This window comes from Mastacembelus armatus, chromosome 16, assembly GCF_900324485.2.
Source record: "Mastacembelus armatus chromosome 16, fMasArm1.2, whole genome shotgun sequence".
NCBI lineage: Eukaryota > Metazoa > Chordata > Actinopteri > Synbranchiformes > Mastacembelidae > Mastacembelus > Mastacembelus armatus.
The window spans coordinates 15,474,022-15,579,333 of NC_046648.1; the positions used below are offsets into that span (position 1 = coordinate 15,474,022).

The following is a 105,312-nucleotide window of genomic DNA, read 5'->3' on the forward strand; positions in this document are numbered from 1 at the left end:
AATTCAGATTTAATTTTGTAAAAAACTTTTTGCTTTAATTGAATTGTGAGATGCAGACTGTTGTGTCATTGTAAACTTTTTGAGTTTAGTTAGCTGATGGCCTGCACATTCACAAATCTAGGAATTTGTGAATGTGTGAACAAAGAGGAATGCTCTCTCCTGTCTCTTGTATCAGCACTTCAGCTGAATTCATTACTGTTGTGGATAATGCTTATCACAGTGATCATGGACAAAAGAATTCTGCAACAATAGATAAGAGTCCAGAACAACAACACTGGCATCCAGTCCTGGATGCTGTTGGAAAAACATCACATTATTTATTTTTTACAATGTTATGTTTTTGGGAGTAATGCACCATGCTGGAAAAATATTTGATACTCTACAGGGCATGTACATGATGGGCATTCTTGCTTTCCCAGGTCAGTATGGTAGATTTAACTCCACACACCCGGGAAGACATGTACAGGTAGGAAGATATTCCAGTAGACCGATGTCACAGAAATTACAAATATATGCAACGGGTGAGAGTCACATCATATCTCCCCTAGATTTCAATTGTAAAAATCACGATCTTTACAAATCAGTATAAAATTGCAGAAATATGTAGGCTAATGGATATTAAAAGAAACAGCACCCCATTCCTCAATAAGTGGCACTATTTGATGTTTAAATCTTTGTATTACCAAACGTTTGGATGTGCACCCAGAACTCCCTCATCTATCTACTGGAAGCCCTTGCCATATTTTGACAGCACAGTGATAATAATCACTATGTGCTTACCTAATCACACTTCCATGAAACTCAGGCTTACATAGCAAACACCGCCTCTAATTCCAGAGGCACATCCCTATAGACAAAACAAAAACATGACCCATCTGTGGATTGTCTCATTCTTTTGAAACAGTATTACAGTGAATACAACACAAACATGTGGGCATATGCAGTATTCATTAAACACTGACATGTTTCTTCTTAAATACTAACCAGAAATGCTAAAATTACTTTAGTTTGATCATACAAGTCATATTTTCTCTATTCAGAGTGGTAGCGAACAGGATGTACATGTATTTCCCCAAGACTACACAAAAATATAGATTCTAGAAGATTTCTACTTAAGTACTAATATCAGTTTTTGAGTCTTTAAAAATACTAAAAACATAGCTGGTCCATCAGGAAGAACATTAATCAAGAATTTTTCATTTACATTTTAAATGAGAAATTCATTAATGAATGTTGAGATTTATTGATAGATTTGTTTTGCCTACATCTGATTTTTCCACTGAAGCCAACTAAACTTCCAAATAAAAGTAATCTTCAGTTTATAACTGTTTCACTGGGCAGAAAGCCAGTGGTATCTGACTCTTCTCGTTAAAGGGGGATATACAAAACCAACAAGGAAGGTTTGTATCTTTAAATGTCAAAAACGAACCATGGAGTGAAACTGGTTGATTAACAAGCTGTGATTATGACAATGACAGAAAAGTAGATCAATTTAACTTAATTATTTTATTGTTTCTAAATTTACATAAATAGAAGATGTATCTAGGAACGTACAGTCTCAGTGTGAAATATATTCCAGTCAAGAATTACAGTACCAGCATCTTTCAATTCACTCTCTATACTAAACAGTCTAACCAATCACAAGTACCATTGTCCAGTTATAGTGAAAAAAATCCAACTGATTGTTCAAGTATATAAAATCAACTCAAGACTCAAAAAAAAAAAAAAAAAAAAAAAAAAAAATCTACAAATGCTGAATAGAAAAACATCACAAAAATGAACTGTTAGCAGAATTACAAATTTTAAGGCATTGTAATTAAATGACAGGATTGATTTTAATTTCTTCATATAAGGGAATGCATAGAAATTCTGCAGCTTTTTTCACACGTGTGAAATTTCTATCAGGGAGAGAAGACAACTATTACTGTCATCTCTGTTCCCAACAATATAAACCAAAAAACTAAAAGTCTGTCGTACCTTTATCCGGAACCTGCTTCATATACAGTGAACAGTGACGTACCAGGTCAAACAGGAATAAAACTAATCTTGATCTTAACACTATCAGTGGGTTTCTATTAGTATTTAGACCTGATCAGGCAAATCAGTGTAAGGATTTTAGTGTTGTATTGCTTATGGTTTTCAATCACTTCAGCGTACTCAATGTCAGTATTTGGTCCACGTTTTTCAGTAGTTCTACATAAGTTGTGTGCAAAGTACAGAACTTATACGTTCAATCACTGGGCAGCAGTGCAACAGAGAAAACTGAATGTCAACATGTAAACTAAAGATGCCAGGAAATGATTAACATATTATTCATTACTCAGCCAAGGCCAGACTTGGTACTATAAGAACCTGACCCCAGAATCTTAACCATGAAATGGTTTGACATAGTGTACTTTTACCCTAAATGCAAGAAGTATTTCTATTTATCTTTTGTTTAGTTTCTAGACTCATTACTCTTTTTTAGTGCCTAATATTTGGTACTGGATTGTGTCCATGAATTTGTTCCATTTGTACTGTGGAGTACATCTGTGCACAGTGTAGCCTGGAGGAAATTCCCTGAAATGAAGAGGATGTTTTGTTTCCTTACATTCACTCTGATGTGGAAAATGACTCCCCTACGAACCTCTACGCTATGTAATTTTATGGCGCAAGTCCTTGTACCCCTCCTCCATTCTGCCATTTGGCTTCAAACCCAATCTACAATCAGATAACTTACACATCCCTCCTATTTCCCCTCAACAGCGTCATGTTCTCCCACCCTATTCCTGTCCCTGAAATACTCCTTCAACAGGAGCTGGTCTGGAGATTGCCTTCAGTGAGGATGGAGGTGATGGTGGAGGGGTCATACAGGCTGTCGTCATCGTCTGAGCTGAGGGCTGATGAATCCAAACCTGGACGCATTGTTGCCTGAGTTTTTCTTCTACAACAAAAAACATTTTTGTTATAATCATTAACATTCGTAATTGTTGAAACACGCTGTTCGTACCTAACTATATTCAGATTTCAGTGCAATAAAGTATTTTAATTTTTAATGCTTTTTATACAGCCCGCTTACACAGGCAGGACAAATTCTGAAAGCGGTAGTCACTGTTCTCCCTCTACTGGCAGTACGAAGGAACAACATACAGAGCTTGTCTGGAATTGAACTTCCCCTGTAGGATATGAGTAATGTGCTATTTTAGATTAATCAAATACATTTTCACAAGGGGTGAGTTCTGTTTTTTCTGCTGATCACACTGGAAAATCCTGCACCCCAAGGAAGCTGTGTGAATCTCTACCAGCTGTCTGTAACCATGAGTAATCTTTCCCTGGTAACATCATTTGTATGTGGTGTGATTCATTTTGTGACATAAAAGGAGGATATGGTGTCTCTCTTACATGCACACACACAGAGTTGTGTCTCACTATATATAGTTTGTGAAGACAATCATTAGCACCCTTACTAATTCTTCACCCCAAACACCTAAACCTAATTCTAACTTTATCCCTAACCCCCCAAAAACCCTGCTGTGATAATCTGGCTGCCAGGAAGTGTCTTGCAGAATTGTTACCAAAAGTGCACAGGGACTAAGAAAGTGGATGAGAAACAAACAAAACAAAACAAAAAAAAAAACAAAAAAAAAAACAACAAGACAAATAAAAGAAAATGCTTACTTGAGCTCAGTTTCCAGTGCAGTGACTCTGGACTGCAGGGCCTCTTTTAGCTCCATCTGTTCCTCCATGTCTCTCTGGGCTTTTCTCCTCAGTCCATCTATCCTTTCCAGCTCTGTCTCGCCTTCATCCACCTGCCTCTTTAGAGCCTTCACTCTTAGGGCAAGCTACAGCACAGTGTGATTGTAGTTTGTATATGTATTTGATGTACAAGCCAGACATGTCTCATTTCTCTGAATTTAAATACTGACGCCCAGTAGGTGGTGGATGTGTATACCTGGTCTCTCTGTTCAGTGTGTGTGTGCCTCTCCTCATCGAGCATCAGGTTGAGCTCTTTGAGTTTCCTTTCCAGGCGCCGCTGAGATGCCAACACAGAGTTCTTCTCCCTTGACCCACCGAAGTGAGCGTCAGAGTATAAAACACACATGTGCATCATATACTTTACCCAGAGACGAGCAATTTTTATATCTTGTGCATGTTCCCATACCTTTCCTCACTGCGGAGGCGTTCTTCCAGATCCTGGATCTTGTTCTCCATCTGGGAAACTCCTGCTGAGGAGCGAGTCTGGCCCTCCATGTCAGCAACACGATTCCTCAGTTCTTTCAGCTACAGAGGCACAGAAGGACAAAGTGCAGGTCAGCAAGCTAAAGGGTTGGCAAATGTTTGACCTTTATCTCAATGCTGTACTTCTGAACTCAAATGAAGTTGCACAAGTGATGAAAAGAGAGTATTTTAGTAAATTGAAGTTACTGATGATCACAGATGTGCCCATACATGTCTCTCCATGGCATTCTTATCTAGCTCCAGGTCCTGTTTGGAGGACCTCTCCTGCATGAGCTCCGTGCGAAGCTGATCGATTTGGTCTCTGCTCCTGGTCACCCGATCTGTCAACATCTCCACACTGCTTTTCTCCTCCTCCAACTCCAGCTCCACACGCTTCAGCTTGTCCTGACAGAGATGAGATCAGCTTTATTAGGTGCTCAGAAAATACACTATATATTGTATTTGGCCCTAGCGAGAAATGATGAGAAATGTGAGATGATGCTGAGTGTTGACTCCTGATCTCTTTGATTTCACACAAAAACTGATGTGCAGACCACTTTGAACACAGACATAATTAACAGAAATTCATGAAAACCAAACAGATAGCAATAGGTCACATAACCCATCTTTAATACAATATGATTATATGTTAGTGCCTTTATAAAGATTATGTGCCCTGTTTATTATCTTGATTGTGATGCCTTGGGCTACTTTAACATGGCCCTGAGGCGTGTTTAAGTAGTATTTTGAAATCAGCCATCATCCTCATATGAATTTAAATTGGAGAGCATTATCATAATGTCATGATTTACAAACCTTTCACGAAGTGATGGAGCATATATTTAGTACATGAGCATAATCCAATAACCTTCTTTGATTACAAATAGAAGGGAAAAATATGTATAAGGGTGTCCAAAAAATGTACAATGTCATACTACTAACTTGCAGAGTAGAGCTATTGCCAGCTCAGAGCCCTGTAGTCATGGTTGATTTTCCCAAAGGGTTTATTCTTCCAAACCCTGAGGTAAGCAGATGCACATATCTTACCTCTAGGATCCGAGTCTCCCGGGTTTTCTCATTGTGGTTGTTTTTGCTGGCCTCTATCTCTCCCTCGAGGTGGCGCAGTCTATTGGTGAGAAGCTCTTTATCTAGCTGGTGGTTGTCTCTCTCCTCACATGCAAGCAGAAGTTCCTTCTTCTGCCGTGAAATCTAGGGTCACCATAATAATATAAACAGTCACACCGGACTTAATGTTCATCATGGAACAGATAATGTGTAGGGTTTGCATGAATACAGTTAGTTTTTCATGAATACAATCAGTAGAGCATGCACCATGAATAATGTTGGAAACATTTAGACCAGACCTGATTTTCATAATCATGAACATAAACAACAGCCAGGCTAAGCAATTGAGTAGGCATGTACGCAAAGACTCAAAACATAAACATCTGAAACACAAACACACACTTCTTCCTCCAGCCTCCTTAGATTCATGTGGCTTCTGTCCAGCTCCATCTGAGCATTGCTTCCGTGACGTTGCACCTCCTGCATTTCCTTGCGTGCTTTCTCTCTCTGCTCCTCGAGCTGAACCCTGAGAGCCTGGGCCTCTTCTCTTGAGGACTTGGTCAAGGACTCAAACTGACAGGGAGATGGGGAGGGAGAGGGGACAAAAATTAAGAGTATTTTTCTGTTGAGCAGCTAGATGTTCCAGGCTGCACATGCTATTCAGCATTTGTAAAGAAGCTCTCATTCTTACCTCTTTGTTGAGTTTCTCCAGAGCTCTCTCCTGCTGTCGTTTGCTCTCTTCCAGCTGGTTGATGGTCTGTTTGAGAGTCTCTTTGTCTTTCCCCGAATCCTCCAGGCACAGGCTGAGTTCACAGTGTTCCAGGCTCAATCTGGACACTTTTCTATTGGCCTCATCTAGCTCAGATCTAAGGCCTCTCACCTCAGTATGGAGGGCAAGCTCTGCCTCTGAGCTCTCTGTGGCATTGGTCTGCAGCTGAGCCTGCCGAAACCACAGAGGATGTCCGAATGAGTTTAATGTGTCTGTTGTTTCCAGTGATGAAGAATGTTTTTTGTGAAGATGTGACCTTACCTCTAACCGTGAGAGTTTTTCTTTGAGATGTGTGTTGGCCCCCTCTTGCTCCTGCTGGGAATCCTGGAGCAATTTAAAGTCCATCTGAGTTCTATTGAGGCGTGTTTTACTGGCTACCATTTCCTCCTCAGCTAATGAGAGTTTCACTCTGAGCTGGCTTGCTTCATTACGTGCATCACCAAGCTGCTGCTCAAGCTCTGAAATGATGGCTGGGTCTGGTAACTACAGGCAGCGAGAGAAGGAAGGGTTTAGACAGAAAGACAAGAAGGATGAGTCTAACAACTAGTACTTAAACTCAAATTTCATAATCATCAATACCAAAACTACCACATATACTTGAACTTCCTGTTGTATTAGCCTGGAAATCAGATTCATTTACACTGTTACAACTTTACTGAGATTTACATGATCCTTTTAGGGTGCCTTAGCCCTGTACTTGGGGATTAAACTAACCTTTTTGCTTTTCTCCTGCGCCTTGGCGAAGTCCTCTTTGGCCTGCCGTAATTGATCCTTTAACCTGTCAATCTCATACTTCAATTCTGCCTCTTGATCCTGGTGAGACTTTTTTAAGGAGATGATCTCCATGATCTTCTTGTCAAACTCTGTCCTCTGCTTCTCCACTTCAGACCTGGCCTTTTGCAGATCAGAATTGTATTGCTGAAGCTCCTGAATGGAAATATGAAGTATTTGATGCTTAAATTGCTTCTTATTTGCTACAGTTCAGGTCAATCATCTGTGCATCAGTGATTGTGTGCCACTGTGTTTGTGTTTATTGCACCTGGTTGACAGTCTGTGTGTGGTTGGGATCTGGTATCTGTTGTTTCAAGGTGTTCACTTTCTCCTGGAAGGCTTTCAGTTCCTCCTCAAACTCCTCTTTTTCCAAACGGGCTTGCAGAAGTCTGAAAAATGGGCATTAGATCTCAACAAACTGTATCCTACAGAATGTAGTAAGTATTGCTTGATTATCTGATCAGCATCAGTTTGACTGTATAGGTGAATCATGACAAATGAGCTTAATTTATTAGTTAGAATATAAGTCATTATTTAATTAATGCCTTAATTTATTTTTATTATTATAATCAACATTCTCTGGTACCACATCACAGAGATATTAACAGAAAACTAGTCTAGAATATGTTCATTGCTCCACACAAACTAAGACCATCAGCACCACTCTTTTTACATGCAATGCTTAAAAAAAAAAAAAACAATTTCAGTGTAGGCAGAAAATTGGGAAATTAAAAATTATATGTAAGAAATTTCATGTGCTGACACTTTAGACATAAACAGCACAATTTTGCTTAACCACTGAAGTAAATAGTCTGTGTCCCCATTGTGGCCCATTTGAGCGTACACAGGCTATATTTGATTGTGGAATGTGTGGGTTCAGTGGGATTGCGTCTGTGCTTTACACCAATCAGAAATTAGGGCTGGAAGTGTGGATGGCCTTGACAATGCAGAGACAGTTAGTTACAGCTCTGCATATCTACTGTAAAGGCTGTTCTATTAATGACTCTCACAATGTTTCAGGGCTGCTGGTTGGTACTCTTGACAAACAGAGGGAGAAACATCAACCAGTTAGATAGAAAGAAGTGGACACACTTTAGTAGTAAAGCAGTACAACAAGAAATGATGTATAGAGGCACATCATATGTTTAAATAAACTCACTCTTGTTTCGTTGTCCGAAGTTCGTCTCTGGTGGCATGAAACTGTTCCATCCAATGGCTGCTCTCGTCTCTAGTGTCCTCCAACTGCTGCTGTAGAGAACGAACTGATGCATTTACACGTAACCGCTCTGCCTCGATCCCTGCCTGTGACTAAAGTAAGACACAGGTTGAGAGGATATTGTAGGAGAGAGGATATTCCCTTTTAACAGACATTACAATAGTGTTGCAGACCACTCCACTGAAATTTTTAAATTCCTGTTTTATTCCAACATGCTGACTGGTGACCTGTCTAGGGTGTACCCCTGCCTTTCACCCAAAAGAGAGCTGGGATGGGCTCCAGCAGATCCCCGTGACCCTGGTTAAGGAATAAGCAGGTATAGATGATGGATGGATGGATGGATGGATGGATTCTTACATTAGAGTACTCAGAAAGGCTGTTTGAATAAAATCATTCTCTTTATATCATTATGTAAAAAGTAGGTGCTATAAAAAAAAAAAACTGGGATACTCTGGTGCCCTCATGTGTCTGGTGGTTTTTGTTTCCTTGTTTTGAAAGCTGGACTTGTGTCCATAGAAGACGATTTATTTTTTTTGTTAGATTCTAAAATTTATTACATTTATTATACATGCTATGAAACTGCTTTAATCTTTGACTAATTACACTTGAATTATGAAATTATGTATGCATGTGTGTGCAAAAGGATACCCTGGGTTTTAGCCTCAGATTTGATTTCAACAGCATCCATGTATCCAGTCAAAATGCATGTTATACTCTCCAAGCTGACTGCTGTTATTCACCATAAGAGTCTACAAAGGCCAGAATGTGCAAATATGTAGAATCTATTTCTCTGTACTGTAAAAAGTAAACAGTTTTGCTCAAGGGCTCTGTATTAATACCCTGTTTTGCCTCACTTTATGTCCAACATGTTGAATGTCAAATGGAAGTGATGCTTGCATACCTGAGACACCTGCTCCATGCTGTTGCGAAGCTTCTCCATATCAGCACTGTACTGCTCTCGGAGCGCTTCTATCTCCTTGTCGTGTGTCGCCACCTCTTCCTTCAGAGCGCCTTTAAGAGCTGTTAGCTCCCTTTCTCTCTGTCGTAACGTGTCCTCTAGCTTCTGTTTCAGCTGGCAGACCTCCATCAGCTGGGCCTGAGAAGACATCAGGTCCTGCAGAAATGGGAAATACACAGTATTAACTTTTGGCCTACAGTTGAAATAAGCAATTGAGTCTAGATTTGAGTCTTCAATTATTAAAATTATCCAAAAGTGGAGGTGAGATCATTTCTCCCTGTATATCTGTGTGGGCGTATTTGTGTGATCATGTTTATGTGGTACCGTCTTGCTGCCGTTTTCTCTTCTCAGTTCATCCTGAAGCTCTGCCAGCTGGTCCTCCATTTCTCTGACCTGTGCTTCTGCGTTCTCTCTATCCATACGCAGCTGAGTCAGGCTGAGGAAAAGAGGACGTACACATTACTGTTTCTTCCAATTCAAATGACTATGGCATATTTGTTTGGTTTTGTGAATAAGATACAGTATCAGAATCAAAACCAGAATCATTTTTATTGGCCAGGTTTGTGCACACAAACAAGGAATTTGACTCTGGTTTACTAAGCTCTCTCTATGTACAAGAATTAAAGTTATACAGTAACTGCATTTATGATATTGTGAGGAGTGTGTGCTTGAAAACAAAGTGGGCTTGTCACAACACCTCTCACTCCCAAATGAAAGACAATACAAAATAATGGTATCATGCCTCTTCCCGCTTTCCTGTGTGTGTGTTTCAGTGTTTGTGTCCAGTGGTGTCCTCACTCTGACTGTGTTTCATTTAATTCTGCCTTCTTCCGATCCAGCATATCCCGGAGTTGGAGATTTTCATCCAGACAAGACTCCAGCTCAGCTTTCAGAGCAGGATCAGAATTGCTAACGGAGCCCTACACATGAGCAGACATGATAAATAAATGAGAGCAGTGAAACATAAGATATCATGTAGCTCTGATGGCATAAACAATGGGCTTTTAGGAAATGTTAAAGCAGGCATCCATTTACCCACCAATCCATATGCATAAGGGATTATGTTTTTAGGAGCTATTAGAGATTAAGACCTGCCCAACCTCCTTAAGACAACATGTAATGAGTCATTATTGAAGTTAGATTATTGTGTGTGTACACCTCTGACCAGGCCAGAGCACTTTAAGGATTAATCTGAGGATTAATCTGAAGCACACTCCAATGAACTGACAGCCCTCCTGGTTAGATTACTTAAAAACTTTCCTAGTTTCAACCAACCAACAACTATTTTCTTCACTTGAGAGTTGGCGCTCTCATTTCGAGGAGACTTGGATGAGTTTACAAGTGGCATTAGATGTGAGCCATGTAATTAGTGATGAGTTAAGGTGGCAGTCACTCTGAATGTTAACATCCTTTGATGGCGGCCACTTCTAATCGCCCATTTGGATTTAGGGAGGCTGGGTGGGTCATCTAAAACACACAAACTACAGTGCAAACCCCAAAACTCTAGCTCAAGTTCCCTACATGTCTTTCAGGCTATTGGCTTTGAGGCGACAAAAAAGAAGAAAATTTGCAAAATGTCTTTATTCTGGGGACACATTAGAAATTATTAAGAGTAGAAGAAAGTGAACATAATGTGACTTTCTATTTAAAAATAAAATTGTCTTATTCGCTATAGAAGTGTATATATTAGAAAAGTTTTTAAAAAAGTTTAAAAAAAAAAAATCTAATCCTACTATGTTTACCCTTCTTTCCTCCTGCAGGGCAGTTTCTAGTTCAGCCATCTTTCTCTCTAGCTCCTTCTTTTCTCTCGTCCACTCTTCCCTGGGGCTTTCTTTGGGCTGAAGAAATAAGTAGGACACATTTACTGTATGTCAGCAGTCGGCTCACACTATTCATTTGACATAAACTAGTACAAGAAAAAGCTCTCCATAGAATTAGAGACTTTCAAATACAACAAACCTTTATATTCTGAATATTTTGAAAGATAAGCCTGACTTTGTGCTTGATCATAACATCACTCTCATTATTTCTGGGGAAAGGTGAAAAGAGAATGAGGTTTAACATTAATGGAGTAGTGTATTATCAGGTCAGTGTAAAACATTAAAAAAAACAAAAAAAAAACAACCATTAACAGGAGGATAACAATAATAATGGAGGTCTGTACCCTTTTCTCAGGATGTTGTATATAGTTTGCATGACCTGCTTCTCCTCGCTGCTTATCTCTGGACTCTGACTCTGATCCAGTAAAAGGTCAGGGGTCACCTTTATTCAGACAGAGCAGAAACAAATACATCAAAAATCTTCTCTTGCAGTGTTGCGTGATCTATGATGTTTGAAGCTAACTGAAAAATAGCTGTAATGCCCAAGCAGAAAAGATTTCATTCTCACTTGTACCTCAGTCAGACTGGCCTGTGGTGTCTCCACAGCAGCATATTTCCCTGGTGAAGGCCAATGATTAGCGGAGTATGTAGGAAATTTGGTGGAAGCACCCTGGCTGCGTCCCAAGCTGCTGTGAGTTGAGGACGGGGGTGAAGTATAGGGATTGGTGAGGATGGGAGATACAGCTCTGAAATGTTGTTGTGTAGGAGAAAGGCCTATTTTCTGCCCCACCGTGTTACCACCATCAAACCTGTTTACCAGTCTGTTAACAGCAGTCTGTATCTTATTAGACTGAAGCTCATTTGTTTGTTTAGGAGGGTCAGGGTAGGACTGACTGCCCCTCACTGACCCATTGAGCCCTGCCTTATACGAACCATCCCATGTATTCCTTTCCATGTTCCCCTCTTTGCAACTGGCACGCTGAGCCTGTTCTCTCTCCCCTCTTATTCCTAATCCTCCATCCAGGTTCCCATAACTACCAGACTTCCCATCCCCTGGTGGCCTAGACAGCTGAAAATCCTCATAGCCTGCCCCCCCCTCTCCATCCCTTTCCAGCAGTGACCCATGGGACTGGGCACGTCGGAGTGGCCCTCCCTGGCCTCCTCCTGGTCCTACATCTGCCCTCTGCATTCTTGGCTCTTCCATCTCTCTCCTCCGGGGAAGGCTATTGTAGCCAGAGTGGTACTGTGTCCTGAGCTGGACTCCATATGAATCTCCTTTCTCTCCATCCTTCAGGACCACATACGGCTGACCAGCAATACCCTGCACTCTGACAGCCACACCATATTTGGAGGTGTTCTGAGACTTGGTCTTCAGATGGGACCCAGGCTGCCCACCACCAGTCTCACACAGGTCGTTGATGAAGCGGATCTGGACACCATAGTCCACTGGCGTCTTCCGACCTGAGGATGGTGTGCTCATGCTGGTAAAACAGAAGAGGTCAGAGCAAGGAGCAAGACCAGGGTTAGAGCAAATTCTGCACTAGACTTGCTGGTTATATGACTGATTTAGTCTAGTATTATCAAATGCAAAGTATTAAACTTCAAAACCAAATTTGTACAATATGCTTAGTCTTGTCCATTAATTTAGAAGATGCTTCTCTCCATAGCCACTCACATTTTTTCCTTCACACGCAGACACAGTTTGCAGCTCTGTGTTTTGCGTGAGGGCAGTTCAACACCTGAACCAGAAAACCCAGGATAAATAGGCAAGTTGTTCTACCATCTTAAAAAGCTGGGCCTGAAGTTGAAATCTAAAACTAATTGTAAGGGGTCTGTATTAATAAATGGTGATTTGTGGAGCAACCTGATAGGACCCAGTTAATGTTTAAAAACTGCTATCCCTTCAATACATTGTTAAACTCACAAATGTGATAATCCACAATCCAGTATTTGTGGGGCTGTACTCAGAAGAAAAAAAAGACAGCAACAATGCATTTAATAGTCAGACGAACAAAAAATATATAATCCGTCAGTATAGGAAAAGGAAATCCAAAAAAAAAAAAAAAAAAAAAAAAAAAAAACACGCAGCAGCAAGCAACCTGTAAATTTTAAAACCCTGTTGGACAAACTCAGGGATGCAACCTTGTACTGAACAAATACAGTGACACAGATTTACAGGCACCGACACTTTGTTTCTGCTTCTGTGGACTTTGTCCTTGTCCATTAGCCATTAACCTGCGTGCACACACTCACATATCACTTTCCCCTTATAAGGGCCGACTAATCCTTTCACAACTTTTCGAAGTTTCCCAGCCAGATACAAACCCTCATTCCCTCAACAAACACTTTGGCAACAAACAAGCCCATAATAACTGCTACTGTATGACCATTCGATCTTTTACCCTCTGCTTTTTTTTTTTTTCTTGACGCCATAATCCTCAGCTTTTAGCTTTTGCAACACTTAGTTAATTATTCCAGAACTATTCTTTTTCCACAGCAAGTGATCACATCTATATCAAGGTTTGGCTATAAGTCACTGCTAGCTGGTCTATAAAGTCCTGAACATTTCTGTTATCGGGTAAACTGACCGATTGATGCCTTGTGTTAGGTAAAGTTAAAGTAAGATTCCATTCGCATTACAACAGTACAGTTCATTAAACCCACTTAAAACCTATTACAGCACACCCTCCTCACCTTTGGACTCTGCACCTTTCATTTCCTCTTAGCAGCTTTCCAGAGTTAGAGACAGAAAGGACACTGAGGAACAGAAAAGGAGTGTAAAGTGAGAAAGGAAAAAAAAAAGCTTTTCTTCGCTTATCAGCAGCATGTGTGATAATATTCCAAGTCAAGCTGTTCCCGTGAACAACCCTTTCCACACCCACACACTCACTCAGTCACAAACTACAGCAGTCATCATCAAATCGAGAACTAGGTTTTACAGACACACCCATATATTACTGAGTGACAACACACATGTTCATGATTCCACGTAGATTTCAGAAGCTGTATGGTATAAACCAAAACACAGGCACACCATTCTGGGAAAGAGTGAAAAAAAAAATGCTCTGATTCACATTCACATTCAGTTAAATACGCCAAGAAGGACAGTGTTGTATGACTTTGCTGTGAATGGTAAATGGTCATATATAACATGTTATTACACTGTGCTTTACCCTATTTTCAATTCACCCACTTGTGCACACAACCATTTACACACACTAACAAAGCACTGTCTTGTCAATCCAGAGCAACCTGGGTTTCAGTGCCTTGTCCCAGGACACTTTGACGCGTGGACTGGGTAGAACAGGAATTAAATCATCAACCTTCTGGTTAGAAAACAAGTGCTCTACCTCCTTCAGAGCAAGAAGATGGGAAGGTACATGTCTAGGCTGGCAAGGAGTTTGACGTTGACGTCATGCAAAATCACAAATGACGTTTAATGGTATGTGGTGTGCTTGTGGTGTGCAAACATCATCCACAGACAGACCTGCTTATCAGATGTGCACACTTACTGCATTTTTTCCCTTCCTTTGGGAACCACAGAGGAAGCACCATGTCACAACACATTTGTGAATTTGAGCATGAAGCCTGCAGCCCACTGTCATCACACCAAGGTCAAGCAAACATTTCATACACTGATGATTGTGGGACAGACATGCCATAAGAATCTGTAGTCCAAGCTGTGACTTAAAAAAGGCAACTCTAAAGTAGAAACCAAACTTTTCTCTCTTAATATCTGTTGAGCTGCATTTCTTTATCAGGTTATTTTATATGTCACTGAGGCAGAACATAATGCCAACTCCAAGAAGAACAGCGGTGAGGGGGAACCATCCTATTGTGCAGCTGATGTGGGGCAGAAAATTAGAGCAGCAATTCCGAGAATACCAAAACTATCCGTGTGCTTCTTCACTTGGTTCCAATTAGTGATTAAGCATTTGTTTCAATAATGGCATTTTTATACCCATACATCGACCCTTTTAGGGTTCTCCCCAAAGCTAATTTCTTTCCACACCTCTCTAAATTAAACATGCTTTCCCACACTTAAAGTAGGATATCAAACAAGTTCTTCTGTAATTCATTTGGTTATACAGTATCTGTGCTGTGAAAATAGCAGTCACACCTAATGTTATTCCTTTATTTATTTGAAAGAAACATTGCCTGACTCCCTATCCTTGAGCTGAATCTGACAGATGATTAAACTGCAAATATTTTGACAATTAATTAATCATTACTCATTTTTAATATGGAGCATTCTCTAGTTCAAGCTTCACAATAATGAGTTTCTTTCTGCTTTTGTCTTATAGAATTTGTGATTTTTCACGATTTTCTGATTTCTATTTAAAAGACCAAACAAGAATTAGAAAAAATTATCTGGAGATGAACAGATTACAGTTAATATGATTATTAGCTATACAGCACTCTCAAAATCTCTTTAAACAGTTTACAAACTGCCCACTTCAAAACTTCACAGGATCCAAATAAATGAAGAGGTCACACTTGACCAACTTTTTCAGGCTTGCTTGCTCAGCTAATAGTGTATCTGGTGCTTTCTGATCCTGTTGCCAGTCATATTACTTTGCAGTTATGCTGACAAGACCTCTGCCTCTGGCCTAAAATTGAATTCTCGCACAGTAAATTGAATTTCAGCTGCTTCCTTGTTAAGATCTGAGATGGAATGGAAAATATAATTAGGAGATTAGAGCGGGTGTGGAGAGAAATGAAACAGCAATGCATGAACTCCTGAAAGTGCCTCTGCTGACTCACTGAGTCAGCATGGTTCATGTGATCCAGTCCATCTCTGACCTGGTCTAAAAGTGATACAGCACAGAGCAGCAACAACTGAAACCTGACTCAAAAATGTATTCTTAGTTTGTCAGTTATTTGATTAGTTGATCCACAGAAAACAAATCACCAGCTATTTTGATCATCTAATATTTTTTTTTAGCAAAAATGTCAAAGATTTGATGTTTTTAGTGTCTCCCTTGAGGATTTGAGGTTTTACATTATCGTTTTCCAGTGTTGGATTGTAGGTCAAGCAAACAAAACATCTCTAGCACTAGTTTACTACCTCATATAACACCAGCACGGGCATGGTGTAAAACAATACCTTGCCCTTTCCCTCTAAGTGAATGGCTAGCTTTTACAGGCTTAAACTAGAAAACAAAAGTGTAAACGTTTAAATAACAGTTCTGGACAAAACAGTAGCTCACTCCTGTCCTTAAAGTACAAGCAGCCACTCAGTCCTCAAGGTATTCTCCCTCTCCATTATGTTCTTGACATACAACTAAGCCCTCATGCTCTTTGGAACAGTCAGTCTCTCTCTCTCCAAACCTGCCACTGCTCATCTTTCCCACTCAAACAAACAGCCATTTATTCCTCTTTTCCAATCCAGAGGAGTTCATTGGCATAACAAAGAGGGTCTTCAGTGTTACCAAACAGTACACCAATGACACTGTACTGGGAGCACATAAATACACCCCTCCCTTTGCCCACATTCCAGGACAGACTGCTTAGTGGGATTTCATCTGCACACTATAGTGTTTGTACCAGCAAAAATGGACAAACGTAATGATTACTGATTCCTACCAGCAGACTAAACTTCAATGTTGACTCTGACTGGAAATTAAACCATGTTAGAGGCGTTGCAGGTTCACTGGTATAATTCCTGAAACTTATGACACAACCCATGAGCCTTTACGCACAGCAAAACTATTACCTGCAGTTACTTCCTGCTGTGTCACCTGTTTCATTTGACTCCAACTGAAGACCATAACTGTAACATAACTGACAAAAAAAGCTCTCTAAAAATCTCCTCGTGTTTGGCTGATCCAAGGTCAAGTCTTTGAAATGGTTAACTGGCTCTGAAGTGTGTAACTCGTGTTCAACTGTGTTCAAAAAAATGATTCTTGGTGCACAGTTTTCCCAGTGACAAATCCCGAAACTGCTTTTCAATAGAAAGCCCTTAGGTATTAAAAAAGCAGAAACGTGTATTCTTCGTTTAAAACTTGTGTATATATCTTACATTAACAGGTGAACTCAAGTACCCTGAAGTGGAGTTAGCTGGGAGCACTTGTCCCGGTCTTTTATCGACCTATTTTATCCAACTAACTAGCTACCGAGCTAAACTGGCGAACAGAGATGCCTCACGGTGACACAACACTGGGAGAAATCACCACAGAAATAACTTAAAGTGCCACAGAAACTCAGAAAACCGTTCACAATATCTTAAACAAAACCGTCTGACAGGTCTTATCTCTGCGCTTTAGCTGTCTGGCTATGTCCCAAACCAAACGTTTAAAAGTTACCTCTTCCTCTGAACTTCTTCCTCTGCGCCTCTTTCACGCTTTACCTTCTTCGTTTCGCTGATAATTCAGGTATTTTCGCAGTCATCCATAAACGTCCACATAGAAAAGCAGCTTGGAAAAACAACTGCTACGTAAATTAAAACAGCAACTAGTTCATTATGTGGCGACAACAACCTGTTACCTTTTGTCGGGATGTAACAGTCCCGCCCAGCCTGGCCGAAGAGAGCGCTGTGATTGGAGCAATGCGTCGTTATGGGCGGGACTAGAGACATCAGCTTCGTTTGCTATTGGTCAGATCTCTACGTCAATCATTTGATGTGCTGTGCCACTATGTGACATTTTTTGAATTGTTCCTCATTGTGAAATTAAAAAAAAAAACTACTATTATAACCAAGATAAACAAAACATTAGCAGGACCTGTGAGGGACCAGGGTTAATACAGACGGGACCCCCTAAATAGTTATTTCTCTAGTTTACCTGTAGATGGCGCAATTATCTGGAGGGATTATTCAGCATCATTCAGAGCCCTTTATAAAGAGCAGCTGTGGTCTAGGATGCTATTTGTTTCTGATTCAGTCTTTCGAATTGGATCATGAAATGTATTCATGATTTTATGACTGAATTTCTATTTAATTACATTTTGTAGCACCATTTGTCTCGATCAGGCACATTTGAAAAAGATTTTTAATCTTATTGAGAGGTTTTCTTCTTAAATAAAATAATAATTTCGGATTAAAACAGTCACACCACTAAACACGAAACTTCGTTTTAAGAGTAGATTTCATGTGAAAAATGAATTGGCAGATAATAAGTCTTCAGTTTATAGTGGTCAGTCTATCACTGCAACTGTCTCCAAACCTTTTTCCAAACTGTTTTCAACTGTGCCAGGCTGCCTAAGAAGAAACCTTAAAATATTTTTGAAATATTTTGAAAATAGACTACATTTTATTGCGTGTCACCTGTTAAATCATACATTTTGCTTATTTCCAGGCGTCCATTTACTTTAGGTCAAGTTTGTAAACGTTCAGCCAACAGTGACATTATTACAGTAATATTAAAGAGACTGTAAGTGCGCTGGGCCCGCCTTGTCCACATGGAGCCCCTCCTCAAACTCCAGCGACACATCCCACACTTTGTGCACTCAACTTTTCTCAACATCTCATCACTTCGCCTGGTCGACTGACTAGACGCAGCATCTCACATCTCCGGGAATGGGATCTTTACTCTGTTCCAAGAAGAATTTCCAGTTCTTTCGAGTTTACGCTTTGCAGAAACTACTTTTCAAACTGCAGGGATAGTTGTTACTACAAGTGCACGGTAAACGCAAAGTGCAACCGGCCAATGATCTCCGAGACGCGCCAGCAGTTGATTGTCAGGGAATTTCAGATGTTTGGAATTAGTACATCACGATAAAGTTAGATTGGCTCAGTTTGTTTATTCAAACATCTTTGTAGTCTATAGCAAAGTTACTTTAACCAAGGCGTGCGTAAAATACCTGTGCGCATCTTGGACCTTTTGCGCACGGTTCACATTTAGTTATAAGAGGCGGCCAATGCATGGACGTGTAAAAGACCACAGTTTGGAAAACTTTTACATCTGTCAGAAGTGTCAATACCTTGATAGTCATGGCAAAATGGTTCCGAGATTTTCCCATCAACCTGAAGAACGGAAACGAAAGGGTCCGTTCGGCCTCTGAATCTGGACCACAAAGTCGAGCCAAACCTTCGTTTTCTCGAGACAGTTTGAAAGGAAATCAGCGTAAAGATGGAGGAGTGGGGGGTTTACTGGCAGGGAGAAATAGGAAAAATTCCGCCACAGAATTGGGTCGTAACAGCGCTGGTTCTAGTGGAACAGTCTGGGAAAGTCTCACACCTGGTAAAGGTCGCAAAAACTCCAAGATCGAGTCATCAGATGAGAACCGCCAGGTTAGGACCTCTAGTTTGGCGCAAGCGTATATCGACAGGATGATCAAAGTGGACAAACAAGACAAGACTCCCAAGACAAGACAACGTAACGGGATAAGTGAACAGAAGCCGCCTGATAACGAGAAGGGACGGTCAGACATTAAAACAACGGTAAGTAACGTAAGTACATGTAACAAGCCAATCAACATTCACCAACTTTTACATTTCAGATTTTGTATCTGTTTATTCAGAATCAAGCCAGGCCAGAAACCCTTTTAGAAGCATGCAGCTTAAAAGTCAATATACAGTCCAAAAAAAAAAAAAAAAAAAATTACTGTGGGCTTGGGGTCATTGCTTTCCTTTGCCTTTTCCTTTCCTTCATAATACTGGATTAAGTTTCCATCCCTCTCAAAAGATGATGATGATCTGACACAACAACTTCACTACATTGTGTCAGATCAAACAGGCAAACACAATGTGTTGACCTCTTTGCAAAAGTATTTCTGCTTGTCCCTCCATTACTTGTCACTCAGTCGAGGACACCACACACACACACACACACGCACAGATCCCTCCCTCTCCCACAGCCTACTCTGTTGTCTCTATGAAAATACGACATCTAAATAGTTCAGCAGCCCAATATTGTGTTTTCTAACTGGTCTTTCCCTTCCCACAGCTGATTATCCTTGAAGACTACGCCGATCCTTTTGATGCAGAGAAAACCAAAGAGCAGAGAGAGGCTGAAAGAGCAGGAGTGAATGATGGGTACATGGAGCCCTATGACGCCCAGGTCATTATCACAGGTGAGATCAGAATCACCATCTATCTCAGCAACAATGCTTTTTTCAAATGATTCTTCTTTGATCCAGTGCTGCTATTTGTTGTCTTAGAGACTGACTTTAAAGAAAACACATATTAAAAGCAAACCAAAGCCGCATATTGTACACATTGTGCACATTGTGCCATAACTGTCAGTTCTCTAAATGTGGACAAGTTGATTTTGCAATGTATTCAAAAATACAAATGCATTTCAGAGCTACCCTGATCAAAGGGCCTATTAAAATACAATTTTGTCAAGGCTTTTTTGATATCTGACAGGTCTTATTGTATCATCAAGCCATTGTTTGATTTAAATAGGTAATGTGCGGACTACTTTTTGTCTGATGACAATATACTATATATAGTCTTAATTTATCTCTCAAAGCACATGTATTTCAGCTTTGATAAAATTACCAAGTTTAGAAATTTGACTTTGAGCTGTATGCAAGCCAAACAACACTTGTTACATGTTAGCTAAGTTTGTCTGTATATGAACTATCTCAGTTTCTTGCCCAAGGGCCATTTTAAAGGGACTTTAGTCAAGCTAGACCCTCGGTCTCTCTGCCAACCTCCCTCCCTGCTGGCGGTTGCTATAGGAACAGTGTTGAGCAGGGGCAATGGGTGCAGCTTCCTCTTCCAACTTCCTGTCTCCTGCCTCTGTTTCCTTTGCCCCATTCTCTTGATAGGAAGTTGGCCCCAGTGCCCCCCCCTCAACACACACACAGATGCACACATACACAGAACACTTTATGGGTCCCGTACGTGTGAAAAAGAATCCAGAGACCCCCCGAACCATCCCTCACACATACTACAACCCCCCCCGCATTTCACCCAATCACTTCCCAGCAGTCAGGAAGTGGCCTGGTCAACCAGCCAATCGGCAGCTGTGTTGACCTTTTCTTCCTGTAGCTCCATTGTTTGGTCATACAATAGTGCAGACACACAGGCTACCTGTTGGACAGCAAGAAAACACAACAAATTAAATTGTAAGGACTGTCAAAACAAACAAAATGTCCAAAAGAACATATATGTCTAAAAAAATCTGCTGCATTCAGTTTCTATATTAATTTTAAAAATGTATAAATATATAAATAAGTATAAATAAGTCCACACTTTGAAGTCAACTTAATATGCAATACAGAGAAGTTTAAACAACTTTAAATGTGCTTATTTTTGCAAGAAGCTAAGTTTTTACATTCTTACTTTCCCATTTCCAACTGCCTGATAAACCTGATTAGGCCATGTTAAATATTATTCATCCCTGTGGGTATGAGACAGAAGCATTATGTAAATAAATATTTGGAAGTGTGGAAGAAGTACATGCCCGATCATAGGAAAAATAGGTCAATAATAAAATTTAATCTAATTTCTTAACAGTGACATTAATATTTGAAATGTCAAAAAAATAAAGGCAGGTTTTTATTACAGAAGGCCACAGTAAAGTTAGGTTCAGTAATACATTATAGGATAAGACAGTTGCAGTTTTGCAGTAAAACAATAATTTGAGTAATACTGTGTCACTTTGTGACCTAACTTTACTGTGGCCTTCAGTAATAAAAACCTGTCTTTATTTATTTATTTATTTATTTTTGTGTGTTACCACACATCAACCTATGATGTATCCAGAAAGTGATACAGCATTACTCAAATGATTGTTTTGTCTATTATCTGAGTGAAAACAAATACATCTGTTTTGTGGTGTTGTTGAGTTTTGTTATTACATTAAGAAAAGTGTTTTAACTGATGCTGATGACAGTGTTGCTTTGTCAGTAATAATCCCTCATGTCAGTGCTGTTAATTTATCAAATACATACCCACTCTGCTGTAGAGGTTCGTAGACGGGGCTCCAAAGACCTCCTGAAAGTGTGTGTTCTGCTGGACCGAGGCCAGAGAGCGGGGAAGGGAGAGGAAGGCAAACCCACACCCCCAAATATCTACGACACACCATACGAGGGTGGACTGGATGGCGACAGTGAGGGTGTGTGGATCCCTGTCACACGGCCAGAGTCTGACATCCGTCCCGCCGGAGAGTACGAACTGCCCTGGGAGTGGAGAAAGGAGGACATTGTTAGAGCGCTGTCAGGTAGAGAAAGGGAGAGAGGGATGATGGGAAGGGTGTGGGTTTAGGGTGTGGAGGAAGGATGCCATTCGTTTTATTTGTACAGTAAGACCACAACAATTTTGTGTTTGCTTTAGAGAGGAAACAAAACAATCCTGCTGAATCAGTTTCCAAAGATGTGTTTACTTTGGTATCTCTGGCATGCTTTGATAGAATTTTATTATGAAAGGCTGATATTGTTTCTCCTGTTTCCTTCAGCTCAGTTTGAGGCAGTGGACTGTTCTCCCAGTAAAGAGAACGGTTCAACCTCAGCCCGCCCACAGCAGCAGCAGCAGCAGCAGCAGCAACAGCACACACTAAGACAGAAGAACTGGAACCATAAAACACTTGTCTCCTCTTGTCCGTCCACCTCCTCTTCTTCTTCCTTTCCCTCATCTCCTATTCTCAAACTCTCCCCTCTTACACCACCATCTCCTTCCTTCCCCACCCTCAAGCTCTCACCTCTCTCACCCTCTTCCAGCCCTAATAAACTTTCCCCTCCATCTCCTACATCCCCTGGTGCCCCACTGGATGGGGAGACAGCCAAAGTGGACCCCAGCCTGCCCCTGGAGAAACAGAGGTAAGGAGGGAGAAGACATTTATCCATAGGAAACAGAAAGGACACACACATGCCGTATTATAGATGCCTACCTTTATAGGACTTTAATGGACTGAAACAGGAACTAGTTTTGCCCCTATCAGGCTGATGGAGAGCACGTGTGCATGGAACTGACTACATTACAAAATGATATAATGATAAAAATTAGAAAAAAATAAGTGCAGGAGATTATAGTCATAGTAAACATTTTCTAATGTTAACATATTATTGTCAATTTGCAAATACCTTGACATAAATAACATATTTGGTACAGAGTCTAAAAGTGTTTTTTCTTTTTATGTGTTAATCTGTTGATTGACTTGTGATCTACCTCTCACCCACTGCATGCTGGAATGAGCTTGAGTGCTTACAACAACCTTGAACAGGATTAGTGGATTCAGGGAATTAAACAAATGAGATGAGGGTTGAGACATTTGATTGCAATTATCTCATGTCTGCATATTATTTGTGCTTATCAAAATTAACACCACAGTTCTCCTGAACACCGCACAGTAATAAGTCAGCATTCTGGGCTGCTCTGCTCTCATTTGCTGTGCTTCTAAAGATTCATTTTTACATTTAAAACAAAATTTCATCATTCTGTGGTTTTCACTTCACTACACTCAGAGAACAGCAATGGTAACTGACAATGTCAAATACAGAGCGAAGGCTGCCAGCCATCTTGGCCAAACTCTAACATATATTTTAGACTTGGCATTCTGAAAATGTTTTAATGAAACTGGGAATTTATTACTGAGATCATAAGCCAGCATCAGCTCTTAAGGTTCTGACAATAAATGCCAGAGGAAGATTGCTGGAGAGCTTGAGGTGAATAGATATGAGGGACTGGTTTTGACTGTAAACCTACTTTCAGCATCTTGTTAACCTTTTTTCAGATGGAACATGTAAGGAACATGCTCAAAGCATGATTGCATATTAGTATGTTATGGTTGTATTTTGCCTCTTGGTAGCAAGACCACCCTATTTATATATGGCTCTAGCCTGTAGCCACTGTCAGCTCAGCCTTATGTCCTAATATGCCTCCTCTGATACTCTGCACAGCCCCATGCATTTGTTTGCCATTTTTTTTAATCTCTCTGACCTCTCACATTCACCAGCGGCACTATTAACTTATGTTGTCAACAATATACATCTGCCTAGTGACTGTAAACGTTTGTTAGTGTTGCTGCATTTCATTGCTCTCATCAGTCGCTTTCTCTTCTTCTCTTTCTCACCATCATCATTTACCATTAACTTGATATCTGACTTATCTCTATATGTCACTGTGCTATGTGTCAGTGATCTTCTGTCTCTCTCTGCATCTCCCCCTCTGCCATCCTCCATTGGCTCTCCAAGCTGGTACCATGGCAGTGTGAGTCGGCAGCAGGCTGAGGCTCAGCTGCAGCGCTGCAGGGAAGCCAGCTTCCTGGTGAGAGACAGCGAATCAGGAACCAGCAAGTACTCCATCGCTCTGAAGTAAGTGCATGAATGTGTGTATGTGTAATTCACTTGTGTGTGGATTTTGAGCACAGCACAGCCAAGCTATATAATGCAAGATATACATATTTATTTATAGTGTTATTTTTATCTGCCCTTGTTTTGCCTCAGCTCAATCTCAGTTTTTTCAGTTGAGTTGCAATAGTTAAATTTTGTCTTTGATTATTCTCAGGGACTGGGCAAGAATTTAGCTCTACATTATACGGTGTACTTTAGAGAATAAATAAGAACAGGTTTATTTTCTATTTGCTATGGAGGTAGAATAGCTGGCATTGTAGTGGCAACCTCTCAGGTGTTAATGTGTCAGAATGTGTGTCATTTGTAGATACTACCAACAAGCCTGCCAGGAGCAGGTTCTCTAGGATAGAGGCTGAAATCCTGTTTGCCATTGTGTGTGTGTGTGTGTGTGTGTGTGTGTGTGTGTGTGTGTGTGTGAGGGTGTGTGTGTGTGTGTGTGTGTAATATGCTTGAGTGCACATTTGTTGTTAGCTGCTCATTTAAGTGTATGCATCATTAACCCCATTTACACATCCAATGAACTCAGATAATACACAGCCTAATTTTATTGTTATGACATCTATATTTTATTTGTGCTCTTCAGCCTCTTATAATTCTTTACTTTAACTGTTACTGTGTGACTGCACATAGCCTGTTGTTTGAAACAAAATATTTCAGTTTTTTAATGTGTGTTTCACTCTGTCCTGTTCCTTTAGGACCAGTCAGAATTGTGTGCACATCATTGTGGCACAGACAAAGAGCAGTAAGGGCTTGGCCTATACACTGGATCAGAGTAGCTGTGTCTTCTCTAATATCCCTGAGCTGGTCCAGCACTACTGCACACACAGACTGCCTTTCACTGGAGCAGAACACATGACCCTGCAGCATCCTGTGCCAAGGCCACACTGAACATGTGTTCAAAATAAACACACTGGGACACAAGTACACGTGCAGGCACAAGCAGAGAAATGTATGGTGCTGTTATGCACAAAAGCACACAGACACACACATAAACTTATTAATATACATGTACACAGACATACTCAAAGATGTGCTGCTTTGAATTGTCCTGTATACTGTCTTAATAAGTTTATGTCTGTAGGTCTTCCATGTGCTACCTAGTGGTCAAAATCAGACACTACATTACATTTTTAGTGGTGTTTCTAATATAAAATCAGCAAAAATCAAACCAACACTTCTTCCACAGCCTGATGTATTTTCTCCATCATTTTGTCCATTTCCTATAGACCATGCCCAGCACCCAATGTATTTGTGCAATACCTGTACTGGTGCACATGACGGAGCCGGTATGGTATTTAAACTAAGTGGAGGGTCTTGTCCTTATGAAATATCCTTACACAGATGTGCTGACATTGTCAGTTAGCACCAAGCCATCAGTTAGGTCTTGGTCTGTAAGATCAATACACCTGACTGGAGTATATTCACACATCCATCATGTCAATCAGCATATTGATCTATCTAAAAAATCAGGCTCATTTGACAACTAGTCTGTCCGTTAAGAGAGTCCATTAAGGGCCTTATTACTTAGATGATTAGAGGTAGTGTAGTGCGTGGGCTCTTATGTTTCAGTACCCAGTCTGCAAAATTGTTTGACAGTGTTTAAGTGTGCAAATAAATATGTGGATATCAGGCCCTTTAATGTGCCTTACTGTAATGTAAATGATTATGATTAAAAAGCTATCTTACTTTATGGTGAATGAAACCTAAAATGTAATGATGCGTATATGATGTATGTATGATGTGACTGTTTGATATTGTCAGTTTTTGCATCAACCACACAATGATGTTGGCTGTATATTATTGTTGTAAAACTTTTATTCAGTAAATAAAGTAAAATTTAAAATCTATACTGAAGACATAGCAGCAGAAAAAAGTCAAGGAAGAAGCACTGAAACAGATATGAGACTAACCTGAAGGAATCTGTGCGCTTTTCTCTTGTAGTGGTAGAACCAGTGACCTGAGTGTGAAATCAATTACAGTTATACACACACATGCACTCACACATCTGTACAGTCAGCAAATCCTGACAAACCGGAGCACACATACAATATGCAAACATAAATACTGTACACACAAACAGCATTTACTCTCATATTGTGTTTAAATCCTCGCTGATGCACATATGAAGTGTTTCACAAAACAGAGATGTGCTATTCTTCCACCGAAGCATGGTATTGTGTGTTTGTGGGAAGACATTTCTCACCCGTAAACACCAGCGCAATGGTTTCCATGAGTATTCCTTAGTGTGTGTGCATGAGTGTGTGCAAGCATGGATGCACCCATGTGTGTATTTGTGTGTGTGTGTGCTGCAGTTTTATGTGTGTGTGAGAGAGACAAAGAGGGAGTGTGAATTTTTCTGTTCAGGGATTACCAGGTTGCCATGGTAATTAGTTAGAGTGAGGTAGGGCCAACTCTACAGGGAATGAGGAGAGGGAGGGAAAGAGGGAGGAGAGACAGGCTCTAATATGAAAAGAGCTATGAATAACCATGGCTATAGTAGCAGTATAGCTCCCCCACAGAATAGTCTGGTTGGTTTGTGAATGACGAATAGTGACATGCCAGAAATTACTAAGCAATTCAGTCCTCTTCAGCTCACAAATCTGTGATGTAGCACGTTATTGATCCTATGACACCTCTTCACAGGGTCACAGTGCAGGGTCAAAACTGGAGGAAATCTGCATCCTGCTCAAAGACAGTTCAACACGGCAGATGTTTAGTTTTCCATGGGATTAAACTCAGACATTATTTTTGATGGGTCTTAGCTGATCCTGACCATCCTGATACTCAGGGTGTCACAAATGGTAATGTTACACCACAAACACCACTATTACCCTTCCTTCCATTTGTGAGATCTCTTGTAGTTTGTCCTCTCTCTTCTCTTAATTAAATCACAAAATAGGTCAAAACAAACCAGAGGGCTGAGGTGGTGGACATATGATTCTTGCAGTTCTTTTCAGTCTGTTTTTGGAAATGTTGCATTCACTACCCATCCAGCTTTAGTTTTCTTATATATTTTCTTACATATTATCACCGTCAAATGAAGACTATGTGTCACTAATTTTAGTGATTCAGTTTCAGTTATTTTTTATTTATTTATTTATTTAAATAAACAGGATTAAATGTTCCTTAATGGGCTGAGAAAGAGAAATGGATCCCATTTCTGAAGCTGAATAAACCCTTTACAAACTCATTGGACTGAAAACTGCACTGTCACGTAGCTGAAGCAAGGATGCTTTTAATAGCTCATAAAAAGTTCACCTTTTGAAGACATTTGTTTTTACAATAGATGGATGATATGCATGTTTCTGCTGCGGTATTTTGCATATGTGCTTATAATGTATCAGTGGTAGCCTTCACATCATTTACTTAAGTAATAATTGCAATACAAATATCAAAATGCTAGCAGCAATGCAAAAAAATAGAATCACAGAATTATGAGCAAAATTTTAAAACGTGTTGAGGATTAAAAGAATATTTTATTGCAAGATGACAGTGGTACGTTAGTGATAAATTGTTGATATTAATGAGATAATATTAATTTCTTATTATAAATGATGCAGTATGTGAACAACATTTAAATATAGGAGCTTCATTAGGTGGAGGTATTTTAAATGTTCACTACAGTACAGTACATCATGTTTTATAAGATGATGTTGGCAGGTTTTGTATCTAAAATCTTTAAATCTCTGCAAAATAACTAATAAATGTAGAAGTATGAAATAGCATAAAATAGAGTACCTAAAAATTAACAATTGTGATTTGTTAGTTTCCCCCACTGTGCCTAATCATTTCTTATAGGTCACTTCTATCACAGTCTTACACTGTTGATAAGCCTGTGATTCATTGATCAGATTTGTATGTTGTTAATGAAAGTGTTGCCGAGATGTGACAGAGCCACAGGAAGTAACTGCAGCCACCAGAAGACAGAATGACAGCATGAGAGGAAGGGACAGAGAAAAGAAGAGAGAGAGGGAGCGCTTGAGGGGGTGTTAGGGGAAGACAAGCACTTGTGGGGGTCCCAGCTTTTAAATAATTCAAACAGAGACTCACAGCACTCAGTGCAGAGGAGGAGCACTGTCAGGTCAGCTCATTCACTGCAGAGGAGAGGTAGAGGGAGAAAGGAGAGGACTGTTCAGAGAGAGGGAGGGAGGAACAGTTTATAAAGATAGCATGAAAGAGGAAGGCAAGAGTTTGTGTTTGCACGCATATGTGCAATTGTGTGTGACTATATGCACTTATGCATTTAAGTGTGTGTTGCGCTTGCATATTCTTCTTTGTCTGTGTCAGTAATGAAAATAGACAAAATGAAGAAGAAACAGGTCATTTGCTCCTGGAGTTTTCTGGTTTCTCTTAGTCACCACAGCAACCGCCTCCTCCCTCAATTCTGCACTGCTGCTTACTTTGTTTACATGTACCCCATCCATCTCTCCATACCTCCCACGCTCTTTTGACTCCTCTCCTCTCCCTCCCTCTTGTGTCAATACCCGTGGCCCTCTTTATTTGCTGCATTAACTCAGCTGTGATGTTTCTCCTATGCAGAAGCCACAAGCGTCTGCATATATTCTTCCTAACTTGTGTCTACCTGGCTACTCTTTCTTCTTGACTTGCTCCTCCAATCCACTTCTTCTTACCTCCCCATCTTCCATAATCTCCCATCTAGAGGTCACCACAGCAGCCTGAAGGGAAAGAAACAAAAATGGGTGCTTAGTGAAATCTAATTGACAGGAAGGGAAAAATATAAATGAAAAGTAGAAGACAGCACATATAGTGGTAAAAGAGAAATCTGTCCAGCTTTTAGTGGGTACAGATTATTCACGCAGTAATGGTGTTACATTAGGCCCAGGCACTACTAAAAGAAAGGTGGTGTGAGATTATTTTAACGCGCACAGATGTGAGATATGTCAGACATACACAGAAGCAAGGGGATTCACACCTCAATGGTTATGCGTATTACATGCCCAAATCTGGATTGTGTTATGCAAAATTATTATATTTTTTAAATTTGTAAAATATTTTTCATGTTGCAAAAAATGCCTTGATGCAAATGGATCCAGCTGCTTGATGAAAAATAACTGTGTAGTAGGGTACGGTAAATGTAGAAGGCATGAAAGACCACTACCACCATAATTATGCTCGGGCCTCATATTAAAGATAAGATAAGATTTGGCAAGGTCACTATAAAGTCACTACTGAGCACCACAGACATTGTACGTGCCTAAATGTACTGAATATTATATGGTGCTGTCTGTGGAGCCTCCTCTGAGGTATGCCACAGCCACAGCCCCCCCCCCCCCCCCCCCCCGCCTCTCCTGCGCGTCGCATCGCTCAGCGGTGTTGAGCACGGACAGCGCCGCACGACCCAACGCTGAGCGTACCTGGCTCCGCCGAGATATTTATATTTTGCTCTCACCGGGCAAAGCAGTGTGGACCGACAGGGAGTCCTGACGTCAGGATGCCAGGTGGAGAGTGAGGGAAGGTTAGGGTCGTGAGGAAGAGGAGGGGAGTAACACTGCGGGTGTGCTTGGGGTGGCCTCTCCATCCCAGTTATCACCTTTCAGGCTCGGCGAGCTCTCGGACGCACGGGCGATGATGGACGGCTGGCCGCCTCTGCTGCTGCTGCTGCTGGCGCTTCTCGCCATTGCGGGAGGTGAGTAACTTGTCTTTTTCGGCTCCGTAGATGCGCTTTTTTTTTTTTTTTTTGCATGTGCATCTTCTCATTTATAGGGCCAAACCTCACCGTGCGTTTGTGCAGGGAATCCTAATATGTTTCTTTAAAGTAATGCGGGAGTGAGCGTGAAGACAAAAGGAGTGCTTGGATGCTGAGGAGAGGTAGAGGTGGAGAATATGTTTCATTGCTGTGTCACCATCTTTCTCATAACAGCAACGAGCGCGACAGAATGATGTAGTGGAGAAATATTGCCCTCACCATAAAGGCTATTACATGGACACAATGTAGAAACATTAGGTTTGCATTAGCCGTTTAAAACCTACGGGAATTTAAGGGATGTTGTACTTAATAGGATGAGTTTAGAGACCTTACTTATAAGGCAACACTATGTAATGCATCACAGCGATAATATTTTATGATCTCATTAGTGAGTCGTCTGCTGTAATTGTTTTTTGGGCTTTTGCTGGGATAAATCATATAGGCAACGGAATGAATAAACTACATTTTGACGTTTGCAGCATTTTATGTCATTAAAATACAGCATGGATATTGTCCTTGCTGCTGATCACACATTAGCTGAATGAAACAAACAGCAAATATGAAACTGTCAGTGCAGTCTGCAAACCATCAGCAACCCACCTCTACAAACTACTCAGGACCATTGTAGGTGCACTTACCCTTCTCTCTCTAAATATATGTTAAAGTGAGAAAGAGAGAGGGAGAAACAAATTATATTATCGTCCACTTACCTCTCCCTCTCTCTCTCTCATTAACACTGAGGTCTGGCATTGAGTGGGCAGATTAATGAAAGGCACACTGAGCTACAACAACTCCAACATCCTGTCATCAAGGGATAAATGATGTGTCATTCAGCAGTAGGCCTACAGGAAAACCCTTTGCCTCTGTGTAAGAGCTTAAACAGATAAATGGTCTTTTTGCCTTTATGGAGGACATGGATTAAGCACATTAGTTTTATTTACAATACTGTTGTTGCAGTGCATTTGGAGCAAATTAGGTATCTGTGAAGCGTAAAGCTAATAGGGCGTTTGGATATACTTTACCTCTATAAGTTGGCTCAAATTTGGTGTTAATGTCTGCTCAGCGAGGGTTCGCCCCAAGCATAACGAGGAACACATCCGCTGATTGGCTGAATTAGGGCTGCTTTAACATTGTCAGCCAATCTATAGAAGTGATAGGGCAGAGGCCAGCTCAGTGCCTGAAACCAAAAAGGCGGCTTGTCACTGCCTGTGTAGCAGCACACATAACCCAACACACGCTAACACACCTCCGTCCTCTCACTCACACATTCCTGACCATCTGCCTTGCTTTGACTGACTGTTCATCATCACCCACAGCAACAACATGCTCCTGTTTTCTCTCTGTCACACTGTCACACAGACACACACACACACACACAGGAAAAGAGCTGTACATCATGCAGTTCATCACAATACACCCAGGAGCAATCACACAGACATACAATAAAAGATCAAATGCTTTGACCTGTATTAACCAGGCATTTATCATTTCAAGTAAAGGCACACACACACACACACACACACACACACACACACACACACACAAGGCAAACCCATAATATTTTAATAGCAAGTATATATTTGAATTTACTTATAATTATATTACACTTTACAAAAGTACAGTGACAAAGTGTATTCTAAGGGTGTAAAAAATATATAAATTTATATAAAGTTATAAGAAGAAATGTAATTTCAAGCATTAACATCAAATTTTGTGTAAGAACAAGCTCAAATATGGACACACACAGGAAACCCATTAATAGTTTTATGGCTGGCTTAAATTAATGCTTGACTTTGGTAGTAACAGTGTTTTACTGATGAAAGCATTAAACAAAATATAATACTTGGCATACAGGGCAATCAGTTTTGTAGTTTGTTGATTCCTAAGTTCAAACAGCGGTATGTGCATTGAATGAGAATATGCTACCAACATGAAATATCACTTTAAGAAGCTTCATAATAATACTCATGAGTCATCTTCCCTTAAGGGAGAAAATCTGATTAGTATCATCTTTGGAGAATTAAAACCTCAGTACACATGCAAGCACATGTTTGAAGAAATGTTGACAATGAGCATGTTTGGACACATATAACAACACATTAAAAGTTTCTACAAAGAAACAACAAAAAGCATTACTGTAAAATGTGCAAAGAATAAAACTATGATGTGATCTTATGCAATCTGTTTGTCCACATTTGCCCAAAAAGCCCCCCAGGCTTGTAATGTTCATACCAGATTCACATGTAAAATAACTAGAAAAGAAGGGACATGTTTGTGTGTGTGTTTACTCATCTCTTTCATGCGCAGTTCACCCACAAAATATACAGTGTCAGAGCAAATATTGGTGATGATCAAATGAGATGGAGAAAGTCATAAATTTACACCACCAGACCCACACACCAATACATTGTTATGTAAGACATAACATACAGAGTTACACAAACATGCACTAAAAGAGTCTCACATTCAGCGGCTGTGCAAGGACGCCGAAGGACATTTCACTACCTGCCTTAGATGCTGCTGTTAGAATGTGGCCATCCTGTTGTGTGAGGAGGATGGCTTTTGTCATTCCCCCAGAAGGCCATACATAATAAACATGTCTGTGGTGTTGAACTGACCTGATGCAGTTCTATTGGATATAGAGAAGTTTTATCAACCGTGGCTGTAAAGTGCACTTGGATTAGTTTTACTACAAGACATTTATTTTCTGCATCTGAAAAACATTTTAATTTGTTTGCGTATGCATGAGCAGACATATGCAGTATAATCTTTGTTCTCTTCTCCATGAATGCTCATGAATGCTCATGAATGATCTTATCAACTAATCATTTCCTTGGTGGTGCCACAGTCTAGAAAGTTCTGCTCATTCACTTTGGCCTGTCATCATTTTTCTGCTGCACTGCATTGGCCCTCTGATCTCTGCAGCATCTCAACCTGCACATTACAACTGCTCTCCTCTCGCTCCCTCTGTCTGTCAATTTTTCTCTTTATCTCGCTTACTTATTTCCTCTGTCTCTATCTCTTTGGACTAGCTCCCAGTACACAGCAGCAACAGGATTAGCTCTTTGGGATAGGGGCTGCATCTGTGATTAGATATGCACAGCGGTCACACAGCAGAGGTCTGCATATGTGATTCCATGTGTAAAACCCTGCATTCTCATGTGCAGTTTGTACAATATCATGTGTATGTGAGCCTCTGAAAAAAGCAGGAGCAGTAGTAGCAGCACACAGCAGTGTGTGGCCCTGGAGATTAGTGGGAAGCAAGGGGAGAGCACAGAGGTTTAATAGAAACTTAAGCAGTGGAGAAGAAGAGGCAGATAAGAGACATTTAGAAAGTTTTGAGTTTTAGTTTAGACTTTGTTAAAGAATATTAGAAAAGGGTGGACTTACATGTTTGAGGCCGGGCTCTGTTTATGTAGCTCTAATGCAGGTAGTGATGGAAGTGTATTCATTTAACAAATCATGTATAAAAGGTAAAACTATTTAATCTTATATTCACTGGAAATGATCCAGCAAATCAAACTAGACTGGCACTGAAAACTCCTTCACAATAAAACTAAAGAAAAATTTGCGTGTGAAAACAGAAATATGTCTGTTGTAGATAACTGGAAACAGAAAGTAATACGTCACAGAGAAGATATGTTTGTTGTGATTCTGTTCAGGACTTCTACATGAAAAGTCACACTTGTTATCTTGACAAATGTATTGGTGTCAGACAGGTGACCACATTTCCCTTCATGTGCACGTATTATGAGCAACACTCAGGATTTATCAAAAGCCAAATAATAGTCAAGATAGCAGTCATGAGAGTCAAACAGCTGAAGCGATGTATGTTATTACAATGCCTGAAATGTGCACCACTGTTACAAAGCCACGCCGTCTTTTTTCCATCAAATGAGCTTCTTGCGCTGTAAATAATACAAATAAACCATACTGCAGTATATTTACTTTATCAGGATTAATGGGCAAACAGGTATATTATATTGTTAAACATTGTGGAACATGTTTGATGTCATATACAAGGAAGTTTAAGAATAACACGTTCCATTGGTTTAGATTAAATCACCATCAGATGCTGTGATTTAAAAAGAAAAGATATCTGTGATAAGTTGCTCAACAAATAAAGCAGTTTCTGCAGCAATCCTCATGTCTGTTATCATATTCTCTGCATATGTTCTGACATTTTTCAGAACTGAACTTATTATTGACTAGTCACCTTGAGCTAGATGAACTGATTGCATCATACAAGTGCCATATAATGCTCATTGCAATTTCCCAAAGCTCAAGCTGCAGTTAAAACATGGATATTTCATTTACAGTGATATAAAACAGACAAAGCTGAATCTCACATATAAAGACTGATGATTAAAGAAAATGATTAAATAAATAGTGTTCTTTTGATTAAATAACCTATTAGTGGCTTCAATTCTATTAATAGGTTTAAATACTATGTTGGAGAAATTTGCAATGGTCTTGACACATTTTATCTTTATGTCTTTTATCTTTATGTGTTTAATCTTTTTTTAATGCATATGATTCCATATTTAATTCTGAAAAAATGTAATATTTTCCAAAAGGGCTTCAAGAATCGATTAGTATTTTTGTATAGACAACAAAATTACATACAAATCTTAAGTAGGTATATAAAACATGTTTGAAGCATTGTTGTTGTTCCCTTTCATTATTAGCAATCAAAATAACAGGATGAACTGACTATGCATTTCTTGACCCGGATGTTGAATTTGGCAACAAAAAAGCTTGTGGCCTAAACAGTGGGAACTCTGTCTTTTGAGTGCTGTGATATTGCGGCTGAATGGAGGATCAATATTAATATCTTAGTTTTATGGGCAGTACAGAGCCAATTGGGTGATGCCAGTAGATCAATTGCTCTCTCTATTATTGATTTAAGAATATTACAGCATAAAAGATTCAAACTGCAGCCAGAAAGCATCTTTAACAGAGCACAGGAGAGAACAGAAAGTGACCCTTCTTTCCCTCGAAACTTTTCTCATTTGAGCCAGCTGTAATATGAGAGTTCATCACTTAGTGGGATAATTCAATTTACCTCTTGCTTTACCCTGTTTTCTCCACATTTGTCTTTACATCTACTCAAAGTAGTGTTGTAAACTACGAACAAATGCTGTAAAATTTCACCGCTGATATTTTGATCATCAAGTTACTGTAAACACTGATTTTAACAAAATCAGAAATAAGATCTACTCACTTTCTGAGGTCTTCGGCATGCTGAAATCAATGACTAGCTGAAGGATGGAAAGAGACACTGATGTAGACGTAATGCCATCGAACGCGATGGACACGGCTGTTCCTGGGCTGCGCCACTGAGTTGTGTGTGTGTGCCTGCATGTGCATGGTGGTGTGTAACTTCCCTCACTCCATGGTCTAATGGGGAGCCATGCTGAAATATTCATAGTGTCACATTAAGTTTGCAATATTTGCACTGGAAAACAACCTGAATATAACTTGAGCTATGAAAAAACATTACAACCACTCATCTCGGCCTTTGCTGTGATAGAGTGTTGTATATGGAGACAGAGAGAAGAAGAGATCAGTCTTTGTTTAGCTGCATTAATAAGCGCTGCAGATGAGCAGTCGAGTTAACATGTTTATGCAGTGGAGCGTGTGGATATTTTTTGCAGTCTTGCTCTAAAGATAAGAAGCAGAACAGACTAAAAATTTCTGTTTGGGTCTTAGATTTATCTCAGTGTCATACAATATTTGTTTAGACATTCATCTTGAGCCCATGCAAATATTTTAGTCAGGCTAAAAATAAGCCCAAAATAACAAGACGCAGCTACGCAAGCCAAGACTGCAGAATCTTCTACAGGATTGTACTGTACATGTGTTATTTTATTTTAATAATTGAAAATGGTCTTCATCATTGTTTAAGTGAATTGTATTAGCTTTTTGACTCACCCGACAGTGTTATTGCCTTGTGCTTCTGGGAATAATATACATTACTCATAAGGCTCAGACACAGACAGTAACGCTTATTTCCCTGTTGAGTATGTGCACAAAAAAAGACACATGAACACAGGCGAGTGCTCGTGCACAATAAACAGCCAGAGCGCTGCACGCTTGTGTTGACAGGATGTGTATTGATGAGTGTGGATTAGCGAGGGAAAGGCCAATAAATGGACAGTGGCTGTCAGCGACAGGGAGATGGAGATAAGAGGAAGGAGAGAGGGAGGGAGACAGTCAGGCAAGTGACACAAATATATGGACTGCTTCAAATGATAGAAAGAGAAAGAAAAGGAAAATGAGATGGACGGGAAGTGAGAAAAGAGCAGGAGATTAAAAAGGATGGGGGGGGTTAAGGTAGGACATGAATAGAGTACTTATTGATCCATAGACACAGGCTATCATTCCTCTTCAGTGAACATAAACATTGCAGACGAAACAAGGAGAAATAGGCAAAGGACAGTGCCAGAGAGGAGCTGAAAACATGCACTTTCAGAAGTTCAGTCAAGCAGTGAGGGGCATGTACATCATTGTCAGCTTTTTCATTTTATCACCATTTTCATAGTTTTACCTCACCAATAACATATTTTTTTCTCTTATTTAACAGGGCTGCAGCTGAGCAGTGATTTTCATTAGGGATTAGTCTGGCAGTAATTTGAATAATTTGGTTTATAAAATGTCAGAAAACTGAAAAAATATGGATTACTGTCTTCTAAGATGACATCTTCAAATTGCTCTTTTTTTTTAATCAGCAATCTAAACTCCAAAGATATTCAACTCTGATATAGCAACAGATTTTAGAAGGTTGAACCAGGGATTGCATGTAAATTTTGCTTGGTAATGATTTTCCGATTCACCTCTAATGTTGGTCGGTTTTGTCTGATGTTAGCAACTAGTAATTAATTAATTCTCCTGTTGAAAATATTCAAGAGTGGTATTGGGTTTGTTTATGTTTTGTATTTCATTCTATTTCATTTTGGATGTTCTCTTTTTCCATTTATTTTGTTTTTTTCCTTTAAAGTTGATGTTTGGTGTAGATGGACCATTTTTAAATAAAAAATTATAATCTCATGAGTTTAAATGATTAAGCATAACTGTGAGTTAGTTTCACCCAATCAGCTTTTGCTTTACTGTACCATTAATGATATCTAAAATAGCAGGTTAGAATATGACAGCACTGGTATCATGTTAACAGAAAGCAGCCTGTGTTTACTTTCAGCGTAAAGTGTGAGGGATTATTAGAGGGAAAAGATGCAGCATGCAGATGCCAAAGAGTGAGTCGCAGGAGAGAGAGGAAGGAAAGAGGAGGTGTAGAACAGTTGTTTTTCTCTATGCATCACGTCTCTCAGTAAAACGCCTTCCCTCCTGTGTGCGGTGTTGTGACAGCTCTGCCCAAACTCGACCACTCACGCAGATTACAACTACAGTCTGCTAGAGATGGAAGGATGGAAAACAGGAGCGAGGGAAGGGAGGGGGAAAGAGACAGGGGAAGTGAGAGATGGAGTGAAAATAAACCAAAGCTACAGAAGACTGGCAGTTGGGGAGAAGTGCAACACAGCAAAGAAGAATAGATGAGACAAAGTAGGGGCACAGAGAGAGCGATAGAGACAGAAAGGATAGCGATAGAGACATTCAGACTGGTTGACTCATTCTTATGATGTCAGGTCTTCTAAGCAGCATGTATTGAGCTGTGTTGACGTGTTACAGCCGGCAGTGATGAGTAATGCCATGGTTCAAAGGCTTTGCATTTTCAATACACATGAATAGCCCTGCATCTCTCAGTGCTGGCAGTGAGGGCAGGGGCCAAACAGAAACTCAACAGCACTGATTTCCTACTCCTGTGTGTTTGTACTGCATATCTGATATGATAAAAGTCTTTTTTACTGATGCCAAGAGAGACACAGATGGCTGTGACTTTTTTTTCTCTCCAGATAGAGGCAGATGATGATAATGATGATGATGATGATGATAATGTCTTCTCATTACAGGCGGCCTTGGGGCAGACACAGAGGAGCGGTTGGTGGAGCATCTCTTAAACCCAGCCCACTACAACAAACTGATCCGTCCTGCTACTAATGGCTCTGAGCTGGTTACTGTGCAGCTGATGGTGTCGTTGGCCCAACTCATCAGTGTGGTGAGTTTGCCTTGTATGTATGAATCTGTGTTCACCTTTCATAGGATGACTCAGTGTTTAGTTTTAGTTAACCTTAAAATAAGAAAAACTCAAATGGATGACATAAATTAGATGCAGAAGACATTTCTGAGGTTTAAAAACTGCACTAATGCTGATTTACCGCTCCTGCCGGGGATTTGATTTCATTTCTTGGCTGCAAAAATTATTTGTAATCAGACAAACAAGCAGTAGTGTTAAGGCATATCATGATTTTGTGACCAAGTACTGCTATCAAATAAATAAAGTGGAGTAAAAAAAATACAGTATCCCATTAAAACAGTATTAGAGTAAAAATATAAAAGCATATATAAAAGGTGCAAGGAACTCAGCATCAGAGCTAAACTGGCCCTGGGCTTTAAGAGTAAAATATTTTTTAAGTGTTAGGTTGGGGTTGTGTTGAATACTGCAGTTTGAAAGACATTTCTATTAATCAAGCAGAGATGGTTTAAAATTAAAATTGAAGTGTGTGGGACCTGCTTGACTCCATGTATTGGGACTTTATGACATTTATTAAACCTGTCCCTCACATTTCAAACAACTTAGTGAAGTGTTGTAATGAATCAGAAGGTACCTTTTCAATCAAGTGTATGTCTCCTTCTTCTGCAGCATGAAAGAGAGCAGGTGATGACCACTAATGTCTGGCTAACACAGGTGAGACTTCCCACTCTTCTTCTTTAGTGTGACAGCTGTGTCTGAGAAGTGAGTTACAAACTGTTAGGGAATGGTTGCTAGAAAAAAACTGACAAATAATGATGCTGTACTTCAGATAACAGTGTATATGCTCATTAACATTATGTAAATTGCCACAGTGTTATTATACCAGTAGACCATAGGATATCAGGCGGACAGATGCATCTCTGTTGTCCATATGTTTCATTGCTTCAGTGGCAGGCAGAGTCTAAGCATGCTCTGAGAACTGACAAGGCTGGTGAAATGCCAGATGGTGGGAGAGGCATCAAAGAATGCTCGTGCTTTGAAACCCAAATCCTGACAGGAGAGATATTAAAAGTGACTTGTGTCTTATGTATGAGCAGGAAACACAGAAAGTTCTGCACAGGTAACTGATAGTAAAAATAAAAGCACATTGCATACATACTGAACTTCTCTTTCTCTGTCAGCTAATTGGACAGTTTGTGATTTCAAATCTAAGACCTTAAACACGGTAAAACATGCTTTTGCACATATTTACACACTCTACAGACACATCTTCTGTACCAACACTCATCAACATATGTGTGTTACGACAAATGACAGAAATAGGTTTAATTCAGGTGTAAATTCAGATGTATAGATAAAACAGATGACAATTCTCTAAATGGCCTTCTGTGTTTAATGTAAGCATTATCATTGAGTTTTGATTCAATTGTTAAAAATATCATGTATTTTTCTGTCTCATGTTTACACACTTACGTGCACTTACACCAAGTTTGGATTTACGACATGTAATGGAGCGTAGAATGGCCATCAGTCCTCTATGGATCCCTCAGTGTCAGTAAGCAGGGCAGTCAAGGACAGCTGTCCTGAGCAAAGACAAACTGTAATAACCAGAATGTATCACAGTTACTGCAGATTACCTAGCATGGGCTTTACAGATTCGACATAGATACGAGCCAGGCAGAGGTTACAGAGGCTTCAGTATGTCAATTTTTTAATCATGCTGATGGATTTGTGGATGAGTGTTTAAAATGACCATTCAAGCTCAGGTTTGACACATAGTCTGTTCTCTTTGTCTTTGGTTTATAGTTAAAACCAAAATTTCAGCATAGAGAGAACAGACAACCCCAGCTTACATGGCTTCATATTGACGACGGACAGACAAGCCTCTGCACCTGTCAAGATGTATTCATGCTACTGTGTGATCAGTCAGTGAGTGACTAAGTAGTGTGTTTTTATTGGCCCTCAGGAGTGGCAGGACTATCGTCTGACTTGGGTCCCTGAGGAGTTTGATGGAATGATGAAGGTCAGGCTGCCCTCAAAACACATCTGGCTGCCGGACGTGGTGCTCTACAACAAGTGAGTCACTCAATCATCCTCCTGTCCTCACTCCAGAAGGCTCCCAGAAGACACAAACATGCAAAGTCAAAACATGCACAATAAGAATGTATACAATCCTCATGTGAATAACGTTTTTAACCTAGCTCCCTGGTACTTTGATTTAGCTGCCACCATTCTAAATTACTTTGGATAAGAACATCAAATAAATGCAGAATAGTAACTGTATAATACATAACTGAACATCTGCACTGTAATCTACTAACATCTATGTTATATTCCTATAAACTATCTCCATTTTTCACAAGATAGACTCATACACTACAGACTAAGGGAGATTAAGGCAAAGAATGTACAGCACATGAATCCAAAAACAGTAAATACATTAACAAAATAATTGTACACAAATACACACATAAAACCTTTACTATTTTGAAGGACTGTGTGACATTTAGTGTATGTGGTATGTGTGTAGAGATTCTTGGTGCTTGCATTTTAATTTACCATCTTCACTTAGGACATCTTTTGCTCTTTAATTATTATTTATGACATGTCAAATATAAATTACACATGTCCAATCAAAAATAAGCAGCTAAAAGATTTGTGTCTGCTGCCATTCACTGATCTATAAGGAGGCTCCAGGGACATAGTTTTGGTGTTTGGCTCCAGAAACTAGAACTCTGATGAATACCATTTTATTTAAGAATTAGCTCTAAATTTAATTTTTCTAAAAATGTTTTCAAGTTCTGGGAATAAATTTAGACAAAATCTTTATAGTGGCCCTAATACTCCCCGATAAGGAACCAAATAATAAGGCCATAATGCAGAATCAAGTTGATCTGAAAAACCTGACAAAACTATGAATTCAGCTATCTGAGAACAGATACAGGTACAGGGAGTACAGGGACAGGGAGTTCGCATGTCTCAGAGAGTTAAGAATGTTGAAGACCACTTGTCTCAATGTAATGGAAACTGGATGTCAGCCTACAGTATGTTAATCAGCTCATCAGAGTACAGTGATCTGTCTGGCCTTCTCCTCTTTCCATGTCTCAGTCCTGGCTTTACTAAAGATTAAAACATCACTGACCCACCTCACTCTGGATAAATTGATCTTTTTAATCCCAGGTACCCCGGGATTTCATGGTATCCTCGAAATCTCGTCCAATTTTTTGATCTCCTGTCAGTCGCTAAAACATAAGGATAAGCTCTGCATACAACAGCACATTTCATTTCAGTATTTCATAAGAGGGAACCTGAGCACGTAATGTGCATAAAAACAGTGAGAAATGATGGTTTATCATCTTGTGTATCTTAGACACTGTTAGCCATAATTATTTTTTTCTCATGCCAAAATCTGGAGTTTATTTGAAATTTATGAATCTACAACTTTGTCAGTGGACCTCTGACTAATGTGTATGCTGTGACATGTTCCCTGTCTAGACTGTGTGTTCATTTGATCCCCCTTCCTCGATCTGTGTATTTGAAGCATGGTGTGGGTGAGCCTTAGATACCTCTAAGTTTCAGCCTTCTAACCTCCAAATCTGTGTGTGGATCGTGGCTTCTCATTATTCTTTACTAAGTTGTTAAAAAATTAAATCTTCACTGAGGTTTTCTGTTTATGTCTGGCAAGCCATTTTTGTGACTCTCAATCTCTCTCAACTTATCTCTCAGTGCTGATGGGGTATATGAGGTGTCGTTCTACTCTAATGCTGTGGTCTCCTATGATGGAAGTATCTTCTGGTTGCCCCCAGCCATTTATAAGTCAGCCTGTAAGATTGAGGTCAAGCACTTCCCCTTCGACCAGCAGAACTGCACTCTCCGCTTCCGCTCTTGGACCTATGACCGCACCGAGATCGATCTGGTGCTCCGTGCTGACGTGGCCAGTATGGACGACTTCACGCCAAGCGGGGAGTGGGATATCATTGCCCTGCCAGGCCGACGAAACGAGAACCCAGCTGATCCCACTTATGTGGACATAACATATGACTTCATCATCCGCAGGAAGCCTCTTTTCTACACAATTAACCTCATCATACCATGTGTGCTCATCACCTCACTGGCCATCCTGGTCTTTTACCTGCCCTCTGACTGTGGAGAGAAGATGACGCTCTGTATCTCAGTGCTGCTGGCTCTCACTGTGTTCCTGCTGCTGATCTCAAAGATTGTCCCACCTACTTCACTAGACGTCCCTCTGGTGGGGAAATACCTGATGTTCACCATGGTCCTGGTCACCTTCTCTATTGTCACCAGTGTGTGTGTGCTCAACGTGCACCACCGTTCACCTACCACACACACCATGCCCCCCTGGGTTAAACTGGTTTTCCTCAACAAGCTTCCTGCCTTGCTCTTCATGCGCCAGCCCAGGAATAGCTGCGAGCGCCAGAGGCTGCGTCAAAGAAGACGGGCTCAGGAGCAGAAGGAGGGTGGACGCAGTGGTGAGGCAGGGGCCTTGATGGTTGGCCTCGGGCTGGGCAGTGCAGGTGGCAATGGAGGGGGAACCTCCACAGGGTTGTTTGGCAAGGACGATAGTGACCCTTGTACCTGCTATGTTAACCGGGCATCTGTGAAACAGTTTGGAGGGGATCTGGGTGGTGCAGGAGGGGGATCCACGGATGGTTTGAACAGGGTGAGGGAGGGCAGGGAAGGTGGCTCTGGAAACCTGCCAAGGGGGAAGCAAGCAGCAGGAGGTCCTGCTCTGACCCAAGCTCTGCTGGCTCAAGCCTGTCCAGGCTTTGAGGAGGCTGTGGAGGGAGTACGCTTCATTGCCAACCACATGAAAAGTGAGGATGATGATCAAAGTGTGAGTATTAATCTCATCTGTGTAACACCATTTACAAAAATATAGTAATGTATTTGTTGCTCCTTACCAGAGCCCAGCCAATAATTAACTTTTTGGAATCATAGAAATATTAATGCTCAGAAATAGATGACAATAGTTTTAATTTCTTTCTTTTTCAACAATTTGTTTTGTTTAATTATCATTATGGATCAAATGTTTATTTTTTGTGTTTTGGTTTTATTGTTAGCAATTTTCCAGTTTTTCTTTACTCTTACAGCTCTCATTAGCTTAATATCCAGCTACAGTAGTAGCCGCTCAGCATCAAACAGCAGACAGACAAAGACAGCAGCAAGCTGGTGAACACAGTGGAGCTAAAATGCCAGATACTTAATACAGAAGTTAAGGAGTTAAAATGAGAGTGAATTTATATAACTCTAGTGGCCAGAAACTCAAGATTAATATTTCTGTGTATGCTGGGTACAGTTTCTTGCCAACATACTGTACGTGCATCAATGATAAACAGAGCAGCATCTTACACCTGGCTTTTCTATGTATGAGAATATAACATGATATTGTTGATGTGTGGATAACCATACCATCATACCATCTTTATGTGAATATGTTACTAGCCATAAAAAGCATCCAGAGCAGCACACATCTGTCCTCTCATGTTACAGTGACATTGTACAGCCATGCGTTTAGATCTGCTATTTGAAACGCATGGGGGAGTACACCAGAGCATAAGCAAAAGAGACAGATCTGGTGACGCAACCAAAGTACTCTGAATACTGAACACAGACATATAATTATAGCAGCGGCATGATGTGTGCATAGAGAAGGAGTACAAGTAGAAAAGGAGCCAAGGCAGCTGATTGAGGGGGGTATTTTTTACTGCTTTTCCTCAAGGCATCTTAGGAGACCAGGCATCTCACCATGAATGAAAGAAACTAACACTTTTCTCTAATGCTGTCCAATATCTTCATCATTGTAGTTATCTTACCATACTGGCGGCATGCAGTATACATTAAAATCCTCCACTGTCTGAGCCCTTCACCTCCCTATCACCGTCTTCCCCAAGTCATCATTGCTGGGGTTACAGTGTCAGCACACCCTCCATCTCTCTGCCCTCCATCACTCCCTCTTGTCTCTCACGTCCTTCTCCTCCTCCTTGACTCATGTCAGACCTCATCAGCGCTTTGTGGCCAGATGAGTCTCCGCTCGCATTAACCCTTCACCTCCATTAACCCACTGAATACTTAAAGGTAGAGAGGGATGCCTGAGAGAGAATGAGAGGATGTGTGGGATGGTGATTGTGCTCACCTTAATCTTTCTCTTCAACTCATCCCACACCCTTTTTATACCTTCTCATCCACAGGTGAGCGAGGACTGGAAGTACGTTGCCATGGTGATCGATCGCCTCTTCCTGTGGATCTTTGTGTTTGTATGCGTGTTTGGCACAATGGGCATGTTCCTGCAGCCACTCTTCCAAAATTACACAGCCAAGACCATCACGCCAGGCTGACCTCCCTTAGTCGTAAACACACGGAGGGACAGCTCCCTCGACAAATCAGCACAGCAGGACAAAGGCTGGACATGGTGTGTGTGTGTGGAGAGGGGAAGATCTGGGTTGTATTGTGTCTGTGGAACTGGAACCAGAACTGGAACTGAACAGCAATCACAACCATTAACTTTATAGTAATGTTTTTTGCAATGAACAATTGTTTTTCTTGTATAAAAAAGGAAAACACCATCATACTCTTATCTAAAGTTTTTTTTTCCAAGTGTTTAATGGACTGACCTCCCCTTTCTGGTGGAAAGGTCCCTCTCTGCTCTCCTCCTCAGCCAGTCAGGGAGCAAGGATTCTTGCTGAACCTTAAACCAGCCATTCAATACTTTTCGCCTGATGCTGACTGCATAATTGACACGATATGCCCACCTTCAAATATGACACAATTCACCCACTCACAGTATTGACTGATGTCAACAGGAGCTAATCAGAAAGGGAAGGTAGGTTCATATAAAGGTATACATTATGCATTTAATTTACTTTTTCAGAGGTGCACTATGCCATTGAACTCATTTGATATATTTTATTATAGCATAGCAGCTTACCACAGTATAGCATTGAGTATATAATATTAAGATTTCTCTATGTGTTAGCTCATGCCAGGGTCTGTTGTTGATAGAGAGGCTAAGGTGTGTTGTATGATTGTACAGATAACAAGAATGTGATTTCAACTGTACCACACAGCCTGTGATGTGTACATTAGACAAAATGTGCACAAGCAACAGATTGTCCAGAAAGATACATCCAGGGTACAAGTATCAAATAAAGAGCCAGGTTTCATTACTAGATGAAAGTCAAAAGGATAAAGTAATAGATCACACATGGCCAGTTTATTGCTTAGAGAGTTGTGCACAGTAAGTAGAGTAGGGTAGCTTGCTGTGCCAGAAAGCACAGCTGGACTGAAATGAGTCTGGCTCTCGAGAAATTGAGGAATCGCAGCCAAGATGGTGGCTAGGGCTTCGTATATGATGGACAGTGGGCCATAATTTCCCCAGGATGAAGTATTTAGAGCTCTGGGGCAAAGATCAGTATTGGACAAAATTACATGTAAATCAAAATGTATTGGTGGAAGGATTTTTTTATCATGGTAATTAAGCTATTATGTGTATTAATATGTAATTTCACAACTGTTTATTTTCTGTCATTGCTGTGGTTATTATATCAAAGTAAGACAGTGTCTTACTTGTTCCTCCTTACTTTTTTTTCTCCTCTCTTTTCCTCTCTGACATACCTATTTCTGCAGTAAATTCTATTCATGTGTGCAACATTGTTATATGTATGAGTGTGTGTAGGTGTGTGTATGCACATCCTATACCCTAATACATAATCATATTTGTCAGACACAATGTTCAGGAAGTCATGCTGTATGTGTGTCTCTCTTACCCTTTTTATTATTCTAGGGAAAGCTCTCTCCAATCCTCTCCCCATTATCTTGTCTTCCATGGACAAATTAGAATAATGATAACCTTGAGTCCCTAAAGACATATTCATTGGGGCCAGTTTCCTTTTTATCATGGAATAGATGATCATCTTTCCACAATTTCCCCAGGTTCCCTGACAACATGTTTATTGAGGGATGAATTAAATTTCAGAATGGAGAAAAATGTCAACATGACCAAGACTGAAGTAGTCATACCAGTCAGTAAGTTATGCAAAGTCATAAGCAGAAATGATGAGGAAATGGTAATATATGATGCTAAAACGTATAAATGTGTTTGACTTTTTTGCAGTTGAGGAACAACAGAGAGAAAAAAATGGATAATCCGACCACCATGAAAGCAAGCACAATCCAGATAGTGAGGCAGAATCAAACAGGATAGGCAGAGACAAAGGACAGTTAGTATTGTTTACTGCATAGGAAAGCCACTATAAATCTCAGTGCTCTCTAAAATGCTCTCTAAACCTCAGTCACTGTTACCCGCTGTGAGCTTCCTCGGCTTTTTACAGTCGTGCGGCCAAGTCTGCAGCTCAGCTCAGTTCTGGACTGGGAGCTGTGCATGTGTGCGTGTGTGTGTGTCTTTCTCTTTCTCTTTCTGTCTCAAGAGGATGGGATTACTCAGGGGGATACCCAGCAGATCCAGAAACAAGTGTGAAAAGCCTATCAGAGACCTGTGAAAACTGTAGGCTGCACAGCTCCACATGGACAAAGTGCTGCTGTCCACTCTCTTTTCTCTCTCTTCGACCTCACCACTCTCCTTCCTTTCATTCTCACTTCCTTGCTCATTATGCTCCCCCATTTCCACCTTCTCTTTACTGACTCTCAAATCTGCTCCTGTGCACACCTTAACCAGTCCAATAAAGGTTGTAGGTTGAGATTAATCAAAGTGTGTGTCTGTGTTCTTTTTTACACACACACACACATACATACATACATAACCTATAGCCTGTACATCACTCTATTACCCAAACCTGCCATTAATCTTACACCACAGGATAGAATGAAAGAAAGAAACATTTCCTGTCTTTATAATATTAAGGCTGGTGACTTCCTTTTTAAATACTCACACATACCTACGCACTCGCACACTGTTGTTTTTTGTTTTGTTTTGTTTTAGGAAGCAGGGCTTTTAAACAATCATGGGTGTAGGGCCCAGCCAAGGTCACTTAAAGTTCTCATTATTCTGCCATAAAAACAGGAATGTAGGTACAGTCTGTACCTGTCCAGGCTTTTTGATGCAGAGGGACAGAATTACTGTCAATTACAACCTCCTGTATACTTCATAAATATTCTGATATTTATATCCTGCTAGAGACTGAAAAATATGTAATCTATTTTAAATCCATGCGAATCCCACAAGACAAATGGAGGCAATGCAATAATCCTTCATGCTAAACTATTGGGTCCACCCTAGGGCCACTTGCTGCCACCTAGTGTGCATTACATTTTGTTACTCTGCAGTAATAAACTACGACCAACATTGTATTGTTTGAGTAAATGTTACATTTATTCTTTCCAGGGGGAAATAACTCTGTTTACATGTGTTACAATAGAAAAAAGGAGGGTTATAATCAACAATGACAGGTATTGAAACTGACTTAAAGTCTCCAGATTTTCACATTAAAATAAATACTGTTTGTAATGGAGTGATGGGAGATGTACAGACAAATACACAGCCAGCATTTACTGCTCAAGTGATTATCTGTGTGTGTGTGTGTGTGTGTGTGTGTGTATGCGTGTGTGCATGCATGCCTTATTTGTGCATATGAAATCCATAATAGGACGTCCTTCTCTCCTGTGTAAACTTTTTCCTCCCTGGAGCTTGTGGGTTTACAAAGTGGTCATCTTTGTGCTGAGAGCGTGCTCACTTCTTCCCTTGCTTTTCGTTGTACTCCAGGAAGAAGTCATTACAGGCCACAGTAAGAGCTCCAACCAGTATGATGAACTCAGTGAAATCTACCTCGCCATCGTTGTTGGAATCTAAGTCTCCCATAACCTTATCCACTGCCTCCTTATCCTGGGCATTCTGCATGTGTGAGGATAGAAAACAGAAAAAACTATGAAACGTGCGAGTGTGTATATTTTGCATCCCTACGTACGTATATTTACCTACTTACCCCAAGGTAGTTGCCGAGCTCGGTGGTAAGCATTTCCTTGAGCTCAGCTCTGCTCAGTGTATATTTGTCCCCCTCATTTCCAGAGTACTTATGAAAGGTCTGGATCATGAGCTGCATGGCATTCTCCAGCGTTGAGGCGTTTTCTGAGTTGGGGAAAGACATTCTAGAGAAGGAAAAAAAAAAAAGGGAGGAAGGAGAAGACAGCAAGAGCATGTCTATGTCAGTACTCTGCCTCCAAAATATGCTCTCAAGCATAAAGGACAGGTCAGCTGCAGATCAATACAGGTTACAGGGACTCTATTTCTTGTTCTTGTACACATACTCTCTCTCACACACACATACACACACAATGTTCGTTTTTGTCATAGACACACTGTGCCAGGTAGATGATAAGCACAAAGGATAGCATGTGGGACATATCACATAGGTACAAGCTGATGGTGTCTAGGAATATCTTTCTAGTGTCGGAAGAGTTATTTGGCAGAGTTGGAAACCCTGCCCAGCCCAGGTTTGCTCTGAGTGTTTCCTCAATGCCAGTGCTCCTGATAAGATTTTTCTGCAGATAAACTGATCCCCAATCTGTTTGCTTCTTTGCTCCAGTAAGAGGACCTCTGGGAGTCCGAACATAGTGAGCAGCCAGACATGTGAGCCAGCTGATAAGAGTGAAACTCTAAGCTGGTAAAACAGCCCAACTAGTGGAAGAGATGAAACCCGGACACACAAAAGCAATCTGATCTGGCTTTACTTTAGCTCCAGCAGATGGCAGAAGACAGACAGGTGTAAGTGCTTGCATTTCCTGGACCTACATCACCTCTGAACTGTGAAGACTTTTCTTCAGTGTCAATCACTTCATCTTACACCAGTTTCTTCCCTTAGACACAGTGTTAAAAACTCATGAATCAGTAGTGAAAAAAAATCAAACAGCTGTTTCTTGCTGTTGCCCTGATGAGATAAATAAATATTCCATAGGTTATCATTGAATAAATGGAAAGCTCTTCCTGTCTATGCTGGTGGTTTGAACAATGACTATGAACAGGCAGTCCACCAAGACACTAATGCATCTTTATGCATTGGCTGCAAACAAAGAAACCTATAATGTAAAAACAGTCAGAAACTATCTATGATAAATGCAGAGACAATTTTCAGCATTGAAATTTGTTTACATCTTCCTATTTATGTTGCTTACCTGAGCAGAGGACAAGCACTGGCCTGGTAGTCAGGTGAAGAGAGAGTAGGCAACGGCGACTGATGAGCAGGACAACGTTTTAAATACACCTCTCACTCCACCCATCCCACTTCTCCGTTCCTTGTCTCCCTCCTTCCACCTGTTGCACCTCTCCTCCTTCCCACCCCCAGCATCCCCCTTCTCCTCTACTGTTTCTCTGTTTACACATCAGACACCTGCTATCCACTCAATGGACCCAGATAAAACGCACTAGTGATACAGTAATAAGCATTAGTTCAGTTGAAGTACCCTTAGTATGATGAAAAGACACCCCACAAGAGCTATTATATACATTAAATGAAGTCATGTGGTTCTGAGATGTCATTCTGTATGGACATAACTTCAAAGATACTGAGTCTCATGAGTTTGAGAGACATGAAACAGTATTTCTTGAGCACAATGTGCAGCAGTGTACTGACAATGACATAAAACTACTTAACAGCTCACCATTGTGACAATGGATCATCCTGCTACCCTGTTGTGCAACAATTTTTCACTTCATGTGCATCAAAACAAAAACTCGGGAGAAGGTGTTTATCTGCTTACTGTACCAAGACAAAGGCGAATAACTTGATAACTCTCCAGATTTGTCGAGTTTTAAGCAGCAAAACGAATGTTAGGTAAAGTATCTGGGTAGGATGTTTACAGGATTTGGCTGATATTGTATCTGAGGGATTAGTATGGCACCAGTGAATAAAGCCATTACACCTGGCAGCCATGCAGATAAATCCATATACAAAGAGTTCGCAGAACACATACAAAGACGACCATTCAAATGTAAGGACACACGCACACGTGCACACTTTCACCTAACACATTTACCTCACCTCAGGTTCACATAATACTCCAGATGCACACACAAAACATATGAAAACTACAATACAGACCCTTTCACAGGCAAAAAAACCTTAATGCTTTCTGGCCATTATTATGCTTGACCTAAAGCAGTATAATGGATACACTAAAAAACAAAAAAGAAAATGTAAATGCAAAGGGAAACACACATAATCACTTCAGTGATTTAGAAGATCATACAAACAACCTCAGTTTAAGGCAAAAGATTTACAAAACGTACACTATCAGTCAAAAGTTTGGACACACTGTTCCATTGAATTGAATGAGAAAGTGTGTCCAAACTTTTGACTGGTACTGTAAATGAATGTTTAAATTTGCTGTCATGTCAGATGAGTGCATCTTGTTTATGTGCCATTGCTTATACTGTGTCTGGTAGTGGGGTAGGACAGTGTGTGTGCATGCTTATAAACACTGTATGTTGTATGTATAGTGTTACAGAGCAGAAAATGATGTACAATAGGAAGTGTATACTGTAGGTCAGGATCGGGTTGCAATAGTTAATACATGTAAAGTTTAACTTGACAAGTGAAGCTAAATTTACCAAATGTTGCTGGTAGCTATGGAAGAAACAGGTATCAATGCAGCAGTGACTGTAGGAAAATGTCAAACCATATCAGCAAAACCTCTGTAGACACACTGTATTTCTATTGGGTTTTCCAGCAGAAATACAGTGAAACTGTTGAAATCCAAATACAAGGAAATGATGACTACACACAATATGGTTTTAGTATAAAGCTTTTATTTTGAAAATACAGTAAGTATTTTTGTGTACTTGGTATAAAAAAGACATGTCCAGCTCAGAGTCCTTCAATGTATCCTTGACAGTGGAGAGAAATATGATGTGACTGAAAAAGGTGTCAATCTGGACAGACATTAAGATGTTATTCAGAGCATTATACTTGTTGATTAACTGAATGAAAATGATTAGGAACTGTAATGAAAAAACACATACATGATGGTTGGAACATTTGGAAATTTTAGATGATCCTTAAAAATAATCAATTGCTTATAACTTGCTGATCCACCAAACACTGCAGCTTCACAAGCATCTATGATGCTTCTGGTTTGGATCCACACTGGGCCTCGCTGTAAGCGCTGGCCAGGTAGCCAAGCAGAGTGAGGTATTCTGAGAAGCTGACCTTTCCATCGTTGTTCTCATCCAGGCCTCGCTGCATTTCCTTAATGGCAGAGGAGCTGTTTGTATCCTGAACACAAAGGGAGAGACAGAACCAAGCGGGATATTCTGAGACGCATCATGACTATTACATCCAAAACAAAGGTAGAAAAAAAGTTTCTAATAGACTGATGAATTATATGTTTACAGTAAACAATGACAGAGTTTTGTAGGTCCTTACCTGCATGATGCCACCTAGCTGTTTCTGTACCAGTTTCTGGAAGGCTTTTGAGTCTAGGTTTTCCTTCCCTCTGGCAGAACTAAGAAATGTGGTCACCACCGTCTTAAGGGCTGACTCCATATCTAAAGAGAGAAAGGCAAAATCAAAATGGAGAGAGAGGAATTTACTGTGAGAAGTAGCAGGAAGAGATATGTCCATATCTCATACTGTTAGTTACACTAACAGATTCCAGGAACTTTATTTCTATGAAAATATAATATATATAATATTTGGGTCACGGGTAGATAAGTTTCTCAGTTATTCTTTTGGATTGCAAAAAGGAAAAATCTACATAACACTGGAATGTGTATGCACAGCTAAGTTTAAATATTCACTATTAATTCTGTGCCATCATATTATATCCTATGTATTTAAACTGAGTGCTTGTGATATCCAAACTTTTAACTTCATTTAAAATGTCTTGGGTGATGGAAAAAGTACTATTGACCGAAAATACAATTATTTAATTTTTAAAAATATATTGTTCCATGCATCAAGGGGTATAATAGCAAATTGTTATTTAAATATTAGATGTCAGTTGGATAGGATAATTCTTGCTGTTAGACAGATTATGTTTTTAAATTGCATTAGATATAAATATCTTTGAACATATCCCCTGAACATAAACATGAGAAAGGTGAGACCCACAAGTGATGTCAGCATAAAAGAAGAGGGGCAGGGTAAATGGGGAAAAGTAGGGGACTGAGCCTGGAGACTCTGAGGTAGGCAGAGCAAGAGAGAGAGGGCGTGATAGAAGGCTGAGGAGGAGGGCAGTTTCTGCGGTAAACACAATGGGGGCTGTGATCTCTGACGGTGGACATATGATCCCCAGAAGGCAGCGGGAGGCCACAGGTTCAGATTACTGCCTGCTGTCCGTCTGCTGCAGCATACCTCCCAACACACTGCAGGAATACACTGCATTCTGTGCATGTCTTTGCAAGTACAAGCTGAAAATCACCGAGCCAATCAACCAGCAATAATGGATTAAAACAAGACTAGAGCTATCTAAAATGCACATTTCTATAATGCAGCCAGAATCAAAGAGCAATTTTAAGCTAAATCCTTGGCCAAACATTTGAGACATGTTTGTTTAGGTTTTAAGTCATATAACTCTGTTTTTAATAGCATGTCTTTGCAGGAAGAACAGGAACAATATGAAAACACATTTATGCTTTTGCTGGATGTCAAATCTTGCACAACAACAAAAGCTAGCTCACAGTTCCACACTGCATGCCAATCCACACCCAGAAATTAAGTTGAACAAATAATGAAATTGAAGATGGCTGAATTTAATATAGCTGCTTCAGGGGTCATGCACGCTGGCTCACTGTCCCACTGTGTTACTACAACCCAGAATACAGCCATCATTGATGTTATTAGCAGCGCCTGTGCTTTTGCTACTGTGACAAATGTCTCCAGTGAAAAACTGCTATGGTTTCACAAAGCAATGTAGTACACAAGCTACTGACAGCTGCAAAAATAAATAAATAAATTACATTTTCTGGGAAATGGTGAGAGAGCTCCAGGAAAGTCTCAGAAACAAAAATATATATATGTATTTTCAATCATTTTGCTTTTTGCTTTGTCCGTGTGAGGTTCAGGTGACTAGTACATTTCCAAAGACCCAAGCTGTCCCCCAGTTCTGCACTCTACTCAAAATAAAGTATAATCAAAACTGTCTAAAACTACAAAATCATTATTTTTAAAATATGATGTTAATGTACTTTATTCCTCCAAAATACCATGAAGAGGAAGTGAAGGAGCTAAAGCGGCAACAGTTGAAAAGTAATTGTCAATTGTGGTAAAACACACAAAAAAAAAAGATTAATGTGTATTTGTGACATTTAGTTGCAAGAGACACTCAGAAGTGTAACTGACATTTATCATGGCACATATTTTCTGTCATAAATCCTTTCTGGTATAAAATAATTATTTTTGTATACTAACTGCACAAACAAACAGTTTACTAGAACAATTACCACACAGTATATACTGTATACAATTAGTCTGCAGTATAAACATATGTCATGGATCTTGAGCATGTCAGTCATTTGCCTGGTATCATCTGTGCTAATTTTTCTGTTGTTAATAAAGATCTAAAGTTGATTTCTTGCATGACAACTACAGAAGCAATACACTATGACAAATTTACATTATTTACATTAGCGCTGTATGTATATTACTAACACACAGTATGTCATTAAGTCACAGCTGATTACATGTATAGCCTACTTACTGCAAAAGCAATAGACTATGAACAGTCGTGGCCTAATGGCTAGGGTGTTGGACTTGTAACCTGAAAATTGCAGGTTTGAGTCTCAAGTCCGGTAGGAATTGTTGGTGGCACAGAGTGAATAGCCATTGCCCACCCTCAATACCACGACTGGGGTGAGACCCTTGAGCAAGGCACTGGACCCCCAACTGCTCCCTGGGCGCCACAGCATTGGCTGCCCACTGCTCCGGGTGTGTGTGCACGGTGTGGGTTAAATGCATAGCACAAATTCCGAGTATGGGTCACCATACTTGGCCATGTGAGTCACTTTCACATTGAAATGTGAAACTGTTTATTTTCTCATATGGAACTGAAACATTCAGAATGTAAATGTTAAAAGGTACAGCTAATAACCTAGTGTATCCTAACAGTTCAGTCAATAGATGCGTTCTTTAGTTTTCTACTCCCATTTAGCATTCTGTTATCTCAACAAATATGATTTCCAAGGCAACTGCAAACAGCAAATAAAAGATGTGAAGAAAACCTGCAGATACTTGAGTTGAGTTGAAAAGTATCACAGCAGTATGGGGCAAGACCTTGCTGCAGGATTTTCTATGTGTATTGGAAACTGCAATGAGGCAACAGTGGTCACAGGATGGCTAATGATGATTGGTGCCTGGGGGTGATATTGTAACTGTAGAAGTTGGTAAATTTCCCATCTGACACAATGTCACACTTCAATGCTCACACTGTGCACCTTCGTGCATGGTCTACACGCAAAGATAGAGAGAACGAGAGAACGATAGAAAGACAGACACACACACACACACACACACACACACACACACACACACACACACACACACACACACACAAAGAAGGACGACACCATTTTTAGAACTTCTGGTGCATTAACCTAATTACTGGGTGAGTGAGAGCAGGCAGCCAAACCCTGGATTCAGTTTCATGACTCCTTGCCATACCAGCACACACACACAACTCTTTCCTATATACAAGTGAGTATCTGTCATCAGCATGCCGCTCATAATTAATTAATAGGTTGCTATAATTGCCCGGACACCTTCCTAACACCCTGCATAAGATGAACAACAGAATCATAGTCTGTATGTTTTTGCATCTGTACAGGCCATTTATCGTAAAGCCTGACAGGCCTGCATCCATTAGTGTCTCTTCTCAGTGTAACGAGATGAACATGAAACCTAGAAAGCTTTGGTTCAGAACTGGAGACATCAGGGCCACAGAATTACAAATGGGTACAAGGGAACATGCAGTACAGTTTGCCTGATAAAAGCGAAAGGTGGCCTCGGTGGGAGCTAGTGCTGAGTACACATGTAGTTCGCATTCAGCATCTTAGACATGCACTGCATTCAGATTCACAGTGTTGAGGTTATGATTATAATGACTCAAGTATAATGAATGATTATTTCAGGCCTAGTTCACTGTTTTGTTATAAACATTGTACTTCAGTGGTTTCTGACCTTGATATCTTAAAATAAAGTCTAAGTGTAAATGCACCCATTACCCATACAGTATGTATATGTCTTATGACCACGTTAACAAAGGGTAAGTCAAAAAGAATTCCAAGTGAAAAACAAGAATTTTAATTGATTTTCCCTATTGGCATTAGATGGATTAGAATTTGGTTAATTAAATATTTCTTTTACTATGAAAAAATTATGTAAAATCAAACTAAGCAGTCTGATTCTCTGGCAGAATTATTAACTATTTAAAGTTAGAAGGTTCATTTGGGCATACTTTGTACTGTTGTTTTTTCTGTAGGCCTGACGTTGTCAACGTAAATGAGTCCTGAGTAAATACTCATATAGGTGAGTGTTGAAATAGGCTCTAGGCTTTACAAGTACAAACCAGTTTTCAGGTACATCACCGCCCCCCCTCCCCTCCGCCCCACCGTCCTCCCACGGATCGTTATTCTTCAAAAGTTTCAAGTGACCGATCGGCTCCACCCTGGTCGTGTTGTGTGCATTGGGTGTGACTGAATATGAGTATGTTACCTGTCATCGCCCAGGTCGGCATTTTTCCTGCGTGTCATTTACCACACCAGGTTGAACCTATTCAAGTCTCGCTTGAATGGGGGTTAGGGGTGTCTTATCATTGACATTAATAATAAAAACTGATAAGAGCCAAATCTGACCATGATCATCCGGGACTGTCCAACTACATGACAGCAGCTTCGGCGCATATGCCAAAACTAGTCCGCGCCGTGCGTAACGGAGATGTCGAGTTTGCACGTATCCCACATTTAGCCCTATCTAATCCTGACAATTTGTCGAGCGACCAGAGGCAGGGACGACACACAGCAAATAAATAAGTAAACGGGACTCGAGACTCTGGTTTCTCTGGAAGTGTAAAGGGACTGGGGTTAGATTACCGAGGAGAACCCGAGCCCTGTGGCCACCAAGCTGGGTACTGACAATAGAAACGCTATCAAATTATACAAGATTTATGACAGTGGAGGAAATAAAATAAACGGATTATTTCTAGATTGCCCAGAAAGCAGCTTGAATCGAGGCAGAAAAACAAACACACGAACTACAATAACCAGTCACTTAAAAAACTCAGTGCAAAAAAATTAATAATCAGAATAAACCAGACTCACCGTCGGGACAGGGAACAAAAAAGCAAGGAACTATTTTAGCAACTGCTCTCCTTCTTTCTTGAAGATCCTCCTCTTCAGTCGTGGGCTAGATTAACCAGTAACACATATCTTTTCCGTGATTTAACTGTTCACTCCAGCCAACTTTTTTTTCATTGTCATAGGGCGTGTGCCTGGAAGAGAAGGAATGTGGAAAGAGGCGCAGCTTAAGCAACACAACAGCTTTCAGCAACATTTTCTTAAAAACATATTCACCGTTTAAGAAAATAGATCAAGTTTTATAACGTGATTTCACATTTGTTTTTCAGTGTGTCTGTTTATCAGCTATATGGGCTGCTTGCACATCCATCCAGACCTTTTTTCTGGTACACACTTTCTCTGAACATGTAGGAACAAGCGCGTGTTCATGTTTAAATGCGCGTTTTTCTCCCAAGTTTTCCCAATAGACAGATATACTCAAGCCACACCCTGAGACATTTCTCATTTGTGCAAAGAAATTAAAAATACTATTTACTAGAAATGAAACTGATGAACAAGGTGATAAAGGAAGTCCTGGGTAGTAGGGAATACGGTCGTTTAGATTTTATTTCCACATTTAAACACCAGGTCCTACTCTGACAACACCACACCTATGTTTGTTTCCTGCAGATTGGTGATAAACAGCACTAGGCATATCTTCTAAGAAACATTCAAGCCTACAATACAGAGTGCTAGCACACACACATTCTCAGCTTTCAGATAGTTCGTTGCCATTGTATAATCCTCTAGCAGACCTGTAAGCACAAGCAGATGTGAATGTGTGGGTGTGCTGGGAAACAGCTTGGATTAGTTTGAATATTGCTGAAATTGTTTAATAGTATTCTGTTTCAGAGTGTGTGCCATCTTGGCGGCTGCTGGTGAGAAGATAAGGTGAACAGAAAATCAGACTACTGAGAAAAACAGAGAATCCTGCAGTTGAAACTGACTTTAGGGTGTTTTCCACTTGGCTGATTTCCAGTTTTTTCACACAGGCACACACAAATCAGTAACAGAGCTGTAAGAGAGTATCCAAGGACACTCTATTGGCTGAAACCCCACATGCTTGCTTGCAAGAAACCCAATCAGCTGCCAGAACTCCAGGAAGTTGAGCTCTCCATCATTTGTTCTTGCCCAATGAGCTCATAAGTTGGTCAATGACAGCAGGGCATTCTGCAGGAAAACAGGAAAACGTGTGAATCCAATACTAAAAACAGTCCTGACAGTCATAGTTTATGATCCAGGATGTTTATATATTAGGTTATGTGTGTGGCCAGAAGAGGCAGAGGTAAACCTACACCACTGTTATATACACAAGTTAACAAATTTATGCAACCTCAGCAGATAAGGTTTGGCACAAGGGTCTTTGGCTCTGTCACCATCTAGTGGCCTCTGACTTTATTTCAATTCTTCATTTAAGTAGAAACGTGGAATTTTCCACATGTACAAAGGCAGCCCTGGATTCTTTGTTTGGCCTCTGGAACCGCTACTTTCTGTGTTTCTAGTTAAATACGCAGATCGAATACATCCACTGCTATACAAGCGTGAAACAAAGTTTCTGAAGGGTAGCAAATGTTTTTTTTGTAACAAACCAATTGTTTATGTCTGACGTTTAACATGAAACATTAGATGCATTTATATCTTGATGTGAAATTTCAGCTCAAGGTCACAGGCAGGAATGGAAAGAATAAAACATTGTAAAATACTCTGTTCAAGTACTTCACTCAACAAGACCACATGGCTTAAAACTGCCAGTATAAAGAAGACACATAGCCTTTTGAAGACCAGTATGACTAACACTTAATTATATGGTCAGAGCAAAAAGGGCCAATGTGGCAACCAGATGATATCCATTTTAATATGAATACACCCTTATAACTTTTTAAAAATTTTTGGCAAATACAGATGTTCTGAACAAATGCTTCATGACTGTGCTGTAATGGTGCAGTTATTCTTTAAAATCCCATTACAAGACAAAAAACAAGGTTTTGTCTGTCTAAATAGTCTGGTATCCTCAGCCTGTATGTGGATCTTAACCACTTCTTCCTCTTAAAGACGTAAATCATAATCAGGTCATGGATGTGTACTTTTATTACTAAAAGGATAAGTGACTCCCTAAAACAGCTGGGTACTGTAATGTTAAGCAAATTCAACTCAGAAATGAAGATATGGGGCATTTGTTTGGGAACATTTTTAGTCGTAAATTCATTTGATTGAGTATATATGGAAGCAGGATGATGTAAGTGTGAGTCATGTTCTTGGCAGTGATGGATCATGTCACCAGGTACAATTGTGTGTCTCCCTAATGTGCTTTAAATAGCTTATGGACAACAATGGATCTCTGGCACATAAGCTGTATCACACTATGGCTGCTACAGTCAGGTCATTGTGAGTTTTACTGCTTTTGGCAAGAAAAGAAATGCAGAATATCACCAGACTTATGGTGTAAGCAAGCCAAATAGTACTATATACTAATTTTAGAATATACTCAAGACTAACAATATAATATAAAAAAGCAACCCAATCAGAGTAGCCAGGGTTAGTTATCTAAGATCCAATTATGGACTGTAAATCAGCACTTTTAAAAATAAGTGGCTAAATACTTAAATGGGTGTAAAATATATACCGGAATGAAAAACCTCTAAATGCTATTATAAATAACAGAAACAACTATATTTATACAACTATGTTACACAAGTCTATAACTGCATTCCTGTCCTTACCTTCACAAAGTTAGGGAGTTTTGTTGTGACCAGTCTGCAGAACTCCGACTCTGAGCATGACAGAGAAACCGTCACTGCCAGCATACGTCTTGAACTGGGACACCAGCACACCAATAGCAGGCTCCATCAGGAACTGCAGGGCAGATAGTACAGTATTTGGGCCAACGTTTCTGGAACGTTAAAAATGGTAAAAATTCAAAAAAATCTAACAGACTCACCAGCTTGTTTATGCATCTAAGTAGGTTGTTAGAACACACACCTGGTCCTTTTTGAGCCTTGCTGTTCTGGGTAGGAACATAAAATTATTCTTCAATTTCACTTCTTATATTGACAGGTTATGTTCTGGGTATATACCAGCATATTATTCACTGCAATGAGTAAAATCTAAACATGATTTGCATATTTACATGTAACTTCAGTCATAGTCAGAGATTAGGGATTTCTAGATGAATAACCTTATTCACAAAAACTTCAACTAACTTAAACTGGATTTAAGGCAGATTAAACAATTACAATGTGTGTGCACAAATAGTTTCATGTTTTGCTCAGTTCATGCCACTGCATGGACAAAAACCACATTTTTTGTGTGGGTGAGACTGCTGCAGAGAGCAAAAAGAAAGCAGTAAATCAGATATAATTGCACAGCATGTGTTGCAAAAACTTTTGAGAATGAGGCACTTGGGTTTCATCTCAGAAAAGTAATATTATTTAAGCGAAAAGTCTGACAGGAGGTGCACAATTGGCATATTAGGGAGGCAGTTAGCGCTAACAAGCACAATGCCTTTATCATCCAAATATCCCCACACCTAGTTTTCTTGTCTCAGCTGTTTGACACACACAAACACACAAGCTACATCCCCATACACCTGAAACAGCAGTATACAGTCCCCCACCTGATACTCCCTTGGCCATCATTGTGGAAAGAGAGCAGAGCTAGTAAAATAAAATGAATGGTTTACAGAGAGGACTGAGAAATCACAGTATAACAATATATATAGTGGTATAAAAGCATCAGGGTTCTCCATGGGGCAATGCTCCTCGCATATATGATTGATGCTGCGGGTGTATCTGTGTCTAAGGACTTGTCTATATTTCAAAACATAAATCATACTTCTTTAATTTCCTGATTGCCTGGTGTACACTCATTCATCATTTGGCCATCAGAGAAGATGCTTTTTAAGCTTAAAGCATTTTCATAAAGTAAAAAGAAGCATGGGGAGAACCAGTGGTCCTTAAAGTCATACACTCATATAGCAACACCACATGTCTAATGTCCCTTCACAGGCTTTATTAGGTAACTATTTATGACAGAGAATGCACGTCAGGGAACATAATTGGACGAAACTTTTACACAGACATAGGAAATGGATGCACTGGTACTTTTTTTCTTAAATTATCATGGAAGCCACTGTACACTGCAGCAGTTTTACAATATTTAAATGTGTAAGGGACATGGTAAAGTTACAAATTTTAATGTCTAACCAGCCTGATGCTCCAGTTGACTGACAAACAACTCACAGCGACTGAATGACTTGAAATCATCATAGCAGATTTCACCCTTTTGCTCTCTTCTTTCGCTCTCCCACTATCAGCCCAAGAATCTAAAAAGAATTGACAGCAAAAAGAGGACACAGGGACATTAGTCTGGCAAATCCACTCATGGTGCATGGACAGGACAATGACACAATGTCTGATGATATAAGAAACATTTTACAGACTTCATTGACTTTCAGCAGAAACTGGTAACATAATTGCTCAATCATGAAATTATTATTAAATAAAATCAAATAACTTACTTTCTTTCTTAAGATGCAGAACAATCAGGCCTTGTAACTCCAACAAAATTCCAATCCAAAGGTAAAGTATGAACGAGATGGGGAAATTATTGCATCTAATAAAATAAACGCAATGTTTGCAGATAACATTTTGAAGATATTAGAATAACTTCATAGGGGAAAAAATACAACGTTTTTCATCATACTGATGCACCAAATTTATTATTCTGATCTAATGGCAATAATACAGGAAAATATAAACATCCTAACATACAAAGTTTATGCTGCCATAAAGCCCACAGAGTATATGGTTCGGTACCTTTTCTATGTTGCTACAGGCTCTTGAATTAGCAACATTTCAGAAGTTATCACGTAAACATATAACAAAAAAGAAAAAATGCCACATCAAACCTAATCAATAAAAAACAAATGTTGCATTTTTTAATAATAATTAAAAACATTTAGTGCATGTTTTTTGTACCTGAAAATAGACATACATGCTCAACATGTCAACATTTGCCTGCCAATTGTTTTTTCATCTATATTATGTCATCTATATATTTCTGCATTTCAGTATAACTCTTAAAACACATTTATTACAATATGTACAAATGTTGAAACATAACCAATATAAATGTCTCTACTGACATTAAATAACTATTTTTCAGCAGTTCACATTTCACACTGCCTTTTTAAATTCTGTTACTGACTCAATAATATTAAGTTAGGCTAAAGCAATTAATCCATAAAGATGGTAAACTGTAGGCACAGCCTTCATCAGTGAACAGGTAGACTTAAATAGTGCACAGTGCTGTTTGCAGAGGAAGAGCTGAACGTGTAAACTAAACACTATTTATTCTAGAGATGAAAATCAAAGCAGAGTAACATTCAGTTCAGTCCAAGAGATTTAATGTCCTCTATGCAAAGGGAGAGTATAGCACTGTCTACAGAAAATACTTTCACACCAGTGAATATTCATGTAATTTATAGTATGTAATGTAGATTCAAGCCCTTTCTCTACCATTGTGTACTAAGGTGTGTGCAGGTGAAAATACAAAACTTCCCCAAACAGTGAAATTAAATTCTAAGTTGAATCATTTGGACAACAGTGGTGAAAGTGGTAAAACAAAATCCTGTGACAGGATGATAAATGTAAGTTGTTGTAAGCATTTGTGGTCCAATAAGAAATGTTCCCTTTGAATTACCCCTCATCTTTCATGATTCTTCTTAGTTACTGTTGACAGATCCATCAATTCTTTCACTTCAGCGACGTCCTCGTCCACTCTCCTTCCTCCACTCACCTCTGATTCTCTCCTCTTTCTCTCCAGCTCCTGGCACTGAAAACTTTTTCATGACTTCCTTTTCAAACTGCTCCATTTCCTCCTCTATGTCACTATCCTCCTCTTCTCCATTCTCACCCTCTTCCACCATGTGTTCCAAAATATCACTAATATCCTCCACAAAATCTTGAAACTTCATCTGGTCATGAATGAACACTCCATCCTTGAAGAACTCGGTGGCCAGCTTTTTGAGCTCCTCTCTTTTGGAAGCCTCTACCCCTACCTCCTCTGCCTTGGCTAGGTATGTTTGGAGGACAGCCTCGAACTCAGGTAAAGGGACGGGAAGCAGCCCCTCAGCCTGAGCGCAGCTCTCCAGTGCGTCACAGTGCTGTGGAGGTTTGAGGTTGTGCTGGAGGCGGCCTCTCTGCTGGACCCAGTACTCAGCCTGTTCCAGGGAGGGTTGGCGGTGTGTGTGACGAGGCTTCCCATCTACCCACACCTGCTCTTCATGGTGGTCATGATGGTGATTACTGTTAAATTTGTGCTCTTCTTTGTGTTTTTGAGAGCTTGACCTGTCTTTTTTCCAATCTGCATTGTGCTTTTTGTCTTTCTGCCCTCCTCTCTTCCACTCTTCTTTATTTCCCCACTCTTTCCTTTCATCCTTCCTCCTCCAATCCTCATCATCCTTAGCATTTTTATTTTTCCGCTCATTCTCTCTCCACTGTTTCCTCTCATCCTTTCCATTCCTTTCTTTACCATGATTCTTGCCATAGTTTTCATTCTCTTCCCATTGTTTCCTTTCACCCCTACCTTTCCATTCTTTACCCTGATCTTTGCCATTTTTGCTCTTCCACTCATCTTTCTTCCACTCCTTCTTCTCTCCTTTCTCCTTCCAATCTTTTTTCTCCCATTTTTCTTTGCCACTCTCCTTGAAGCCATCTTTCATTTTCTTCCATTCTTTTTCTCCCTTCCATTCCTCCTTGGCCTTATGCCTTTCTCCTTGTTCATTTCCTCCCTTCCAATCCTCCTTCTCCTTACTCCTCCACTGTTTACCTTCCTTCACTTGCTCATGCTTTCCCTTTATCCTATCTTTCTCCTCCTTCAATTTTCTCTCACTTTTTTCTACCCACTCTTTCTTACCCTCCCTAGCCTTCCATGGCTTTCCTTCATCACCTCTTCTAGACTTTTCTTTCTCCGTCCATTTTTCTGTCTCATCACCGTGGCTCTTCTGATTATCTTTCTTATCCTTGTCAAATTTTTCTTGCTCATGTTTTCCCTTTTTCCTTTCAGATTTACCTATTTCTTTGTGATCCTTTTTCTCTCCATATGTCCAGTCAGATTTTTCTCTTCCTTTCGACTCTTTTATCTCACCAATGTCATATTTATCCTTCTTCCAATCTTTTTTCTTCTCCTTCTGTTCACTCCACGGTTTCCTTGCCTGCTTTTGTGCAGTTCCATCAGTGGCCTGCCTGGTGTCCTCAGGCTGACCACTTGGGGGCGATGTAACTGGCTTTACAGTAGCTTCAGCTGCCTCATTGAGTGCTGAAAGAAACACAAGTCATTAAAACTACAAAGATGAGTAGTGAGCATTCAAGTGAGAAAATAGATGAACAAAGTGAGAAATGCTCTCTATTGTCCCCAGCTTTCTAACAATGACCCTTCAACATTATTGACATTGTCCCCAGCTTTCTAATAATGACCCTTCTTTCTAATCATCCTTCTACATTTTCTATTTTCCTTCACATCCCCTCTCTATCTCCTCCCTCTGTCCTTTTGTACCTGAGGAGAGTTTTAATTCAGTCACAGTGGATCTCAGTGTTTCTAGTTCTTTCTGTAGGGCCGGGACAGACTCCAGCTCTCTCTTCATCCTCTCGTTTTCTTTTTGAAGGACAGTGAAAGATGCCATCTCTGTCTTCAACCTACTGTTTTCCTTCTCCACTTCCTCCCACCACAGCTGCTCCTTTGCTCCCTCTGCTGCCTGTCCCTTGGCTACTTTTAGCTCTTCTTTCTGTGCCTGAATAAAAAAAAAACAGAAAAAAAGGGTCATTTGAGAATATTACAAACTCAGTGACACATTTATGCACAGAAACATACTCATGTACATATTCATACCACACACGCACGCACGCACGCACGCACGCACGCACGCACACACGCACGCACGCACGCACACACGCACGCACACACGCACACACACGCACACACGCACACACACACAGGAGATCAAGACAGAATGGAGTCACACCTCAAGTTGGGCTTGTAGCATAGAAATCTGCTGGTTCCCTTTGGCTAACTTATTTAAAATCTCTTTACTCTCAGCATCTATTGCAGATGGAGGAACCTCTGGATTAAGCCACTCCTGTCAACAAATTGTACAGAGAACACAACACAATGACAATTGAGATGACTTTTCAGAATTATTATTGCCAGACACAGGAGTCCAAAAGTGAGAGAATAGTAGGTGTTAATGAGATGAGAAGGAAAAGAAGTCCAGGGTAGCACCGTTGGTAGACAAAAGCACTAATGCTGCCAGTGCTGTGGGTGGTCTCCTACTAAGAATATCAGACTAAAGGGTCATGTCTTGACACTTGTACTCACAGTGGTGTATATAATGCATAAACATGTGAGAACGTGAAGAAAAAGAAAATGTAAAACTGACATCAGTCTGACCTGTTTTCCTGGTATCTCTGAATCTTTCAGCTCCCTTGTAGCATAGTCGCTCTCTGCAAATCAATATTGAAAAAATGAAAGCAACCAATACAAAAATCAAGGTAATAGAATAAGGGCATATATGTATATATCATGTCATTTAATTTGAACCAAAATGAAAGGTTAGAAACAATATATTCATTGGTGGTTGAAAACCTTGTATCTCCAAATTTGCATATTTTAAGTTTCAACTTTTACCTTGTCTTCTAAGTTCTTGCAAGGTTTTTACACTGATCAGGCTAAAGAAAATTAATAAACCTCTAACTTGACTAGAAAAGGTATAGCCTTCAAGCTAAAGCGATTAATCTATGCTATTGTGATGTGGTACAAGGTCTTCATTTAACAACAGCAAATAAGCCTGCCTGCAAAAGGGCATACATCACCCTCCCACTGGCTCACACCCATGTAAAAGCGTGCAGTGCTTCGATAAATCAGTTTTTTTCTGCATGCACATTCACATTCAAATGCATGCTAGGGGCATAAAAACTTTTCATTCACACATTCACATTACACACATAAACAACGTACCCTCATCCAGGTCCATGAAGATACCTGCAGGTATAATACAACTGAGTCTCAGAGCGTCCTTTATCTAGTCCGCTGCTACTGTCACTTTCGTCTGTCTAACCCTATTTTAAAATTCATCTAAAAGAATGTTAACAAACAAACCAATATGTTCCGCCAAAACAATATGTAATGTTAACCTTCAGGTTACAGGTCATATAATGATGCTTACCTGAGAAAAAAATGGTGCCAAGGCCTAACAGAATGACAGCACCCAGGATGCACTTGTTCAGAGAGAACCCACTTTCCTCCTCTCGCCGTGGCAACTGAAACTCTTCCTCTCCTTCCTCTTCCTCCTCTGAACGTCCAATCCGCTCCAGGGTTGCTAAGAGTGACCTCCTCCTCCTCACCTCTGGCTCTTCCTCCTCTCCTGTCTTCTCAGTTCTCTCCTCACCTACTTCTGAATCCACAGGGGAGTCTGGCACCGTGGAAGTTAAGAAAATGAAAAGCTGCTGTTACAAGTATATTTTGACAATTACCTCGCAGTTCACAGGTATGGTCATTTTATTGGTACTCCCAAAGCATAAATTGTAAATTAGACAATTTAATTTTTTGATATTTATTATTTCAGAACAAAGCTGTTGCACATTTATTAGGCACAAATTTGTTCTAGCACTTACAGAGTTGATGTTTGACAGCACAGTAGCTATAGTGCTATAACCACTCTTATGGTGCAGTATGAGACAAAACCCCTTATAGATAGGATTTGCTTCTATATTTTCTCTGCTGTGGCAAGCTGGTTAATTTGCTCCATTGCCATTCCTTATTACATTAAAAGGCTTAACAGTTGAATAAACAGTTTGAAACAAGATGTAAATGTTTTATTTTGGAGGTTCTGGCAGTTTCAAACACCAGTGCTGGTTTAATTTTTCCAAATTATTTGCATTTGTAAGTGTAACGGTAATATAAATGGGCACTGTAATGAACTCGGTGACAGTAAAGAAAGAAATGCACAAAGGAGCACAAAAGGGATAATTTTTGACTGCTGTAGCAAGACATAGTGCTGCAGACCAAAACCACCACACTGCAAAAAACTTTCAAGGTCCCAGTCCCTCTGAAGCCAATTCACTTTTGCAGGGTGTCATGCAAATTGAAGTTTCTACATCACATCATGCTCCCTTCCTCATACCAACCACAGCCTCTCCAGACAACCTCCTGGCCCAGATACTGAACAAGTCCAGAACCAGCTGGTCCACCAAATACACTTCAAACACAAATAGTACATATGGCTTAGAGTCCGAAATAAAAGGGAAATGATACAGGAATACCACATGAGGTTTTCTTGCAGTGTGTATATCAACACATATATGATAAATATGATGCTGAGGTTATTATTAGATTATATGAATACTGATGGGGTTCTTACCCGCCTGTTTCCCTAAGTCTGTTGTCCCTGGAGATAGGTCTGACTCCTTTCCTTCCTGTTGTAGCTCCTCCCCATTTAGCAGGTGTGTTGTTTCTTCTTCAGCAAACCTCTCTTCTTCGTGTGTAAACTGTCCCCCTCCCAGAGTTTCTGTGCTCAGCAGTGAAGTCGCAGGTTCGTCAGAAGAAGGGATTACATGGGTGTAGGAATCAGAGAATGAATCAGGGAGGTCAGGGCTGGACTGTTCAGGGCTCGCACGCTGTCCCTCTGAATGGATGGGTACATCACTGTCAGGAACAAAGCTGACAGAGACTTCTGAAGAGGTGAGAACAGAGGCATCAGTGGTGGGCTGCTCCATGCTTGTGTCTCCACTTAGCTCTGCTGTTTTATCTTCTGATACCTATGTATAAGAATCAGGTGATTAAAATTCCTTACAGCATCCCTCAAGCACTTTAGAGTACTATATTTTTTAACAGTTTCAGTAGTTATGCCTATAAATTTCAAACAAGTAGGAGCTTTTTATTGTTGTGTTTTTGTTGCCTCTTCCAAAGATGTAACAGCTAGATTACATCATCTTACAGATATGAAGACTTATTTAAAATGAGGATAATACGCTGGCTTTACACTGTAGGGCCAATCAGAATAAATGCATAAACTTAGACCATTGTGTAATTATAAAATAAAAGACCTACAAATAGAAAATCATGTGCACTGCTTACCAAGTGGCCCTCCACATGGGATCTCTCTACGAGCTGGTTCACCTCAGAGCCTGGCTCAACAAACACATAGAAATTTGTGTGTTAAAAGTGTTTTTCCTGTGACATAAATAACTTCCTCATCATCAAATTTATTGTGACAAACACCTGCTGCAGATGTAAGACTTTCTTCATGCTGCTCTGTCTCCTCTGCCAGAGGCTTCAAGGTTACAGGGACAGTCTCCTAGGACAAAAACAAACAACAGACATAGACATAGACACACAGATATTATTATCATTTAGATATAATTTCTTGGTACAATTTAGGCTAATTTGAATATGTAGTCAATCTTTTGTTTGTTTCTGAGTTCAATGCGTTCAGCAGTGACAAACAGCTACTGCCAAGGTGCCACTGAACAAGACAGTGAGTGTGTAACTTACCCTCAATGCTTTCTAACAGACAGTTTGTGTTTCTGAATAATAGTTAAATTCAGGGCAAAAAACACAGACAGAACTGTCAAAGGAATCTACTCCATATTCAGGTGACCCAGTACGAAATCATTCTAGGAGGAGTTTTCTTTTTAAAAAAATAATGCATTTTCATTTAGGTCATGCACAACAACTCCACATATTCCTATTCTCTTCACAGAGTGGTGATACCTCAGGAGTGAGGATGGTCCAGCTGTTGTTAGCACTGCTGCCGCCAGACATGGCCCCCTAGAGGCTTTGTCTGTCTTCTGTAACACACGAACATAGACAAAAGATGACATGATTAATAGTGATTCACTGTGAAGAAATCAAATTAAGGTCCTGTATGTGGCTCTGCCCTCACACCCCCAAATCAAAACTCCAAGCTAGGCCCTAAATTTTAAATATGGCAGTATAGGAAAAACAAGATTGTGTGTGTGTGTGTGTTTTTTTTTTAAATCAACAACCCCAAGTGAACAGGTGTTTTGGTCAGGGGACTGAACAAATAAAGTGACAGTGTGAGTATTGCAGTCTTTAGTAATTTACATCCTCTGTGTACACATGCAAATGATCTGAATACACGGCTTTGCTACTGAGCCTCACCCATTCTTGCAATAAAGGACCTACTGTAAGGTGTTGCTAACACATTGCTGTGTGAGTGTGCACATGTGTGTACAGGAAGTCCAACTGGCAGGGGTAATTCAGTTCTTCATTAGTAGTTTATGTGTGATGTGGGCCTTTTGGACACACTGGCTTTTGACTAGCAGGGAAATGTTTTGGCAGAGACATGGGTAACTAAGGCTAGCATTATTCTGGAGATACAAGCACCAGAATGGGCTGTCCATTTCAAAGCAACTGGTCTGTTAACTAGATGTCTACAAACTACCGTATTTGAACTGTATACTGCATATTTGCATGCTGCAAAGGAATAAGGCATTCCGCAGTAATAGAAAAAGACTTGGTGGAAGCATTTTTGTCTAATCTATTACCTCTGCAGGAGTACATGTGACTAAAACATCTACGCAACCAAAGACAGTGAAGCAGAAACACAGGCTGGTATTTCAGTTGTACCACTTTATCAGACACAAGTGTCAGGTGTTCCATATTTAACCTTTCCTTTCAAACAGCACAGGATGTTATAACAGAGATGTACATTTACTTAAGTGTAGTCTGGCTTTATTCAACGAATGCACAGAACGAATACAAGAACAAACCACTTAGGTTAACACCACACTGTCTGGGTAATGACACACTTCACTCACCAAATCCAATTCTCTCCCAGCTCTGCAATTTAGGTCTTCTAATCGAGTGTCTCCCAAGAGAAGTCTACTGAATCTAGCCTAGGGCCCAATGAGCATTGTGGAGCATATAGTGGAATGGCTTAAATAGACACCAGCTAAATATAGTTTGCAAGAGATTGAGTAGAGACAGGAAGAGGGAGCATGGAGGAGATGACCATGGGGAACACAAGAGAGGAAGCCATGTGTTCTAAAAACGGTTTTAAAAGGATTATTTTAAATGCACCACAAAGCCAAAGGCTTTAAAGAGAGAAAATGATTTTCACAACCTTACAGTCTGCTCTTATTCTGATCTTTATGAGGAATGCGTAATTTAACTTCTAAACCTGTATCTCTGGGAGTATGGGTTACATCATACCTCATCTTTGCATATTTGAAGATATCTGATCTCACTGTAGTAATACATCTTTGAAGCAAACTAATAAATAAATAACCCTTGGAAATACTGGCAACATGCAGCAAAATAGAGCCACATATATGGTTATAGCTGCAGGCCTAATCTTATGATCTAGGTCTCAGCAGGGGAAATGACCAAAAAAGGTCAAGAGAATAAACTACAGAACGAGCCATTAGGGCAGCAGATTTTAGGCTGTCAGCAAAAACAGCATCTTGTACAGAGTAGTTCACACTGATGGCGACAAAGCAGTTAACTAAAATGGAACCAACGTTAACACGTTACTGAAGGAGTGAAGACTGACAGGAAATGTCATTTGGCGATGGGCGCAGACAAAAACAAAACGTAAAGAAAAATCACTTTAAAAACATGTCGAAGTCCAGCGTGAGTAAGCTAAATTGCTAAAGCTTTCAAATAAAACCCCCAAATTGTAAGCAATTAGATACTTAGTTATCTATTTAATAAAACTTCAACCGTTTCAACTGTCAATCGAGCAACCAGGAAAAAGTTATTGAAACGACGTTGGCGACACAATGGAAGAACAAACAGGAAAGAGGCGGCAATAAAAACAACAGCAAATGGAGCCAATTGAGACCATTCTTACCCTGGTCCGCTGGTTTACTTCAGTCCTCGCGGTCTGGCACAGTTTCTTAGACTTCTGAGTCTTCCCATCCAACTTGGGAACTTGGGACGTGCCTCCTGAGTTTTTATGATCCACGCGCCTGTCGTCCAATCACAGCTGGTGTTGGCTCTTGACCCGCCCTTCTCCATCGAGCTCGACCAATAGCAATGCGGTGTCACTGTACGTCACAGGGAAAGCTTCCAAGTTGATTGACACATGCAGGTGATGGCGAGTATGAAAACATACATCTTACATGCATTATGGTTGTTTTTAAACACTACCTGTCCCTTATAAAACAGCTAGGAAACAGTATTGGAAATATTTTTGGATGTTTTTTCCTATCATTACCGGAATCATAAAAAGATCTCCTGAAAAACATGCTGTTTTGCAAACTTGAATTAAATAAACACAAGGTTAAGTCTCAATAAACGGCACATGAAAGCTACTTGAGTACATGTGTGGCATCTAAACCAAATTAGTATTTGTTCACCATCAAATTATAACAAAACAAATAAAAATGCAGACATAAATGTAATATTTTTGCTCCTTTATTCATTGCCACACAGCTTTGAGTTGTACAGTCAATATCAAGGATGCCATTCCTCAAGATTTCAGATAAGCAAGAAACTCAGAACCAGTCCCACAATTTCTAGCATCTGAAAATGTGTGTGTGTTTCCTGGGAACCCAATAAGAGAGTCCTTTAGACCCTGAAAAACAGAGATAACAAAAAATTACCACATGAAATAATTCTAGGATTTAGTAAATTTCTCACTGAAAGTGCTGCTTTATAAATTTGAGAACTTTGAACAAAAAAGTAGGCAACTAAAACTGTGTAAATTAGAAGGATTTTAGTTTGCAGTTAAATAAGGTGGTAGTTTGTTGTCATAAGAGACAAGACTCCTAATACTAATACTTGCCAATGCTTTTCCAGCACCACTGATCAAACACTCGATTTCTGATGTAATAAAAGCTGGTTGAAATTACACTACAGAAGCCCAAGGACAAACAGGAAAAATCAATGTTTGACCACTTGATCTACTCTCTCTCACTCTGTCAATCCAGGATCTCTTTGATGCACCAGCAGCAGAGTAGGAAATAAAGGCACTCCTTGAATGACTGGATGAAATTGTAAGCAAAGTTTCCTCCCAGGAAGTTCTTGCCTCTTCCTAAACCCATGGCCATGTCCCGAAGGTGCTGTCCCAAAGAGGACGAGGGCATGGCCTGTGGAAGAGGACGCTGGGGATGCATGACTGCACAGAGGAAAGGGAGCTACCAGGCAGAGGCAACAAAGAGGCAAATCGATGAGAAGAAGTAAGAGGTGAGGTCTGACAAATGAGATTGGACTGGGCTCGTGCAACAGCTGAGGTCCGCTCCGTATTCCTGGCACAGTTAGCTCCTCTACTTATAACCTCCCATATGAACTACAGCCTGTCTCCATTCACATCCTGCTTTTTCCAGACCCTTCCCTGCAGTCAAACATCTGCTGATTGATTAAATGCGTTCTCTCTGAGCTCTAATATTCCCTGAATCAGCCCCGTACTGTTACAGTCTCACCTGTTCACAAACAGGATCGTTCTAGTAGCTCCAAAACACTCCCAGTACTAAATTCCACTCTTTGTTCAGGACTGCATGTGACAAGCCTTCTAGCAGTGTGTGCTGTGTTGTTTGATTTTTTTGTATGTACTTTGATAGAAAAAATTGATGTTTATTAACATTTGTTTATGTATAAGATAAACACTAAATACACAATTATCTAAAAAGCCAGACTCACAAAGAGAGATGAATGATATATGTACTTATATTTGCAATCTATATTTTCAGATACAGGTGTAAACATGTTTCCCTAAAAACAAAAGCATTTATCAGAAACAAAGTAAAAATCAATATCTGACAGTGGTATCTAAAGTAACCTTTGGCTTTCAAAAAAACACAAATTAAAAAGTACAACAGCATCATCAACACTATCACCATCACCAACAACAAAATTTGGGAAGGATTTTCATGCAACAAAGGCAACTGTGATGAACACTGATGACAAAGAACCAGTTCACTAATGATGCAGAGGGTCAGATGGGTCTGTTTCAGTACATGACAGGCACACACAGTAATGACAGAAGTCTGGATTTCCTATTTCTTTAACCTATAAGCAAAGGAACAGACAGTGTGTGATTGTCTGACTGACCTAGCTGTCACTCCAGTATGCGACTAGATTGCATATGAGCCCACTTCAGGGCCTGATGACTGGTTGACTGTAAAGGTTTAGGTTGAAACATCCCTTCTTCAGAAGTTTGGCCTCAGTCTTTGACATATTGGGAGTTAAAAGCTACTGCAGTGCTGTGGTGCCTGTCCCTGTGTTACTTATCCAGTAAATCTTTAAATACACACCTATGAAAACGATAATGTTCATACTAAACTGACCAGTCAAAAATGGATGTTATTTACAGATGGCCAGGATATATTCACACAATGGTGACATCAAGTATCTGTGATTAAAAACTGAATGCAAGAATATGCATCAGAGGAAAGTGTCATCACCAGATCTGTTTTGTGTTTATTGGAGTGTCATTTTTGCAGAGTCTTTGTTTAACTGAGAGGCTTGTGTAAGATTCTCTTGTAGTAGACTACATTTGAATTAAGTACATAAGGTGACTGCATTGAAGTGATGTGACTGCACTGAAGAAACAAGGCACAATTAAAAAGATATATATATAAAAAAAAAAAAAAACAAACATCATGAACTGATGGAGGAAGAGGACAGGAGTAACTAGTATGTAATTCTCCTTCCAGATCCTCTGAACAGCACACTGAGGAACATTTTACTTAATATTTCATCATTAGCAATGCGCCAGAAACATTTATGTCCATGTGTTTGTTACCCCCCAATCTATTTCACAATACAAGGTTTTAAATAAAAGACATAATTCCCTCAAGTGATTAAAATGTAAAGCAATATCACAATACACAAAAATCACCAAACCAGTCACTATGACATACATCATTCTGGAGAAGGAAATTCTCAGCATTTCTCATTGGCCACCATTTAAAGGGGTCTCCTTTAACAGCTCTCAGTCAGAATACACTTAAAAGATATAACCCATAGATTGTCAATGCAAACACATACTAAGGTGTCAGCGAAAAGCAATAGGTCAAAATGATGGTCTACACTTCGCAAAATGTCCTAGTTAATGTGTTTTAGGTGACATCAATACAATTTAAAAATCCCCCTATCAATGATGTGTTCAGGAACAATCCCCTCAAATCCTCCCTCTAGAATAGGCCCATTTCAATATTTCATTCTATAAATTCCAATGCTATAAATCACAAAAGATAGATAACTGTTGATAATTATAATGGCTTCTTCTGCCAATACTGACCAAGTTCATGTTCTTTGGTATGGCAGGTATGTGGCATAAAGGTGTATGTGTAGAGGATTTAGGATGATTCAGCTGTTCAGATCCTCCTTAACTCAGAATGTCCAGTAAGTAATGAGTCCCAAGATTAAAATAACAAACGAAAAAACAAAAAACATGTGATGATCATTGGCATAGTCCCAGCGTTGCATACAGGCTTTCCTCACCACCACTTATCTTGCCAGGGGTCAAAGTTCAAAAGTTTTTCATAGGGGAGTGGTGGGGGTTAAGGTGGCCCTCTTGATCAGATCTGAAGCAAGCTTGGTTATGCATATTCAGTCAGAACTATTTCAAAGTCATGTTTGCTGTTGAAGTGCCCAAGTGATACTTGATATTTATTTTTGAGCCTGTTTCAGACTCTAAAGCCAACGATTGCCATCCTGTTTGCATTTTGTGTACTACACTCCAGCAACAAGAGGAGGGAAATTCTTCCCGAATGAAAGCCTACATGCTTAAAAGCACAAATATTTCGTTCAATGTCTTTTATGCTCCTTCCTTGACTTCTCTATCCCAGAATTTTTTGTACAGAATTCTATATATTAATAACGTGTTGTTTTTTTTTTGTTTGTTTTTCATAATAACATGATGAGATTTTTTTCTTTAAAAAAAAAAAAAAAAAAAAAATTGCATTTGTTTTCTGCCCCATTCTGAAATTAGCAAAGGGCTCCTCCCTGGTTCACAGTAGGCTGTTGAGAAACTGCAGCAGTGTGACTCCATATTGGAGGGATGCACCTGATAGTTGGTGTGGTCGAGGAGGGACTGCAGGTCACAGTTTGGCTTTCAGAAAGAACAGGAACATGTTGCAACAGCAGCAAGTGAATGATTTTGCAGAGAGAAGGGAGAGTTTTTTTGCGCTCTGTATGCATATGTATTCATGTGCATGTGTAAGCATGTTAAGTGTAGTGCTGCCATGTGTATTATAGCATACAGTATGAAGGTGTGTTTGACTTGTGTTAAACTGAAGTATATTTGGTGGAGTATTTCATTGGTGTGTGTGTAACGTCAGGCCCTGCGCTCTACTGGCTGTTGCAGGCACACTTCACTACCAGCTGATACGATGGGGAGTCTGTTGTCCATGTGGTAACTTATCAGGTGACTCACACTTTCAAACCGATGGTCTTTTGTACGGACCTAGAAAAGAATAAAGTAATTAGAAGCAAGTTTAGGTACATGCACAGCTACTTTATACAAATGAGTAATAAAAACTTAAAAAAACAGCCTTTGAACATTCAGGCTTTGCCCTCCCCTTTATCCCACCCTGACTCACCACTCCTTCTGGGTCGACTAGCAACAGGTGTTTTGGCTGACCACCCTGCTGTCCTGTGAGGACATACTGTCCTGGCGTGGTCCCAGACTCTCGCACCAGGAAGTCTCCATCGCGGGTCAGCAGCCTCTCCGCTTCCCTGCGACTTAAGCTACCATGGAACCAGGCTTCACATTGTAGCTGCTGCACCAGAGGGGGCACTGCTGTCACTGAGCTGGGGCCACTGTGCCCAGAGACCCCCAGGGCATCATCAAATGGCTCTTTAAAAAAAAAAAAAAAAAAAGAAACATACAAATAACATGTGTAGTATTATATTTCTCTGTCATGCTGGAATGCATGTTTATACAGAAAACATTTTACTTTTGTCTGCATTTCGTGTCAATGTAAACCACATGGACTTACATAGATGTGGATTATACAGTCACAGTGCACCGTGTATTTAATTTGACAAGCTTTACACAACCAATCAGGTTACATAAAATGCCCCTGTAATGGACAAAAGCACTCTAATGCCCTTATCTTCCTTCAAGGCTGCCTTCTGTGGGCAGCTCCACTCTTCAATTAGACAGTCATCTGGAATGTCAAGTACACACTAGTACACACACACACAGAGCTCATCTGCTTAGTCAATGATTAATCCTTAATTTTTCTACACAAGAGAACAGTTAGCAGTAATTCTCAGATTTTGATTAAAATTCACACATCTTGTCACTTGCAAAAATCCATGTCAGTCATTACCTTTTTTATTTAGTTTCCCAGCAAACTATTTAGTCATGTGCACTCCCTAGATTTATTAGCAACACAACACATTATCATACTAAAAGCATAAGACACTTACTCATGTCAAAAGCGTCTCTGTGAGCATTTCCATTCGCTGCAGCAACTGGGGGACGAGGTTTATCCACGTTGACGTAAGAAGGGTCATCAAACAGTTCCCGTCCCCCTTCCTTGGCACCCACTTAAAAACGTGCACACACACACACGCGCGCACGCACACACACACACACAGTGTGTGTCAGTAAGCTTGTCACTTACGACATTTAATCAGCCCGAACAGCAAACAAAACAATAAGAATGCACGCTGATCTATACTAATGGAAATAACAAGATATCCAGAATAAGGTAAGAAAGATTTTTTAATCTGATGTTTTAATCTGCCTCAACAATAGCTTTAGATTTACAGTGAATGTCAGATGCGTATAGACAGAGACAGATCTCACCTGGTAGAGGTGGCAGAGGCTGCTTGTGAATGTCACTCTGACCTGATTGTCCATAGGGCTGCAAACACAAAGGCATATAAACAAATAAGTCACTGAACAATGTGGACATATCAAATACAATTCTTCTCTGGCTTATAAAAAAGATTCCATGATATGTATGCATGTCTGAAAACAGTTAATAAATACTCTCTCTCTCTCTCTCACCAGCGTGGCCCCTGGGCGGGTCCTTATGTCAATCATTCCACCAGGGGGTGGCTGTTTTCCAGGAAAATTATTATAGTAAGGGACATCAGGAGGCGGAGCAGCCTCATCATCTTCTTCTTCCCATGCAGAGCCATCAAAAGGAGCCATTCTGGGAGAGGAAGGGGTGTTATAAAAGCACATTAACACATTATGGGTAACAAAATACAAATGCAAGCTCTTGTTCTGAGCTCACAAGATGTCTACATGTACCTGTCATGAGGCGTGACCAGTTTGGGGGGGTTCTTGAGATATTGTTTAAAACGCAGTTCAAAGGCCTGGCCGATGGTGCTGATGACTTCCTGGGCTAAGCCCTCTGAGCACTCCAGGATATGACATGCTGAAAGAGAGGAGCCACCAGTGACTGAGAGGACAGTTGCAGCAACTTGTACTTCAAATACACAAATCTATCAGGTATATAAGGTATACCTGTAATTCTTTCTGAAGTGACCATAAGGTATATAGTCACTTCAGAAAGAATTCAGAAGAGTTACTCTAACTGAACTTCAGAAGTCCTCTGCAGATATAGGAGAACATGCCAGAAGGGCGACCGTCAAGAGCTCCTCAGCAATTAGGCATTTATAGTAGAAGGGCTAGACATCTTGAGTAAAAGTGATATGACAGTGGCTTGGAGTTTGCTGTACAGCATTTGAATGACTAAGATGATGAAGAAAAAGATTCTCTGATGTGATGAAGCATAAACTGAACTCCTTGGGCAGAACTCCAAGCACTATGTCTGTTGAATATCAGCTTGAAAATAAGCCAAGACAATGCAGGAGTGGCTTTGGGGCAAGTCTGTCCTTGAGTGTCCCAGCCAAACCCCAGACATAAACCCCAGAGACCATCTCCGCAGACACCTGGAGATGGCAGCTCACAGATGCTTCCCATCAAATATGCCAGAGTGTGAGAGGATCTAATTTGATAAACTGCCCAAATCCCAGTGTGCAAAGCTTGTAGAGACTTCCCAAAAATACTCAAAGCTGTAGTTTCTGCCAAAAAGGGCTTCTAAAAAGTACTGGGTAGTTACATAAAGGAGAGATTTCCAAATCAGTTTTTATTTGAAACAAAATTGCAAAATGTATATTTGCATTATGGGGTAGTGATTATAGACTGTTGGGAATATTGAAATTTATTCCATTTCAAATAAAATCTAAAAAAGTGATTTGAATACTTTGAGTCAACTATAAATATGTATATGGAAATTAATTTTCAGCAGCAGTACTTACAGTACATGCACATAGGCCGTGCACAATGACACTGGAATTTTTTAATCAATCTAGGTTTCCATCAAATTGCAGGATTACATGAATTATATATTTAAGAAGGCTAAATAGTAGAAAAACCTTAATGTACATGGTCCCAAAGTATTTCAAGTATTTTTTTCAGTTGTTCTACAGCTTTTTGAGTACAAAACCAAGAATAGTGATGTGTTTTCACTTTTGTTTAATGTACATATTTTAATAAAATGGTATTCTTATATTTATATTTCCAATATTTACTATGGGTCACCCTCTATTGACACTAAATATATAGATATCAAATCAGCAACTTAACAATGGCCTATGATCAAAGAAATAGCCCAGTAATGCATGATGTCTATATTGAAAGGTGCTACCTGAGCAAAGGTTATTTTGTGCTTTCTGCTCACCTCTCTGGTTGACTGGGTCTTTGGCCACATATGCTACGTACTCAGCCGTATCCTGAGGAGACAGGGGAAGATGGTTAGGGGAAGGAGGGGAACAGGGAAAATCAATAGGAAGAAAACGTAAAGGGCAGGTTTAAAAGAGAAAGGTTGAGAAGAAAAAGAAAGAGATAAAGCAAAGCTGCAGTCTGTAAGTCATAAAAGAAGTTAAAAACACACTGAGCTGAAAGAGAGATGACAGGAAGTAGTGAGATCAAGCTTGGAAGAAAAGGACTGCAAACACTTGAGGCAGCAATGGAGTGAAGGGTATTCCTAGGAATAGACAATGACAGAGGAGAGGAAGTAAGGATATGCAGGCTGAAGAAAGATGGAAAAAGTCCAGAGAGAGATTTGAGCTGAGAGTGAGGGTTTGGGTGACTCACTGGGTCTCCTCCAGAGGCAAAGGATATGGACTGCATGTGATGATTGGCGATTATCTGTGAAAAAAAGAAAGAGGGAAGAGAGAGAACAGAGAGAGCACGTGGGTGACATGAAGTATGTGGGAAGTGAGATGAAAGCATGTGGATGAAAAGACAAATATGGAATCATTACAAAGAAAAGTGCCTTTTCCTCCACAGAGTGCCATCCACTGAAGTAAAGATAAAAACTAAGTAGGGACAACGGATGAAACACCTTTTTAACAGTCTGCAACAACCACCCATGTTGGATCAATAACACCATCAACACTTGCTAATGCCCTCTGCACAATGTGTGGTCTTTATCTGAGCCTTTATTTGTGAATGGATGTATGTGCACAGCACATTTGATGTGCTGTGTGTTAATGTGTGTGCACTGTGCTAGTGTATACCATCTCCCCAAAGAAATAAACATCATTTAGCAGCTCATTAGAGGTCTAGGAGAAGGATCAGATCCTAAACCATACTGATGCAAGAATGAATATGATGGTAAAGAGGGATTTGTGTGCCATCCAGAGTAAATGATGCAAACAAGGGGTGAAGGTCAGACACAGACAGACATACACACACAGACATCTGATATAAATCCTTAAAATAGCATACTGAGTTAGGCTGTGGTATGTGAAGATATTGTCTTGATTATCAAGTTTTACAATGTGATTTTGCTTTCATTCAAGCTTATTGCTATACAGTATTATTTTGGAAGGCATCATGTGTTAAAGCAAAGTAATCAAACATGAAGTTTCATGTGATTACAGACCGAACACCTTGGACTACTTAACATAGCCATCACTGATTTGGGCTTTTTTTCTCTTGTAGTCTATAAAGTGGCTTAACCTCTAAACTTTCAAATAGCTAAAAAACATAATTGTTGGCATGTTATACATTGTTCTGCTAGAGGTTTTGCAAATTCTCTTATAACCTGTTCAAACATTATATGAAGTATTTGAACATTTTTTACATTTTTCTAAAATAATGCACAATACGTAGGAATTATCATTAAAAACGACAGTCAGTGATCAGTCAGCAGTTGCCAAAAAAACCTGAAAATATCAGTAGGTGCAGTGCAAAGGGGCCTCACTCCTGTTAAAAAACTGGGACAAACTTCCACCTGCCTCAGAATGGGAGGTGAAACATGATTCCTCAATGCGTTACCCCAATAGTAAAAACAGGGGGAAGATCTATAAAGATTCTGAGTTGTTTTGCTGTAACCCAAGTTGGGGACCTCCACAAAATCCAGGCAGTACTTAATAATGAGAGTTTGCAAAGCTGTAATCAAAGCCAGAGGTATATATTTGTAGGAATCAAAGAGCTAATAACCCTAGCATAAAAATTCATGTTCTGTCTTCTTGTTAAGAAATAATGTTCTAGCTTTCCAAATAGTATTGTACATCAATAAAGCTGAATGAAACTAAACTTATATTGTAAAACCTGTAGATTTTAAGGTGTATTCAAACCTCTAGAGGGAATAATATTTTATAGATATAACAGATCACTGATACAAACTATTACATTTTTAATAAAATTGTCAGTCTAAAGTTGAAGAGTATGTACAGTTAGAGAGATCCTCTGCTTTAGTAAGTTGCATAGATCAAGTGCACTCAGGACACTAAACATAACTTTGACTAGCAAAGCTCTAATAATCAGATGCATCTTTGACTCCCAGTGTTATCTTTGGCTATGAGAGACAGATCTATCAGATACCAAAATAGCTTTTGATAAAAATACACACAGCAGTGACTTTCAAGAGTAAACTGACTTTAGACTAACCTGTTTGCAGTCAGAGGCCAGCAGATTGAGGCTGCTGGTCGAGATGGTGAGGCTGATTGTCATATCAGCAAACTGCAGGTTACTCTTCCCAAGAATTGATGTCAGACAGCGAGAGGTAGGCTGTGAAAGGGAAGCAGTCCATATAAAAATAAACAAACAAGGTGTAGGAAGAGAAAACAGGGTATTTTTTTTTATTCAAGAAAGCACATCAGTCAACTGAATGTTCCTTGTCTGTCATATATGGAATCTGTGTAGGAGTGGGAGAACAGCTGCAACTGTGAAAGCGATCCCGTCTCCAAGACCAACTGTCACCAATGGGCAGTAGACAGGACAGTTTAGGGTGAGCCAAGAGCATCATGCAGTTCATGCCAACATTGAAGTGCCAGCCCATTCATCCCTGTACTCCTCATGTTCTCATGGTTTTCATGCAGCTGCTCCAGAATATTTGGATTTCAGTCTGCGAACAGCAGCATCGAGACAGGATGCACATGCCTAGCCACATTAACCTCAGTGAGGCCAAATCAGAAAGACAAAACTAGCTCATTCTAGCTTACATCCTATAACTGTATTTTGTCTGGTGTGTTAGACTGCCAGACATTCCTTGGTCGAATGCTGCTATGGCAGTCACCTGTTTTATAGACTGTTTGGGTGGATGTTTTTGGTTTTACAGAAATACTGTGCAAGAGACACAAACGGTCTTTAAACAGCAGACCGATGGCCATGCCTGCTAATCTGTAGTGCTTCTTTGGCCTGACACCGGCTCCAGACAAGCTACCACTCCACCTCTCCAGCCTCCCTTGTGACAAGAAAGAGGGAAAAGAGAGACCAGAGAGTGATTGGTAATTACCTTCAAGAAGCCTGCTAACCGCAGAAGTGTGCAATCTGCCTAAATCAAGATTTGTGTCCATGTGTTTGTGTTTGTGTGAAAGAGAGGGTGTGTGAGTGAATGCCCAACTGACCACAGAGTGGACAATCAAGCTAAATCTAGCTCTTATCCAGAAAACCCTTCCCATTGCCGCCCACTTAAGTTGTATAAATAAATAATGCCCCATAAGGGTGTGTGCTTGCGTGCATGGTGTGTACCTTTCTCCTGCGCTGGGCTCCTTTGGCTCCAGGTACTGCCTCACACACCACAGAGATGGCCTCCCTGAAACATTAAAAACAGGCAAATGTTGCAATGGCATGTCATAAAGAATCAAACCTTCCCAGGCTCACACTTATGTGTATTAAATGACATCTGACAGTGGGCGAATAAATTCATCACCACTGGCAAGTGTACTTGTCTCTGCCACGTGGAGACAAACATCATTACGGAAACCAGAAGGAAACCACCAGGATTCCAGCACATTCTAATTTAGGGTCAGAGAGCTGCAGACAACACATGCACACAAACATATGAGCAGATGCAGTCGACACTAACAGAAACCACGCAAGCAAAAAGAGAGTGAAAGGGGGACAGAAAAGCAAGGAAGCGATGTGTATGTCTAAAAATCTAACTACACTTATACCATCTTGTCCCAACATGCACAAACAAGACATGAAATGAAGGCAACAAGTCAGCAACTAGAAAGCAGTGTGTAGTCTCACCTGGTGACCTGAGTTCTGGTGTTGAAGTCGAGTGCTCGCATTGACTGTAGGACCTCCACGCAACCCATATACTGTGCAGAAAACAAGGAGGTAACACATAACATGAGAATTTTCTACATCACAGTCTCACTGGACAGAGGGAACACAGTTTAAACAATAGAAATCAAGCAGTGGTGTCAGTTTTTAAAATGTGAAAGAAGTGTATACATGCAGAGGTATCTAATTATATTATTTAGTTTGGGTTTAGTGAGAGTGTGTGGGTCACTTACCCGTACAGTGTAGGAAACACCGGTTGTGCTGACCACATTGTCAGAGTGCAGCCAGCCACGGGTGGGCTTGTTGACAAAGGAGCCATGGCGCGTCCACTCATCGCCTCCCAGCTGCCCTCCTTCCACCCGTGCCCTCCTAGACACCCCTCCCAGCCGGTTCATGTCCTGCAGAGGAGGTCGAGGAAGGGGAGAAGGAGCGGTTAGAGGTGGAACTGGGTGATGAAGTAGTGGGGAGGAGCTAGAACTGCTCCTGTCATCCCCAGAGGACTCAACAGGTGGTTGACTCTGCTGTGGCCTGCTTGAGGCCTTGAGCCCTGGGAGAAGAGTGGCAGAGACCCCCAGACGAAGGGAACCCATCCTAGGAAAGAAGGAACAGAGGGTGGTGGGGCTGTTCTCAGCTGGGCGGGGAGAAGAGGGAGGCAAGATGGGAGTGAGAGACGAGGAGGAGAGAGAAGAAGGTAAACCAGGGGAAGGAGTAAGTGGGGTTGCAGGGCTGGAAGGGGGGAAAGATGATGGGTTGGAGTTTGTTTCATCAGTTGAGCTCAGCGATTCACTCCGAAAGTGGGTGTACTTGGTTTTTGGGACAAGTTCCATAATGAATCTGCAGTGTCAGTTTTTATATCCGTGCAAGTCCACACAGACTCTAGTGATTCGAACAGTCTCTTTATCTCTATTCAAAGTTTTTCCATAAAAGGACATGCAGTCATCTCTCTGTTTTGCTCAACGTATGAGCTGCATCCATTTGTCTGGTTGTCTGTCCTCCACTCATTATCAGGCAGCCAAAATCAAACTTCTTTAAAACGGCTTTATCCACAATGCAAGCAGAATGAGAAGAGGTGCAGAGGAGAAGTGAGTTGTCCCAGTTAGTAGAAGAATGTAGATGATTTGTCGCACCAGTGCAGATCATGTTGTTTTTGGTTCAGTTTAAATCTGCTTCGGTGTTCATTGTGTTCCCAGAGACTGATGATCACATGGTCTCAACTCCACACAAAGTATTCATATCTTGGTGATTTTGCCATAATGTAAAACAATATCTGTGAGTATCTTGTCCCAACTTAAAAGCCACACAGGGAGGGCAAGTCTTCCAGCTGTCGCCAGCACCATGGAGAATCAACACAAGTGATTGTCTCTCACTGCCCCCTCACATGTGTGTATTACTGCATTGAGGGGTGTGCACTTGTACGTGATGTGTTTGTGAGTGAGACAGTATGTGTGTGTTGGTGTGTGCCCATGTGAGCATGTGTGAAGCAGCTCCCCTTGGCAGCTCTATCCTGCTTGACATGGGCCCATAAAAATCCTATTAGCAGCCAACGATGGGATTGCAAGGGGGCTGCACACACAAACACGGTATCAACACACACACACAATACAATGCTCCAGTTGGTCAATACTACAGTGAGCACCTGCAGAGCTCAATGGAGCCCAGAACTGCTAAAGAAGAGAGAGGAGGCTTACTGGTATATGGCTAGTCTCCAACTCCTGGCAGCAGCATGGGTTTTGAACACCTACTTTTCCAGTGCAACGTACTCTTAGATCTTTTATCAAGTGTCTTTTTTACTCTCTCTCTCTCTTCCTCCAAATAGTTTCATGTCCTCTCTGAATAGCCCTTGCTCTCTCCCTCCCTGTCTCTTCCTCTTCTTCTCTCCTTTTCCAAATTACTTCAAGCACAGCCTCCTTCCCTTTCTCTACACTCTTTCCTCCCTTCTCTTTGTCTCCTCTCTTCTCCTGGAAGCCCTCTCTCTTCCTCCACACGATGTACTCCGCCAACCTCTGTCTCTCCAACGCCTCCGCCCTCTCCCGCGCCACCACTTCCTCTCTCCTCTTCCAGATGATCTCTCGTTCCCCCTCGCCCCCTCCCTCGTCTGCTCGCCCGTTCTCCAGGCTGTCCTGTTTAACAGTCCCTCTGTCTAATATATAAATGGTCTTGTCCTGTCCTGTCTTTCTACTGCTCTGTCTTTAGGAATAGGGATTGCTAGAGGCTAGGCATGGTTACTTCTTTAGACACCAGTAGAAAACAACAACATAAAAGGTTAGTACTTAAGACTGGGCTGGCAGAGATGGGCCCGTTCCTGACTGAAGTTCCTGATATGGCTAAAACAAGTGAGGCTGCCACGGTTCAAGTGTGTTCCCTAAAACTTCACCACCTTGGTTAGGATGGAGCACCATTAGATTGTGGTAGGGTGAGTCTGAGATGCCATCTGTGACACACACTACTGTAGAAGGATGGTGATGTAACAATAGAGAATGTAGGTCATTGGCTGATGACGACTACCGGTGGGCTTTTTGTGATAATAATGAGACCGGATTGGTCTGGTTTGAACTACCAACCCAGGTTCCCTGAATGGTGCTGGAGGCTCATCAGTGTTGAATGAGAACTCACTTACCCAGCTAGAAATATTCAATTAAAACTGCACCGTGTTCCACTGCTGATCTCTTCATGTTATTATTTGTGATTTCATTATTGACTGGTTCAAATAATAAGCCCAGATTATAGTCAGCTACCTGAGAGAAGAGCATTGACACAGCCCCAGATGATATGAACAAGCCAAGTGTATTTCTGGAACCGTTTCCTGTTTCCTTCCTTATCTAAGGCAGGGCTTATTCCAGCAGCAGTTTTGCGCTCAGTTCTACCACAAACCAGTGTACAGACACCACATCATCTCATATTCTGCATAGTCCAACCTAAAAGGCAAACAACAGTCTGTTAACATTAACAGTCTCTTGTAACCCAAAGTGCCACAAACAAACAGCCTGCAGCAGTTTGACCTCAGTAGCAGGCAAGGCTGTACCTGCAATCTTGCAGCAAGCTAGGTAGCCTACACCTTAGTGCTGTTGAGGCACTAGTCATATTTACAATCTGTTGACCTTTATTCCCTGCAAGCAGAGCGAGATTTACACACACCTTGCCTAGACTACTTACACAAGGCTGTAAATTTGGCACCAATGTTTCAGTGATGCCAAGTAAAAACTGTGATTTTTCCACACACTGACATTTCAGAACTGTGTCTGAAGTACAGAGTGCCAGCTTGTAGTGGGTGCTGGATGCATGGCAAAGGAACAGTCGCCTACACCAGTCTAGCACCACAGAGGGATTGTCTAGCAATTCTAGCTAGTCATCCGTCTGGTCTTGGCCAAAAAGCACCAATGAGGATCCAGGCACACTCACACACTGCCAGAGGCTGGGATGATAAATAGTGTATAGAAGTATGGCTGGAAAAGTCAAAAAAGACACTTCATATTTAGACAAAGAACATGCAGAGCAAACAAAACAGCTCGTCCCTAATAGAACCAGAAATTACTCTAGAGAGAGAATTAGCACTTAAAAAGGCAAAGGATCTATCATAAATGATCTTGTTAACACTAAAGAGGAAAATATAGTATTAATAAATTATTACAATTATTTTATGAGCAGAGTTCACTCTCACCCTTCCCGAGGATGTTTAAGTGCACAGAACACAGTGTCGGTCAGGTGACTGCAGAGGAAATGACCCTCTACAAGAGGAGAAATCCTGAGTCACCTACATACAGACACTAAAATGAACAGACTGTCACAGGCATAGTGCACCTAATGATCAGTGATTAGTGGGCTCATTGCCAAGCAGCTGCACAGGATGACATGGAACCAGTATGATAATTGAATGGAGCTAGGCATTCCCAATAATGGCACATCAGTGAGACTGATGAAGATGGTAGTTTTCTTTCATAAACATGAGACCAAGACAACCAGGACTATGCTGATTCACACAAAACACACAAACAGAATGGGGAAGAGGAGACAAGTAACCTGAAACAACCCTGATTGTCGGAGGCTGCCGAGCTCCGTGTAGACAAAGACTGTCTAATGAATTAAAAAAAAAAAAAAAAATCCAGTATCAGAAAAAAAACTCTTAGGACTGCACACAACCATAGAATAACCAAGTCTACTGCATCTTACCGACTGAACATTACTTAATGAAACAGCACCAGTTTTGAAAGACAAGAAAAAAATAACTTTACATCTTGTTCTGTCTGCAGCTGCCGCCCGTTGCTATGGCAACAGACATTAAAAGAGATGCCTGTGAGGGATATATACCGAGAAGTCCTGACAGCAGCAGAAATCTTCCGACAAACAGATAACTGCTTTGTTAAATCACACAGCAGCAATTAGTTGCTAAATGAACGGCTCTGCATTAGAGCTTTTTTTCCCCATCCAGCAGGAGGAAAAACTACAGACTCTTAGAAAGATCAATAGGTTTCAGGAAATGATCAAAGTTTCACCAGCGTCGCGCCAACAATAAATCCAATCAATGTTGACATCCCATGTCGGCCGCATGCACTGACTCTATCTAGGGCACATAAAACTGTATGTCTGGTAATATTTCAAAGAACAATCACTTTCCTCATAACAGTATACACAAATAACATTAACCATTTACTTCTAAAATACAACACTCACATATAGAAAAGTTGCATAAAAACAACCTGAATAATCTGTGCAGCAGCTAACACTGCTAAATGATGTGTAACATCCTGCAGTGGATCCAATGTTCATACAGAATAGAAAAGCAGAAGTCACAAAGAGTCTATATTTACACAAAAGAAAAAAAACTGTTCTGTATAAAGTGAGTCTAATCAATTTCCCTAAGAGTTCTTTTGTTTTAATGAATGACAAAACATAAATAGTTCCTTTTTGGTTTAAAAAGCATACACTTGATAATCCACGGTGAATCATCTAAAGCTGGGCTCCATATTCACATGAGAACCACATTAATGTTTAAACAGCCATAGACTGTCCGGTCATTCGTCCGTTCCTTCCTCTTTCTGTCTCTCCATCCATCCACTCCCTGAAAAACGTGCTTCTCCTCTGATCTGCTCGATTAATTCACAAAGTCACTGCCGGCAGCTCCTCTCCATCTATCCTCCCCTCCGTTTGGCTCCCTTCGCTTCCTTTCCCTCCTCTGTCTCTGTCTCTCTTTTAGCAGACGGTGAAATGGCAGTGTTGCTGGGACGGACAATGGCACTCCTTCATTGTGCTCCTCTTCTCCCCTCACGTCTGTCTCCCATTCCCACTTTCTTTCCACCTCTGTCTGTTAGAGGGAAGAGCACGCTGTCTGTTCTCCCCTCCTCCCAGTCTGGGTGGGTGATGCTGCCTCCCATTTTCTCTCTTACCATACCCTCTCTCTATCTCTCTCTCTCTCTCTCTCACACACACACACACACACACACACACACACACACACACACACACACACACTCCTGCTGCTTTTTCCCTCCCCATCTCCTTTTTTCCCATCCAACCTCCTTCCTGTTTCCTCCCCTTCCCCCCACCTCCTCTCTGCAGCCTCAGTCATTTAGCAGTGTACATGTGTATGCCCACGAGATGCTCTACTCCTGCACGTTAATGCAGACACTCCAAGAGGATATGGAGATTGTGGAGGAAGGGAGGGAGAAAGGGGGGTGAGATAAGTATGTTTGTGTGTGCATGTGTAAGGGAAAAGGTTTGTCCATGTTGACTGTTCAAGGCTCCTCCCTTATTCATGTTTGGTAACCTGAGAAACAGGGTGAAAGAGGGAGAGAAAGAGAGAAAGAGAGAGGGTAGATGGAGATAGACGGGAAAGAGGGATCACCCTCACTCTGTGTGCTGTACAGAGTGTGACATGAGGCCACAATACATAAAATTGATGAAAGTGAGGGGAAAAAAAAAAAAGGAAAAAAGAAACCCATTCACATCATAATATTCCCTATGCTACATGACTAGAGTTCTCTAGGGGAAAGGACAGGTTGTTACCAGGCAAACACAAGCACAACTGATTGCAGAAAGAGACCAGAGATCGCTACCAACATTCATGCGTATCTAATGAGAAGGCAGTGTAGCAGAGGAAACCACCCACAGAGTGACACAGGAACCCAGCAGAGTCCATAACAAGGAGTTCTCAAATGACACCCGAACATAGAGTCCCTGCAGTACAACATTCGACCACTACACCATCATTATCATGTAGTCAAGTAGCACACTCAGGAGTGTGAAGGATCAAAATCAGAACTGCAGAAAACTACAGTGTCATTCAAGATAATATTCTTCAGTGTACAACACAACAAAGACAGGATTAGTATGATACTGACTGGAAAAGAAAGCCCCCTTCACCCATAGCCTGCATCATGATTGTAGCCAGAGAAACAAATGACACACTATGACTTGGGGTTGACAGAAAGATAATATTGCTTTCTTGAAGAGCTTTGTATATATTAGTAAGTGAATAGTTTATACTCATAGACTTTAGAATGACATCATTAGTTTTAGCAAGGTAGATCTAATAAACTGACAGCTCAGTGTAATTAACAGTAACTCAAACTAAAATTTATATACACAGGAGGATTGTATAATTACTCATCCCTGATTACACACCGTGAATATACAGATTTTTCCACTTTCATGGGATTACATTGCACTGGTATTCTAACTATATTGAAATATTTCTTTCAGTACTACTGCATGGGAAACCTTTTCAATTATATAATATTCAAAATGCACAGTAAAAAGTCATATCAAACTGTTACGGGCACTCTTTTATCACCTCAAAGTTTCAAACATTACATTTTACAACATTTGGAATTATAGAAAATTGATTATAAATTAGCTTTAAAATTTTTCAAACTTAATTTTGTGAATTATGTCCTTACTATGTAAACTGGTTATGTTCAGTGTCCAGAGAACTAGGTTAGAGTATTTTTCTGCAATCCTGCAGCCCTATTGTTACAGGTTATTAAGGCCGATTTTTGAACTTCATGAACTAAATAATCCAAATGATCATTTCTGTGTTTCACATACTGTAATGTAACCTTTATACACATCATTTCCTAAATGCCATTATAATTACTGATTTACATATCAGGCATTTAACTTTTTATGGTCCTCAAAGATGTTTTATTGTGATAAAAAGAAGCGCCCCCTTTGCCACTGTATGTTTTTTAAAGAGCTGGTTGTATCATATGAATGGCTTACCATATATTCCATTGGCCAACACAGACTGCCTGTGAGTCTATAACCCTAACACCAACGTGCAGACCAGCACACGATACACACACGTACACACAAGACTCAAAGAGCCAATCACAGAGCACTTCAATGCCGCCCTCGTAGCAACTCGACTCCCAGCATGCTTTGCTCCCAGGATCAGCTGTGGAGAGGGTCATGATACCTCCTTGATATAAACTGCCCAGTTGATCAAACACACAGGGAGACAACATTGACATAAAACAGAGGTTGAGCAAGATTGAGTGGGTGAAAGTAATGGAAAGTGCAAGAGAGAAGGAGCAAGAGTGATTGGAGAAAGGCAATAATCCAGTGTGCATGTTGAAACACACACGCTGTGGAATGAAAGGAATTAACTGAAAGGACCACATGTGTAGGATGTTTGCGTCTCAGCTTGCCCAGTGTGAGTTAGCCAGTGAGCTTTTCGTTTCTGTACATAGAGCAGATGGAATAATTCTATGGGAGCAGCAGCTCGTCAGTATTTATTAGACAAAACAGGCAGAGACGAACAGAGACAGAGGTCTGGATCTAATGCACACGCTGCAGGGCCACATCTGCTGTCTGCTCTTATACTGTATGCCTGTGTGTGTATACTCTGATTTGACCTGCCTCATTCACCCTTGTACATACACTAGACCACAAAATGAGTGCAAATGAGTAAACGGGCCTAGTCACTAACCGTTTCCCTTCTGAACTATTGCCATGTTTAATTGCTGCCCATCATCAGTTCACATTATGAAAACAAGAAAAGCAGTGATGAAAATGATGGGGGCACAGGGAACAGTGGGAGTGAGCGTGTAAAACCCCACCAATCGGAAGACATGTATATACATGCAAACAGTGTAATGACAATTACATTTTCAAAATTTATGAGTGAGATTGAACACTAGATTAGTCAGGCATTCAGGAGGAGTCCCTTATGTCGGTTTCATAGCTCACCATGCACACACTGAACATGTGAGCCAGCTATTTTGGGTTGTGCCAGCCCCCCTCAACCACCCATTCCAACCACACTGCCACATCTCTATCTGCTTCCATCATTCCCTTCCTGCTACCACTCTCCACATACAACTCCCACCCATGCAATAATGGTTTCTTAGCCAAAGACAGCATTACCTCTTCACTTAAGTTCCCAGACAAACTTTACTTTTTCAGCAACATACATTCTGAGCATGACATTAAATGTAACAGCAGGTGATATGCTTTGCCATGAATTTCTCTAAACAGACATTGCCTGATTAAATCACACCTTTGCCTATTTCATACTAAGTTCTTGTATGGCTGTTTGTGTGGAAATATTACAAATTGCTGTGTTTCAGAAGCTTAGCCTGTATAGATAAATGAACAAAAAAAAAAAAGAAAAAGAAAAAAACTTTCTGCTGATCTGTACATTTTTTCAGTGTCTTTGGCATGATAATTATCTTACTTGAGATTTAGTGTTCGCTGTAATCAGTTTAAGGAACAATCTAGAGCATAAAACAGCAATAACAGCCTACCCCAGCCCTGATATTAATCTGACCATAGAGTGACCTTGCACGGCAGAGGAACAACTTCAATATTTCATCCAACACAGATTACCTAGCCTAGAGAAGGGACGAGGAGCCCTGAGTTGCAAAAAGGAGGTGACTTCTGAAAATGCAAGCTCAGCTTTTTGCATAGGAGATTGACCAAGATAAAGATGCAGAGGCATTTTTCAGGTTAAAATACATGGCACAGCAGATTCATGCTCATATACTGTATATGTCAAAGCCAATGTAACAGTAAGGCCAAGTTTATACAAAATCCAAAAATTCCAGTGACAGTTACAACTTAAGTTCTGTTTATTATACATTACACCAAAGCTACACTCGCATCTCTGGGTTACCGTCACACAACACAGGACATTATTCAAACTGTGGTTTACACAGAGGACTGCACACTGAGAGTGTTGCACTCAACCAGGCAGAGCAAGAGGAAGCACAGCTGAGACTCAGCCCCATTATGTAAAGGTAGAGACGGACAACCACATGCTACGACCTCGAAAACAAACTCCTACAGTTTGTTTCCAGAAACACACACACACACACACACACACACACACACACACACACACACACACACACACACACACACACACACACACACACACACACAAACACAAACACAAACACACACAAACACCACACTGACAAACATACCGACACTCAAGACAGATTTAGCAGCCACATCGGACACAAAGACAGAGACAAACACATTGTGGCATGGACAGATAAACACACAAGACTGCATTGTATCCTGTCAACATTCTTGATGTATTTACAGCATAGTAGCACCTCACCAATATGTTCTACCAATATCAAAGTTTTAAGTACCACAACTTATTTAAATACTAATATTAGGGCTAACAGGATAGGGTTAAATGGAGGCAGCTGATTCGCTGTGGCGACCCCTGAAGGGAGCAGCCGAATAGGAAAAGAAAAAGATTCACTCAATCAAAATCAAAGAAATCAAAGCTTATTCCTACATAGGTTATTTGCATGTGGGTGAATGGACAAGTGCATACACCTGTCAAAGTGAAGTCATAGTCTCACGGTGTGCTGTCAATCAGGACTAAAGCTTTTACTTGTGGCTGATGGGGTTTGAGCAGAATTGGACAGATACAATTATAATCAATTGGATTTTGGATTGTGCCAGTGCTGTGATAGAGTGGCCGAGATGCTGCGCTCATGGCTGACAGACTGTGTCTCGGAATATCTTTCTGGTTGTGCTGATGTTGTCCTTGTGTATGTGTGCGTAGGTGCACATGTCTTGTTTGTCTGGCTCCTGACATGAATCTACCATTTTTCGGATCAGGTGATGATTGGACCTTCTCTTCCTCTCCACTTCATCAGCACAGATAACTTCCACTATATAATAGCATGTCAGGGGCTGCTGGTCAGAGCGGTGTGGCTGACCCTGATAAGAGACAGTGAGCCCACTGCTTTCAGTCGCCTCAATCATCTCACATACTCCTGAGTCTGTTTCCATAATAGTCTGTCCTTCACCTGTTCATGGTGAACTTTAACTCTGTCACAGTGACCCTGTTTCAACACACAAGAGCTGCGTTTTGCTGATCGGTCTCCATGGATACAGAGGGAAGTGAAGAATAACGACAAGTTTACTGTCTGAACAGATTTATGTGTGTGTGTGTGTGTGTGTGTGTGTGTGTGTGTGTGTGTGCACTGATGACCTCAAAATATCTCACTGACAATTAAGACAGCCCCTAATGACTATTTCAGTATTGATTAACAATTAATTTGTGTATAAAACATCAGGGCAATGACACAGATTATGATTTCTCACAGGTAAAATATTTAAATGACTTTTGTCTGACAACCAGTCCAAGATACACAGATCAGTCAGTTTACCATCACATAAAATAGAGAGAAGCTGAAAAATATATATACCTGATTTTTCAAAACAGTGATTTTTCTGTCTATTTACTCATGGATTCATCGATTAATCGCTTCACCACCACAAAAAAAAAAAAAAAAAAAAAAAATCTGTGACCTATTCTCTTCATTTGCTGAAAAACATACGCTTGAGGCAACTCAGATGACTTTTTCATCGTTGCCTATTTTAAACTAAATGCACTAACTCCACAATGTTGCGTAAAGGCTCAAATGCCAAAACCTAAAAAACTCGTCTGGCAGCGAGAGGCCGAACACAAGTTAAACATTTCGCTAATGCGTGCGCAGTCCAGTTTAATAATGAGCAGCATTTTCAAAGCAACCCGACAGGCTACACCACACCGAATCGTCTTCATATAACACAAGCTCACGTCTGTACACAGGCAGAGCAACGCTTCTCATTGGGAACCACAACCATAGTAAGTGAGCTGTTTCCTCAAACTTTCAGACCAGTAGCTACAATAAGCGCTGTACTCTGACGCACCAGAAAGCAAACCATGTCCCAAAAAAAAAAAACAGATAGTAGTGGTCAACTTTAACGAGTAACTTACCAGCTCTTCCCTTTCCAACGAGTTCCCCTTCCTGCCCACCAAGCTGCACACACTTCAGCTTAATTTCATCTAAAGGGACAAAGGGTCGATGGTTTTGTGAAGCAGACGTCCAACAGTTGTGATTAACTTCATACGGTATATTAGTCTGAACTTTTTCTCTGCTCTCCCTTTCCTTCCCGTCCTCCCCCCACCCCCCTCCACGCTCACGACAGAAGCCACTTCCGTGAACAAATGGCAACGTCATCTGGCTGCGGATCCTGCCTGTGTGTGTGTGTGCACGTCTTTCTGTGGTTGTGTGGAACACGTATTATTCTGGTGCCAATCTTTTGAGGACATTTCCTCACAAATTCAAATGTTTTTTGAGGGTTAATACTTCGTTTAGGGTTAGGGTTAGAATTAGGTTGCATTATGTCAAGAGTGTCCTCACAACTATAGTGAAGTATGACTGTGTGTGTGCGTGTGTGTATGCGTGTGCGTGTTAGCACTGTTTCGTGCACCTGGCCTGTTCAGAGCAGATTGCGTAAAAACAGAAAATCCAGATTGCAAGCCAAAAGCACCAACACGTAGGCTAACTTACCTTAAATAAACACATCATGCAACATGAAAAAGTTTTGCTTTCCTCCATAGTCCACCACAAGACCACGCTTGCCTGTATTTTTATTTTTCCAAAACAAAAGTCACTTCTGCAACAGCCTTGTCTTCATATCTACTACATTATAATAATCTTTCCTCTAGCAGCCCTTTAATGTTCCTTAGGTAACATAAAGGGTGGGTAAACCTACCTCAAATGAACAACAAAACTGACTGATGTGCAATTTCTTTAAACTAAAGAAACTTTGTATGAAAAATCAGCATGTGATAAGATGTGAAGTTTCTAATCTGATCAGAGCTGAAACTGAACATTTTACTGCTGAGTCAATGAATAATACTCATTTAAACAGACATTAAACTTCATAAGAAGACAAATACATTATTAGTTAGTGCTGGTCCCTGTTTTAATACATCTGTCAATTATTTTAAACCAAGCTTGTGTTTTAAATTGAAATATCAGTGAGGCTAACCTGACTGGTTTTCTGCCTCTGGGATTTACCTTATTATTCTCTCTCCATGTTACATTCTGCCTTTCTCCCTCTTCTGTCTCTCTCCTCATCCCTTCACTCATTCTGAAAGCATGCAAAGCCTGCTTACTAATGTGTTACAAATCTGACATCAAGCAGTAGTAGTTCAACAGCGGTCATTATAACAGTCGTGGACTAACCGATGAATGTGTTGTGGATGTGTTTTGCTATTGAATCTTATCGATACTATTATCTGTATTCAAAACAAAACTTCAGTAGTATTGATGTTTTTTAAAGTCAGAATGTCTTAGTGGTCGTTTTCTTGTTGTAGTCATTATGAGTCGTTTTTGTGGCTCTATTATGTGTCATTTTGTCTTCGTAGTCATTTCAGCCCCTAGAGTGTGTGTAGTGCATATTGATTAATTACGATGTTATTACTATAGAAATGACTATGTTTGAATACTTGAAGTCCTTCAATATACAGTCCTTGATCATATGTCCTGTTTATCACTATATTCTCCTTAGTCTCCTCAGTGCCCTCAGTACAGTTTTGATGGATATCATTGCCCAAAAATATTGATTTCTCATAAGCCCCATGCCTTTTAAGTTGAATAATGACAGACAGGTGGTGAAACAAAAATATAACCACTCTGTCCAAGTCATAACCTAAAAAGATAAACCCGGCAACAGGTAAACATGCACTTGACTTACCCCTAGCAACTCCAGTGGAACTGCTCATGCATCCAGGACAAATATTTACATAGGCATTCTCAGCCTTTTTCACAGAAGGCATTTCATCATGTCATAGTAGGAAAAGCACAGGTGTAAATAATAAAATCAGTGGTGGCTGAACCCTATTTAGCTGCTTTCAATCTCCTGGTACTGTGCTACTGGGACAACAGAATAGAATAGACAGTTAATATTAGTAACACCCGTGCTTTTCCAATTAAACACACAATAGCCCTATCTATGAAACAGACCTATCTCTATATAAAGAAAGCTTATTCTAAGCTAATGCTGCCAGGAAACAAATAGTCGAACAAAAATAACAAAAATAAAATATATGTCAAAAATAATGCGATAATTCTAACTTATAGAGTAAAAAATACATTATATAGGCTACAGTAGTTTCTGAAAGTATCAAGAACCCTGCACTTTTTCACTGTTTTAAAAATGATCGTGGTTTTAGAAAGTTTTGTAGATGCATTATGAATTGAAAATTGGTTTCTCATTTACAAAATTATTCAGACCCATTTAGCACTTTCTAGAAGTTTATTTGGCCGGGATAACTTTTTAATTATAGCCTTTATGTATTTGATATATCTTCAAGCCCATATAGTATCAATATCATCAATTGCAGAGCAAGGCCAGACTCACGATTTGCATACGAGCCAACATGCGCCCCCCACAGGCCAGCAGTGTAATGTGGACGGGTCAGTACGTTGCAGTTCGCTCCTCCGGCCAGCAGAGGCGGGCACGTCACAGCCATGTCTTTTGCAGCGGACTGAAGAAGAGGCGGTCTCTTGGTATCTGTTAGCATTATACTATCCGAGTGATGATACGGCACAGTGACAATTGGCAGACCGACAGATTATCGGTATCATTCTTGTTGCTAATACTTAACCTATTCGGTTTCTATGATATACTGCTCCGCACTGGTTTTCTTGATTGTATCATAACTAGACCGTCTGTTAGTTACTTCCGCTTACGCAAAAAAGGCTGACCGGTAAGGCCCACCTTCGCTTGCCCGATTGGATGTCCTACGTTCGAGAAAGTCCTTCTTGTTTGGTGATTGGACGAACCGTGTTGAGTTTGTTTTGAGTGACATGTAGCCACTCGTGTTAGCATACACTACAAGGGCGTATGCGGATCACGAGTAAGTTATAAAGATTTTGACGAGTTTAGTTGTGAAATTATAAAAATACTATAATTGCGTTTCTTCACGTTTTATGGTAGGATAGAGAAACTGGAAATGTAGTCCATATGAGGTTAACCACTGAGTGTAATTGAATGCAAACGTTCTGGTGACAGTACTCCTACAGTGGGTTATTGAGTAATCTAGCGAGATGAATTGGTAAAATTAGTAAATCATTTTATTTCATTACGTAAATTACGTAGAGTGTTGCGCAATATAAAACGTACTGTGTAACTCCAAGCCCTACACATAATATGGATACGATTTTTGGATGGATGAGTTTAGGTTTATAAAGGCGGTTTTACTCCTTTATTTACCCACTTGCTTTCATGTCCGCGCATTACCTTTTACAGTTTCTGCACTGGTGTCTATTCGCATGACATCGAATTTGTCTTCACACCTATCAACATAGTTTTGTATTATTGGTCAGACCATTGGCACACAGGTTCAGACAGGATCCAAACCAGAAATCTTCTTTCTGTGAAATGACCACTGTGTCACCTTGCCAGCGCTTTTTGTGACACAATGTAGCCAATTAAATATCTTTGCATTTGCAGCTCTTTGTCAGATAAAACCAGACACTTACATATTAGATTGCAGGAAGCTGTGCTGGGCTTTTTTTTTTTTTTTTTGCTGTTTTATGATGTGAATACTAATCAGTCATCTTTTTCAAATATGTTCATGATGTTTGTCTCTTCTAAGATATTTGCTGAGAGGAAATTAATGAAGTAGAAGAGGGTCTGAGCTTTAATGAAACTTTTTGGGAAACTCCATTTGGATTCTTCATGGTGATGTAAGACTGAAAATGAGATTTGTCAACTAAAATAATGCTGAGAACACAAACATTATATAAGCGGTTTACGATGCATTGCTTTTATGCTAAGATGCTATGCTAAAGAGTTCTTAGTAACAGAGATTTTTGACTTTGTTAACTTAATGTTTTAATAGACAATTGTTGTACATGTAGGCAGAAATTGTTTAAAATGTCTGATTAATTTTTCTTTTGTCTCTCAGTTCAGCATTTACCAAGGTGAGTAGAGCAGTGCTGCGTGTGAGGAGACTGGCGGCTCATTTTAGCAAAGCAGCCATGTCCGCAAACCACCAACACTCTAGTACATCCTCTGCAACCAGTGGGGATGCTCCCACTGCAGCCATTCTCATTATTGGAGATGAGATACTTAAGGTGATTTGTGCTTATAGATGCCTGTGTTTTGTATATTATAAGCTGTATTTGTGTGATTGACACCCTGCTGAGAATCCTTGAAAGTTTGTGTGTTTGAGGAAAATCTAAATACATTTGTACACTTGAAAGTATGATTTTATCAGGGTCCACACTTCATATCCTGAGGTAAACCCTGTGATGGTCATTTGATGCAGCAGCATAAATGACAAGTTCACCATTATTTCTTAACTTGACATGATCATGATTTAAACATGAAGCCTTTGATTTTGTCTCATGTCGTGTCTAACCCCCAACTGGGAGTCATTGAATTTCATCAAGCACAGCCTTGGAGTCATTCTTACTTGAATGTGCTGTCTGAGTGAGCATGGACCACTGCATTAAAGCTAAAAGAGTGTCTCTTTATGTCTTTCGTCTCCCAGGGTCACACGGTGGACATCAACAGCGCTTTTCTAACGCGAGCACTAAGGAAGCTTGGAGTATCTGTGCAGCGCATAACAGTCATACCAGATATACAAGAGGTTATAGCCAAAGAAGTGGCCCTCCTTGCACCTCAGTATACACACCTCATCACCTCAGGAGGCATAGGTCCCACCCACGATGATGTTACATTTGAGAGCATTGCCATGGCGTTCCAAGAGGAGCTGTATCCCCATCCTGATCTCTCTCGACTGGTTGAAAAATTCTTTGGGGTGGGGGACAAAAGCTCTGCAACTATGAAGCTAGCCATGGTGCCACGTTCCACCAAACTCTACTATGGTACTGATGCTCAGACTGGACAACCGCTCCCCTATCCACTTGTGAGTGAACTCAGGACAAATGGGGATTAACATAACTATATTTTTCAAATGGCATGGAGCACGTTGTTATAGGACACTAAATTAAATCATTATTATGCCCTCCACCTACTGCCTAATTGATCACACTCTTTAATAAAACCAATCCAAACATCTGCTGTGTGTATTACCTCTGCAGTAGATTTTTGGAATAACAAAATTGTTCATCTAAGACAACTTTCAGGAAGTTGTTAAAGTCCCATAATGTTCTGTCTGTTCTTTGCTCTTCTGGGACTATTTTAGAAGACAGGTTACAACATCAACCACTAACAAGACACTGCAGGAGTGAAAACAGCTTTGTGCAATGGGCAACAAATTACAAATTACGCTGAATATGAATGCAAAAACAGGAGTTAAAGATAGAAGTGCCTGGAAGTATTTGTATTGTAGTTTGCAGAAATTCACACTTTACATGTTGATATTTTTCTTTTATGAAGTCACACCAACATTCACACTGATATGTAATTTATGTATTACTTTGGCTATTAATGAGTTGAAGTAATTACACAAATGTGTGTTTGACAGAACCTGTAGGTTTTGAAAAAACATCTGTCTGGCCCATATGTTCTTAGGTTGTAAATTTTGTCCATGCTTTGTTCCCAGATAAGTGTACGTAACGTGTATGTTTTTCCTGGGATCCCATCATCGTTAGAGAGGACCTTCAATGGAATGACACATCTCTTTGCTAGTTCGGGGACCACTTTTCACACACGTGAGGTAACACCCACACCAAAACTATCACTTACAAAATATCCATCTACATACTCTTTTTCATAGTACATGCAAGCTAACCAAAGCTCATTGTACTAGGTGTTTGTGGATGCAGATGAAGCAGGGATTGCTCCTGTGCTGACCAAACTGCAGGCTGCTTGGGGTAGGAAAGTGGCTTTGGGCTCCTACCCTGCCTGGCTGAGTAACTATTATAGAGTCAGGCTGGTCCTGGACTCAGACAATCAAGAGGAACTGGACAAAGCCTGGGCACAGCTGGTAGATGAGCTGCCCAAAGGTAGCGTGGTGCCCTCAGTCACTGACCCAGTGTCCATCGCCACTGCTGAGGTGTACAGGATGGCCAACAGCGGTGAGGGGGAGGGTAGAGGGTGAAGAGGTGATAGTTAAACTGTGTCAAGTTAATATAAAGTGAATATTGCAGAGAACTCATACTTTACACTGGCACTGGGAACAATAAAGGAAGCAGAGAGATTAAAGTAATTATAGCTGTAAAATCATAGTGGATTATAAAAAAAGAATATAACCAGCATGGGACTGAACACAAAATAGAATGAAGCATCAATACCTAAGATAAGACAACGGATAAGCAGGTATTTTTATTCTGAAATAGAGAGAGAAATGAGGGTTCATTTATATGACGTCTAACAAAATTTGACCACATTTTATGTAAGTCCTCATTGTAGATTTAATTTCCCACAGGCACATCATTGGGTGAGAAAGTTATGTCTGCTCTGAAAACAATAGAGATGGCACTGGATCAGTATTCGGCAGAAGAAATCTGCATTGGCTTCAATGGGGGCAAAGACTGCACGGCTCTGCTCCATCTCTACTATGCTGCGCTGAAACGGTAACAGGAGGGGAGAAGAGAAGACAATTAGAACATTTAGGGGTAGGAATGATTTAATAAGGACAAAACAAATGACCTGAGAAACGAGAGATGAAAAAGAGATTCAAATTAAAAATGTAATGATACCATTTCAACACAATGGGGTATAACAGTAAGAAGGAAGTGAAGAAGAAAATGAGGCATAGAGCAGCAACTAGACTGAGAAAAATCTTGGACAAACAGCTTGTTTTTGGACTTTTCTTGACCTGAACTGTACAAATAGTGGGAGATAATGAGAAGAAGAATTGGCACTTATCTAATGTTTTTTTGTCCCATTGTTATTTATCCTTTTTTAATGTTTATTTTCTCTGCTGCCACTTAGGCGGTATCCAGATGGTAAAGACAAGGTAAAAGCTCTGTATATCCGTATCGTTTCTCCATTCCCAGAAATTGAGAAATTCCTCCAGGACACAATAAAAAGGTGAGTCATCATCGGAAATATTTGAGGTGTTACCTTTTGTGCTGAAAATGCATATTTGCACGTTTCCATTGTTTATCCAAAGTGAACCTGTTAAATAAAAACATTCCAGTTAGTTATTTTATAGCAGATCCACTATGTATATTTGATTTTTTTTTTTTTTTTTTTTTTTCAGTTGTTTTGTTAAAAAGTGCCCTAATCCTCCCATGTGTTACATTACAGCAGCTCATTATTTGGTGATGTGTCTCGCATAGATATGACTTGGAGCTGTTCTCTGTGGAGGGCAGAATTCGGCAGGCGCTGAGTGAAGTCCAGGAGAGGAGGCCGGAGTTGAAAGCGGTCCTAATGGGGACCAGGAGGAGTGACCCCTACTCTTACACACTTAAATCCATGTGTCCCACTGACCCCGGATGGCCACACTACATGAGAGTCAACCCTTTACTAGTGAGGCTAACAGACATATAACAGACATACTATTCTGCTACATTACATCTCAGTAGTTCTCTCACATTGTAAGTGGAGTACACAGGCAACCAAAATATCAGTTTAACTTTAGTAACAGCTGGACATTTAGAGGCTTGCCTCACCTGTATTTTTGTCTTTAATACAACTGCAGATATTCATTCATATTTATTCAACATAAGGATAAGGTTCCTGAAATTTTTAAATCTACACTGTATATATTGCTGTAGGAGAAACAGCTTTTTGACTGTTAATACAAATCTGTTTTCACTGCTCTAGCCAAGCAATTTCCCCTTGTTACACTTAACTCTATTTGTCATCTTGAATGACTTTACAGAGTGCAGATCTACAGGGTGTGAACAAAATACAACAACAGCACAGCTTAATGCAATTCAGCCCTGCAGTAATAATATATTTGTGGTGTTTTAAATGATGATGTCGCAAATACATGCAATACAATGACACACCAATAGAAACTGGTTTTAAAAAAAATCACACGATGCAATTTCAACAAACATGAATCATTAAAGCCTCTACACATTAATTTATTGCAGGTCTGTTGTGACTGCAGCCTTTAATATCACATTTTCAATGTCTACTATATGTCATCTACATCATTTGAATTTTTTAAATGTATTAAGAAATGGCAATTTTAAAATGGCAGTTAGCATCAGCATGGTTATAATGTGGCAATCGCTTTAGTAGAATACATAGGGGGAAACACTAGTGTGTTTAGTGCTTGACCACAATACATAATAAGTTATGTTGCCCTTTATCACATGATTACATGTCAACAAACTGCTAATTTATTTTGACTAGACTGAACTAATGAGTCACTACAAAACCAGTTAAATTTGACGTCTTCCACACTACAGGACTGGACCTATCATGACATCTGGTCGTTCTTGAGGACGTTATATGTGCCCTACTGTATTCTCTATGATAAAGGGTAAGAAGACTTACTATTTCCTCCTTTAATTCAGGTTTGAACATCATCACAGGCACAGTGCAGAACTGTTGGTCTTAAACTTGCAGGTACACTTCACTGGGCAGTATGGACAACAGCTGTCAAAATGGAGCCCTGAAGATAGTGGACGAGAGAGGAGTGATACGATACAAGCCAGCCTACCTCCTGGAGAATGAGGAAGAGGAGCGAAACTCCCGTATGTGATGTAGTGTCACCTCTCACTGTCACCTGTTGCTAATGGAGCCAGGATCTCAGATCACTGTTCGCATACTGTCAAAGACACAACATAGCCATTTTTTTCCCTATTCATCTCGTGAATATTTGCAAATTGCTCAACAGGTCTGATTGCAGAAAGAGATTGTGTGGGAAGGCTGTGTGTGTGTACGTGTATGTATGTGTGCTGTTGGTGTATACATGTGAGTCAAAAGTAATGAATAAAACATCACATCACACTGTTTTAACTGGAATCCTGCATATACTCCCATTATGCAGGGGGTTCAGTAAACCCCTTGATTTATCTTCTCCATGAATCTATTTGTCTGCTTCTCAAGCCAATAAGGACAGGCTACCCAGAAAGACTGTCTGTCAGAATTTATTGGTAAATAATGTGAAAAGGTTTTCTGTCCAGGTGGGAAAATCGGGTTTTAGGAACTCAGTTTGCAGCAGCATGGACAGACTGATGAAGGTCGAGCAGGAGGCTCAAATTGATTCATCTGTCTCACACTGAATATCCATAATTGCCGACAGAGGCGTATTAACCGAGCACCTCCCCAGCCTGTCTTCACTAGGACGCATCCACTGTTGTAGTTCTGTTTGAGCACCTCACGGGCGCGTTGTTCTCACGTTTTCCATTTAGCAACCGTGATTACAATAAATTACCTTCTCTGTTTCCAGACATGATTGAATCCAGGCTCATCGATCCGCTCTCTCTCTTTCTCTCCCCCACCCCCCGCCTGGAGATTAGTCAACGCCGCGCAGCGAGGATCGATACCGGCCGATTTAATAAAGCGGGTCGCTTACGAGGCCACCGCGGGGCTGCACACACAGATACACCAGCAATTACCACCTCCAGCCCGGCCTCCCCCAATGCCCTCTAACTTATCTGTCCGGGTTTCACGGCTTACTTGATTTATTAATAATAACAGTAATAAAAGAGGCAATGAACAGAGGCTTCATAATCACAGCAGATATGTAATAGTGTGTTTTTTTGGCAGTGGGGTGAACACACACCGCGACATTGTCTGGGGAAGATGGTATTTGTGTGGAAGAAAATAATATTCCTATAGACTTACAGTGTACACCCTTAGGGTGTAGGATGGGAGTAGCTCTGATTTTAAAATAGCTGATGAGTGAATAAACTAAAGTTATTTTGCTCTGGTTTCTTTTAGTTATACATTTCTAGTTCCACTGTCTGTATAATATTGTTCTAATGTAATTACAATATACAGTACCCACCTGCAATATGTTATTTGTTGGAGTTTTTCCTGTGCGCCATGGGTCTACAATTTGGAGCAACTCAAAAGGTAAAAACTTATTAGTTACATTTTCTAAGTACTACATATACCTGTACTTCGATTTAGAACATTTATGTGCCATTACCAACATTTCAGAAGGAGATATTGTACTCATTAGCACTGGGAGAACATTTGAAGTACATACAGAAGGGCCCCTGTCCGGTTTTGAACCAGGAACCTTCTTGTTGTGAGGCAACTGTACTAACCACTAAACCATCATGTGGCCCTGAAATTATTCCAACATTATCTTAAAAAACAAGTTGTTATAAAGCTACAACAGTAAACTGCTGCTAATCCATTGTTGTATGAGCCTTACAAACATCAGTCACAAGGACAGTTTTTCCTGCATAATGAGATTTTAAATACTTGTAGTGACGTATTTTTAGTGTGGTGTGGATATATTTTTTAAAAGGTTCTCAGTTCCTCCACAACAGCATTTGCTATTGCTACAGGGCCACTAAATTGATTTTGCCATTTGGCCTTTCTTTGTGGAGTTCGCATGTTCTCCCTATGCTCCCACAGTCAGGTGATTCAAAAATGCCTCTAGGAGTGAATGTGAGTGTGTGTGGTTGTCTGTCTATTTGTGTGGCCCTGTGATGGACTGGTGACCTGTCCAGGGTGTACCCCTGCCTCTCATCCAAAAAGAGCTGGGATTGGCTCCAGCAGATCCCTGAAAGCCTAAATAGGAATAAGTGAGTATAGATAATGGATGTGTTTTATTCAGTGCTTTTTGTTCCACTTTTATGTTCATTTCTGTTCAGTTGTTCCATGATTCTCAGCCTGTTTCAAACATCTGTTTTGGTGTCATTACTGTATCCACTCACTTTCCACTGTAGTCATCACACTATCTCCTTCTTCACTGTCTTTCCTGTGTGGTCTGACTCTGGATTTTGTTTGTTCATTTCTTCTTCATTTTAAATGAATGTTTTGATTTTGACCTGAAAGACTGAATTTAGGGAAGATATAAAGACTAGCAGGGGTCTAAAATTGCCCGACCTAAAATACTTCTGTGTGTGGTCTTAACTGCATATTTATGAATGTCTTAATGTTTTTATTTCACACTGATCTGATTTTTAAACAGGGTTTATTCAAAATCTGCAAAACTAAAAAAACAAAACATTCACACAGCAACTTTTTTTGTCATGAGGAACAACAGGAAGAAAATGTGGCTTTTTTGTGCCAGGCACATTTAAAAATAATTGTTTCTCCAAAGACAGACTTGGGGTTGGCTGGTGGAAGTACCATCAGAGGAGTCACTTAAAGTGATGTGAAGATAAGAAGATGTGGGGTGATCAGAGCTACCGCCTGTGCATAAGGCCCATAATTCCTTGCTGCTCTGTCAATTCATTCCAGCGTTTCTCTCCAGATCTCTCTGATGGGACTCTTAAGTTATAACAGAATCCTCAGAGCTAACAGTGTGTGTGATATGGACTCAGCATGACTTAAGATCACGCTTGGTGTGACTTTGTACAAAAAAACGTGTGACGAGCTTTGATATCAGAGTGAACTATCCGTTTCAGATGCACAGATGCGAGCCTGCCTAGGTGACTGTGATGCTTTTCTCTGAAAGAATATGTTCCTAATCCAATTCCTCAATAGTTCCTGCGGTGTAAAACGAGACTTGAGGCAGCATGAGACAGCAATTCAGGCGATGTCCTAGGAGGGATGGTTACCACAGAGGATGAATAGACACTCCTTTGTCAGGAAGCATCAGGAGAGAAGGGAGACCTTTGAGTCTATGCAAATTACCAACCCATCTGCATGTAAAGCCAACCAACCAGAACACGGGAAATAGGATGTTCAGTATCAAAGTGTCACACATTAAAAGTGGATGAAAGTAAGAGAGAAAGAAAGTAAAGGGAGCAAGTGGGAGGGAGGGAGAATGAGGAAGGAGGCTGCTTTGCTTGCTGCCACGTGAAGTGTGACTGACTTAGCTCATTTGTGTCTGAGTTTGGTGTGTTCAAATAAAAGCCAGTATCGTAATCCTAACTTTGTCACAGCTCGCAGTCCGGTACATAGAACCCAGACCCCCTGCTTGTAGCCGCACACATGGGATGCATTCAGAAATGCCTTTCACACAGCAGGCTCACTTTAATGTAAAGGGCCAGGGTCTGTGAATCCTCATGCAGCAAGCTAAAAACTGACGAGAAAAAGAAAACAGCTCAGTTCAACTCAACTGGAACTCATTTTCCCCTCAACAGCCATATCCTAAACATGGTGCAGGGTGTTAGACAGATGACAGGTATTTAACACTAAAAAGGCCCAGCAAGTTTTTATAGATTTGAACTGGATTTTAAAAATTGAGAAAGACCTACTGTGACCTTTCTGAGACCAACTTGGTGTACAAGTATAAGATATAATGTAAATTACTCAAAATCAAGCATGGAAACAATATTTATTCATATTTACCTCCTTCAGATGACATCTTGTTAATCTTTTCAGTACCCTATGCTAGTATTTGAGGGGTTTTTTTAGGGGTTGTAA

The 105,312-nt window shown here is 40.3% G+C and overlaps 9 protein-coding genes and 1 pseudogene across 25 annotated transcripts; 3 read left to right on the forward strand and 7 right to left on the reverse strand.

Moving 5' to 3' along the window:
- Positions 1-1,265: 1,265 nt before the first annotated feature.
- cgna (cingulin a) lies at positions 1,266-17,276 on the reverse strand. 4 transcript variants are annotated; one of them, XM_026317722.1, is made up of 22 exons: positions 17,102-17,276; positions 13,491-13,553; positions 11,371-12,277; positions 11,141-11,238; positions 10,936-11,005; positions 10,719-10,814; positions 9,775-9,896; positions 9,301-9,412; positions 8,920-9,132; positions 7,962-8,110; positions 7,813-7,839; positions 7,071-7,191; positions 6,746-6,958; positions 6,293-6,514; positions 5,954-6,202; positions 5,665-5,835; positions 5,245-5,406; positions 4,429-4,602; positions 4,142-4,260; positions 3,932-4,040; positions 3,658-3,821; positions 1,266-2,923 (listed from the first exon to the last, which is right to left on the reverse strand). In XM_026317722.1, exons 3-22 carry the CDS (start codon positions 12,274-12,276, stop codon positions 2,788-2,790), a joined length of 3,633 nt encoding a protein of 1,210 aa, XP_026173507.1. In that variant the 5' UTR covers position 12,277; positions 13,491-13,553; positions 17,102-17,276; the 3' UTR covers positions 1,266-2,787. The 4 variants fall into 4 exon arrangements, with proteins under 4 accessions (XP_026173507.1, XP_026173509.1, XP_026173506.1 ...); XM_026317724.1 differs by lacking the exon at positions 13,491-13,553 and having other exon boundaries at positions 7,962-8,047; XM_026317721.1 differs by lacking the exon at positions 13,491-13,553.
- Positions 17,277-18,251: 975 nt separating this feature from the next.
- On the forward strand, positions 18,252-25,882 carry she (Src homology 2 domain containing E). 2 transcript variants are annotated; one of them, XM_026317807.1, is made up of 6 exons: positions 18,252-19,185; positions 19,682-19,808; positions 21,653-21,907; positions 22,142-22,502; positions 23,877-23,996; positions 24,731-25,882. In XM_026317807.1, the coding sequence occupies exons 1-6, from the start codon at positions 18,727-18,729 to the stop codon at positions 24,921-24,923; spliced, it is 1,515 nt and encodes a 504-aa protein (XP_026173592.1). In that variant the 5' UTR covers positions 18,252-18,726; the 3' UTR covers positions 24,924-25,882. The 2 variants fall into 2 exon arrangements, with proteins under 2 accessions (XP_026173592.1, XP_026173593.1); XM_026317808.1 differs by having other exon boundaries at positions 18,252-19,176.
- A 3,514-nt stretch (positions 25,883-29,396) lies between these two features.
- On the forward strand, positions 29,397-44,187 carry chrnb2 (cholinergic receptor, nicotinic, beta 2). The gene is made up of 6 exons (XM_026317692.1): positions 29,397-29,682; positions 37,710-37,855; positions 38,501-38,545; positions 39,798-39,907; positions 41,558-42,686; positions 44,041-44,187. Exons 1-6 carry the CDS (start codon positions 29,622-29,624, stop codon positions 44,185-44,187), a joined length of 1,638 nt encoding a protein of 545 aa, XP_026173477.1. The 5' UTR covers positions 29,397-29,621.
- A 3,135-nt stretch (positions 44,188-47,322) lies between these two features.
- On the reverse strand, positions 47,323-49,014 carry s100t (S100 calcium binding protein T). Its single transcript, XM_026317694.1, has 3 exons — positions 48,974-49,014; positions 47,788-47,950; positions 47,323-47,696 (listed from the first exon to the last, which is right to left on the reverse strand). The coding sequence occupies exons 2-3, from the start codon at positions 47,947-47,949 to the stop codon at positions 47,535-47,537; spliced, it is 324 nt and encodes a 107-aa protein (XP_026173479.1). The 5' UTR covers position 47,950; positions 48,974-49,014; the 3' UTR covers positions 47,323-47,534.
- Positions 49,015-50,589: 1,575 nt separating this feature from the next.
- On the reverse strand, positions 50,590-56,269 carry LOC113136698 (protein S100-A16). Its single transcript, XM_026317714.1, has 3 exons — positions 56,112-56,269; positions 51,223-51,344; positions 50,590-51,072 (listed from the first exon to the last, which is right to left on the reverse strand). The coding sequence occupies exons 2-3, from the start codon at positions 51,340-51,342 to the stop codon at positions 50,917-50,919; spliced, it is 276 nt and encodes a 91-aa protein (XP_026173499.1). The 5' UTR covers positions 51,343-51,344; positions 56,112-56,269; the 3' UTR covers positions 50,590-50,916.
- Positions 56,270-56,772: 503 nt separating this feature from the next.
- LOC113136738 (protein S100-A11-like) lies at positions 56,773-60,441 on the reverse strand (annotated as a pseudogene).
- Positions 60,442-60,824: 383 nt separating this feature from the next.
- On the reverse strand, positions 60,825-70,120 carry pbxip1b (pre-B-cell leukemia homeobox interacting protein 1b). 7 transcript variants are annotated; one of them, XM_026317184.1, is made up of 12 exons: positions 69,997-70,120; positions 67,893-67,969; positions 67,401-67,473; positions 67,257-67,306; positions 66,541-66,937; positions 66,304-66,378; positions 65,347-65,592; positions 65,139-65,162; positions 64,572-64,624; positions 64,147-64,260; positions 63,681-63,915; positions 60,825-63,443 (listed from the first exon to the last, which is right to left on the reverse strand). In XM_026317184.1, exons 2-12 carry the CDS (start codon positions 67,941-67,943, stop codon positions 61,885-61,887), a joined length of 2,877 nt encoding a protein of 958 aa, XP_026172969.1. In that variant the 5' UTR covers positions 67,944-67,969; positions 69,997-70,120; the 3' UTR covers positions 60,825-61,884. The 7 variants fall into 7 exon arrangements, with proteins under 7 accessions (XP_026172969.1, XP_026172973.1, XP_026172972.1 ...); XM_026317188.1 differs by having other exon boundaries at positions 60,825-63,440; positions 63,825-63,915; positions 67,401-67,476; XM_026317187.1 differs by having other exon boundaries at positions 63,825-63,915; positions 67,401-67,476.
- A 426-nt stretch (positions 70,121-70,546) lies between these two features.
- Positions 70,547-71,665, reverse strand: lenep (lens epithelial protein). The gene has a single exon (XM_026317849.2). The coding sequence runs from the start codon at positions 71,261-71,263 to the stop codon at positions 71,069-71,071; it is 195 nt and encodes a 64-aa protein (XP_026173634.1). The 5' UTR covers positions 71,264-71,665; the 3' UTR covers positions 70,547-71,068.
- A 2,376-nt stretch (positions 71,666-74,041) lies between these two features.
- Positions 74,042-93,044, reverse strand: shc1 (SHC (Src homology 2 domain containing) transforming protein 1). Of its 3 annotated transcripts, XM_033325628.1 has the most exons (14): positions 92,864-93,044; positions 84,375-84,554; positions 81,873-82,037; positions 81,604-81,674; positions 81,100-81,163; positions 80,017-80,136; positions 78,214-78,267; positions 77,798-77,849; positions 76,363-76,489; positions 76,114-76,261; positions 75,910-75,967; positions 75,528-75,647; positions 74,693-74,949; positions 74,042-74,556 (listed from the first exon to the last, which is right to left on the reverse strand). In XM_033325628.1, exons 2-14 carry the CDS (start codon positions 84,387-84,389, stop codon positions 74,428-74,430), a joined length of 1,380 nt encoding a protein of 459 aa, XP_033181519.1. In that variant the 5' UTR covers positions 84,390-84,554; positions 92,864-93,044; the 3' UTR covers positions 74,042-74,427. The 3 variants fall into 3 exon arrangements, with proteins under 3 accessions (XP_033181519.1, XP_026173628.1, XP_026173627.1); XM_026317843.1 differs by lacking the exon at positions 84,375-84,554; XM_026317842.2 differs by lacking the exons at positions 84,375-84,554; positions 92,864-93,044 and having other exon boundaries at positions 81,873-83,581.
- Positions 93,045-95,420: 2,376 nt separating this feature from the next.
- flad1 (flavin adenine dinucleotide synthetase 1) lies at positions 95,421-101,775 on the forward strand. 5 transcript variants are annotated; one of them, XM_026317845.1, is made up of 11 exons: positions 95,421-95,518; positions 96,539-96,629; positions 96,851-97,019; positions 97,439-97,816; positions 98,456-98,569; positions 98,663-98,930; positions 99,281-99,428; positions 99,790-99,888; positions 100,140-100,329; positions 101,223-101,296; positions 101,383-101,775. In XM_026317845.1, the coding sequence occupies exons 2-11, from the start codon at positions 96,622-96,624 to the stop codon at positions 101,516-101,518; spliced, it is 1,584 nt and encodes a 527-aa protein (XP_026173630.1). In that variant the 5' UTR covers positions 95,421-95,518; positions 96,539-96,621; the 3' UTR covers positions 101,519-101,775. The 5 variants fall into 5 exon arrangements, with proteins under 5 accessions (XP_026173630.1, XP_026173632.1, XP_026173629.1 ...); XM_026317847.1 differs by having other exon boundaries at positions 96,856-97,019; XM_026317844.2 differs by lacking the exon at positions 95,421-95,518 and adding an exon at positions 95,599-95,797.
- Positions 101,776-105,312: the final 3,537 nt, after the last annotated feature.

Coding starts and splice junctions, on each gene's coding strand:
- pbxip1b (XM_026317182.1), bottom strand. CDS start 67,943: ATGTCTGGCGGCAGCAGTGCTAACAACAGCTGGACCATCCTCACTCCT. Junction 67,477..67,892: donor GGACCATCCTCACTCCTGAG/GTATCACCACTC, acceptor TTTTTGTCCTAG/GAGACTGTCCCTGTAACCTT. Junction 66,379..66,540: donor AGACTTAGGGAAACAGGCGG/GTAAGAACCCCA, acceptor TTGTGTTTGAAG/TGTATTTGGTGGACCAGCTG.
- LOC113136698 (XM_026317714.1), bottom strand. CDS start 51,342: ATGGAGTCAGCCCTTAAGACGGTGGTGACCACATTTCTTAGTTCTGCC. Junction 51,073..51,222: donor AGCTAGGTGGCATCATGCAG/GTAAGGACCTAC, acceptor CTTTGTGTTCAG/GATACAAACAGCTCCTCTGC.
- flad1 (XM_026317845.1), top strand. Junction 97,817..98,455: donor AACCGCTCCCCTATCCACTT/GTGAGTGAACTC, acceptor CTTTGTTCCCAG/ATAAGTGTACGTAACGTGTA. Junction 99,889..100,139: donor CTCCAGGACACAATAAAAAG/GTGAGTCATCAT, acceptor TGTCTCGCATAG/ATATGACTTGGAGCTGTTCT.
- lenep (XM_026317849.2), bottom strand. CDS start 71,263: ATGCATCCCCAGCGTCCTCTTCCACAGGCCATGCCCTCGTCCTCTTTG.
- cgna (XM_026317721.1), bottom strand. CDS start 12,276: ATGAGCACACCATCCTCAGGTCGGAAGACGCCAGTGGACTATGGTGTC. Junction 9,133..9,300: donor GAGAAAACGGCAGCAAGACG/GTACCACATAAA, acceptor CCATTTCTGCAG/GACCTGATGTCTTCTCAGGC. Junction 6,959..7,070: donor ACACACAGACTGTCAACCAG/GTGCAATAAACA, acceptor ATTTCCATTCAG/GAGCTTCAGCAATACAATTC.
- chrnb2 (XM_026317692.1), top strand. CDS start 29,622: ATGATGGACGGCTGGCCGCCTCTGCTGCTGCTGCTGCTGGCGCTTCTC. Junction 29,683..37,709: donor GCTTCTCGCCATTGCGGGAG/GTGAGTAACTTG, acceptor TTCTCATTACAG/GCGGCCTTGGGGCAGACACA. Junction 42,687..44,040: donor GTGAGGATGATGATCAAAGT/GTGAGTATTAAT, acceptor TCTCATCCACAG/GTGAGCGAGGACTGGAAGTA.
- shc1 (XM_026317842.2), bottom strand. CDS start 82,466: ATGGAACTTGTCCCAAAAACCAAGTACACCCACTTTCGGAGTGAATCG. Junction 74,950..75,527: donor CAGAGACGCTTTTGACATGA/GTAAGTGTCTTA, acceptor TTTTTTTTAAAG/AGCCATTTGATGATGCCCTG. Junction 74,557..74,692: donor TAGTCGACCCAGAAGGAGTG/GTGAGTCAGGGT, acceptor ATTCTTTTCTAG/GTCCGTACAAAAGACCATCG.
- she (XM_026317807.1), top strand. CDS start 18,727: ATGGCAAAATGGTTCCGAGATTTTCCCATCAACCTGAAGAACGGAAAC. Junction 19,186..19,681: donor TTAAAACAACGGTAAGTAAC/GTAAGTACATGT, acceptor CCCTTCCCACAG/CTGATTATCCTTGAAGACTA. Junction 21,908..22,141: donor CATTGTTAGAGCGCTGTCAG/GTAGAGAAAGGG, acceptor TGTTTCCTTCAG/CTCAGTTTGAGGCAGTGGAC.
- s100t (XM_026317694.1), bottom strand. CDS start 47,949: ATGTCTTTCCCCAACTCAGAAAACGCCTCAACGCTGGAGAATGCCATG. Junction 47,697..47,787: donor AGCTCGGCAACTACCTTGGG/GTAAGTAGGTAA, acceptor TCACACATGCAG/AATGCCCAGGATAAGGAGGC.